This window comes from Hirundo rustica, chromosome 26 (genome assembly GCF_015227805.2).
Source record: "Hirundo rustica isolate bHirRus1 chromosome 26, bHirRus1.pri.v3, whole genome shotgun sequence".
In the NCBI taxonomy this organism is placed as follows: Eukaryota; Metazoa; Chordata; class Aves; order Passeriformes; family Hirundinidae; genus Hirundo; species Hirundo rustica.
In genome coordinates this window covers 4,868,428-4,994,600 of record NC_053475.1, presented here as the reverse complement: position 1 = coordinate 4,994,600, position 126,173 = coordinate 4,868,428, and the positions used below count along the sequence as shown (strand labels likewise).

At 49.2% G+C, this 126,173-nt stretch overlaps 4 protein-coding genes across 9 annotated transcripts; 1 reads left to right on the top strand and 3 right to left on the bottom strand.

Moving 5' to 3' along the window:
- Window positions 1–34,131: 34,131 nt before the first annotated feature.
- On the top strand, window positions 34,132–37,080 carry LOC120763399 (thaicobrin-like). Of its 3 annotated transcripts, none has more exons than XR_005704088.1 (3): window positions 34,132–34,373; window positions 34,473–34,585; window positions 35,554–35,687. XR_005704088.1 is itself a non-coding variant. In XM_040086681.2 (3 exons), the coding sequence occupies exons 2-3, from the start codon at window positions 34,513–34,515 to the stop codon at window positions 35,714–35,716; spliced, it is 594 nt and encodes a 197-aa protein (XP_039942615.1). In that variant the 5' UTR covers window positions 34,132–34,373; window positions 34,473–34,512; the 3' UTR covers window positions 35,717–37,080. The 3 variants fall into 3 exon arrangements, 2 of the variants coding, with proteins under 2 accessions (XP_039942615.1, XP_058279585.1); XM_040086681.2 differs by having other exon boundaries at window positions 35,196–37,080; XM_058423602.1 differs by having other exon boundaries at window positions 34,444–34,585; window positions 35,196–37,080.
- A 2,169-nt stretch (window positions 37,081–39,249) lies between these two features.
- On the bottom strand, window positions 39,250–72,882 carry MARCHF2 (membrane associated ring-CH-type finger 2). Of its 4 annotated transcripts, none has more exons than XM_040086626.2 (5): window positions 72,832–72,882; window positions 60,136–60,355; window positions 56,447–56,642; window positions 44,796–45,005; window positions 39,250–42,153 (listed from the first exon to the last, which is right to left on the bottom strand). In XM_040086626.2, exons 2-5 carry the CDS (start codon window positions 60,309–60,311, stop codon window positions 41,995–41,997), a joined length of 741 nt encoding a protein of 246 aa, XP_039942560.1. In that variant the 5' UTR covers window positions 60,312–60,355; window positions 72,832–72,882; the 3' UTR covers window positions 39,250–41,994. The 4 variants fall into 4 exon arrangements, with proteins under 4 accessions (XP_039942560.1, XP_039942564.1, XP_039942563.1 ...); XM_040086630.2 differs by lacking the exon at window positions 72,832–72,882 and adding an exon at window positions 72,554–72,662; XM_040086629.2 differs by lacking the exon at window positions 72,832–72,882 and adding an exon at window positions 69,595–69,619.
- A 362-nt stretch (window positions 72,883–73,244) lies between these two features.
- RAB11B (RAB11B, member RAS oncogene family) lies at window positions 73,245–89,602 on the bottom strand. The gene is made up of 5 exons (XM_040086503.2): window positions 89,453–89,602; window positions 84,213–84,408; window positions 82,184–82,377; window positions 80,583–80,663; window positions 73,245–77,955 (listed from the first exon to the last, which is right to left on the bottom strand). Exons 1-5 carry the CDS (start codon window positions 89,490–89,492, stop codon window positions 77,810–77,812), a joined length of 657 nt encoding a protein of 218 aa, XP_039942437.1. The 5' UTR covers window positions 89,493–89,602; the 3' UTR covers window positions 73,245–77,809.
- A 16,544-nt stretch (window positions 89,603–106,146) lies between these two features.
- Window positions 106,147–114,798, bottom strand: ANGPTL4 (angiopoietin like 4). The gene is made up of 7 exons (XM_040087030.2): window positions 114,283–114,798; window positions 113,858–113,968; window positions 113,288–113,414; window positions 108,933–109,046; window positions 108,752–108,847; window positions 108,182–108,457; window positions 106,147–107,678 (listed from the first exon to the last, which is right to left on the bottom strand). The coding sequence occupies exons 1-7, from the start codon at window positions 114,796–114,798 to the stop codon at window positions 107,497–107,499; spliced, it is 1,422 nt and encodes a 473-aa protein (XP_039942964.1). The 3' UTR covers window positions 106,147–107,496.
- Window positions 114,799–126,173: the final 11,375 nt, after the last annotated feature.

Here is a 126,173-nt window from a genome sequence, read left to right as displayed (position 1 = left end):
AGTGTGTGGTTCCTTGCAGAGCAGTCTTAAAATGTACTGGTTACCAACTTGTATTCAAATGTAATTCAAAGCATAGATTTTAGCTCATAAATCCTGTGTCATTTGCAATCCTTGCTGTTATAGCCTGGGGGAACTAAAGAAAAGGGAATTTGTCTCTGTTGTGGTTTGACACTGATTAAGACACCAGGCACCCATGAAAATCATAATGAAGGGCTCATGAGTTGAGATAAAGATTGGGAGAAAAAACTCTAAGGGGAAAACAGGCTCAAACTTAAAGATATAAAGTAAATTCAATATTAACAGACTCAGAGGAGAATAATGAGTAAAAGAAGCCTTTCAGTTGGTCACTTGAGATCTTTCTTCAGTTTGCTTAGGGAGAGGAGTCTTTTTCTTCTGCTATGCCATGGGGTCTTTCCCGTGGGATACACTTCTCTGTGAATGTGGTTCAGCGTGGTTCTAATTTCACAAGTAGCAGTCCTGCCCAACTTGCTGTAACATGAGTCCCTCCCACGGACAAAAAGAGTCTTCCCAAAACTGCCATGTCATGGGTCACTAGTCCATGGGCTGTAGTCTTTTAAAGCTAGGCTGCTCTAGTTTGGAATCAACAGCCCTCTCTCTCTGTTCCGGTCTCCTACTAGACCACAGTTCTTTTAGCATCCACTAGCTCCAGCGTGAGTGCCTTTTCTCATGCGTTGTGAGTGGACCTTTTCATTCCCCGTGGACTTCATGCATTAAAAGGGGACAGTTTGATTCACCATAGTCCTCACTACTGCTTGCAGAGAAATCTCAATTCTGACACTTGGAGCACTTCCTCCCCTTCTTTCTTTCCACTGACCTTGGTACCTCGGTGCCACCATGTTGTCTCTTTTTTTTTTTTTTTTTTTTTTTTTTTTTTTTTTTTTTTTGTCCTCTTCCTCTTTCTCCGACTAGGAGGAAAAACCCTGCTGCTCGTAAATACCATTGCCAACAAATCCCATCAATTCAAAGATTTCTGCAGCATCTTGCAGAGCTGAGAGGCTGACTTCATCTAATTGTGCATTGGGGAATCACTCCCCATGTTTCTGCTGCCATCACACAGTACCGCCGTGGCACCGGCACCATTCAGGGTCTCTCTTCATGCAGGGCACTGAGAAAGGGAAGCTGCCACCACCATCCCTGCCCTTCTGCCCTCAGCACAGCTGGCTAGGAGTGGCCAGGCAGGCAAGGTTCACCATGGGCTGTGCCAAAATGGTGTCGGCCATGGTGGCTGTATGGTCATGCCTGGCCTCAGGATCACCTCTGGCGGTGGCTCATTGTCACAGCACAGCTGGACTGAGGCTGTACAGATAAATTTGGCCATAAATAAGAAACCCAATTCAATTAGCCTAGTTTGATATAGAAAAGAAGTAAACAAGTCCCTAAGTGAACAATGATACGAAGGATCTGAACTCAAACAGGGGACCCCAGTCAATCCCATTCAATCCTGAATGCAGCTATATCATTGGCCAGAGAGCTGGGCAGTGCTAAGACCCTGACCAGTCAGTTCTTCAGGCACAGGAATTTTGAGCCCCCTATAAAAGGGGGCAGCCATAATAAATCTAGGCTGTTTGTCACATGATCCTCAGTGAATCCTGTTATATGTCTGTCTCCAGCCTACGACCGTAACGTAATAGTGCTTTGACACCTCTTGGAAAAAACTGCCCATGCGCCATTTTGGTTTCTTTCTTAAATATGGTATCACAGAGGTGTTACCAGCCCCTCGAGTTGGGCCAGCAGCATGTCCATCTTCAGAGCAATCAGAGATTGGCTCTGTTGGACATGGTGAAGCTTCTAACAGCTGCTCACAGAAGCTACTTCAGTGGCCCTTCTCTGATACTAAAAACTAGGCTGTGCAAAATCAGCACAGTCTCTCACTCTGCCTCACTCTGCCTGCTGATGCCTGCTGATCTATCAGACCCATGTTTGGACGTATGGAAGGGTCTGTGTTTTGACACTGAGCCTGTGTCATGGCTAAATCCCAGCTGGCAACCAAACACCACGCAGCTGCTCCTCACCCACTTCCATCCTGCCCCTGGTGGGAAGAATCAGAAAGAAAAGTTAAAGCTTATGGGCTGAGAGAAGAACAGTTTAACAATTTAAAAAAAAAAAAAAGCCCTTCAAAAGAACCCCACCAATAATAATAGACCCAATACTAATAATTGTTGTGAAAAGGAGACAGGGGGATAAAATGCAAGAGGAACAAGTGAAGCCCGATACAGTTGCTCACCACCCAGTGACCAGTGCCCAGCCCATACTTGAGCAGCAATCAACCCCTCCCAGGCAGCTCCCCAAGTTTACACACTGGACAAGATGTTCTATGTTGTGGAGTATCCCTCTGGCCAGTTTCAGTCAGCTGTCCAAGCCATGCTCCCCCCTAGCTTCTTGTGCAGCTCCTCACTGGCAGAGCATGAGACACTGAAAAGTCCTTGACTTGGGCTGAGCACAACTGAGAAACAACAAAATCACCGTGTGATCAACATTATTCTCTTCATGAATCAAAAAACCACAACAATGTACCAATCACTGGGAAGAAAATTAACTGTGGGGGCCATTGAGCAGCTGGAAAACTATGACATAGTTGCCATCTGTATTGGATTATGTAACCTAAAAGTGTGTATTCCATTTCATCTGTTGAAAGCTGTTTTTTCGGAGATGTGTTATCCTCCTTACTCCAGGGGCGAGGGAGGAGGATGCCTTCTGATAATGGCCCAGCCATTAAACCCAGGTGGGGCAGTGTTTCTTATCTCTTTCACCACCCCTCCATCCTCCAAGGGGGACATTTTCTGATAATGGGCCATGAGGGCCCACCAATGACATGACATATTCCATCATCCCCTTGTGAGATGCTCCACACAGTGGGAGAGGAGCCAACTGTTCCTACCTAGATAAAAACTGGGACTGAAGGACACAAGGGATCCAGTTTTTCCACTGGATTCCCAGAGGAATACTGGACCCATCTCATCACCACTGGACTTTCTACAGGACCATCTCTACTCCACAGAACCACATCTGTTACTCTGGGAGGACTTATTTGGACTGCTTCCAACACCCTGAGCAACAGGGTACCAGGTCGTATCCCTGACTGTGTCATGGCTCTTTCCAGGATCTTTGTTTGCTTCCTTGCTTGTTTTTTTTTTTTTTTTTTTGTACTACTACATTTGTATTTTCTGTTTTTAATATTCCTAGTAAAAACTGTTACTCCTATTTCCCATATCTTTGCCTGAGAGCCCCTAATTGCAAAATTATAATTTGGAGGGAAGGGGGTTTACATTCTCCATTCTAAGGGAGGCTCTAGTTTTCCCTAGCAGACAACTGTCTTTCAAAACCAAGACACCATCACATAGACATGATGGGATAACTCGTATGACTGGAGTGCTGCAATGGGTGGCTGTAGACTCAGAAGGGACAGGCAAGGAAGTAACTAAGTTGGGGTAACCTTATGTGTGAGTGAGCGCTTTGACTGCCTTGAGCTTAATTATGGCAATGATAAGGTTATATGCATAGATTTATGGTTAAGGACTGGGGGAAGATCATCGGCTGTCATAGACTGACCAACCAGGAAGAAGAGGCAGACAAAACATTCTATAAGCAGCTGGAAAAATCCCCACAATCACTGGTCCTTGTTCTTGTGTGGGACTTCAACTTAGCAGATGTCTGCTGGAAATACAACACAGTGGAGAGAAAACAGTCTATGAGGTTCCTGGAGTGCATGGAAGAGAACTGCCTGACACAGCTGGAAAGTGAGACAACTGGGGAAGCTGCCCTGCCGGACTTGCTGTTTGTGAGCTGAGACAGACTGGTGGGAGATGTGACAGCTGAGGCTGGCTGGAGACCGTGATAATGAAGCAACAGAATTTTTGATACTGGAGAAATAAGGAATGGGGACAGCAGAACTGCTGCTTTGGACTTCAGGGGAGCAGACATTGGTCTGTTTAGCAGACTGATTGAGAGTCCCTTGGGAAGCAGGCCTGAGGGACAGAGGGGTCCAGGAAGGCTGGACATTCTTCAAGGAGGAAATCTTCAAGGCAGAAGAACAGGCTGTCCCCTTGTGCTGAAAGACAAGCTGCTAGGGAAGAGACTGGCCTGGCTGAACAGAGAAATTTGGCTGGAACTCAGGGAGAAAAAGAGCATTTAACACCTCTGGAAAATGGGGCAGGGAACTCCAGGGGGACTGTGAGGGTGTTGGGAGGGCCAAAGCACAGCTAAAAATGAATCTGTCCACTGCTGTAAGAGATAAGTGGACAGTTTTCTGTGTTTCTATAGATAGATCAGCTGTAGGAGAAGGGAATACAGGTGACCTTGCCCCTGATAAGTAACAGCTGTGTAAATTACCTAATTCAGCCTCGTCCCTGATGAGTCACATCCAATAAAGATAAGTGTGTTAAAAGGGAGTGGGTTAGCTGGTGTGGGGAGGATCTGAATGAGGAGGAATCTTGAGGAAGAGGGAATGAGAGGATCATGAAGAAGAAGGATCCTGGGGAGAGATAATCACTGCTGTGAGGTCAGTCTGGGTTTGCAGTTAGAGCCTGTTGTTGGAACCTGCAGCCACAGTCTAGCTAGGTGAAAGCCTGCAATCAGAGTCTGCAAACTAATACATGCAGCCACAGTTTAGTGGGAAACAACCAGCAGTCAGAGGCTGCAAAGGAAACCTACAGTAGAAGCTTGCTGCATCCAGAGTCAGTGAATAGTTGGAGTCAGGATGGCTGAGCTGTCAAGAGGAGTAAACCAGGACTCTTTTCATGTTGTGATAAACAAGAAGTCTATGTCTTGGCTCATTTCTCTGACAAGAAAGGCTGCTGCAATAATCAGCAACGTGAGGGCCAAGAAGAATCCCCATCCCTTATTGGATGTGGTGAGAAAAAATTGCCACTAAGGATGAAGAAGAGGCTGAAGTACTTATTGCTTTCTCTGGACCTGAGAGTGCTGGGTGACAGCAACTGAATATGAACTGGTGTGTGCCCAGATGGCCAAAAAGGCTAATGGCACCTGGCCTGTATGACAGACAGCACAGATGAAGTTATTGGCTTCCCCCTTATTGGTATGAGCTCAAAATTCATGAGTTGAGTTTGCAAAATTTTGTTGCAAATTTGTTGGTTTCCTCCACTTGGGTCTGATTTCTTCCAGCAGCAAACTCACTTGCACAGAAGAGGTCAGTTGGTTGAGTTGTCTTGAGCATGTCTTGGAAGCAATCTATCTTTGACATTATCTCATGTCAAATGCTGTACCCCTCTTTGGTGAGCAGAGGGGTCACAACAAACCATCTAAGACCCTTCCATTACGAGCTAAATGCCAGAACATTCCATCTCAGGCCATGCTGCCCCACCTGTCCATTAGAAGCTTATGGCCAGAGCATGCCTAGAAGGCCACTTTCTCTCACCACAGCCCACAGTTCACGGTGGGGAAGGGCAGCAGTGGCTGCAGTGGGGTCAGGGGTCTGCACCCCTCAAAGAGCCAGGGAACACAGTCATTGGTGGCCTTGGCACCAGCTTGGTGGCTGACACCACAATGTGGTGTGTTGGAGGCTGGGGGCCTCTTGCACACAGTTGCCCTTTGTCCTGCTGGGGCCTGGAGCAAGCCCTGGTCAGCCTTGTGCAGAAGGAGGTAGGAGCAGGAAGCACTATGGGTTGAGCCGGAGGGAGAGTGGTCCTGCACCCAAGATCAGCACTGCTGTTCCACTGCAACCCTGCAACTGATTCAAGCCCAGATGATTGAATTGAATGATCAGTATAAGAAGCTAAATAAAAGCAGTCAGCAGCTGTTTCAGGAATTGGAATGGCTGGAAAGAGAAAGATCCAACTCTGTCATTTCCAGGCTGCAGCAGGCTAGCCTGGAAGCAGATAAGGAATCTATTCTCCTGGAGGCTATGAGAAAACAACTGGCAGAGCTTGGAGCATTCATAGCTCAATACAGCTGTGATCTTTTTGATGCTCCCAATGACTGGCCTGAACTAGAGCTTCCTCTCATTTCTGGACAATATGTTTACATCTTTGGAGACACAGATGAAGATGGTTGGTATATGGGAGAACTGCATGATGACACAAGAGGATTTGTCCTGTCCAGTCTTGTTGAAGAAGTTGCAGTGATGGACATCCTGATAGCACCACATCTGATAGAATCCAACTCTGGTCTCTCCAGAGGCTTATGATTAGAGGATGCAGAGGATGTCCAGTCTTCTTATATCTTCCTGTTAAATGTTTTCTTAATGATCTGTCTGTGTCACCTCCCTGTCCTGTGTATATGTGAGTGGAAAGGACAAGATGCATCCTGTGCAGGTGTACCAGGGCCAAAGAGCAGATTGTGTCAATACTCAGGGAATCCATAGACATGTGCTTGTGACTGTAGGGTGTCACATATGTGCCTACACTCGTGACCTCCTCTCTCTGCCAGCCCAGTGTAACATGATGGGGTTGTGGGTAGGGAGACAGAAATCATGACTCATGTCCTTCTGATCATGAGACAAACAACCCGTTTTATTGTTTGGAACTCCCTTATATAGAAAGTTCAAAACTCCCAACTTGAGACCCTGACTGGTCTGAGTCTTAGTCCTGCCCAGTTCCTTGACCAGTGATATGTCTGCTCTCTGGATTCACTGATTGACTGAGGTCTCTGCATGAGCTCTCCCATTCACCTAGGGTCTTCTAGCCAGGTCAGCCAAACTGTACATGCCATGACCAGATTTATTTTGTCTTAGCTAAAGACTAACTGTGACAGCATGGGTCAAGGCACCAGGCTGGGCTCCAGCAGCCAGGCAGAACTGTACTGTACTGAACTACAGCAGCACAGCAGGAGAGGTCCTGGGCTGGAGTGGCTGGAAGTTGTGGCTAGTCTTCACATCCCTCAGCGCTGTGGGTCTCTGGGTTGCATGGGAGAAATGGAATCCTGCTTCATTCCCAGGCCTTCCAGCTGGGGTTGAGATGCCTGCACTTCTTCAGCTGAGTCCCTGCCCTGCACAGGATTCAAACAACACCTCCCTGTCACTGCCTGCATGTCCTTGTTTTGTTATGGGTCAAGAATACCAGAGACCAGAGGGAAATACTTAGACCTTTTGCAGACATTTATCCCTGGTAGGACAAATCTGCTTTTGGAATCAGTCTCTCACCTTTCTTTCGAGAGGTACGATTGGTGATTATTTCAGTCAGCTAAAAGATGATTCCTTGAGGGGACTCTGCTATATTCAGGAGCTGTCAGACCTGGAGCCCCAGGACTTCTGCAGGGAGGCCAAAAAGGGCAGAGAATGTGGCACCTTGGGTTGGCAGGGTATGAGTGTAGGTGTGTATCCAGGGGTGCCCAGGGCTGTCCTTCTGAGCAGGGTCTGTGTGCCAGGGAAGGAACTCTGCTGCCTGCCAGGGTCAGCACTCAGCCAGCCCCGGGAGCTTCCCAGACTGCTTTGGGGAGAAGCTGGGGGTGGAAGGAACTGCAATGGGAAGGGCAGAGTCCTGTTTCAGTTGAGAGGGTGCTACATGGGCCAGGGTTGTTCACAGCTCCACATCATCCTCAGGACACTTCTGATGGCAGTTTTGGAGAAGAATATCACAGCAGGGGTTGAAAAGGAAAGAGTCTGTGCGTTGTGCTTTCTCCTCTTCGTTCCCTGAGTTGGCAGACTGCATTTTGGAGAAGGCACCAAGACCTCAATTCTCATTAGGACTTGGCTGTGCTGCTCCTCCTGCACATACCTCTGTCTTTGAGCAGTGTGCTGTTGCCAGGAGGTCTTTGCAGGGCAGTGCTAAGCACTCAGCATGTGCAAAGGGGTCTGTGAACACTGTCAGGAAGTAGTCGTAGGAACCAGAAACAGCTCGTGGAAGAGACATCTCCAGGCAGCAGAGACATGGGCAGGGAGGGAGAGGAAAGTGCCACCAGAAATGCCTTGGGAGAGGTGATTCGGGCTGCTCCCTGCCATCCCCTGCAGTGCAGATGCCTTAGCCAGAGCAAGGTAACCTGACAGGAGAAACACCCTGATGGGGCAGGGGCTATTCTTAGGGCAAGCCTCATCTCCTACACTAATTTTTCTTTGCCAAAAGAATTGAAAGGCATTGAGCACTGGCACAGGCTGCCCAGGGAAGTGGTAAAGTCACCATCCTTGGAGGGATTTAAAAGATGTGTAGATGTGCCACTTGGGGACATGATTTAGTGGTGGTCTGGACAGTTGTAAAGGTTTTTATTTCATAAAACTGGGCAGAAACACCAATTAATGTAGTGGTTTTATATTTGCTAACTTTTGGTTGCCAAATTTAGTGTAGTAGTCTTAGGATTTATTCTCTTTTTGTGGGAGAAAGATTAGGAGAAAAAGCAAAGCAAGCTCAAGCTTAAAAATAAACAAATAGTTTTATTAACACACACTAAAAGGATTGAAAAAAGAAAGTTGGGAAAAAAACTAAAACAAAACAGAATGAAACTCCAAAACACTCTTCCCTCCTCCTGCAAAATGTTAACTTTCTTACAAAACAACATAGAGAGACACAATCCGTGATTTTTAGTCAGTTTCACCATTTAAACATAAACCTTCATTGATTTGGGAGAGGAGTCTCTCTAGAGTCTCATGGAGACACTCGCCACAAGACCACAACAGTCTAGTGGCTCTCAATGTCACAAATCTGAAACCACACAAAATTTTTGCAGATTGTGCTGTTCTACCCATTAGCAGCCTTCCTCTGGTTACTTATGGGCCTCTCAGTGTATCTGGGGTACTGTTTAAGAATGCTTCTTCTAGTACAAAACAAGGATTCTCTTTTTCTATCTGGGGTACTGTTTAAGAATGCTTCTTCTAGTACAAAACAAGGATTCTCCTTTTCTATCTCTAAAATTGCCTCTATCTCAAAAGAAATAAAGACCTCCTTTTATGCCAGGAGCTGAAGGCTTTAAATCACTTTCTCTAAATCATCTTTGTCTCAAAGGCTGAGATCTCCTTTTAACCCAGGAGCGAGGGCTTTGAGATTTTCACTTAAATCTCAATCGTATCAGTCCTCAATTTTGATTAGAACCAGCATTTCTCCAAACAACATTAAGATGTTACAAGGAACAGGCCATTCCTCCATAGTTTACCCCAGAGAAGTCTGGTTAAAAATGTCCACTTCCTCAATCCCATTGTCCAAATATATTATCAGTTCTTTCACTCTTGCTCCACTGACTTCATGCAGTGTCTTTTCTACGTCCATTCTGTCTCTTTCTTCTCTTTCTCAGGAAAGGGGTAGTCCTTGGAAGCTTCATGTTGCCAGGAAAGGGTTAAATCTGCCCATGCCTGCAGTGGCCATGTGCCCTCTGCCCCAGGCTGCAGGGCTGTAGAGACAAAAAGCCCTGCTGATGAGGGAGGCCGGTGGATGTCCTCTCCTCCACCCCTGGTCTCATCAGTCTCAGCCAGGGCGGCCCGGCTTGGAGCTGCCACAAAGCTGCAAGCTTTCTTTCTCCACTGCCAGTGGCCACCAAGCTGGGCCATGGCCTGGCCCCCTCTGTCGCGGCCCCGGGCACGTGGCCAGCACTGCCAAATGAAAGGGGGCTCAGCCGGCCCGGGCTGCTCCCCATGCAGGCAGCGGCTCCCAGAGGCCTGGCCGGGCCTGGCCCGGCCACCCAAGGGCAGCGGGGCCTGAGCCGGGCCCTCCTCTGCTGCCCATGATGTTACCTGGTGAATATCCTAGACGGAAGAGCCTGACATGCCAGGGAAGAGGGTTTTATATCGGTACTTCCCAAAGTCACATTTGACATTCTCAGTGGCTAAAACAGATGCTAACATCTCAGCTAGCATTCTGATAGGTCCCTGTCCCCCCTCTGCCCCAAAGCAACTCTAAGGTCCTAGCAGGGAAAAACACATTTTCTCCCCAGCTAAAAACTAAACTGTGCTAACCCATGACAACAGTGCTGGGTTAACAGTTGGACTTGTGAACTTGGTGATCTTACAGGTGTTTCCTAATTTAAACAACTCTTTGCTTCTAAATCCCCAATCTGTTCTCCCACCCACCAAAGTCGCTGCTGTTAAGGCCTCATGAGTACAAGGATGAAGTACCTCCTCAGCAGCCCAACCTTTGATGAGGAAATACTCCCTTGTGCCCATATATCTTCCCTGTCCTGCCTTGGCAGGAGCATTGAGGCATTTCTCCATGTTTCCCCTCTTTGTCACCATCTCATCTGGGGTCTCCTGGTGCTGCAAAAAGTGAGGCTGCAATGAAGTGAACCATCCTTTATGGAATCCAGAAGGTCCTCTGTAAGATTCCTTTTTCCAGGCTGAGCCCCTTGAGATTCCTCAGCTGCTGCTCATCAGACTGGTGCTCCAGACCCTTCCCCGGCTCTGGAATGCTCCACCCTCTCAATATCCATCTTGTCATGAGGGGCCCAAAACTGACCCCAGAAATAGAGGTGAAGCTTCAACAGTCCCCAGCACAAGGGGACAGTCACTGCCTGAGTCCTGTTGGCCATGATAGCCAGTCCCTAAACACTCACCCATAAACTCTTGCCTTGGTCTTCATCCATCCCTGGGCACAGCTTGATCCATTCTAGTTGCTCTCTCATGTAAAAAGCAGCTCCACCACCTCACCTTGCTGACCCGTCTTTCTTAGTACATAGCCATCCACACCAGCATTCCAGTCACGCAAACCATCCCACCACATCGCTGTAACTGCAATGGGACCATGGCCTTATGACCACACATAACTCTCTAATCCTTCCCGTTTGTTCCCCATGTTGTGTGCATTCAGAGGTAATGGAGAAGGCAACCTTCCCAGGAGGAGTCCAAGAGGATACACCACAGCCATACACACCCCTGAGGTGGTTGGCCTTCTGCGTGCATCTTGGGAGGCCACAAAGGAACATTTGCCACTGCTCTGGGGTCCGGGATTATTCCTGGACATGATGGTGGAAGTGCTCCCAAGTCCTTCAGTTTAAAGCCCAGCTTTCCAAGGTGTCCAGCCTGCTGTCAGGTTCCCTGACCTCTTCTATATGTGTGGACCCCATCTCTCCCTAACTGGTTGTAGTCATCAAAGAACATCCTGTTATAAAAGTCAAAACGCCATGACAGCACTGGCCACAAAGCCAGAAATTGATTTGCATTATATATCTATTCCTGGCTATCCCCTTTCCACTTATGGATAAAATGAAGGAAAACATTACTTGGGCATTTTTCACTTGGATCCAGGGCTTTGTAATCTTTCTTGATTCTGCCCAAGTTCTGGCTTGTGTGTCGTTTGTGCTACATTAAAGAGCAGCAGTGGAGAGCAGTCTGTGCGCTTGAGAGGTTGTGGCACCCTCTCAACAATATCTCAGACCTCAGCTGCTAGAAAGTGGGCTACCTCACATGGCTCTGAAGGCCTCATGGTCCCTTAAACAGTCACCCACTGTGAGCACTCATAATTTCTTTTACAGTGTCCCCTGTGTGCTTCTGGTACAATTTCTCCTTGCAGACCTTGCTCATGGGTGTCTAGTTCTGGGTCTGATGTGATGCTGGAGGGTGGAGACTGAAGCACAGCCCTGCTTTTGTGGGTCACCAGCTCTGAGGTGCCTCATCCTCAGTGCCTGCTAGAGGAACATGGTTCTGAAACCACCTGTCCACATCTATCTCAGCTTCTCTAATACTGCACAGCCTTTTAACTGTTTCCTGGTCCTGACATAACAGATCATCAAGCCTGTGCATATCCTATGAAGGTATTTACCTTTTCTCCAGGAGAAAGGTCTGGGCACTTGTTGCAACTCACCACCTGTACTGAAGTCTCCTTCCTTACCAGTTGTAGCTGGGTGAAGCTTTCCCTTGGGAAGGTCCACGGCTGCTGGGCACTAGTTGACTGGAGTATCTAGTTTGAAAGCATGTCTGAGAAAGAACTCACTGCTCTCCTCCCCTTTCAGGCAGCAGCTTCCCCTACAGAAAAATAATCCAGAGTTGCCCATCTCAGAGTGTGGGATATCACCAGGTCACAGGTGAACTTGTCCCCAGGGTTTGCGCTGCTGGCAGGTGTGGGGACAAGCACAGCCATGGACATGTATGACATATGAACATGAGAGTTACAAGCTATGTGCAAGTGAATTTACCTAAATTGCAAAGCTCACCAATTTTATATCCTTAGCCCAAAAGCTATTTTTAACTGCAAGCTTAAACTAATCACAGTTCTTCAATAAATCTGTCTTCTTGACATCTTCTATTATTCTTTCCAGAGTCACGAGTCAGTAGAGCAGAAAAAACATTTTGTTTTAGATTTTTTTCATGTTCTGGTTGAAGCGGTTTCTTGTTCAGCTGGTGTCGTTTGTTCAAACACATGATGTTGCTGCCACTGTTCTTTCTGTAACCCCTTCCTTACCCCAACAGACCTGCCCTGCTGACATGACTTCATTGGCTCCAGCAGGATGTAGTGAGCCATTTTCTCCTAAGTGCCTGCAAATTGCACAGGCTGAAAAGAGCAAGAGCCATTGCTCAGAGACAGCCTTGATGCTGACACACATACAGACAAATGACACCAAAGTAATTTTATTGTGTACATTTAAAAAAAAAATAAATAAATAAAATCCCTGTTCCTGGAACACCTTTTCAGTAGAAGTTGTGTTCAACAGAACAAGAAGGAGAGTTGACGACCTGAGTTGCAACTGGAGAAATTCTGATCAAAGAGAAATGGTTGGTTCAGACCCCTGAGAAAGATTGGACAGAGCAGCATTGAACAGAGGTCCAGAGACATAACGAGATCTCTGCCCTGGGAAACTACACAGCTCAGCTGAACAAGATCCAAAGACACCAAAGGCAGCCCTCAGGTGAGCCCAGCTCAGAGCAGCTGGTTGCCACAGAAACTTCCACAGGTTCCTTCTAATCTCAGTCCTTCTGTGAATATGAACTACCAAGTTCTCCTAGGAAAGCCTTTTCTTGCTCCCGCCCATTCATCACAGTCATATTTTGAGACGTCCCAGAACCCAGACAGAACCAAAACTGGATTTTTTTTCTTCTCAGACAATATCAGTGGAAATATGAAGATGGAATTACCCTCATCAACACTGAAAAATGCCACTCATCCCTCTTCATAATCCAGACAGATCCAGATCTGTTTCAGGGTACTGATTTCAGGAAGGAGAGTGGAATCAGGAGAGGTGTGAGCTAGGAAGTACTCTGCCAACAGCACCACTGCCCAGCTGCCTTTCTCTGGCTTAAATTCAGTATCATGCTTCTTTTTCACATCTTCTGCAGAGACCCCCCTCATTACCTGTCCTCCTGCATCCGTCACCTACACCTCCCAGTAATGTCTCTCTGAAGGTGAAGCCATCACAGTCCAGCATGCAGCAGCATGGGTTAAATCTCTCAGGGATGTCAAGGATATCCTGTTGTGTGTCACCTTGTTTCACACTTTTGCCATCATCAGAGAGGACAAGGTCCCAGTGGGCTGTTTCTGGATCCAGAATGGTTGCTGCTGCTGGGGACAGAACGCCCCAAGGGTCATGCGACAACAGCCAACTTTTATTGAATGCTATTCTCCTTATATAGATTTGAAGTCTGTATGGTCAATCCTGATTGGCTGAACCAGTTGCCACCTGGCCAACCAGCCAATAGCTGCCTGCGTCCCCAATGGCCTAGGCCTGCTCCTCAACGGCCCGGACTGGTCAAACTATACAACCAAGGTAATTACATAATTAGTTATATAATCAGTTATGTTTCAGTTATAAAATTATAGCTAGGATTACTTTTAACTGTGAGGCCTTCAGGCCAGCTGTTAGCCATCACACAGAATCACGCTCACTGCAGGTGACATGGAACCGACACATCAGGGCAGAGTTCAGCCCAGGGGAGAGCTTGCTGAGGCTGCTAGGAAGAAGTAGGGTAGGAGCGAGAGCTGGCAGACTGTGGCAGGGGAAGGTGCACAAAGTCATGATGTTGGTGCAAGGAACACAACAAGAAGCAGAGAGAGAAGGGGATTGTCAGCAGACCTTCAGGCTGAAGACCCCAGATGTGTGAAATGTGAGGACACAGTTCACTGAGGACCAGACTCTCCAGATTTACCTGAAACTGGGGTATGTACCAAATGAACAAGAAGTTTGGGTGTTACACTTTCTCTGCTAAAGGGAAGGTTGGCAGAACTACCCCTGGTCCCACCAGCAACACTGCAGTAGGGAAACTGGCAGGAAGGGAGAATAAAGCAGGGAAAATGATTCAGCACCCTGAAAGACCAAACTGTAATTACCTTTTCTCTAGGCACTGTATATCTTCTCCATGCTTTAAACAAAATAAAACAAAACACAAAAAAACCCCAAACAAACAAAAAAAAATACAAACAAAACCAACCAAAACAAAAAACAACCAACAAACAAACTCAGAGGTGACAGATAATCAAACACACTTGTACTGGATTAGTTATGGGTAATAATATGCCAGTGTTGCTGCTCATTTTCTAAGTTATCTTTGTGAAAGTCATCTCACAGTTTCTTGCTTCAAAGCTTCAGTGTCTGACTACGTGAAAGGGCTCCATACTTTTTCTACAAATGTAACCACACTACCAGTCCTGATTTGGACATACATTTATGCTCAGTTTGTACTTTGAAAACTGAAGGAATTCTCAGTACAGAATAATTATAGGAAATAGCATAAAGCCACACAGAGACAAATGGAAATTAACATTTCTGAAACAAGTTCTGTATTTGCTACCTCTTCCTTTCCCAAAAGGAAAAACAAAACCAGGGCACACATGCAAAATTCAGATGAGACAAAGGCCCAGCTGCGAAGTTTCCCACATAGGAAAGAGAATGATACTCACCAAGTTCTTTGGCTTGCTTCTCTGCAAAAGAAGATAAACCAGCACAGGTGGGTTGTGGGATATTGATTTGGGTTTACCCTGTGTCTCCTCTCCCGTAACCACCTGCACATGCCCCAGGGTGGGTTTCTGCCACAGCTCAGCTCTCCAAAGCCCTGTCCCACCCCCAGCCTGAAGCTCTGTTCTACCAGGGAAAGTGCAGTTTGTCCTATGCAAATCTGGGGCAGGAAATGCTCTTTAAGATGTCCCTAGCTTCCAAGGGGACCAGGACACTCCCAACCTGCTGACACCACCACTACCACCACCCATTCCCAGCCCCAGACATCATCTCTGGTCATCTCTAATTCTTGATTCTCAAATTCATTCTCCTTCCCCTCAATCCCAACCACTTTCTGGTTACATTACACTTTAAAAGTAAAAAACTCAACCAAACCCACCACCCTACAAAGACTCTGTAAATAATTCTTTGTAAGGAAGAGAAGGAGACTCACTGATTTCTGCACTGCAGTCCCCTGAACAAGGAACACAAACACATATGAGTTACTATGTGATACAGCCCCTTCCCTAGGACCCCCACCCTGCTAAAGGAACGCACAGGTCAGGACAGGCTGCAGTGGAGGGGGCAGATGCACTGGCTTGTGCTCCAGTTGCAAGGACAGGTGACCTGTATTTAGTTTCCCACCATCATATTTTTCCCCCTTCACTGGCATCAATTTACCAAGAGTTAATTTTTAATAGCCAAAGCACTATTCCTTGGGAATTCTGCAAGCAAATAAACAAAAAAGCAAACTTGCTCGCTGTCTTGGTTTGGAAAGACAGGTCTCTGCCAGGGAAAGCTGGAGCTTCCCTTGGAATGGAGAATGTAAACCCCCTCCCTCCAAATTATTATAATTTTACAATTAGGGGCTTTCAGGCAAAGACATGGGAATAGGAATAACAGTCCTTTACTAGGAATATTAAAAATACAAATGTAGTAGTAAAAAAAAAAAAATCCCAGAAACTCTGACAGAGCCAGAATACAACCTGAGACCTTGTTGGTCAGGGTGCTGGAAGCAGTCCAGATAAATCCTCCTGGAGTAACAGATGTGGTTCTGTTGGAGTAGAGATGACCCTGTAGAAAGGGTCCAGTGGTGGCAAGATGGGTCTGGTCTTCCTCCAGGGATCCAGTAGAAAACAGGCTGCCTTGGTGCTCTGAATTGCAGGTTTTATACAGGTAGAAATGCTTTGCTCCACCAACTGGGTGGAGCATTTCACAATGCGGTGATGTATTTTTATCAATCATAATGATCCATTAACGGAAGATATCCCCCTGGAGGGAGGATGGGTCGGTTTTAACAGCTGGCCCATTAACAGAAGGCACCCGTGCCTCCCCACCCCCAGTGCTGGAGTTATGACGAATGGGTTATACAAGAGATAAAGGAAAAGAAAACCTCCCCAACCAGTTTCAACAGATGGAAAATAGAATACACATTTTTGTTTACATATTGCAACCCAAGACACTTGTTCTTCAAGCAAGTTAGTTTTTTAAAAGTTCTTACTGATCAAACAATCTGTATTTGTAAAGGAAATTTCATAAAAGTTCAGGTTTCTGTATTCTTCCCTTAAAGAAAAATAACTATTCAGAATTTCAATACTTAAATTAAAGGAGTGTCAGAAAGCATTGATAACCACTCAGGGGGAAAATCTAATGACTATTTGGGGTGAATTTTCACGTAATTACAAGGCTAGAGGACAGCAAAGAAAAATATTTGCCTAAAAGGAACATTTGGACAGAATGGGAGTATGAATGAAAAAGTGTGGAATTTTTCACAGAAGATTTTGCCAAGGAGACAGGGAGTGAGACTTAAGCAGTGCTGCTGCTTGTGTTGCCAGAAAACAAAACCAGACCAGAGCATCACCACCAAACTGGTGCATTTTTCCTGTGATAGGCTTGTCGGGGTAGGGAGGAGGCTGAAATTGCTCACAAGAGAAAAGCACCAGCCCAGGAACTCCTCAGGGCCTTTCTTCTCAAGACTTTTGGGATCTCACCCACCCTCCCTAATCTCACCATGTGCAGAGATCAGCACCACCCTGCTGGAAACCTAAGCTTGGGTTCCAGTTCCAGGGAAGCTGTGAAGGGGCACATTTACCTCAACAAGGGAGGCACAGGGTTAAATGCCACCTGCAGAGGTACATAACTGCCCTGTGCCTGAGCTCTGCAGTGCTGAGAAATCTGAGGCCCTTGCAAAATGAAATGTGCTACCCCAAATCTTCCTTTGGTCATGGGAAGGAGGAATCTTGAGAGCACTTTGAAAAGCAAATCTCACTGTTGGTACATCTGTTCACGCTTTCTGTGGTTCTGCAATGATTGTTCTTAAAATTACAAAATTGATTCATTCAAATTAGTTGCATCATTGTATGTATCCAAACCATTTCCATCCCAAATGTCCCTCAGAAATGCAACCCATGAATTCTTCCATTTGAAGAATTCTCCAATTTCTGGAAAACAGAAAGTAAAACTTACCTATTTTTTTTTCTGATGCTTTCCCATGAAAAAAAGAAAGAAATGCAAATAATTTTAAAAATCATCCCTTCCAACAAGCACTGATTAACCCCCAGCAGGTTACAATCACCCCCATGGCAGAAGGGCCACAGGGTCTGGATGTGCCTCAGTACCTACATGACCCCCCAGCCCCATATCTCCTGAGTAAGAAAGAGGATTTCAGTTTTCTTCCTCTGTATCACTTCCCATTGGAGTTAGAAGGAAAGGAGGCCCTGCCAGGCTGCCCAAAAGCATCAGAGCTTCATTATAGGGCAAGGCAAATTATTACTGCATCTCCATGCTGGGGCAGAGGAGTGAATTATGTGGCTTTAATGCCGACTTCATTCCTTGCCTTCTTGCTAGAGAAGAAGCCTTTCTTTTCCTGACTGAAGTTAAAAGTTCCTGGATCTTTAAATTCCCTGGCACCAAATGTATGCACCAGGTGTTGGGAAAAGACCCTGGTTCCATCTGGGTGTTTCTCAACCCCTTGCATCCATTAGGACCAGAGGTGGCTCAGTAGGACAGCCCAGCTCCTTCCCCAGTCCCTGCCCCAGGATGGTACCGTTCATTTTAAAGAGATAAACAGTGATATAAAGGAAAGCAGCCACAGCTACCAGGACCAGGCCCATGGCAACCATCCAAGGATGGGCTTCATGAAAAAGAGGATCTGAAGAATGAAATCCTCAAAGGGGAGTTTACTCTGAGATTAGCAATGGGAAGGAGATTATTTCTATTTTATACATGGATGTTCCATCTGAATCCCGTTAGGAATGAAAATCAGCTCCTCATTATACTCCAAAAACTGGAAAAAAATGACAAAAAGTACTCCCACGTTTTGGCAATTAAGCACTTGTCTGAGGCTGATGACATTTTGTCTGCGTTTTTGGGGATTTTCAAAAGAAAGATGGATTTTTAACCACATTATTTCTAGTTACATCATGGTTTCCCCTCCTTTGGAAAATAATAAATATTATATTTCATTAGTCAGCAGGGAATGAGAAGTAGGGACACATGTTTGTAGTGGTTTTGGTTTGCAAATTTGAGATTTCATGGCCAGTGCACCAATAATGTAGTGGGTCTAATGTTGGCTAAACACCAATGCACCCACTAGAGTTACTTACTCATTTTCTGTTGTGAGATAAGAATTAACAGGAGACCAAAGCAGGCTCAAACTTTAAAGGGTATAAAGAAAACTTTATTTAAACAGAACTGAAAGAAAAGAAAAAAAAAAAAAAATGAGAATCAGAATAAACCTTCAGAACACTTCTCCTCACACAACCTTCTTTTCTTTCCTGCTGACAACGTACAGAGACAAAATCTAGGACTTAGGTCAGTTTATCACCTCTTAAATAGTATTTCATCAAATCCTTTCCAAAGCTAGACTTGAAACTTATTCTGAAATGGGTAGCTGTTAAGCGTCCTGACATAACTGCCTCCTCTATTTTCACAACTGCTCTTTGGGATGATGTAGGGATTAAGCTCTATGATTTAGCTACTGCGGGACACGAGCCGGCAATGTGTATGCTCGCATCTTGGAGGGTGATCTTTGAGACACTGAAAAAGCAAGAGCAGTCTCAGGCTGTGTTCTCTGCAGTCGCTAGAGGACACGAAGAGAAAATAATACACACTTTTTGACTCCTCAAGATGAAGGGTGAAGAAGAACTTTATTATTTACAAAGACTTCGCTTTAATAGGTTTTGAAGAATGACCAGGGATTGGAGAACAAGGTTACCACCTCTCCATCCCAGGCTAGAAGTCCATCAGTTGGCTCTCATCAGAAAGGAATGTGGAAAACATGATTACAGTACAGGCTGTAGGAAATTCAGTTACAGAGCTGTAAACATCTCACAAAAGCTCACATAATTTAGCAACGCTCTGAGGGTACCGCAGGCCTCCTACCTCACTCTAACTCTCCTGCCCACTTGAAACTAGTGGCCCCTAATACTGAAAAGCAGCTGCAGCCATCAACCCTCCCTCTCCCCAGTCAAGGGAGGAAAAGGCATCCTGTCTCCTGGTCATTAGCAGCCTATCTTGTCAACTTTGGCTCTAGCAGTGAGGAGGAGGAGGGAGGCCCCTTTGATCTGCGACCAATAGGTTCCAGAGTCAAGCCGCCACAAAAAGCTGCTGCTGCAGACACCGTGTCTCCTGCGCCTGTGCCACGGCCACCGCCCAAGAGAAGAACAGTGTGTCTCCTGTGCAATCAGGCTGGACATTGGGTATCTCAATGCCCTTTAAAGAAGCAATTTCTGGACTTTCGGGACAATGGGGGCGGGAGGTCTCAAAGGTCCAAAGGGAATTTTTCAAAAAAAATAGAAAATGTAAATGTTAAACTAAATAATCCTGCTTTAACCAGTTCTGCCTTTCAGCAAAAGTCACCAGATATGATAGTAAAGGATCCAGCGACCAGAGAAACAAAAAGTCCTCATGATCAGGTCACCTGGGGTCGTGGGTACGCCTATGTGTCCACTCCCTCCCGTCTCAAGTGGGTGCCAGCTGAGTGGGTGAAACCTGTCATCCCTAAAACTGCAAAGCCACCTGCAGAGGCCCCACAAGTGGCCAGTGCTGCCTGGAGGAGGAGAAAGTGCCGAACCGTCTCCTTCTAATTATCATTATTCCTTAAGAGTGTTTTTCTAGACAGTTGTTTGCACTGAAGGTAATTTTTCTTCTGCAACTTTAAAGGTACTCAAGGTCCGAACTCTGAGCATATCCCACAAACCAAGCTTTCCTTCTTCTTAATTTAATAAGAAAAGGGGAAATGCTGTAAGGCATTAATTGGGTTTATATTGTGTTTCATCGGATTTGTGATGTTTTTTCTCTGTATCACGTGGTCTGTCCTTGCTCAGCTGTAACCCAACTCTGTTCCACTCCCACTTTATCCCTGATTGGGTAGTGGTTTGTCCCTGCCTCTGGGCCCTGCCCCCTGGGGAAAAAGCCCCGGCATGGGTGGGGCCTAGGGCTCTCTGGCATCGGTGATCCATCGGGAAGGGCTCCAGCCAAGCAGGGCAGGACTTGAGAATAAAGCTGTTATATCCCACCCGGTGAGGGAGAGCAGACTCTTTCCTTTTGCCATCAGCAGTCGTCTAGTCTCATAAAGAAATCCCACAGTCCTTGGTGCTGTAAAGGGAGGCATTATAGTAATCAATGTCATTCAAAGTATGATTTTGAAGGCAACTGATACTGGGAAACCGGAGCTGGAGCATGGGGCGGTGCCATGTGCAGACACAAATACCCCAGCCAATGCCTCACAGCAGACCACAGCAAGCCTCTGCCCAGCTGCCACAAGCAGCATTCACCAGAGCATTGCCAATTTACAATCCGCCATGCCAAGGAGTGCTAAACTGGACCTGGCGACCACCATCACAGTAACGTTACTTAATTAATCTATTCATTTGCTTCGCACAGGAGTTTTTGGACCACCAGGGCAGCATATACATGCATTGCTTCTATGTCAGTCATTCACCTCTTTGATGGAGCTGTTTGTTCTCCCTGGGGTTATTGACTCTGACAATGAGATTATGATTATGGCCTAGACACCTTGACCACCTTGGACTGTAGCCCAAGGAACTCGAATAGCTCAATTGATTTTACTCCCCCAAACCACGAGTGTACCTTTCATTGACATAACGTGTAAAGGGAGATTTAGGTCTACTAGAACACCTCAAGTATGCTGGGTACAAGCTATATTAGAACAGTGCCCCACTTGCTGATGTACCCTGACATTAAAAGAGCAAAAGATAACACTTGTCAGCTTCATAGACACAGGGGCTGACGTCTCTCAAGCCAAATGGCCCTCAAAATGGCCCTCAAAATGGCCCCTTGCTGAAGTGCCTCAGGCACTTTCAGGCCTTGGAGGAAGCAGCCATAGCTATCAAAGCTGCTACTTGATACAGCTGATACAGATCAAAAGCCCTGAGGGACACCTCGCCTCAGTCAAACTGTTTGTATTAACAGTGCCGATGGAACTATGGGGAAGGGATTTTCTCTCCCAATGGGGCTTTAGAATTCAATCAGATTTTTAGTGGGGGTCATTGAAGCGGGCAACACTCTAAAACTAACTAGAAAGCAAAAAATCCAGTTTGGGTAGATCAATGGCCCCTACCATTGCAAAAACTGTGCACATTAACGGAGCTGGTCCAACAACAACTCCAAAAAGGGCATATTATCCTTTCTACCAGTTCTTAGAATTCTCCTGTTTGTTATCAAAGAGCAAACTGGCAAGTGGTGTTTACTCCATAATCTCCAGAAAACTAATGCAGCTATGGAGGACATGGGGACCTTACAGACTAGTCTTCCATCTCCTACCATGATCCCTTGAAATTGGCACTTGACTGTTACTGATTTAAAAGATTGCTTTTTTGATATTCCTTTACATCCTGATGATGCTCCTAAATTTATCTTTTCAGTTCCAAGCACAAACATGCAAGTGCCCTTACAGCGATATCACTAGATTGTTTTACCCCAAGACATGAAACACAGCCCTACTATTTGCCAGTGGTATGTTGCTAAGGTTCTCAATCCTGTTCATCAACAACTGCCCAGTGTTCTTTTGTATCATTATACGGATGATATTCTTGTAGCAGCTGAACAACAAGAAGTCATAAAGAAAGCCTTAGCCCTTGTCACCAAAGCTGTAAATCAGGCAGGGCTTTGCATAACTCCCGAAAAGGTACAAAAACACCCTCATGAAGGTATTTAGGGTGGTGCATTGGAGTCCAATCAATTTCTCCCCAGGCTCTGCATATTCAAACAAATATTTGCACCTTACATGATGCACAAAACTTCTAGGAACAATTATCTAGGTGCACACCCTGTTAAGGATCTCAAATGCAGAGCTAAGTCCCTTGTTTGAATTGCTGAAAGGAAACTCAGACCTTTTATCACCTAGACAACTTACTTTACAAGCTCAGCAGGTGCTGCAATGTGTAACTGATGCCATTACAAACCTACAAGCTGCACACTGGGCACCTTAGCTGCCTTTCTTTTTAATAATTTTGCATCCAGCAAAACAGCCCCACGCTTTGATTTATGGAACTCAAGGCACCAGACCCTTTGCCTATCATTAAATAGATTTTTTTACCACACCAAATGACCAAAACCATCAGTACCCAACATAAAATGATAGCCCAGCTAGTTCTTAAGGCCCGACAGAAACTCACTTCTCTTGTGAGAGTAGAAATTTCCACTATTTTCCTGCCTCTTACCACGTTTTATTTGAATTAGATATTTCAAGAATCAGAGGCTGTTCAGATAGCCTTTGCTGAATTCAGCAGACAAATCTCAATACATCCTCCAAAACATAAGCTTTTAACACCTTTATTTCAATTAATAGAAAAACCAAGGAAGAGTGAGGTTCCACTTCAAGCTTTAACAGTATTCATAAATAGTTCTCGTTGCTCTCATAAATCAGTGGTAGTATGAAGCACCCCTTCTTCTAGTGCCTAGAGAGCAGATGAACCCACAGTTAAGGGAGGCTCCCAAATAGTTAAACTTGCTACTGTTGTCAAAGCTTTTAAATTTTTTTCTGTTCCTATTAATCTGGTTACAGATTCAGCTTATGTTGCAGGAATTGTGATGAGAGCTGAAGCATCAGTTCTGAAAGAGGTTGAAAATTCACAGCTTTTTTTATTGGTTGAAGCTCCTTGTCTTTTCTTTAGGAAATAGAACCTCTCCTTATTTTGTTATCCATATTCTATCGCAAACAGACCCTCACAGATTTTTGGCTGAAGGGACCAGGCAAGCTGACCTTTTGACAATGCCTGTGCAACAATCTGTTCTACCTAGTAAGATAGAACAGGCTAAATTGAACCATTCTTTTTTTCACCAAAATGCTGCCACTTTGATTCGACACTTTAGCATTACTAAAGCCCAAGCTTCAAGAATTATTACTGTTTGTCCTGATTGCCAAAGGTGTTCTTTTCCCTCTGCTGCAGGAGGTGTTAATCCCAGAGGGCTTCAGAGCATTCAAATCTAGCAGTCAGACATTACACACTTTTCTGAATTTAGCTGTATAAGATACATTCATTCCTCTATTGATACCTTTTCTGGTGCTCTTTTTGCATCAACCCATTCAGGGGAAATGGCTAAAGTTGTCTTTAGACACTTTACTGCTGCTCTTGCAACTCTTGGTATACCATCTGCAGTAAAGACAGAAAATACCCCAGCTTATACTTCCTGCTGAGTTGCTGCCTTTTTTGTCTTATGGAAAATTACACATAAAACAAGTACTCCTCTCTCCGCAACATGTCAATCCACCATTGACCAAGCTCATGGCTCTCCCAAGCATCTCTTAGTTCAACAGAAGTGGGGAGCTGGAGATGGCACCCCTGCCAAGAGACTGCAGAAAGCCCTGTATGTTTTCAACTTTTTGAATTGTTCTTTCATAGACCCCAACCCACCAATTGTTTGACATTGTAATTGTAATTCACAATTGCAACAAAAGGAAAAACCCCTTGTTTTAGTGAAGGATCCAGAATCTGGTAAGGTATTATCCAGACCTTATCCTTTGGTCACCTAGAGTAGAGATTTTGCTTGTATTTCCTCAAAGAATGATCCCAAGTGGATTCCAGCAGAGAATGTGAAGCCATTTTGAGAACCTTTGACTGCATCACCTGAAGACTCACCTTTAACACCAACATCAGAAGAGAACCCTTGTAAACAAGACCTGGCTACCACATCAGCACCTGTTTGACCTCTAACAGACAGAGATTACAGACTTGATTAGCTAGGTCAACTTCTGGGAGGTTGGGGACTTCGTGGATGTTAAGAAATTTAGTTAAAATAGTCTTATGTGTATTAAACATTATATTATGTATTCTTATGGTTATTCCTTGTATTTTACAGTGTGTGCAAATATTAATAGACAAAGTCACTTAAGAGTGTATTTTTGGTTAAACAGGAAGGGGGAAGTCTGGGGAATAAAACAGAGAGTATAATGGAACTGATAAAGGAGCCTTGTATCTTAGGCCTGATCAAGCAGAAACCGTGGGAGAGACAGACACAGATAAAGGCTCCCTGGGGAGTAACTGACCAAGAAACATGTTGTGAAACCTTGTGATAAGAAAATGATACTAGGTGACATGATGTCAAAAAGAATGTCTAACCAATGAGAAATTGTTATCAAAATAGAACCCTAAATAAGTGTCATACAAGAAAAACCATATATAAGTGTCTTGTATCCTCAACAAATTTGGCTTCTGATCAGAACTCAGATGTCCCTGTCTCTCAATCACCAATAGGTGGCTTTTTGGTTATTTTTTTCCTTGAGCTGTTTCGGTTCATTTTTTTTCTTGGCCCAAGGAGCCTGCAGAGGCAGCTCTGGGCAGTCCGAACCAGAAAAAACAGTGAAAGAAGGGACATTAAAGTCCACCTGCTGTGAGGAGAAGACCCATGCCAGAAATACAACAGGTTGCCAGCCACTTCATAAACTCTTTTCTCCCCCCTTCCCAGAGACAAAGAAAGACAGCTGCCATCTTTGCCTCTTGGTGAGGTGGGGATGGTGTATAAGGTTCAATTTTCTTTTTTTCCTGTGCTTTATGGGTATCTTGCTTTGTTAATAAATGGGTTTACTTTTTTTTTTTCACTTTTATCCCCTGGTATCCATTTCTCTCATTGGCAGAAGAAAAGGGTGTTATTGAAGCCCTTTCCCTTTAGATAAAACACTCATTCCAGGAGGTTTCCTGCTGAAATTTGTCTCCAAAACTGAGACACCAGGTAATTTTGTTGGCAGCATCACCATGCCGGGTAAAAGAGGTGCTGAGGAGAGCTGGGAGAGGGATACTACTACCCAGCTGCATTGGCAGTGGGCTGGGGCCAGGCCACCACTCCTCCCTCTGCTTCCCTGTCCTGCACTGCCAGGAGAGTTCTTCAAACCCCTGGTTCTCAAGGGAACAAGTGGTGCCCATGTAGCTCAGGGCAGGCAGAAAGCAGGACAAGGAATGATGGAAGTAGCTGGAAGGTTTCTGGGAGGTTGGCTGGAGCAAGCGACAACTTAGCTACAAATAAAATTGTCCTAGGGTGACTGTGTATCCCCCAATCGACTATTGGGTGCAAAGGGGAGGGGAAGCACAGTTTGTTTTTCCCCAGGAAAACTCTGCTCCTCGGAGTGACCTTGAAGCGGGGGAGTTGGAACACTGCAAGACGAAAGAAGCTATGTTGTTTTTTTCCCCCGGCAGTTAGTTAGTTAGTTTAGTGCTAGCGTAGTTAGACGCTGTAGAATAGCTGAAGCTTTTTTTTTTTTTTTTTTCCCTCTTTTTTTTCCTTCCTTTTTTTCTTTTTTGCCATCTCCTCAGAACTGTTCCAACCTCTCCGGACTAAGGACCTGGGGAAGCACCAGGGGCCTCCACAGGGGACCCACCCCACCAAGACCAGCCCTGCACATCTCCTTTTCTCCCAGCACCAGCGGAGACAGAGCAGCAGAGCACAGTGACTATCTTCAAGAGGAGACTCTCTTTCTTTAAGTTTGTTATCCCTCCATAAGCAGCACGAAGCTCTTGTCATTGGGTATTGTGCTGGGGGTGCTTTGCCTGTTTAATAAACAGTTTTTTTCCACTTCTCTCTGAGGAAGTCTTTTCCCAAACCGGCTGGGGGAGGAGAGGGTTTCTCCCAAAATCTGCCTGAAACCACAACAAAAATTCAAATATCTTTATCCCTTCTCATCCTTTACAAAGATCTATTAAAAAAGTAGGAACATCTCAGGTACTCTTGGCATCTTTGAAAATTTAAAAGCAAAAGGCTCATAATAAACTCAGCTCGATGAGAAAGTGACAAGATCACTTTTGAGTTAAGTGTTCTGCTGCATCCTTTGCTAGGGCTGCCTTGAAGAAGCTGCTTCAGGTCAGCAACATAAAAGAGCCCAGGCTAAGTTTGTTGTTGTTGGCTTTTTTCTTTTATTGGTCTGGTTTTCCAATGGGTCCAACACACTCTGGACCCAATGCAACAAATGGGAACGTGCAGGAAACGAGAAAAGGGAGGGAAATGGAAGCAAATTATAATCAATTCTTTGGCATCATCTAATCCTCACCCAGGTTCAGTGAGGTTGTTCCATCACCTGTGCTGCCATGGCCAGAGGGATGCACCAGAATCCAGAGGGATGCTGGTGCTCCCAGAAATGGAGAAGGTTTATGGAAAAGGCCTGACTCTGCTCTAAGCTCTGCTGCTCACAGGGAGCTGCTACACTGGCAGCCAGGAAGATACTCAGCCTGGAAGCTGTGCCACAGAGATCAGCAGGATACAGGGGATTCTTACCTAGTGCTGCCCATCAGCTTCAAAACGAAACTGTAAATGATAAAAGCCAGCAGAGAGTAGAGGAGCTGGGAAGAGGGAAGCATCCTCTTCACTGGAACACTACCTGGAGATGAGGAGGAAGAGGGAAATGGCAAAAGGGAGGAAAACCAAGGGAAGGTAAAAAAAAGAAAGGCAGAATTCACTTTTAAAGGGATTCCTTGCCGAATCCAGCCCCTTTTTGTAAAGCCTAGAACCTCAGATGCCAAAGGTTGAAATAGATTTTCCATTTTCAGCCTGACGTTGGTCAGTGTTTTATACACAAAGTACCAGACTGGTCTAAAAGGCTGGGGCAGGGGGGGGGAGGAGGAGGAGGAGGAGAATGACGACAACGATGACGATGACAACGACTCATTCCATGTACCTCAAAGAGAGCAGGACGTGGCCTTGGACCAGGGGAAGCAAAACGCTAATCCAATGCCCAGCCAGAACAGGACCTGACCCCCCTCTGCTCTCCCACCCCACTTTTTGCCCACTGACTTGGTTCCACTTTGCTAACAAGAGGTGGAAACCACAGGCAGCTCTGGCAGATGCCAGAGGGTGATTTCCATCTGCAGATTCTCAAATAATTCCACATAGCTGGAGAGCCTGAGCTCTTTCCTGCACTCTGAGCTGGAGGAGGAGCTGCTCAGCCATCACCCAGCACCTCAGAGAGGTCCCCTGGTCCCAACTAAATATTCCCCTCCCTGAAAAGGAAACAAAAATGTCATCCTGTCCCAGCCTGACACCTGTTTCCTCTTGTGCTGCCTCTGCTCCAATATGAAAATTGCTTTAGGGGATTTTGGTAATGCTTTTGCTCTGGACATTTTGCTCTGCCCTTCTGGCAGTGTGCACAGACACACCCCTGCTGCAGAGACTCTCCAGGGATGGGTGTGACAGCCTCTTCCCACAGCGCTGCTTGGACTGGCAGCAGTTGGCACATCCCTGGCACTAGCCCAGAGGCAGTGGGAAGGAGGGTGGTGATGGAGCTGGCATTCAACCCAGAGGCAGTGCCAGCGTGGCAGCAAAGCCCAGCAGTAGTTTAAAAATTCCTTGAAAGCAATTCCCAGGTGAGAGGTGAGGCCATGGAGGATGGTTCATCTGGGGAAATCTGCTGCCCTGAGAGAGGCGAAGGCAGCACCCGTGGAGCTCAGTCCAGCTGGGTGCAGGACCCTCCCAGCCCAGCCAGGCATGGGGCACCAGCAGGGTGCAAAGGGATCTGATGTGGGACCTGGCCAAAAGGGGAGACAAGGAAGAGAGGGAAGCAAAAAATAAAGGGTACAGACCTGCACAACTCTACCAGTGTGAAAGACAGGTGTCTGCCAAGGAAGGTGGGAACCTCCCTTGGAATGGGAAAACATGACCCCCTTCCCTCCAAGTTATTATAACCTTGGGATCGATGGGGTTTCAGGCAAAAATATGGGAAAATTATTAATGGTTCTTTACCAGTATACATAGGTGAATAACAAGGCAAACAACCACAGCAGTAGCAACAACAAGCAGAACTACAAACCAGTGACAGCTGGAACCACAAACCCAGTCACAGTCAGAGCCACAAATCCAGTCCCAGCCAGAACCACAGACCCAGTCACAGGTGGAACCACAAACTCAGTCACAGTCAGAGCCACAAATCCAGTCCCAGCCAGAACGACAGATTCAGTGACACCAAAACCACAGACCCAGTCACAGGCAGAACCACAAACCCAAGTGACGGCTGGAACCACAAACCCAGTGACACCAGCACCACAGCCCCAGTCCCAGCAGAACCACAGCCCCAGTCACAGCCAGAACCCCAGCCCCAGTCACAGCCAGAACCACAGCCCCAGTCCCAGCAGAACCACAGCCCCAGCAGAACCACAGCCCCAGCCAAAACCACAGCCCCAGTCGCAGCAAAACCACAGCCCCAGTCGCAGCAGAACCACAGCCCCAGCCCCAGCAGAACCACAGCCCCAGTCCCAGCAGAACCACAGCCCCAGCCCCAGCAGAACCACAGCCCCAGCCCCAGCAGAACCACAGCCCCAGCCCCAGCGGAACCACAGCCCCAGCCCCCGCAGAACCACAGCCCCAGCAGAACCACAGCCCCAGCCCCAGCAGAACCACAGCCCCAGTCGCAGCAGAACCACAGCCCCAGCCCCAGCCCCAGCAGAACCACAGCCCCAGCCCCAGCAGAACCACAGCCCCAGCAGAACCACAGCCCCAGTCCCAGCAGAACCACAGCCCCAGCCCCAGCAGAACCACAGCCCCAGCAACAGCAGAACCACAGCCCCAGCCCCAGCAGAACCACAGCCCCAGCCCCAGCAGAACCACAGCCCCAGTTGCAGCAGAACCACAGCCCCAGCAACAGCAGAACCACAGCCCCAGCAGAACCACAGCCCCAGCCCCAGCAGAACCACAGCCCCAGCCCCAGCAGAACCACAGCCCCAGCCCCAGCAGAACCACAGCCCCAGTTGCAGCAGAACCACAGCCCCAGCCCCAGCAGAACCACAGCCCTAGTCCCAGCAGAACCACAGCCCCAGACCCAGCAGAACCACAGCCCTAGTCCCAGCAGAACCACAGCCCCAGCCCCAGCAGAACCACAGCCCCAGCCCCAGCAGAACCACAGCCCCAGTCGCAGCCGTCTCTCGGCCTCAGGCACTTTCCCCTTTCCCCTTTGGTGCAGTTCCGGGCACAGCCGGCAGGGGCGCTGGGGGCTCCCAGCTGGGCAGGGCGGGTGCGATGATGCCCCCGCGGCTGCAGGGGGCGCTGTGGCGCGAGTTCAGCCGCCTCTCCACAGGGCAATGGCGGCTGAGAGCGACAGAGAGAAGGGGCTTCGTTTGCAAACCCTCAGCGGGCAGCCGATCCTGGTGCCCTCTCTGGATAGCAAAAGGAGCTCTAGCAGTGACCTATTACAGAAATGTGGATATTGATCTAGTATCTGGGTATTGATCTAGTATCTAACAGTTAAAACACTCTAACAGTTAAAACACTCTAACAGTGTAAAGTTAGAAAATGTATGTTTATTACGGCCGGGCAGCACGCGGGATATTTCCCTAATACGCACTGCGAAATTCACAGGTAATTACAAAGCCTTTTATTTACAAAAGTGTTGAATACCCAAAATACAAATACATATTCATATCCCTGTCACCTCCCATTCCCCACTTGGTATGCTAATTGGCAAAAAAGGCTATTAAGCACGCGTAGTTTGTTTTCTAAAATGAGTCGGGGGTCTATTCTGGGGAGGGGTCACCAGAAATTAGGAAGTAAAATGAGTCTTCCTCGTTCTGACCTTTTCAATGCATACAGGACAAGCGAATCCTTGGTAGAACTTATAATTTCCTGTGTTCAGTGGGTCCTTTAAGCAGGAAATCTGCAACTATCTTATGGCCTATTTACTACATTTTGTTTTCGTTACAAGCACAGCTACACAAACATAAAGCTGACAAGCAATGAGTTACTAAATCTGGGATAACTAATCTAAGATCTGGCTTCTGTTAACTGCGAACAAAGCTTACTTATCTACTTCAGCTAATTCAGCAACTTATTAACTTAACTTTTCCTGAAAATCCTTAATTCTTCGAAATTATTGTCTCAAGCAGGAATCTCTGAGTAGCAAGCTGGGGCAGCAGGGGTGAGTGAAGTCCCGGAGTGTTAGGTGAGATGTGTCAGAACCTGGGCAGCCATGGCAGGAGCCGGGGGTGTCCCGGTGGGTGCCCAGCGGTGCTGGGTTACAGTGTTGTGAAAAACCCGGAGCAGTGGCACAGAAGCGGCGGCGCTGGGAAGGGGCTGCCTGGCTCCCGAGCACCGCCGGGAGAGGCTCCCTCGGGGATCCCTGGGGCACCCAGTACATGGTGAGGGTCCTTCCCGGTGAGCTAGGGTGTTAATAAGGGCCCAGTTCAGCGGCCGCTCTCATGAGCCGAGTTTGAGTCACGGTAGGAGAAGGCAGCAGGAGACAGCATCCCGCAGTGGTGGCGAATTCTCCCCGAAGTGACCGCAGCCTGTCTCCCCTCTGATGTCGAGAGCGAGAGAGAGCCCCTTCCCACCAGCCCGAATCTGTCAGTATCTCTGCCCTTCCCAAGAGAATGTCCCTCAGCTGCCATAGTGCCTCCAGCTGCACTCCTCCCCATTCTCCTTGGCCGCATCTTCGGTCTCTCTTAAGTCTCGGGCCCTATTGTCTCTTAGCAACAAATGGGAGAAAATTCCCTCAGAAAGAAACAGAAGGAAAAATCCTATCCCCCAACAAATGACAGCAGAAAGAAGTGTAATAATCGAACCTCATAACTTAACAATGGGATCACAATTCCATGGGCATCGCTCCAGGGAAATCCAAACCTGCATAGGTGTGCAAAGCTAAGGATCTGTGCTGGTTTTGCACAGAAATGATTTTTCTGAGAAATTTATAGCACAACCAATCAGTGACTAAGTTTGAATGTTGACACCTGGTGAAGCCGCTAGAAAGGTGACATGCCTCCGAGAGGAATGACAAGATTTGTCTTTACAAACAAGTCCTGGGTCTGCTGGTAGATAAAACTAGCACTGAGAGATAAGAGAAACAATGGGAAGGATTCTACTGATTGATGAATGGAAAACAAATTTGCGTTTGCAAACAAACTAGGTTTGTTTGTAAATAAAATTGAATACTGAAATATTAAAGCAACAATGGGGAAAATCCATAAATCTCATAAGAATTAAAAATTAGTGCTTGCCGCGTACAAAGGAGGTGGATCGCTTGGTTTGGTGGGGGGAGGGAAAGGCTCCCGGGAGCTGAGGGTGGGGGCTGTTGGCTGCTCTCGGTTTTTCCGGGGAGGGCGGTTGAGCGATGGCTAGCTGCGTGGAGTCCACGGCTGGCGGAGAAGTCCGGTTCTGGGAATTCTGTCGTGTAATAAATACAATAGACCAAATTCAATAAATCAAAATTTAGAATTTTATTTTGAGACAAAATAACAGTCTCCGATAGCCACAATTAAAAGGACAGCATCGAACCCCAGGTTTTGGTGCTGGGTGAACACGGTAACACACTCTGTCAGTATGTCACCCCCCAAGTTCACATTTTCGGTCTGAGGCGGTCCATTTTTATACACTGCTTCGCTGAGGAAAAATCAGGACTCCAAGACTCCCCCTTCCGAGGCAGCCTCATTAGATATTCATGGTCGGGTTCTGGTGGGGTTGAAAGGATCTTCTCAGGAATGTCTTGATTGCTGTGTCCGGATACAGTGTAGAGGTGTTAATGTCGGGCGGGGACAGGTAAGATATCGATCTGTTGTAATCATTTGGTTCTCCGGGTTCTCCATCTCCCTCTTCCGTCGTTTTGTTCTCCTCTAACGATTCCTGGCAGAAGTTTTCTCATGTCCCTTTTCATGTAATTCTTGGCATACTTTTCTCATGTCCCTCCCTTGCAATCTCTAGCAAAGGAATTCCTCGTGTCCCCCTTCGTGCTGTCTCAGTCCCAGTTAACCCGTGGTATACATGATTAGAAATGAACTTACATCTTACAGAGAATGAATTACATATTATAACATTTAACACGAATTAACTTTAGGATATATATCACATGTTGTCTGCTGGAGTGCCCAGGAATTTGGAGCTCCTCGCCTGCCCTGCTGGATCTGGTTCAGCTCGGGTCCAGCCATCGCGGCTTCTTCGGCACTGCTCACTTTGCCTGCCGGGACATTCCCCCTGCCTGCCGGGACAACCCACCGTTTCCAGCCATCAGCCCCGGAGTTTCCACCGTTTCAGCTTGGTGCTCTCTGGTCCCAAGAGATCAGACTGCCTGGGACTTGTGAGACAAAGCCCCTCGGGGTTCTTTGTTCTGATTATTATTATTATAATTGCTGTTGTTGTTTGTTTGTCCTGTTATATTTACTAGTAAAGGACTGTTATTCCTTTCCCCATAGCTCTGACTGAAAAGTTGGGTTTTTTTAATCTTCCAAATTATAATAACTTGGAGGGAAGGGATTGAATTCCCCATTTCTAGAGAGGCCCCACCTCTCCCTAGCAGATACCTGTCTTTTCAAACCAAGACAGTTATAGACTGTGGTATATTAGAATATCCCACTAAGTCGTAGAAGGCATACATAGAGAGATGAGAGTATTCAAATTGTAAGTCTGAGAAAAAGTATTTGTGGTGGACTAAGAAAATACTGAAATAACTTTAATCTTATGAGAAGTTTAAGCAGAGAGAGAGAAATGAGATGAAGATGAAGCTCTGTCCCCAGGAAGAAGATCTCTGTTCCTAGAGATAAAAATGATCTCAGAGAGAGAGATGAAGAGAACCTTTGCTTTTATAACTGCTCCTCTTTAAAATAGTACCCCACGAGTTTAAGTAGCCCATTATGCAGCTGTGGGAAGGCTGCGTAATATGAGAAGGACTTCACAAATGCAAATTCCCAGGCAGCTTCTTTTGAAAAAATTAAAAAAGCCACAAGAGAACTGTTCTTACTTTGTAAGAATTTCCATGGCAGACCAGAAGAGAATTCTTTCTCTGAATGAACTAATGAAAGACTATTTTATAGGTAGTAAACTGACCTGGAGCTCCAAGCTTTGTCTCTATATGTTATCCATAAGAAAAGAAAGTTGTGGAGGAGAGGAAATATTTTGAAGGTTTTATTTGAATTCTCATTAACTTTTTCTCTTTTGTAGTTTTGTTAATAAACGTGTCTTTATAGCCTTTTATGTTTTGAGCCTGCTTTACTTCTTTCCTAATCCTATCTCACAGCAAAAAAAAAAAAAAAAAAAAAAAAAAAAAAAAAAAAAAGTAAATAATTCTAATAAGCATTCAAACCACTACACATAATAGAAGAAACAGAAACTGGCAAACTAAAACCACTACACAAATTAATGCTTCTGCCCGGTTTTGACCTGAAACTGTCACAGGATCAAAGCTGGGTGTCCCAGACAACTGCGTGTGCCAAGGGAAGGATGTGAGCACTAAAGCCATGGGGAGTGGAAGGAGTTGGGGAGGACAAGATGTCAGACATTCCAAAAGGGTGCAAAAGGAGCTGGTCACAGGTAAAGTGGAACCAGTCAGTGAGCTTGGCCTAGGTTCAGTCAGGCAGAGGGTTCACACGGGCTCAGGGTGCCCTTGCATCCTGCTTTATTTGTGCTCAGCTGGCAGAATGGAATGCCTTGTGTTCCCTGTGACTGGGAATAAGGCCGGCATCCCTCAACATATGAAGAGCTGCCTGGAGAAAACAGAGGTAGGATGCAAAGCCCAGCACGTGCTGTTCCCCATTTACCAGTTGAGCTATTGAGGTGGCACATGCCCTGCAAACATTTCCACCATGAACTCGTGCAGCAGAACAAAACAGAGCAAACAGCCAGGGCAGGAGCCAGACCTCCCCTTTTCACAGAGTGCAGCCTGGACACCCAGAGCATGGCCACTGCTCTGTGGCTGGTGTCCCCAGGTGCCGTCCCAAGGGGCTGGAGGTGCCTGTGGTGCCGTGGCCCAGGAGGGTTTTGAGCATCCTGCACAGGGAGATACAGACTCCTCCAGCACTGAGGGGTTCTTATCACCCATCTGCAGCTGGGCCAAGGGAGGGGAGATGCAGCAGACTCTCTGATGTAAACAGGACTGGGCACTGCAGGAACAGGAGGAATTGCCAAATTCAAGTGTTGGATAAGGTCCCATGCATTCTGGCAGCTTCAGGTCATGGGAGGTGATTGCCCAGAGGAGCGGAGGGGGAAGTTCAGTGAGGTGGTACACAGACAGATTCCCAGCTCTGCTCTCCAGGACATCCAGCCCCTCTGGACTGCCCTGCTCACTCAAACAAGCTGGAAGTGCTGGGCAAGCTCAGTCCAGCCAAGAGCAGATGAGGGGATCAGAGGAGTGATTAGCAGACTGAAGACCTTCCAACCCATCCCTAACCTGGTTTCCTGGAGCCAACCTGCAGGCTGAGCAGGTAAGTACTGGCTGTCTAAAAAGTGCTGAATACTGTGACCTTTCCATCATTCTTTATCATCTTCAGGCAGTCCTTGAGTCTTGCAATTCTCACTTTCAGAAGTGAATCCTGTCTCCCCTCTTGCTGATTGACTGTGGATATGCTGGCATCCAGGATGGAGGGACTAGAAAGTGAGACCCCCATGGGTGAGGTGGAGGAGATGAGTGGAAGAGGTGAGTTTTCAGAAGGGCGGAACTGTCCTCTGTTGAGAAGAAAATGAATCCTGCTTCTGCTGTGGGACAGCTACTGAAGGTCAAAGCACTGAGGCTTGTCCCCAGACTAGGCTTTTCACGGGCTGGGACTTGGTGGCTGCAACACTCCCAGCTGAACTCTTGATGCTTATTTGTAGACCCACCTCCAGCACCAAAGGGTCCTGAGCTGATATCCTTGGCCCCCTCGACTGCTCACAGAAAGAGACATTAATTTGGAGCCGTGGGTTATGGGTGTTGGGGTAACATCTACCGTGGTTGGCACTGGTTTGTGCCCTGACCTGCCTGTTCTCACAGCAGCAGAGACACCCAGGCTCAGATACAGGTGGTTGCACTGCAGGTGTGCACCCACCCACTCAGGTGCCTCCTCCAGGAAACTGAGGTCCCCTTTGCCAGGATGTGAGCAGGTCCCTGGGGCAGGGACAGGACTGGGGCAGCAGGGAGCCAGGAACAGTCCAGCTAGGGGGATTTTCCCACTGTAGGGAAAAGGAACTCACCCTGTCCCTCCTCTTGCTGGGGTGGATGCAGCCCCAGGGCTGCCTGTTCTGAGCAGCTTCTCCTCCTCTGTCCCCAGCTGACGTGACTCTGGACCCCGACACCGCCAACCCCTTCCTCATTCTGGCCAGTGACCATCGAGGGGTGGGACGGGGGGACGAGTGGACCTTGCTGCCCGACAACCCCGAGCGGTTTGACACGGAGCCATGTGTGCTGGGCAGCCAGGGCTTTGCTGCGGGGAGACACTGCTGGGAGGTGGAGGTGGCCAAGGCAGGGGACTGGTGGGCTGTGGGAGTGGCCCAGGAGTCTGTCAGGAGGAAGGGGGTCCTCAATTTTACACCCCAGGAGGGGATCTGGGCAGTGGGGCAGTGGTTTGGACAGTACCATGCTTTCAGTGATCCTGACTGGACACCCCTGCACCTTACCTGCCTCCCCAGGGCCATCCAGGTCTGCCTGGACTTCACAGACAAGCAGGTGACTTTTGCTGATGCGGAGAGTGAAGCCCCGATCTTTGTTTTCTGCCTGACCTCGTGTGCTGGGGAGAGGCTGCACCCATGGCTCTGGGTGGGGATGGACTCATGGCTCGAGTTGTGCCCCTGACAGGGAGGGAACATGGAGGGGCAGGGGAGAGACTGGAAAAGTGAATGCCATCATCTTGGGTCTTGGTGCTGGGAACTGGGAGGGTCCTGTACCCTGCTGGATTCTCCTCATGTGGATCCTCTGGCCACCAAGGGGAGGACTGGCAGGTCACAGAGATGGACGCCACAATAGAGCCTCCTTCATCCCCCCACCCCTCAGCTGGGACTGCAGGGACAACAGGGAGCACAGAGACAGTGCAGGGAGGAGATTGGTGCCTGGTGGTCCCATGGCAGGGATCACCATTGAGTGCTGGGGCACTGCAAAGCTGCTCTGTATGATGCCATAGAAAATATAGCAGCTCCTCCAGGTTTGCTGGAGTAGTGCCTCTCCTTTTTTTCAATTAAGTTGAAAAACCTCAAACATAGCTGGATACTCATGATAACGCTTATCTTCCCCACACATCCAGAGCCTCTCCTTGCCTGACATGCACCAAGCACATTTCTTGCAGCAGAGCACTGGTAGCAATGCAGGGGCAGCAGTAGGGGCAGCCCAGGAAGGAAAGTGCAATGCTGAGCTGTGTCTGAAATCCACAGGAGAGGAAATTCCCACAGATCTGCCATTCTCTGATCTTGTCCCATCAAGGTCCTACCTCACAGGATCCTGTTAAATCCTGTCCTTAGGAAAGGAGAAGGTGGATGTAGGTGAAATGGGACATTGCCTGGGTCCAGCCTAGATTTCATCTCTGAACACTGTTCTGGTTGGACCTTCTTAGTGCCACCCCAGTTGTCATCGTTGTGGTGGCATCTGGGCACAGGCAACAGTGTTGGTCTCCCCGCTCTGCTCCAGGAGCTGCAAAAAGTTGCAGCTCTGGGTCCAGGTATCTGCCCCTAGAGCTCTGCCCTAAGCCTCTTCCACTGTGGTACCACCAAGACTGGGGAAACCCAGGGATCTCTGCTCCCAGTGAGAGGCACTTCATACTCTCCATGGGCAGGACCCTCTGAGACTGTCCTGGTTTTGCTTGGGATAGAGTTAACTTTCCTCTCAGTAGCTGGCACAGTGTTGGCTTTGAGATTTAGGGTGAGAATAATATTGACAGCAACAACCAAGCCATCAGTCGTGTGGTGTTTATCCAAGCCAAGAACTTTTCAGTGTCTCACATTCTGCCAGCAAGGAGCTACACAAGAAACTGGGTGGGCAGAACTGCCAGGAGAGATGACCCGAATTGGCCAGAGGGATATTCCACACCCAGAACATCCTGCCCAGGGAACTGCCTGGGAGGGGCTAATCACTGCTGGGGGATAGGCTGGGCACAGATCAGTGGGTGGAGAGCAACTGTATTGGGCATCACTTGTTCTACTTGGGGTTTATATATTTTTAAATTACAATTATTATTATTATCATTAGTATTATTACATATTACTTTGTCTCAATTATTAAACTGTTTTTACCTCAAACCAAAAGTTGTTTTTCCTTTTTTTCCTCCATCCCCTTTGGAGGGTGGTGTGTGACTGAGAGTGGCTCTGCGGCGTTCAGTTGTCAGCTGGGGTTACACCATGACAGAGGTTCACAGCAGAAGGTTGGAATATGGAGATGGCAAATTGTTAGTTCTGTATTTTTGTCCTTTGTCATGCAAAACACCCTAAAAGAGTTGTGCTGTGCATTTAGGTACACCTACCTCAATCAAGAAGAAGAAATTCCTTTCTGAAAGCCAGCTCAGTCCCTTAGACTGAAGAAGAGTTGGTTTCAACAGCTTGGTGTCTGGGAACCTCTTCACTGGAATTTTGTGGTTTGGAGGGGGTAAATTTTGTGCTTTGATTGTCTTTTTGATGTGCCCTCCAGAAACTAAATTTTAAATCATCATCTCTCTGGGAGCTGAGTTGCATAGTTGCAGCATTTGTGTGAGAAATACACAATTTCATGTAGAACTGTGTGCTAGAGGTCTCTGCATGCCAGAGTCACAACAAGTAGGAAAGCTTGAGGAACACTGGGGTCCTTGAGCAAGGCTGGACCCACATGGGCTCTGACTGGTTTTGGAGAGACAACCAGGGCTGGGAGGTTTGTCCCATGCCCAGTGTGGGCACAGACAGCACATCACAGCAGTGACCTGCTGCCTCCTCAACTGGTGCCTGGATGTGAAGGCCACAGGGCAACTCCCAAGCTCCCAAAGCCCCTGGTCCACAGCAGGGTGTGATCAGACCCCTGGGACTCTCCTGCTCCCAGGGGAAAAAGGCTGCAGCAGTGGGCAGTGGAGGCACCTCCATGAACATGCTCTTCTCAGCACCGGTTTGTCAGACCTGCTCCAAACAAAGCCTGCCAGGATTTGGTACAGCAGCCAAGTAACTGTGACTGAACGCCCTTCCAGTGAAACTGTTTCCTTCTCCCTGGTGAGTCCTTCCTCTGGGACTTCTGTTCCTTTACATTGTTCTCACTCTTGCAGATGCCTCTTTTTCTTCCCCCCACCCTTGTAAGATTGTGTGTGGCATCAGAGTTTTATTTTGAAGGACTGGCTGAGCCAACCATGGCACTCTTTTTTAGAACTTTTTCTCTTTTAATACAAACAAGCCCAGAAAACCCTTGATTTGACAGCTTGGCCAGCAAACTCATCCAAGGTATTGCCCAGGGCTAAAGTCTAGTCCAGGACCTCAGAAATACATCCAACATTGGTGTTGCAGTGCTTTGAGTGGCATTTTAAATGGGCAGCTTCACAATTTCCAACCCCTGCTCCAAGTGTGGTGTGACCGGATTTGCTACACAGACCCAGAGCCAGGGGCCAGGGCTGCAGGGGATGTTGGGCCTCCTCACTGCCCCACACAACAAGGAATGGTGGCAGCCCAAGTCTCTGCCCTGAGGTTCCATGCCCTGCAGCCCCTGCCATGGCTCTCAGAGCCAGCTGGTAGCGAGCATCAGAGCAAGGCTCCTGCCCTGCAGCTGGCTCCCAGCAGCTCTTGGGCACAGCTCAGACACAGCCTGGACGAGCACAGAGTTAGACACAGCTCAGACAACAGCTCTGACCAGCTCAGACACAAACACAGCTCTGCACAGTCTGATAACCTTGGATGCTGTTGGGCACACCTCAGACACAGCTGGACACAGCCCACCATGACCCCAGCAGGGCTCAGGTGAGGGCGTGGGCTCGAAGATGTGTCCTCGTTCCCCCTGGAGCGAGGGGCTGGGCTGGAGGGGCGTGGGCAGGCCTGGGCCAGAGAACTCACAGGGGCAGCATCAGGAACCTCTGTGGGGTGGCAGCATGGCAGCACCAGGGCTGCTCCATGCAGCCCCAAACACACCCCTGAACCAGCCATGAACCAGCCAGGGGCTGATGGACTCTTGACTTGGCCCAGACATTATCACCTTGCTTGGCCCATGCCAGGTGGGTTTCTGTGCACTGACAGATAAATTGACCAGATATGACAAAAGCCCTGGGTTTTGTCCCACTTTGAAACCTTCTGCTGGGGCCCTGGCGGCTGCCCAGGGCAGACGATACTGAGGTGCTCTCAGGGAGACAACCTGGGCTCTGCAGACCCCACCCCCTCCAATAACAACACAACAGTCCAAAGTTTGTCTCACTTTTATTTACATCATTGCACAGCCCGTTTCCCCAGGACGCACTGGAACGTGGTGGGTCAGACACCGATTGCCCACATCCACGAGCTGAACATCTCCTCTGGGAAGGAGGACAAGACTCAAAGAGTCACTATTGGGTCTTGCAGGGGCACATGCAACAACTCCAATTATTGGCAATGACAATAAAGCCAAGGATGCTGAGTGCAGCCATGGCAACACAGCAGCACAGGGCTGGGCCCCCACTGCCCCAGCCAGGGGCTCCTGGCTTTCACAGTTGCATATTTGGATTGACAGTGGGTTTCCTAGCTGGAACACTGGCTCCATTAAGTCCTTACCCTGGGGATGTGTTGTGGGACAGAGCATCCCTCATCACCTGCCAGAACTCGGTGCATTGTGGGGCCAAGCTCCTGGGAGGCAGCCAGGGCTGGGAAGGTAAAACCAACCCTCCATTTTTCTTCACTGGTGATGTCCTGGTGACAAGGGGGTTGTTAGGAAGCGGCTGAAGGAAGGGGCACCCAGAACAAGGCACAGAGCAGTGGTGCAGAGCCTGCTGCCATGGAAGGGGTGTGCAGAGTACGGAGCACCTGCGTGGGAATGGGATGGAACTGGAGCAGGGACTGTGACTGGAGCTGGGCTGCCACAGGCTCTCCACCAGGAGTACCAGGAGCAGAGTAATCCCTGCATGAGTGCATGACTGGGAAAAGGGCAGACACTCACAGGTATAAGAAAGAAGGGAAGGGACAGTCAGGGGTTTGGCTGAGAGAGAGGAGCAGAACTGTGCAGCCTGGCTGTAGCAGAGGACATTCACTCCATGGTCACACCAGCCCCTCAGTGCTTGGAAGAGAGACCAGTTCAGAGCAGCCCTCAGGGCACAGAGAGGCTGCTGCAAAATGTGTCGGGGGATCCCCAAGCTGCACCAGAACCCTGGGAGAGGAGACAGAAGAGAGCAGACAGGGCCCAGGGCCCAGGGCTGGAGCAATCCTGTTGGGCAAGATGGCACACTGACTGGTCCCTGCTGCTCAGGCCACCAGCAACTTCCAGCTCAGGGTGAGGGAACAGATAAGGAAAGATCCTGCTTTGCAGCTAGAGACAAGAAGGAGGAGGAAGTGCACATGGTGCTTTGAATTCAGGAAATTACAGATCTCCATCTCCCAGGGCATTGCACTATTGCACTGATCCACTTGCTTTCAGCAAAGGGGCAGAGAGACATAGTGCACGACCACCACCACCCACCACAAGGACACAGACCCCGCAGAACCTGCCTCCTGCCTGCTCTCTACCCTCACCACCATGGAGCCCGAGCCCAGGCTCCAGCAAAGCAGCTGCACACACCTCTGGAGCACTGGCAGGGCAGCATCACTGCCAGCATCCTCACCAGCATTCTCACAGCCTGTGCCACTCAGGAGGCTCAGGAAAGCTCAGCACCAGGCACAGGCACTGTCTGGCAGGGTGAGGAGGTGGCAGAGGCAAGGACTAAAGCCAAACCAAGGGGACTCTTGGCAGAGGGGACACTCTGAGAGAGAGGGCTTTGAGAGCTGCATGTGCTGGAAACACAGGTGAAAGGAGAAGGAGGAACACTGGGCCCACAGGACAAGGGATCCAGAGCCTGTTCTCTGAGAACCAGCAAACTGGGGGGTTTCACTGGAGTGCTCAACAGGCAGGCAGCGTTACCAGGGATGAATCCAATCCCAGCAGCTCCTCTGGAATGTGCAAATAAAGCGCGGAGACAGCCAAGAGCACCTGCATCCTGCCAGCGCCGCAGGGCACGGCCCGTCTCCTAAGGTACGTGTGAAACTGATGCTAGGGGAGGTCCAGCCTCAAGGTGGCAAAAGGACATCAGCAAACAGAGACTCCAACTTCCACCTTCTGGGGCCAGGAAAGCTCCTTTCTCAATCTTTTCAAAGCAAAAGGCAATGGTGGGTTTAACTAGTGTGGAGCTATCTCTCCCCACCCTCGGATACTCTATCTACCTTTGCCAGACAGACCAAGAGCTGACTGCATCCGAGTCCTGGGGATGAGCCAGGATCTCAAGGAAAGCATTTTGTGAGATCACGTCTGCACCGGAAAAGATTCTCTCATTCTGAAACGGATTTCGAAATTCTCAAAATTACAGTACTTTACAATACAAAATGTCTCCATTCAGTATTGTGTCATTTTACTCCTTCTGGATTATAATAATTATTAAAAACACTCAACTTTCTAGAAAGGACAGAACACCACAAAAGAGACCAAAGAGTAATGGGAAGGCTGCTGCAGTATATCAAAACCAATTTAGTGCAAAGGAGAAGGGGACTTTCAAGAATGGTTGATGAAAAGTGTTCTTCATATCCTCATTTGGAGAAAAGGCATTGATTTAACCTCTGAATGAGATCAGGTTGCCAGCTTCTATCCTGAAGCTTAGAACATCAACACAAAAGGATTGAAACACAATATGCATGGCCATTAAAAAATAATATTATATATAGATATATGTATAGATAGAGGGAGATGTTTTCCACGTATAGTATTTCATTATAGGAAAGTGTCCCTGCAGACAGGCATTTTCTGCCATCAGGCTCTTTTGGGCCATTTCACACACAGATGTCTATTATGTGTCTCTTTGCCAAGGTCTAAAGCACGTGCAGAGCACAGAGTCCCTTTGGGTAGGATGACTGTTTTCCAGTGCCCCCACAGCTGCCACGTTCCCTGGGCCTGTGGGGACGCTCGAGCCTCCACCTTGGCGGCCGTGGGACGGCTCAGACAGTGGTCTCATCCGCGGTCTTCTTCATGAGCTTGGTGGAGAGGAGGGAGTGGGGCACGGGGTGAGGGCTCCGCGAGGCCGGGATCATCAAGCGGACTTTCTGGTTGGTCCTTCGCCACTCCGAGTACAGCTGGCAGTGGTAGCGGAACGAGACCTGGCGGGCGAGAACGCAGCGCTCTGTCACCAACCCTGCCACTCACGCCAGAGCACACACACACAGAGCCCAATGCCAGCACCCCTTTGCCTCTGGGGACCCCTTATCCTGAGGCAGGGGAGACAGCACTGACCCTTGGCATGGTTTGGGGCACTCCATGTCCCCGGCCTCTGACAAGCAATCAAACCCTTCCTGGTGACACCAGGCTGAGTGGGGCACAGCCAAAGGGGCCTCCTGGGCAGCACCAGCACAGTGGGACGGGGTTTGCTCAGCTGGGTTTAGGTCCCAGCTGGTGAAATGTGGTGGGGATGAGCTACAACAGCTTGCCCCTTCATCCAGCCCCAGGCTGCAGCCAGCACCTTGGACGAGCAAAACAAGGGTCTGAATCCAACCAGCCTCCTCCCATCTCACAGATCCCAGGGGACCTTCTTCATCCTGCACAAAAACATTCCCTCCCTTGTCTGTAACAACGGGACAGCAGCTGGACTCATTTTTTCCTGACAACGTGACCTGAGAGACTTGTCCACGCGGAGGGAGACGGGAGGATGCAAAGGCTGGAGGACTCGGAGCAGCCCAGCAGAGGCAGGAGCTGGCCCTGCAGTTTCAGAACAAACCTGCGAGGGGAGCTTCGAGCTCGGCTCAAATACCGAATCCAGGCACTGATCTAAACCAGGCTATCTTACGGGAAGCATTTAGCTGGCAACTAGGACGTACCAGGAAGTGCATCTGACACAGAAAACTCAGCAAAACTATTACTTCTGGACGGGATTATGACACATCTTATGAGAAATGAAGCTGTGCCACTGTGGCACTGAGGTAATTGAGCTTACTGATCTGTGCACACCCCTCCTTCCTGTTGCAGAGGGACTGTGGTAATAAGACTGTTTGCTGACAAAGTAATGTCCCAGTTTTCACAGAATGAGGAGCTAATAGTGGAAACCTCAAGGAAGGCTCCTGCTCCTCATGAAGGAGCTGCAGCCTTGGCTACATCCTCTCTCACAACCCTCAAACTAGTTAGTCATGAACCCCCTCCCACATATCAGCCCCCTGTACTGCACAGCCCAGGGTTGAATGAACTGATTATGAATAAAGAGGCTTCACCTAATGTCCTCTGCTCGAGAAAAAGTGAAGCACAGAGAATTAGAGCCATTTTAGTCAGGACTTGTTACTGCACAAACATTTTTCCATTTCTCCAGGTTTCCAGCTCTTCCGCACCAGTTCTGAGAGAAGATAAAAACACTTCCTCTTAAGGTTTCCAATTTTAGCTTGGCTTCCTACGGAAACAAGCTTCATGCAGGAACATGCAGCATGGAAACCTTCCTCCATGGCTCCCATGCAAGGAGTGGCTTCAGCTTTTCCCCCAAGCACTCTTTTCCCCAGAGCAGTGCTGCTGCAGCACTCACTCATCCTGCCCTGACTGCCAGGTCTATGGGGGAGAGTTGTAGGGAGTGTCCAGCCCCAGGGAAAGGGGTTACACTGAGAAATTGTAACATGAGATGACAAGGAAATGGACTGGAGAATTTCTATTGCCCACAGGACTACCAGCTTTTTGGGGTTCCACTATTTCTCCTTCATCAAGTGCACTTTGTCCCAAGCAGTTGGAAAAGGGCATTGACAGGGCATGAGCACACACGGGGCTTGGAATAGCAGAGCCAAAATCAAGATCCAAACCCAGAAGTCCATCCAGCAATACAAGACAAAAAAAAAGAATGGGAAACAAAGGGAAATCCCTGGCCTGGCAGCCCCTGGAGAGAGCAGCCTGGGGGCCCTGGGGAGGGGAGAGGGAACCCCACTGAGCCTCTGCTTGTGCCACACTCAAACCCTCATTTGCTCTCTGGATCTTCACAGCTCCCTGCAAGCTACAAGCTCCTCACACCCTAATTCAGCACATCCAGAAATGTCAAACGAGGTGTCTGGAGGAAGCTCTCTCCCAGCACGGATCAGTTCAACACCCAGACTGGCTCAAGTGCAGGTTCCCAGCAATCCCCAGTGCCCCACGCAGCAGTGGGCCAGGGCAGGCTGGCTACCAAGCCTTGACTCGGGGCCGACCACACAACCCAGCATCAGAGAAGCCACAGGTTTCCCCAGGGCCAGAGAATTCCTTCCAAACACCTTAAAAATACTGCACAGGAGTTTGTTTAGTTGTGGCCAGAGACCCCCAAGGCCAGTCTGGAACCCAGCTGGGCATGACCAGTCTGGGCTGAGCAGCAAAAGCACAAAGGGACATGGTGGCAAATTATTTACGAGTCAAACGTGTTCCATATTTTACTTTTCCCCTGCACTGCCCAGGTACCAAGTTTGTGTTTCTTCTTGAACCACAGACGGGCCACTGCCTGACCCAGCCCCAAGCCCATCCCACCGAGCCCCAGCCCAATCCCAGCTCTGGCACGTCTGTGCTGGATGCCTGACACTTGGGGAACACTGAGACAGTCTGGAAAGCAGCCGACCAGGAGGTGGTTTTCCATTCTCAGCAACAACTTTAGCAGCTTGCACATGAAGATAATTAAATGAACATTCAAGTGGAAGAGCCCAAGGTGTTCTCACACAGAGAGGCAGAAATAGCAGGTGGCACTGATGGGGTGCGAGCCAATGCTTCCAGCTGCTGTTTGAGCAGGAGCAGGAGCCTGGCAAACGGCACTTACCAATGTCCAAAGGACGTAGATCGTGAAAAGTGCTATAGTGAGTGCTATGAGTCCGATGGCCTCCAGTCGGCTGTTGAATTGCAAGTGGTCCTGGGCCCCGCGCAGACACAGCCAGCCCGAGATGGCCGCCAGCGGAGTGATGAACAGGAAACACACCATGTCACAGAACAGCGTCCTCTTCTCATTGCGGGGCCCGGGGTCCTTCAGCCACTGCGGGAAGGACGGAGAAGGGGATCAGTCCGGGACAGGCAGCACACAGGGCGGGTGGGAGGAGCTGGGGAGTTCTCGCCTGCACTGTGCAGTCTGGGTGGACCTGGCTGACTTACATCAACCTTCTCCAGAACTGAACCAGAGAGGGTCAAGGCTAGGTTCAACAACTAACAAGGGAAATGGGAGAAACAGCTAAAGAATGTGTACAGGGGAAGGCAGTCATGGATGCAGAACCTCCTGGGCCCTCCTCCGGAGTAGTGAGGAGCAGGCACTGCAGGCCATCAGTTCAGTAAAGCCTGACTTAATATGGATCTGACAGGTCTTGGACTAAGCTTCAACAGAAACAGACCGAGGACTCTAACTGGTGAGGGGCTGTGGGAAACAGGGGCACTGGGGTCTGCGGCAAGACAAAGCTGCAAGAGCATCTGTCCCAAATCTAGCCTTCAGGTTCCTTTGGGAGAATCACAGCATTTTAGAGTTTCACAGGCCATCTCCAAATGTTTCCTTCTTTTGGGAGTCCTGTCTTGCTTCCAGTGTGGGTTCATTTTAGATACTTAACTTCAGCAACAGCAATTGTTCTATTTTCCTGGGATTATGCTATTTTCAGCCTTTCCTTTCCTTTTTTAGAATAGCAAGAAGCTATGTTTCCTACAGATACCAAATTGTTACAGCACATCTTTACTGGGATGCGTGTGCTGGCCTGCAGATTCTTTCTTCTTCTCCTCACAAAGATGACTGCCTCATTCAGGATTTTTTAAATTTTATTTTTAAATAAAGTTTGGGTAATACTATTGACAAGGCACAGGCAGAGCAGGGAAGGGACCATCAGGGTCTGGGCTGTCATGCCAATCCTACTGCAAGACTTGGAGTACGGTACCTGCTTGGAACAGACAGCTTGGCAAGGGGCCCATCTGGGAACTCCGCACACAAAGTTCATTTCCTCCTCCATTGAAGGAGCAATATGGAAGTGGTGGTGGCAGGTATGCAAGGAAGTAGTGAGACCTCAGCACAGGTAACCTGAGGACATGGCTGGCCAGAGGCATGCACAGAGAGAGGGAAGCAGGACAGAGGGTACACAGGTGAGTGCAGATTTAACTGCAGCAGGGATGTTCAGTGAGACAGAGCAAAAGAGCAAGAATGAGACTGGAAGTACAGCCAGCTTCTGTGGAAATGGGAAAGAGAAGGGGGAGCTGGCATACCTGGGCATGGAACAGCGGGGTAGCTGGGCTGGTTAGAGCCGCAGGAACAGCAGGCTCTGCAGCGCCTGGGACGGGACACTGAACTGGTCATGAGTGGAGGAGAGCATGCTGCAGTGACAGGGATGAGCCTGGCCAGGAATTTCAGCTGGGAGGACTCATAACCACAATATTTTAGGGATGTGACCTGAATCATCTAAACACTTCTATGGTAACAGTCAAGGAACTTTCATTGATTCTAATGTCATTTGGAGCATAACTTGATGGGCAGACAGCCCATGGGCAGACAGAAGAAAACCCTCAAAGAATCACAGAATCACTAAGGTAGGAAAAGACTTCCAAGATCAAGTTCAACCATCAACACAGAACTATCTCCAAACCATGTCCTCAAGTCATCCACACATTCTTTGAACACTTCAAGGGAAGGTGGCTCCACCACTGTCCTGGCAGCCTGTTCCAATGCCTGACAATCCTTTCCATGATGAAACTTTCCTAATATCCAACCTAAACCTCTCCTGGCACACCTTGAGGCCGTTTCCTCTCACCCTGTCCCTGTTCCCTGGGAGCAGAGCGCAGCCCCCACCCAGCTGCATCCTCTTGTCAGGAGTTGTGCAGAGCCACAAGGGCCCCCTGAGCCTCCTTTTCTCCAGGCTGAGTGCCCCCAGCTGCTCCTGGTGCTCCAGACCCTTCCCCAGCTCTGTTGCCCTTCTCTGGACACACTCCAGTGCCTCAGTGTCTTTCTTGGACTAAGGGGCCACCCCAGAATTTGAGGTGGGGCCTAACCAGCGCCCAGCACAGGGCGATGGTCACAGCTGGCCACACGATGCCTGCTACAGGCCAGGTGCCATTGGCCTTCTTTGGCCATCTGGCTCATATTCAGCCACTGCTGACCAGCACTACCAGCTCCTTCTCCACCGGGCAGCTTCCAGAGCAGGCAGGACTGTAATTTGGACAGGAGCTGGGAGAAGGGAGGCAGACCTGCAGGTCCCCCCTTGTATGGCTCTGCAGAGGAATGGGTGTGACGAGCTGCATGGGGACAATAAAGACCACACATGCAGTCTGAACAGTCCTGGAAGGATGTGAGGGTGGACAGCAACTCCTTGGCACAGGAAAACTGCTCCCATACACAGCATCTCCTGGGCAGCCCCAGTGCTCAGACCCAGCCACGTGCCAGGCTCTCCCCAGTCCAGCCAGGACAGGGCTGCCTCACTCACTCACTCACTCACTCACTCACTCACTCACTCACTCACTCACTCAGGTGAGTGCCTAATCACCCCATCTGGACCAAGTTCCCTCTAGCAAGCCCAGAGCACCCCACTCCCTGCAACAGGACGTGTTGGGGCACTTCTGACCCCTGTATATTAAAAAGCTCAAGCAGATAGGTATTTTACAGCATCTTAATTCTATTTATATTCCTTGTGACTTTTGAAACTCTTTCCTCCTCCCCAAGATGGGAGCCAAACATAAAAAGGCAGGAAGCAAATTAATTTCCTTCTGAAGTAGTTGATTTACTTTGCCAATATGCACTGACATAGTAACAAAATGGACCACAATAGGCCACTCTAAGGGTGCAGCCTTTTTGGCACAGCAACACATTGGTGCATATGAGACTTTAAATAAATTGTGCAAACAATCCATAAAGTGGTCAGGCAAATTAAATAATTTTTCTAGGGAAAACGATCAAGTAAGCATGGGAAAGCAACAGAAGAACAACTTGGTTTTCTTCCAGCAGCTTCCACACTGCAATCATGTCTGAGACTGAAATGAAAGAGGTGGAGATGGCTGCTTGCTGCCATGTGGGCCATGAGCTGAGTCCTAGATCCTGCTTGAAACAACTACTCTCTGCTTGTGTGACAGAATTCTGGGTACAACCATATTTCTTTGTCCTCCAGCATGATCCTGAGGCTTTTCCAGATACTGAAATCAGCAGGGTTGTGGAAGGGAGCTCATTTCTTAGAGCCACAGCAGGGCCATGGGATGATGAGAAGCTGACCTTTGGGTGCTGAAGTGCCCATGAAGCTTGGGTGAGCCCACGTGATGGGAGGCAGGAAGGGAGCAGGCAGTAAAAGGCATCAGGACATCATCAGCTCCTCTGGAAGCCAAGAGCGCAACTCAAAGCATATCAGAGGAGGCTCTCAGCCTGTCCATCCCATGTATCTCAAGGCTGGGCTGCATTCTGCCCCTTGGGTAGTGGACGGAAGAGGGACTCTCCCAGCAGCACTCAGCACCTTGCAGTCTGTCTAGGGGCTTATAAATGGGTGTTTTAAAAATTAGCTTTCAGTGATTCTTATGGCTGACTTACCTTGTGCAGCTAAATGTCCATGGCCATGAGCTGCCAGCCCATTTCCTAAACACACCCCATGCAGCACTCAGTGCAGCACAACACTGGAGGGACCAGCACTCTCCAGCCAGCACATGCTCACATCTCTGCCAGCCTTGCACCTGGACTGCTCACTCTGGTGGCCATGAGTCAGGACCAGTGTGACCTGCCAGCCTCACCAGCTGACTGCCAGAGCTCCCCACATGCTTCACAGCTACAGCATGATGGAAAGCCACCACACCATACAAGGATTTGGCTGCATTACAAAACTTCCCACATGCTTTCTGCCCACCAAACAGTAACCCTGTGGCTTCTCAGGTGCCTGTTGATTTTCCTTCCACTGCTGACATGGTACCTGGCTATAAAAGCCAGAGGAAAAAAAAAAAAATCCCATGAACTGGACAAAGCTCTGTACAAAAGGCTGGACAAAGTGCTGAAAATGGACAGGTAAAGGAAGACTTGTGCTGATGAGTACTGAGAGTGCAGGGGTGACTTATTTCCCATTTTGGCCCCAAGCAGACCATTGCTTTATGCAGACCTATGCCTGGGACTGCACAGAGAAGTGCCAAGAGGATCTTATGTTGTACCTATGACCAGCATCTCCAGACAGCAAACTCAAGTAAAGAGAGAAAGGAAAAGATTAGAGGAATGGGAACTCAGCTGGAACCAAGAAGGATTTGTTTTTCACTAGATCCAGGAGTCTAAAAGAGGCGTGCATTGAGCAAGGAGAGAGGAGGGCTGGGGAAGGGTAGAGGAGCACAGATCAGGCAACAGTGCAGTGAGTTGAGCAGAAGAGTTCGAGGAAAGCAAAGGGAAAAGTGTCTGCAAGGAAGATAAGGTTGGAGGAAGGGTGGAGGAGAGCTCAGTTCTCTGAACTGGAGGGGGGGTTGGGAGCACTGTGCCAGGCGCTGCGCCCAGAGGCAAAACTTCTTTTCCTAATAACATCAGCAGGAGTAACATCACAATTCCAGCCTACCAACCCCACTTTGTGTGTTCCAGGGACATCTCTGCAGCACCTCCCACAGCCACAGAGGTGCAGGAGACTCAGGAGATGAAGCAGAAGGACTGCACATGACAGACCCATGGGAGGTGTCCCCTATTCTAGCATGACCCACACAGTCAAGCAACTCCTCAGAGAATTTCAGACACATTTCGTTGCCTGTGACATTGTGTTTGAAAGCTGTACTTTCAAGAGACAAAAGAATAATCCACTGACCTACATAAAATATCCAGTTTAAGTGAATCCAAAGTATTAGCAATCATTGAAAAGTAACCGTCTTTAATCAAAACTGCACCATAAACTCCAAGAAAAACAGTAGGAGCAAAAAACTGTCAGGCCCCTGTACAGTACAGCACCCTTAGAAGGAGAAGCTGTATTGTGGAGGCAAAAGAGCACACCAGAATCACTAAAGCAGCCCATTTATAAATAAAGTTGTTAAAACACACATTGCTGGAAAACACCAGCACTAAAGACATAGAAGCAGAATTTTCTTGGGATTCCCTGATGAGATTTGCTTGCAAGGACAGAAATAGGGAAACAAAGGTGTGGCTGGACTGCTCCAACAGTGACTGGTTCACCAGAAAAATCTATTTTGGAATTAGTGAGATGTCTTAAATGAATTTTGCCTTACAGAAGCATTATAATCAAGTCCTGCATTATACTTGTTAGCTTTCACCATTAGGGTATGTTGACCTTCAACCTCCCAGTAATTTTAGCAAAGCCAGAGCCTTTGGTCTCTGCACCAGCAGTTTGAGTCCTCTCTCAGAGCGGAGACCTGAAACCTCCTGGCTCCTCTCCCTGGTATTTACAGTATGTGTGAAGAAAAATACACCCTTCCTCTGGAGTATGGAGTGATCTTTGTTGGGAATAAACAGCTGCTGCTCTGACACCTGCCTGACCTGCAACCCCGGGACACTTCCACAGAGACCTGAGCTGGTGGCACAGACCTGACCCGACCCCTCCCCATGCCAGGATGGTGCCTGGGAAACCAAAGCTGGCTCACAGCAGGGGCAGATGGCCCCAAACAGGAGTCTTTGGGGCTGCTGAGGTGGTGTTTCTCTTCAGTCCATAGAGAAACATTCAGAGGGGACAAAATTAACAACAGCTTTAAGCTAAAACACTTCACAAGCGGTTAATGAACTGAAGAGAGAAATGAGTGGGGTGGATGCCACAGCAAAACACACAAAACAAGATGGCCATGAAAAGGAAATACTTTTGCTGGTAACCTGGGAAAGTGAAAATGGGCAGGAGTGGGCTCGGGTACATCAATACAGACCAACCCACACACCCACCTCCCTCTGTGGGCTGCAGGGGGAGAAGGCCAGGAGCTGTGCAGAAGGGCTTGTGGCTGTAGAAACACAGCCACACTGTCACCCCTGGTAGTGCTTTCTGGAAACACACAATGCATCCAGTACAGTCCCAAATGCCTCCATCCACGCAGCTCTGCTTGAAATCTCAAAGGATAAAGTATCTCCAGCAGGAAGACCACTTTTTAAGAGGAAAGAGGTTTGTGATGGGTTTTGCCACAGACCAAAGAGAAGAGTTTATGTGAAAGGGAGCATTAGATCAGAGGCAGGGGAGGCAATATTTTGACTCATAAACTGCCTGTAACACACTTACCCTGGTTCTCCTACAGCCAAGAAGAGGCAGGTTCCTCCAGACAAATTGACACATCCTAACTTAGCCTTCTAAGGAGGCAGGAATTAATTGATCACAACAGGTATTTCTTTTTCTCCATACACCATATAGGACTTTAAAGAACAAGGTCTGGCTGAGGCACATTTAAGGCATGAAATGTTGGGACAAATAAACTCAATCATGCCTAGAGAACTGTATGACCACCTGTGGCCTGGGAGAAAGAGCTGTCTAGTCTGCAGTAATCCTTCAGGTCCAAAGGCCTGTGCTCCTCCTTCCACCATATCCTGGACAGAAAAGGTACAGATACACCCTGAAGAAGAATCCTGGACAGTAACTGGGCATTTCCTGTGCATGATATTATTAGAACAAAGAGGAAAGTACTTCCTCCAGAAAAGCTGTGTCTGCTGCAACTTACAATTCAAACACTTCATCTAAATACCAAATGCCAAAATCTTCCAGGGACCACAGAAAGTATTTTGCCTTTTTTTGACTATGCCAGCCATGCTGGCTAGAGTGTCCTTCCCTGTACACATATGGAAGCTGATCAAATTAACAATCATATAGGAAAATCAAGTATTGGAAAATCAAGTATTGGAACACTATCCCTCTCCAAGGCTTGGCCATTTTCTTCTCTGCTGCAGACACGCTCCTCACTCAAGAACCCTGGTCCACAACTGTCTTGTGCTGGAGACCACTTCAGAGCTGAGCAGAAGCCATTCTGTCCTGTCACAGCACAGGCAGCAGTGTCCTGCACCACTGGCTACAAAACTCTCTGCCCAGGGCTGCAGGTCAGTTCTCCATCTCTACCTGTAGGTGTTCAAAACATGCCCCCAGAAACCTGCCCCCACTCAGCCCAGTGATCTCATAGCCTGACAGTTTTCAAAAGCCTTTCATGTTTGTGTTTTTTAGTTTTGACCAGCCTTTTAGTTAAAAAATAAATCAACTAGGCTGAACTGCAGGAGGTATTTCCCCCATACCCACGGGCCAGCCTGTGGCTGCCAGAGGTGACTCTGGGCTCAGACGAGTTTCCCACTCTGGGTTCAGAGATCAGGCACACTGGCAGTCAATACTGTTACTGTTTTTATGTTGAACAGACCACAACATAAATCAATGTCTGCTTAAAGAAAACAAAAATACAATTCTATTAACAAATCATCTTTAATCCATACTGGACAAAGTTGGCACCTTTCCTCTGTAAAGGAGGCTGCAAAATTCAATTACTGTTCGTGAAGTGCTTGGATGTCACAGCAATAAGTACCCCAGAGAAGCTCAGGAGAAAATGCATATTTTGGTCTTGGTGAGCAGGGACACAGCAGGATTAACACAGTGAGCTATTGAGCATCTTCCATCCATGCACTGCTTCTGGAAGACACAGCCTGTGACCATGAAGACCACACTGTAACACAGACAGACGAGAGGCCCGAAGTAAAAACTAAGGCAATTTTGGTCACAGCATTTCCTGACTTCCAAGAAATCAGGAAGCTTACACAGAAGCATTTCAACTTGGCCATGTAGCTTCCACCCAGCACTCACCAAAATGTCTCCTGCAGACCAAAATCAAGTCTCAGGCCCTCTCCTTTTGAAGGATCTCACAACCACATGGACAAAGCCAGTTCTTAATGAAGCTGATGGTCCCTTTCCCAGAGATCAGCTGTGCTGCCACTATGGCCAGCTCTAAGTTCCCCCAGGCTGCAAAGGCAGGACATGGCAGAACCAACAGCAAGAAGAAAGCCTCTGCTTTCTCCTCAGAGGCCCAGTAGTAGCAGGTAGCATGTCACCAAATTCCCTTGTGGCCAGGTGACAGCAAAGGAGAGCTAGAATGCTTGGATAGCCTCTCACATATGGAAGAGACCCTTCTGCCATGCAGCATGCTCCTGCATCATTCCTAGAGCTAGTCTCCACCCATTTATCATCTGCTCTTAATTTCTATTTTGATTTCACAGCTTTACTTGGTGAACAGTGGATTTTTATCAGGGCTCCTCAACAGCACACTCACCACAAACATAACTTCCCCGAAAGTTTCAAAACACTCCCCACCCCTCCTCCCAACCAAGAGGCAGAGAACTTCCCAGATAAGGTGGCTGGGGGAACCGTCACATTTTTAAATGATTGAGCAGCCTCTTTCCCCAGCCCTCTTCTCAGAAACAGATGAACAGCTTGGAGATGACACTTCCCAAAAGTATTTGGTGAAGAGCTGCAGCCCGGTCTGGTATGGGGATGAGATTGCACCAGACTGCAGGCAGAGTATTAATGGAAAGTGCCAGCCAGCTGGCCAAGGGGTTATCAGCTCCTTCCAAAGGGCTCTCCACTAAGGGCAGAGCCTCTGCTACCAGTGGGAGCTTCCCAAAGCAGTCACACTCGGTCAGTCGACCTCTAAGCCCCAGCAAACCTCATGGCATGAAGCATACTCACTGACATTGCCTCTGCCCAGCACAGATTGCAGTGGTGCAGGAGCTCAGGGTGGCTGTAATAGCTCCCAAGGAAAATGAGAAACTGAACTCCAGGCCACTTTCCAGGCAAGGATCAGAGGGTTTATAGCATGTCTGAAGTAAAACAACAAAACCAGGTGGTGTTCCCAGCCAGGTGAGCCATTTTGCTCTAGCAGGAGCTCTCCAGCCGTGGTGTGCCAGGCACAGAGTACCCGTGCTGATGGGCTGAGCGGGCTGTGCAGGGGCCCGGCACACCGGGGTGCTGCAGCCACAGCACACTGCTGGTAACCGCACCCACGCACGCCATGGCCCGGGGGCCATGAACTGCCGGCAGAAAGAGGGGAAAGAGCAGCCTGCTGCCATGGGCTGTATTAAACCAGGCTATATACTGCTTTCCAAGCCAGGGAAAACCTTACTGCCCCGAGCTGCTGGCAAGGGAACTGCTCTGGGGCTGTACCATGAAGGCCAGCTGCATGTTAGGCTCTGCTCTGCAGCGGGGATCAATCACTCTCACCAGCTACCTGGTGCCTTTTCATCAGGTGCTTATCAGCCTCCAGGCTCACAAAGCACTTTAGGCAAGCTGTTCCCCAGCAGACACCACAACAGAGTAGATCATCCCCTTCACTGTTTTCACAGACAGTCCCAAAATACCAGAAGTAACAAATCACTGGAATCCCAAAGCCTTTGCCAGCTGGCAGTAATGGCTCAAGGAGTCCATTCCGCTCCGAAAACACAGTGGCTGTTCTCCTATGTTTGAATTCATTAAATGCTGTCCACCCATCATCTCTCAGCACCCTCAGTTTCTCTGTTGATCACCATACCCTTACAGGCTCTAGTCCAGAGGGACTTTTCACAAATTTCAATGGGAATTAAAATTGATTGTCCTGGAATGCTTATTCACCCACACTGGAGTACAGACAAGACTTTTCTATCCCACTCTCCCAGCAAGCTCCTCATGCCTGATGGAGGCATAGAGTTGGTGCCACAGGAAAAACTCCTCCAATACACACTAGCCTTTGAGCTTTTTTGAGTTTTCCAAGCCTATGCTTGTTACGAGGTGCCACAGCATCGTGAAAGACGGCGGAATGCACTCCCACGTGTTTGTTTCTGGACAGGAATATTTTACCAGCTCTTAAGCTAAAACATCTGAGACTTGCACTCACAACTTGGCCTGCATAAGCCCTAGCAAGCTCACTGCCCCTGGGCTTGCCTGAACTGTGTAAAGCCGAGATACAGCCTTTCCTAAATGTTTTAAATCACTGTTTTGCAACCTCTGAAACAACTTTTTGAGAGATACTGACCAAAGCACCAATTTATATGTTTGAGCAGCCAGGAGAGAAGCAGTAAGACCCCAAGAGCAGTAACCACTGAGGTAATGCTCATACAAATTACTGTGTTAGATACATGGTTTGGGTTAGCACTGTAGGCTAAAGCCTCCTCCTGACTGGGGCTGTCAGGTCCATGACAATCAGTTGTAAGTTAAACAGTCATTAAAACTTAATATCCATTTTGCAAACTGAAGCTTGAGTGCTTCCCCAATTGGTGGACTCTTTTCCACTCCAAGGCTCACTAGGATGAGATGGGAGTGTGAGAAACAGAGCTGGGGACTGTGGAATGGAGGAGGGGACAAATATTGTTTCCAGAGGGAGGTGGGAAGAGAAAAGAAACAACCTCTGGAATTGATAGGAATGGAAACAGAAATGTGAAAAGCAACTTAGAATTCCAGTTGTGACTCAGTTTTGACCTAACTGATGGGGCAAGGGGAAGGAGAGAGTGGACAAGAGCAGTCACCACTACAAATCCAAAATAACCCTTCCTCCACACACACTCAGGTGGCAGGCAATGACAAATCTCCAACAGCCGACAGGTAACAGGAGTCTGTTGCTAAGAATAGGCTCCCAGACCCCCCACAGCTGATGGCTGCAGAAATGTGGGGCTCCCAAAATTGTTAAGTGTAAATGCCCAGCTGTGAGTGACACTTCTCTGCAGTCACACAGTGTGAAGGAACCCACAAGCCAAGCCAGCAGCACACTGACACTTACGTAATTCCAGACATATTAAACCATCTTCTAAAACAAATCCTTAAGCCTTTCGTATTGTACCTCACTGGTTTATTTATTCCTCTTTTGGAGATGTACACTTGAACCCTGAGGTCAGACAATGGCCTGGTCCATGCTGCCTTTGTTCCCAAAACAAAAAACCCAAGCCAGCAGCCAGAGCCTGCGTTGTATGTTCCAGCTCTGGGAGGCTGATGGACTGATCCCTCTATGGTCAATACAGAGAGGAACATGACCAGCTGAGCCCTGTCCTGTTTTCTCCTTCAACTGGGAGAAGCACAGAGCAGCAGGAAGGAGCAAGGCCTAAAGGCTTTGAAGCACACATCATGGGATGACAGGTCTTTTACAAACAGTATCAGCAATCATATCTCACTTTTCAGAACAGAATATGACAAAGAAGGCACATGCAAGAGAGCTGCACTAATCCAACACTGAGATAAGATTAAAACCAGCAGCAAAAAAAAAAGAATATTTATGAGAACTTCATATTTCAGTCAGTTATGTTGTGACATCTGCATTTTAATGCTCAGGCATTAAAGCACAGCCACAAGCACAGTGTTTGCCACTGGCAGGTGGTACAAGGGCAGGTCACAGGTAGGAGCTGCCCCAAACACCACTACTGCATACTTGCAACTACATTACTTGGTCTGACAAGGGACTTGATCTCTCCAAAGAGATTCTTCTTTGTGAGTACAAAGGTACTGCAAGGAGGAGGAGACCGGAAGAACTACAAGAACAGTATAGCAGTCATTTTCTCTCAAATTATATGGAAATAAAAACAAAGCAGGAAGAAAATGGTACCTCTGTCAAGGGTCTTGGTCTTCTTTCTACAACAAATTCTGTGTGGCAGAGCTCACAGTAACTTGTGTTGGAGGAGGATAACCATTTTTCCAGGCAGCTCTTGTGCACGGTGCCCAGTGTTCCTGTGCAGTCACATGGGGAAAGCAGTCCCTCCCCATTTCCACCTTCATGACAGATTCGACAGATGGGACCATCGCTAAAGAGGCAGAACAAGAGACAAACAGAATGAAATCACAGTCAGAGCAGGCAGAACAGCACAGCCACAGGATCTGGTCACACCAAGCCCCAGAAAGGCACATGAACAGTAGGCAGTGTATGGAACAGCATGCCAGGAGCCTGGTGTAGTAAGAAACCAGTTTCAGGGGACCATCTTGGTCCTCAAAACATTTAGGTCATTTAAAATTTGGAAGACCCATAACAACAAGAGAAGATGGCATATCAGCCTGGCCAGCTCAGCTGGCCCCAGAAGTGACTGCAGCACAGGTTCTGCAGTCTTCAGCTCTGCTCACAGTGTGCAGGGGCCAGCACCAAGCCTGAAGCACCCCTGCAATGCCAGAAGCCCAAGGCAAAGCCAAATGACCCACAGTAGTCACAGCATGCCCCAGCCACCTGCAGCTACTCAAGAGGTTGGCAATCAGGTCACATTTACCAGATCACCTACCCACGCAGCCTGCCTCGGTTCTGCAGCCTGGGCTGAGCAGGAATTGCACGAGGAACAGCAATATCTCAAGACATGACTGAACTGACCCTGGAAGCTCACCTCTCCAAGAACACAACATATTTCACAGCAAGCAGACACCCAGACCAAGGTCTCCAGCATACAAACTCTCTGCCCATCACTGCACAGTAACTCTCCAGCATCCCATGGGCACACCTTCCCCAAAGCAGCAAATGCTCTGCAGTGTTCAGCCTCTCAGTGGCTGCAGAAATGCTCTGGTGCTTAATGAACAACACCTCTTTGGCCACGAGTTCCAACTACAGAATCACACAGAACCTCACAGAACTGGAGATACCTACCAAGGAAAGTAACACTTTCAGAGACACTTGCAACCTTCCCCGTAGGAGGCCTGAGCTGCTCATCACACTCAAACCATCCATCTGTTCCCAAGATACTCCTCACACCTCCACCTGGTACTACTGACTGTGAACAATTAGTGATACACCTTTCACTAGACCAGCTTGCTCAAAGCTCCAGCCAACCTGGCCTGGAACACTTACAGGGATGGGGCATCCCAGCTGGCATCCCAAGGCACAGGTTTCTTAGCAGCCCTGTGTCACATATGCCAGGTTTGTGATGAGGATGTTTTGGGCTCCCTGGGAAGCCCCAGATGGCTCTAGACACCAAAGTTCGCTGCTCCCAGCAGCTCAGTTCATCTCTTCAGCATTCACCAATCATTGAGATCAGTTAGGAACCAAATGATGGAGAGCAAAGGCCCAGGACAGGACTGCCTTCCCTGGACCATGGAAACCAGGCCCTCACTAGCATCTCACCTCCCACCTTCCAAACAGCCATTCTTTTACACAGTTTTCCTCTCACATCCAAAGCTGCCCAGATTTGGGGGTGTGAGAGAGGGTGAAAAAGGAACATCTTTATTTCAAAGACCCTATTGTAGGTCCTCTCGAAATCCAGGTGAGTGGTAGCAGATATCACCTTTTTCTAGATACTGCTGACAGAACAAAGGCCACACTGAACCCATATCATAGTTCACACTCCACTGCTATTCTGACTTCAAAAAACTCCGCCGGACTGCAGAAGTTTGTGGGACTGTAACACAACAGTCAGAGCAAGCACTTAGCAATCTTCAAAAGCAGCAGCACTACTTCCATTAGTTTGCACAGAAAGCAAGAGTGAGGCAAGGAAGCACAGTTCAAGGAAAACGAGAACACTGGGGAAAAAGGTTAGTGGGACATGAAGGAAAGAGAAGAGCCAGCAAGGAAGTGCATGTCAGCTCACTAAAGGAGAAGCAAGATTCCTCTCTTTGTGTTCCACGGGAGATCTCTACATATGTCAATTCAATACTTAGCTGATTTCATCCCAATTGGACTTTTATTCATATTTAGGGCTGTGTAGCAAATTACACGCAGTGTACACCATCCCCTTCTTTCTGCCAAACATCACTGGTGAACCTCTGACCCATGTTCTCTCCTCCTTTTTCCATGCCTTTTATTGAGGGGACTTCTTCAGCTAAGAAAATCCCTGCAAAAAGTACAACAGGGGTCTGGGAACGTGGTGGAAACTTCAGCCTCAGAGATCCTGGAAACTACATCAGATGACTCTGAGCAGGCTTGCTCCAAAAGGAGGCTGGACCAGACATCCTATGGAATTCCCTTCCAATTTGAATTATTTGATGATTCTGTAACATTTATTGCCATAAAATGCTGTACCAGCACAGCCTGCACACAGAGCCCTAGTGACACAGACAGACAATCCCCTACAGTCTCCAGTGCTTCTCATGCATCTGTCTTTTCCTAAGAAAAGCATCTGTAAGATATTTCACCCGTTCTCTTCCTGTTTGAGAAGTTTCATATTTCCAGAGTATTACTATAACTTTGGCTACCAACAATCCAAAATGAAAAAAAAACTGTTGACAGTGTGTGAAAAAAAATTCTTATCAAGACTTCATTTTCCTTCCTTCCTCTCCCCCACCGGGTGGGGGCCTGCTCACATTCCCACATGATACACACTCAGACACAGTTTTCCAGCAGACTGAAGACACTGTATCAGTAATTCAACATTCCAGCGCAGTCACACTGCTCCTGGCTTTGCTGTGCGAAGTGCTGGTGACAAAGAAGGCACTGAAACCCACCACCAAAAGAAACAAATTGGGGTCCATGTAGAGACATAAGAAATACTGTTGGGTTTTTTTAACCTTTTTCCAGGCAGTTTTCCCACACAATTATTACACCCTCACAAGTTCTAACGGGTTAAACAACTTCTCACCCGGACTATCTACTGCCAGAGAGCAAGCCCAGTTACTTTCACATTTTTATTGAGCTGTTCCAGGTTTGCTGGATGCAGCAATTATGTTTGCCTCTATTCTCATCCAGCTTCCCTGCAGCCCTCCCCCATTTCTGCAACCACTGCTTTCACATTGCATAAATGTTTGACCAAACTGATCGGAAAAAATAACAGCTGTTCAGACAGGATTTCTGAACACAAAATGTGACAGCTCCCAGTAGCTGGACTGAACAATGTTGCCAAATGTCCTCTACTCTGGAATCCGCTCAAAATAAATGACAAGAAGTCACATCAGGAGGAGTCTAAGCCAATGAAGCTGCCACATGTCCCCTCTAGCTGGATGCTATAGTTCCTGCAACACAAAGAGCCTTCCCTCCCTGCAGCTGGAAATCAGCACCACTCCTTTACTCCGTGGAAACTCCTGGAACAAGGGCTGTGCTCCCCTTCCAGCCCTTCAAAGGTCTCCAGGAACAGCACACTTCCCTGCAAGCAGGGCTCCACCTTCACTGCTGCCTCCAAGGCCGTGACAGCGGCCGCAGCGCTGGGGCTTCCACGAACACACCAGGACAGGCCTGGGAGCGGCCGGCTCACAAGGATTCGAACTCAGTACTAGTGCCCTGGCAAACTCCTTCACAAAACAGGACTTTGTTGTCTCCCTGTAGCCCTGAGCTACCAAAACAGGGGAAAAGCCCAGCTGCAGCTCCGAGCCCCATCCCTGCAGCAGCCTCACCTCTGGGCGCCCAGCGCCTTGATGACGGTGGAGAGGAGCCGCCCGTCCTTGGCGGTGACCTGCGTGATGTACTGCGGGCGACCCATGTCCGAATCCTCCACCGACTTGGAGAGGGCAGCACTTCCCGGGCAGTCGCAGAGGGAGCCAGGGAGGTGGCAGCAGTCGCCTGTCGTCATGGCAGCTCTGGGCCCCTCTGTCCCGGGCCCGGCACCCGGGAGACCTGCAGGAACAGCAGCACAGTCGGAACCCAGAACCCCGGAGCGCCCAACCCCTCACAGCCCTGCAGCCCCTCTTGCGCCAGCAGCACCCCAGGGCCCCAACGCGCACGTTTGAGTCTTCCGTCCCCTTTAATAGGCTTTGTGAGGCTGCCTTACCATAAAATTAAGGCACCAAGTGTTCTGCTTACATAACTTACCATCAGAATTGCAAATTTGCCTTTCCCAAAGAGAGTTCCCGGTAACCACCCTTTAACCTGAGGAAGCCTTTCAAACTGAATGTGCTGACACAGTGATAGGGAAGGCAACCAGAAGCCCCATAGGCATGTGCTCTTCTAGCTAGAGCCATCCTGAAAACTTATATTCATGGTCTCCATAAATACAACAAAGTTTCACCTCAACAGGACACCTAAACCAATTTATGTGGCTGGGTTCAGGAGGCCCTTCTCAGCTGCCTTCAGGAGCTTTCTGAGCACTTGAGAGACTGTCCAAGCCCAAAAGGCTCCCCAATCCCATCTTTGATCTTTTTTCTCTTTGTTTCATTAAATAAATGCATATGTTCCCATTTCTATATCTGATGTGATACATCCCAACAGTGAGTGTGGGGATATGAACCTCCCAAAAGCATCAAAAATCCTCCCTGGGAAGGGCAGCAGGTCAACCTGCCTCCTTCCAACTGGTCACACCAATCTTGATTTTTACAAGAGCCACTTGCAAACAGCAAAGCACACCAGCACACTTCCAAGGTTTACCCAGCAAAGAGAAGACACGGAACAAACAGCAAATGCAAGAAACAGAGAGAACATGAAGAGAAAAGCCCAACACAGCAGCAAACCAGGAGCTGGCTCTAATGAGCCACGTGTGGACAGGAGAGCTCTCTGCCTTTGAGGTAAGGCAGCAGCTCACCCAAGCTGCCAGAAACAGCTGTGTTCCTCTCTGACAGGTGGTCTCTCATCCCCCAAATCAGGTATGCTCTGCAGATTCAGAAAAATCCTGGTTTTGCCAATTGCCTTTAACCTGGTCCCTGAGAGGCAGCTGTGCAGAAATAAAGAGCTGAGGTTACAGTGAGTCACACTGAACACAATCCAACAACACTGTGCTGCTGGTAAAACCAAAAACCCTGTGTCTATAAACAGGACTGCCTTATGTAAGGCAAGCACAGTAAGCCCTGTGCGCCAGCACTGCTGGGATCAGAGCTGGAATGCTGCCTCATCCTGGTGGCTGGATTTCAAGATGAAATAAATCCATAAAAGAAGTTCAAATGAAAGCAATGAGAAGGAATAAAAGGGGAGGAATAAAAGGAAATAAAATAACCACAAACCCCAATACGATATATGAAATCAATTAGGTTTGTTGAATTTTGGGGGAGTGGGGGACTCTGCAATCTTTGCCTCCTGGAGGTAGGGACAGACAAATCCCATCCAATCACCATCCTATCAAAGGAAAGGCTTTTTTGTTTTGAGATCTCTGAGCATAACAGGAGTCAAACATTCCCACAAAACTGCAGTTCTTTCAGGTTCAACTAAGCCAAAATCTAACTAAAATAACTAAAGAAAATACGGGCTTGTTCCTGGTTGGAGGCTTGGGCACACTACAGAGGAAAAATCCAAAAATCCGGGACAAGAATATGATCCTTGAAGCCCTGAAACCACTGATTTAGGTAAGCACAAGTGCTTTTTCATGTCTTGGAAATTAAGCAACTCACACAACAAGCTGTCAGGACAGCTTCCTTCATGTACATGCATTCAAGAGGGAAGGAGCCCTTCACTGGTGTCTCAGAACCAGATGCCAACTTTGGTATCATCCCCTTACTTTATAGAATAATTTCTAATTTCTAATAGAAGACTTTCTAATCTCTTTTTTAAAGCTGCTCTTGATAACTATCTGTAATCCTTCCTTTGCATCTGAGCAGGAATAAGCTTGAGCTTGTGGGCAGGTCAATCCTCTTCAAAATGAATGTAAATCTTTTCATCAACTTAAAAATCAACTTCATAGACTCAGCCTCTCTCTCCTGTGCAAAAAACACACAGAGCTAGTTTTCTTATTTCTCCTCCTCAAAAAAGAAAGGGCTACAAACTCTACAACTTCAAGAAGCAAAAAGTAAGATGATAAATGCTATTGGAATTACTTAAGTCAGCTGTTCTGCAAGTTAAGGAGTTCTTTAAAAGTAACAACCTCTTACTGAAACAAGCATGAGAAAATATATGCTTTTAATAAAAAAAGGTCAGTTCCATCTGTTCAGCCAAAATGTTGTTTATTTTAAAGTCCAGAGGAAAAAGTCCATTCTGCAAACTGGAATAAAACTGCCTTCGCTGACTGTGTCCTGGGAGTATTTATACTGAGGCCCTTTGTGCTTCTCATCTGACAGACACAGGCAGCCCCATGGCCTTGTCCCAGGGCTCTGCTCAGGCTGGAAGGGAATGGCCACCCTGCCGTTCCTCAGGAAACGTGTGGCTTTCTGTCAGGAGTTATTTGGTGTTTCCTAGTTAGGGTCCAGCCCAGGGTGGAACCTGAAGTCACTGCTTTAATATCTGACTCATGCAATTCAGCAAATATGAAGGAAAAGCAGCAAGATTTTCATGGTTAGTAAACAAGTAACTGAAATCCAAAGACAACATCTGCAGTGCACTCGGGTCCCAGTTCCATACCCAGTGGAACATGAACCACGGTGTACAGCCAAGTCAGTCCTTTTCCTGATCCCTGCAGGATCAGCTCACCAACACACAGCCTTCTCTCACAATTGTCAACAGCTCATCCAACCCAAACCCAGTGTTCACAGAATCGTTCAAGCTGAAAACAGCCTTTGAAATTATCTAGTCCAACTGCTCCCCCAGCACTGCCAAGCCCACCACTAACCCACGTGTACCCAAGTGCCACATCCACACAGCTTTTAAATCTCTGCAGAGATGGTGACTCCACCACTGCCCTGGGCAGCCTGTGCCAGTGCCTGACCACCCATTCCAGGAAGGAATTTTTTCAGCCTAAACCTCCCCAGTACAACTTGAGGTTGTTTCCTCTCTTTCTGTCACACATTACCTGGGAGAAATGACTGACCCCCACCTGGCTGAACTCTCCTTTCAGGGAGTTTTAGTGAGCAACAAGGTCCCCCTGAACCTCCTTTTCTGAACACCCAGCTCCCTCAGCCACTCATCATCAGATTTGTGCTCCAGCCCCTTCCACAGCTCTGTTTACAGCAGAAACATCAAAATCCCAGGGTGAGAAACAAGACCCTAACAGCTGGTTTGAACAGCACACTGCTTTTTTTCTAAACCACCTGTGTTTTCTGAGCCCATTCCTTGGGGATATGTTTCTTGTCTACATTTGTTAAAAAAGTCTCAGAGACACTAGGTTTATTATCAACATCCCCTCTGCTGCCACAGTTAGACATAAGCAAATAAAGGGGAAGTCTCTTCTCAGCAACATTTTGCATCCTCAGCTTCTGAGCAGATCCAGAACATAAAGGACTGAGTTTGTAGGTAATTACTCAAAGTGAAAAAATCCAAATCCTGTTTGTGGAAAGCTGTCTTAGAAGAGCGAATTCTGCACTAGAATTCCAAAACTCAAACACGTGCAGCAAAATGAGCCAGTTCCTCAAAGAGCAGCTCATGCTCTGTCACTGCTCCAAGGCAGAGACCAAGGTGCTGGTGCAGGATTCCACTCCATGGCTTAAGTGAAACACGCCAGTAAGATACTCCCCCTCGTCAGTCCTCACACAGGGCAATGAGACATGTAATCCAGTTTATACCACCTGAAGGGCAATGAGGCAGCCAAAACACCCTCAAAAGACTGCAGAGATCAGATTGGATCTGTGCTCTCCATGCACGAGATGTGTCCAGCAGAAGTAAGCGGGAGTCAAGGAGCTAAAGGGTCCCCCAGCTCTGCTCTCCATACTTGTGGACTTTGAAGATGGACCAAACAGTTATCTCTCCCAAACAGGGAAACCACAGCAGGCCAGATGAATACCTGGATCAAAGCCACAAAGGGAAAAGCAGTCAAGATGAGAAAGACAACAGGAAAGGCTTCAGCCAAATGATGGCAGTAATGGGGACTGTCAGGTGCAGTTCGTGGCTCTGCCATGCTGCTTGTGGCCTGTCCACTAATGAACATGCCAACCAGTCTAAAGCCTTGGAGCAATCCTGCGGCTTTGGCAGGATCCAGAGCAAACCAGAACTAGAACCAGCTCCACCTGCTTTGGGTGCAGCATGTGCACACCAGCTCCTGAATAGATTGGCTTCCCTGGGACAGCTCCATCAAGAAAAAACCCAACACATGAGGCTGCCAGCGGCCGAGTCTGTTCCTCTCACTGAGCAACCCATTTCCCCGATTACTGTAACCAGGACCTGGCATCTCACCCATGGTATCATCAGAGACAACCAGGTTCTGTAGCCAACATAACTCTTGTGTCCCTCTGCACACAAGGACTTTTTTATTTTTTACCAGATAACCCACTCACTGATGGCAGATCAGAGCTCTGACCCCTGCTCATGTGAGCTGATGTTTGAGCCTGGGTGCAAGGCTTCCCAACCTGCTTTCTAAAGCCCTTTTAGCCACTTTGGGCACACAGACACTGAGTTTTCTAATCAAATGATCCTGCAAATGTCACCAGTGAACTGAAAGTTTTCAGTTGCTAAAGGGCATTTCCAAACATGAGTGCTTTCCTTTTCACCACTAAAACTGGATTTCCCAAATCCTAGGCCCTACAATCATCTGAACATCTTTTTCCATCTCAAGAGAGACCGTACAAAGAATTGCTTGCTGCACACATCTAAGCACCTGCTCCCACACACCCCATCTCATACAGCTAATGCACATCTTCCCACAGCCCAGGTTCAATCCCAGGTGTAAGCACATCCTCCAGCACCAGTTCTGCCTACTGAGCACCAACCTCACCGGTGTGCCTGCAGCTCCCATGCTCTGGGTTACTGGCAGAGTACCTCCTCTTCTACATCTGGCCTCTAGACCCTGACACCCAAGTGATCACACAGCTGAGACACTGCCACCAGAGATACACAGAGATGTGATGCGGTGAGTGGCCTGAAGTGCTCCCTGCTACTGTAAAAGGTTGTATAAGTGGATTAATCTAAAGAAAAAATAACAAAACAGAAAAAACACAAACAAAACCAAAACAAAACACACAAAACCCCAACCAACCAAACAAAAAAACCCCCACACCAAAACAAAACAAACAAAAAACCCCCACATACCCAAGAGCCAGTCCCAAACTGTGCAGAGCTTTGTTTTCAGTTTTGTTTGTTTAAACATACTTTCTGCTGAGGGTTGAAAATGACAGTATTATTTTGTTCTTTATTAAAAATGTTATTTTATACTGATTCCCCAAAGCTACCCTGCAGGTCTGCTATGTAACACCTTAAAAGTACCCAAAAAGCCAGCACACGGGCCCACCCAAAATTGACCCATCAGCAACTCTTCCCAGAAGAAATCTCCTTAGTCCTATGCTCAGAAGTCACCTGAACACAACAGTCCTACAGTAAAGGTGCAAGGAGCCCTGTCCAGTGAGAAAAGTGACACAGCATTTTATGGCATATATCTCAATATTCAAAATAAGATCTGATGCCATGCAACAGCTTCTAAAACATTTTAAAATTTGGTAAATAAGACACGGGAAAACATTTCACTCCTCCAGGAGCTTCTCTACCTCCTGCCTCGCCTGCAACACTTGGTTGGCAGTTGCAACTAAAGGAGATGCTGTAGAAATGTCAGCCATAACTTGCTCTTCAGAGGATGACAGCGGAGCAGTGTTGTGGATCAGAGCCAGGGGACAGCCCTGGCTCTGGGCTCAAAACAAACCCCAAAAAGCAAGAGAAAAAAATAATCAAGGCACAACATTCTGAGAGCTTGTGAACCTTCTGATAAAGCTTCACACCAGGAAACTCCTACACCTTTAACAGCAAAAGCTTTGGGCTGACTCCAGAGGCTCACTTGCCTCATCCCTGGGGCTGTGTTTAAAAACACATGCCCCAAGTTTAACCCTGTAACACCCAGGAGGATGGCAGAAGCTTAGAGGGCACAGTCTTTCTGGACTCCTGTGTTTGTACATGACCACAACCAGACTTGGCTGAGCTGCCTCTCCACTGTTCCAAAAACACAGCTGAGCAGCAGTCAATGGCAACTCAAGGCTTCACTCACTGGCTGCTGCTGGGGACAAACAATCCTAACTTCTCTATACCAAGAAACTATTTAGACATATTCTAGAAGCTCTCTGAAGTCTTGATTATTTAGATTATGGCAAATGGGTTTGCAGACACAGATGAAGAGACAGTCTTCCACTTCTATTTTTTCCAAGGAGACACACTGCCAGGATCTGACTTCTATTCCCTATTGGTAGAAAAATACTGCAGCAAGCCTTGGTGATCAATAATTGCTGTTTTCCAAAGCCAACATCCACACACATCCCTCCTCTTCAAAACTTCAGCACATTGGATCAACATCTGCAGTAGTTTCACTTCATCTCCATGTCTTGAATCCATGGAAAGCTATCAGCTGGCAAAGATGAAGCTCCTGTGGCACAGCTCCTGTGGGGCTTGGTGGGGCTCCCAGCAGGTGAGAACCCCAACTTTTAAACAGGGCCAAAGGCATGGGTCTCGTGTAGACACAGTAGAACTGCAACACAGCAGGATTTCAGGGCACCCATCATGTTGTTCACCCACTGTTTTTCAAACAAGTTTTCTTCATTGTCTAATAAAGTTACTCAATATTCAAAAAGAAGCAAAGGTTCAAGCTTAGATGTTGAGGAAAAAAAATCAGTATAAAAAGAAGCCTAAAGGATGATTTTTTTCCTTGCTGTGCTTGGGAACGATTAGGCTGTATGTTACAGCTGGAATGCCAAAATGAACAAAGTTATCTCAGATCTTTTGAGACTTGCTATCTGCCACAAGGTCATATGAAAGGAAAGTTTACTGGATTTTAATTACCAACATCTGGAGAAGTGAATTGCAACATTAGAAGAACATTCTTCGCAGAGGGTATCTTCAATCAAAATTCAGTCATTTCAATAACAAGTTTCATAAGGGAACAACTGAAAACCAGCTGGGGCATGAGGAACACCTGTGATTCCTCTGAGGATTCAAAAGACATCAGCTTTCAGAACTGAACAGCAGCACAACTCAGTACATAATGCAACTACACAGTCTCTGCACCCATCTCCCTCTGCGTTTTATCACTCTTTCCAGGGAAAGAAAGATGCATTAGAAAGACTTGAAACTGAAACCATGAACCATGGTGGAAAAAAAATGTATTATCATGCCTACAAAACAATTCTTGCAGAATGCTACCCTCCACTGGGGACAACAGCCAGCCCATCAGGCACAAGCACAGCCCTACCCTGCTGAAGGGATGAGAGCAGTGAGGCCTCTCACACCCCTCTGCACCCATGTGCTTTACAAAACACCAGCAGCAGACACTTCTTTTTCCCAGTTCTATTGCTTCAGTGAGCTCCTCTTTAAACAGAGGCAGCCTCTGCAGCAAGGTCAAAGCTCAAGTGCTCCCCAGTCCTGCACAGTCACTTGCCAGGCAGTTGCAGTATGTTCAGAACAAATGGATTTTCCAGCTGTGTGTAATACCTCAGGAAACAGAATTTTCGTGTAGCAGTAACACATGCACCAGATCAAGACTGCAGTGCCCACACACCACAGAACTGGTCATTCCCTCAAAGGGCACAACTCAGGAAGATGCAACACATTATTTCAGGATTGGGAAGCCCAGGTCAAAAAGAACTTGCATTCTCCCCATTGTTTTCCCAGTGTCTTGGTTTATAAAGCACCATTTACACTGCTATACAAATAACAACACTCTGCTTGGAGGTTAACTGGAGCTGGAACAAACCACCAGCACAGCACGCAGCAGCCCTGCTTGCCCCAGCTGCTCCGAGCAGCGCAGCCAGTGCGCAACCGCTGCACGAAACTAGGCAGCACACTCAGCTCCCAGGAGACACTGATCTGGAATTTAACTTGACTATTTATATTTTTCAACCTAGCTGTATCACAAATCTCTTCAGAACGTTCAGCTTTCAAAGAGCTTTCCAGCAAAGGCACCACCAAAGGTATCCTGTGACTCACCACCCTGCTCTGGAGAGCTCCAGAGCAGACACCAACTGAAAGCATTCCTATGGTCAGCCAGAGAGGATTCACTGATCCCGGCCAACTGCACCAGTGTCTCGCTTCTGCCCACTCCTTACTGCTACAGATGCCCCCCTCAATCCTCAAATGAAACTCCACAATTGGTATCTGTGCTGCAAAACTCTCTCAGTTCAGTTTGCAACATTTTGCTTAGGCTGCATTTCTAGTTCTTCTGGACACAGGCCTTGTCTGATTTGTCTGCAGGGAAGTACAAGAAAAACTGGGAGGAAATAAATTGAAAACAGCCCAGAATTGAAGTTTACCTTTCCCCTCCCACCACTCTCAAACCTAACCTCAAAAAGCTTTCAGCTGAAAGAGGACTAAAGCTCTCCAAGCTTCAAACAAAGACATCCCTATTCAAGCCAAGAGCTTGAATGATTCTCCTTTTCACAGAAAGGTGCTTTAGAAGGTACGTTTGACTTGGTCGTACTTTTATTTCCTGAGCCAGTGCAGTTCCTTGTCCCTTGTTCCCTCTTTTTAGGAACCGGAGGAGAATGTTTCCTTCAGTTTTGATCAGTAATTTTTGTGCCAACTGATTAAAACTGCAACAGCAGTTACAGCACTTCTCTCCTTGAGGTTAATCACACACAATCATCAAGTTTAGTTAGAATTGCTACATAAAATCTGGAATAAAACTTAGAGATTCCTATTTATTTGAAATGGGGGCAAATGACAGGTTCCAAACTGTAACACTCTTTGTTCTAGAGAGGCCTGAGGCAGGAAAGGTATTTGCAAGGCTGATGGGTAGGAAGAGCTGCAGGTTAGTACAGCTCCTGTTGGGCTGCTCCCCTCACTGGAGAATGCCCAGGGTTCAGTCCCTGCCTCAGGACACATCAGCAGTCCCTGCTTTCAGGATTTTGTCATTCTGCACTTCACCTTCAGCACTTAGAGCTCTCACAGGCTGTAACTGCACAGCGGGAGAGGCACATTCCACCCCCAGGAAAGGTGCACAAGACTCAAAGACACCCAGTAGTGACTTCCCTGCTTTCACCCAGCCAGACGCCAGCAGCAGCAAGACACAAGCAGCCAAGAGCTCTCCCAAACCAGCTGCAGTGGGAGCTGAGCTGCACTGCTGCTGCAATGAGCTACAGCTGACCTGGTCTACTTACAACAAAGATGGCACAAAGACACAGGTTCCAGGGAACACCTGCTACAGTTGGAGCTGGACAGAGAACAAGACCAGGACTGGAGAGGTGGAGATCCTGCTGTTTATGTGCATGACATGAACTGTGCTGATAACTCACAAATTTGATAAGCCACACTTGATAAGCCTCAGCACAGATTAATGCGTCATTTCACGACCAGAGAAAGCTAATGTACACAGACCTCATGGAGACCACTTGCCTACCCTGGTAGGTGCTGTGCTCATTTCCTTCACAGAAAAGAGTCCCAGGGCTTAGTTTTTCTCATGGCTTGTATGCCCAGGTGTCACTCACTGAGACATGCCGAGAGTGTTTCCAAAGGAACAAGAGTCAGTAACCAAGACCATTTCTCTATTGTGGGAAAGGCTGAAGCTAAGAGCAGGCAGAGGCATAAGTTAACCAGAGTAAATTAGACTGGGAGGGAGAAGAGACACACTAGCTCAAACTTCAGTCAGGAGGGGAAAAAAAAAAAAAAAAAAAAAAAAAAAAGTTTGGAAACAGAAACTCTGAAATCTCCAAGTATCCAAAGCTGAGTCAAAGTCAAGTGGAAAAAAAAATAAACTCATCTTGTAGTTTATAGTTCACAATGCTGGCTTCCTCCCTTCATTCTCTAAGAAAAGCTTCTGTGTTCTTAGTGTGAAAAACCAAGATATTTTAAACAATACTTAAAAAAGATCCCAAATGCCCGTTTTACTTTGTGCCTCTACCTCCAGAACTACTACAAAGTCATAGCCTGAGGACTTGCAACAGTCCCTCAGACTTACAGAGTCTCAGACTCCATACCCAGCCTCAGCTTGCCGTGGATGCATTTTGACTTGACTTTGGTCATGCCGTTTCGAGAAAACGGTGCTTACTTCCTCCCAGGGAAACATGTCCTCGGCTTGCTTGATGCGGGTCAGCCTCAGTCACCTTAGAGGAAAGTCCCTCTCCCAGCATCCCTGAAGGCAAGAACTCTGTTGGAAGCTTCTCACAGTCAGCACATTGTAGTTCTGCTCATCTGCATGGTCCCCTTGGCGTCCAGCACAGGGTGACCTCACCCTGCAGCCTCTGTGCAATCCACAGCAAAAAAGAGCAAATGCATCCAAAAACAAGGAACATTAGTTCCAATGCCATTTTCTGTTTCTACCTAGGCAGTGGTGCTGATCAGCTAACCACACCCAGATACCCCCAGCTTTATAGCCGGTGTAAGGCATCCCTGAACTACACACTAGGCTGACACTTGGCCATTCCTTGTGCCACCTGGTCTGCTCTTGGCGAAGTTTAGACTTCTTACTGATGCAAGCTGCCTGCAACGCTCCCCAGCACGTGCTTGGGAGCAGTCAGACATTCTGTCCTCAACCAGAATTATTAAATTCACTGTCACGGTGCATGTGACAAAGGGATTTTAGAGTCCCAGCTCCCTTCCCTTTGAGCCTCTGTTTCTGAAGGGTGACACACCCTCACAGCTTCAAACACACCTGAAAAACCAGGGCACTTCCAGCCTCCAAACATTCCCCTGCATAATCTTTCAGAGACAAAGAAAAGTATTCAAACACTTTAGCCTTGGATAGCCAAGACTAACGTCCAGCTGCTCAAAGGATTATACTGTGCAAGTGTGAGTGGCAGCCAAGCAGGATTTTATGTCCCCACAAGCAGAGTGACAAAGGGGACCTACCACAGCCAATGCAGCTGGCTAACCACAGTGCCATCACAGGCATTCTCAACAAGAACCTGGAAAAAAAGTCAAGAAAGTGCTAGAAACTGCATCAGAAGGGATAAATGTAAAGATAAATGCTTGCTGGAAGGAGAGTGGAGCAAGAGAATGAGAGTGCCAATGAAAATCAGGGCTGGTAATAGAGAGGGTTAAGAGAAGGATAGAAACCGTCCATTAGGGATAAGCAAATAAAGGGCACAGGGTGGGATGAGAATCACATCGCCACTGACGGATTTTCATCACACACATCAGGGCAGGGACAGAACACTGAATACAAACATGCAGGATAAAAAGCCAGAGCTGCTTTGGATAACCCTGACACTTCTAGTTCACCATCATCACCCCCAACATGCACAACACCCCACGCGCCTGCCTGCAAAATTCGAGCTCTGCACAGGCTCCTCCAAGAGGACAACAGCCTGAACTCTCCTTGGTCCAGCAGCACCATGCAGCGCAGATGTATCACCCCATGCCTTGGTGGCAACATTTCTGAGGGCACTACATGCAAGTAACTGCACACTCCAGAAGCCTCCAAGGCCACTGCGCAGCATTTTGGTTTGTAATCTTGGTCCCTTCACCGGATCCAGAACATTTAACAAGAGCAAGTGTTTGTGGCTCCAACAAAAACACCTCCCACGTCACAATCACCTTCCTGTACGGGAGCCACAGGCTTGTCCCTTGGATAAATCCCACAAACCAGCAGTTCTGACCTGTCACAGACAGTTGGCTCAAGAAACCGAGTTTAAAAGAGACAGAAAGTTAAAGACTGCCAGTTTATGAAAAGTCTATCACAAACTCTAAGCTCACACCACGGAGGAAAGCAGCAGCTGCTCCAACACAGGACTGCAGCAAACTCTTCAGCTGTGCTGTGACACCGAGCTCATTCTCTTGCGAAATCTCTGCACACAAGGCAGCATGTCCGTGTGCTCAGGAGGCAAAACAGGCATCAGAGCGCTCCCAAACACGTGAAAAAACGGGTACGAGAGCCCACTGACAAAGGAAACTTTTCCTAATAGCCCAGGGAAGAAGAATCTAATGAACAAACGCCTCTTCTTAAACCTCCGGCACTTCTGTCCCTGGTGATGTTTGCACGCGACACGCCCGGCGCTCCCGGGGGACCGTGCCAGCCCAGCCCAGCCCAGCCCGGCCCGGCCCGGCCCGGCCCGGCCCAGCTGCGAAGGGCCGCGGCTCAGGCGCAGGAGCCCCGCACAGCGAACACAGCACAGCCCGTACCGGCGGCAACGTCTCGCACGGGGCCTGTGAGGGCAGCGGGGCCGAAGGTAGCCGCTCCGCGGGGGAGACCCCGAAACCTGAAGCGCGGCTCCGGCTCCCGAGCACGAGCGGCGTCGCACACCGGGAACACGGGGAGGGCTGTCAGGGCGCCCGGGTCCCCGGCCGGGCCGGGACGCCGCTCCCACCACCGCAGCCCCGCGCCGGAGCGCTGCCCGGCCCGGTGGGCGTGGAGCGGGGCGTGGGGCCGGCCCGGCCGCCCCCCCCCCCCCGGCTGGTACCTGTGCTCCCGGCGCCCGCGGCCCCTCAGCGCGGCGCGCGCCGCCCCAGCGCCGGCTGCGGCGGCCGCCGGGCCCCGCCCCCAGCGCCCGCCCGCCAATCCGCGCCTGCGCCGGGCTGACGCAGCTCCTGAGCGCCCAATGGGCTGCGGGCAACCCGCCGTCGTCGCAACGCGACCCCGCTGGCAACAGCCGGCGGCCAGTAGCGGCCCGGCCAGCAAGCCCCGCCCCCGGCCCCGCCCTTCCCCTTGCCCCGCCCCGGCCCCGCCCCCGGACACCGCCCAACGCGGCGCCCTGCGGCGGGGCACAGGCCCCGGGTACCCCGGCCTGCCACTCCCGCATGCCCGGCCCACCCCGCGCTCTGCCCCCCCACCTTGTCCTACAGTTGTGTCTGGAATAGAACTTTACACAGACGGTATTATTTGGCAATCTTTATATCCACAATACATCATAACCATGCACAAAAATCGAGTGATGTGTTTATTTACAAAGTGAATTGCACTTAACACAAGAATCAGGAATAAAAGTAAATGAAAGGAACCTCTCTTCTAGGTTGCATAAAGGCCCAATACTATTTATAGCCTACAAAGCCTGATAGTCAACACTACCATGCATTATCTGACCAGTGTAAAATAGGAATTGCTGTTATTTATTGAAACAGTGCAGCCCTGGAGATACTCATTCCACAGAAACATTCCATAAATCACCAACTACATTTAAGAGTCTTCAAGTCAATTGAATATACCCTTCAGCTCCCACTTACTGTACTTTACTTGAAGGACAGATAGTCTTCACCTCCAATTGTATGATTTTCCTTAGCTGAAATTCTGGCCCCTACCTTTGACAGTGTTCTAGTTTTTCATGGAGGAAAAAATCTTCCCTAAGTGACTGAGACGCTTCATTGGGATCTTCTTTTCTTCTACAGTGTACAGAACCTCTAACCAAGTTCTTCCTCCTGCTTGGAAGGGAAATGATCACCAAGCCTCAGTAAGATTCAGCCAGAAACAGATCCTACCCCACCTTCTGGAGCAGTAGAGCACACAGGGATCAAAGCACCAGGAGCAAAAATAACTCCTTTACATTTTTCCAACAGCTTTTGTTAAATAACTTATTCAAATAAAGGCTCGGCCCAACCCTTACCATGCCCAGCCAACAGCTCTGTGTTCACACAAGAGGCCCTGGTCACCGGGGAGGTCACAGAACAGCACCCAAATGGGTGCATGTCTGGCATCCATCATTCTTCTACTGCCTCTAAACCTTCCATAGGGGCAGGAAGGCATCGAACTGCCTTTCTTCTATGGAATTTTGATGGCCTCCAAAGCACACACTGAAATCTTTTTAACAGGGCAGCAAGCAGTCAACCATCAACTGGATTTTTACATTCATACAAGCATGGAGCTTTAAAACTTTCCTACAAACAAAACTTCCTTGCTCTGTGCAGGCTCCAGTGAAGATCCCAGGCTAACTCATCTGTCTGTAAGCACTGACTGCAGGAAAAGAGACTGGACTGATCTGATCTACCCAAGGAATTTATTTTACCAATTAGCTGTTTGTGTGCTCAGGACCAAGTCACTTTTATGTATGTATTTTGGCCTTCACCCTCCCCATCAGCAAGAGGAGAGGCAGCATGACAGACTCCTGCCTAATTCTGCATTAAAGGACCTGTTTTAGACATCAGCGAGAGCCTCTGATGGTTGTGTTACTGACACAGGAGGAACACTCAGGGCTTTGTAGTGTTTTCAATAAAGGAAAGTCAGCTTCAACATCCAAGTAAAGCAAGCAGAGCACACATTCCCTTTCTTTTCACAGGCAGCTTTCCTGTTATCAAGAGTTTTACAAAAGCCAAATTCAGCCCTCAAATCCCTTAGGGCAGGTGGAAGAGAGATGTAACCTTTTCTTTTCTCCTGACAGTAATACTGAGAGACACACAGCCAGCAAAGCTGTGGGATGAAGCAGTCTAGCTAAGGTTACATGTAGTCTGTAATTTCCACATCAGGAAAGCATGCTTAAGGAGTCTGGGCTACTGGAGAGCTTCCCTGAATGTCAGACAGCTCTTCAGCATTTCCAGCTTTCTCAGGATTCCTCCAAGTCTTTCCCTCAGCAATGTGGTGGGCTGGGTTGTGGATGTAGTTTCTAAGGAGTGCACAATGCTTCATCAGGACACCAGGAACCCCAGATAAGAAGCATTTTCCCTGGTCTGTGCACAGGAAGATGGCCTGATCTGGCAAAACTGGTCCACTCTCCTTTTTCTATTGTCACAAACAGCCCTAGGCTTAGTCTGGGCAGGAGCCCAGAAGGGCTGTGGCTCTGCCTGGAGAGCAGCACAGCAGCCTGGGGAAGAGCCTTGTTTCATACTGAGGGACCACAGCAGATTAGAGCCCCCACACCGTTCCCAGCGCTCTCAGGAGCTGCTACATGGGGTACACACACAACTCCCTCGCCCTGGGTGCCCCCAGGAGGCCTTTCCCTGTCACACAATATATCTCAAACACAACAGAATGGTGCATGGACCACCGGTGCTGAGGGGGCTTTGGACAATGGAGTTGTTCAAGAGCTCTTCAATACCCATAAATTTAACAACACTTAAGGCCCATACACTGACCTTTCACTGGGACTCTGCAGCAAAGTTTGGAGCTTTCCACAAAGTCAAAGACTAAAGAAAATCTTTCAAGAGACAATCAAGTGACTGTTCCTTGGCTTCTTACATCAGGCCAGACTGATTTTAGAAACTTCATGTTTAGAACAGGACTTGCAGAGTAAGCATGTTAATGCATCACCCTGAACTAGTAAGTCTTCTTAACAGTACAATTCCAATTCCTCCTCATGCTATCCAACTGATTTCTTTATATAAAGCTTGTTCAAAAATTAAGGAGCCCAGCTCCACTAGTGTCCACTTGTTCTCAAATGAAATATTTTCAGTATTTCAAAATTTTCCATTCTCTTATTGCCAGCTGTCTGAACACTGCACGTTATGTTCTGGTCTTGGACCACCAAAAAGGAGACATCCCAGTTCCCACCTTCTCTCAACAGAATGCTAGTGAAGTAAATACCAAATATTGAAAGTGCTTCCTGAACTGGAACACCCTTAGGATAGAGCCCTGTGATGCCTACACAGGAATTCATACCCTCATTCAATGGGATCAGGCTGCAAGCATGCACCCTTTAACCTTGAATGTAACGTCTAAACAAAGCTGAAGAGTGGAAGTGCCAGGCACCACACGCATCCTGTGCTGTGAGCTGGAGTCCACTCACTGCATTCGGTGCAAAAATTAAAGGCATTGGTCTGGAGATCTTATAAAAGAAAAACCATCAGAGTTAACTGCCCTTAATTTTATTATGTAACCAGACAGAACAGTTGAGACTGGAATGTCAGATTTCCTCTTTAAACACAAGTCAGTTTCATATTTGCTTTGTATCCGTAAAGAAAAATCAACTCACTAATATGCAGCTGGGATTCATCCAGTGAGGTACAGGCTCAGAATACAGAGCAAAAACTCACTGCAAATGGCTCCACAAGCCTTCAGGGAGCAGCAGAGGGTCTCCAGCTCTTCCTTTAGATCGTTTCACCCAGTACTTGCCATCAGAACATTCACAGATACCAGAGGGGATACCAGTGTGCAAGAGCTAGTGAGTGACGAAAAGCCATCAGAGATTTGCACAAGCAAGCAAGAGACTGACTACACAAAATTGTGGTAACATTCTTCCCATTCAGCACAACAAAGAATTAGAGTAGTTAGCCCTGCTGATGACAAATCTGTTACATCAGTGAAGTACAATCATTTAAGAATTACAGTCTGGAGTTCAGTAAAACAGTAAGAAGAAAACAACAGGTTAGTAGTTATTATGTGAAATCCTAATATTATGCATTTTAGTAGAGGTCAATAGTGAAAGATCATGAAGAGAAAGTTCCAGATACTATGGATCTGCAGTTTTACAAAATGTATAAAGTATTGTGTTTCTCTACAACAACCAAAACCCTTACAAGTGCAGGTATATATGCAACATGAAGATATTTCCTCACTCACTCAGACAGGGGTGGGAGAGATCTAGAGAAAAAGCAGCATGCAAAAAAAAAAACCAAACCTGGAAATAGAGCAGATCCTGCTTTCAGACACTGACCTACAGTACAAAAGAAGCCTACTTGTACAGGCTGCAAAAGGTTTCTGAAATCAATATGCTGGCACTTACTGTACAATAATGTTAACTGATTAACATAAGCCTTGAATAAATATTATGCCACTTCATAAAGCCTGCACAGGCATTCATGGTGGCAGAAAAAGCGATGCAGACATATTTCATTGTTCCCAAATAAAACAAGAAGAGAGCAAGATTTCCCAAGCAGGAAACAGTAAACTACGCAGCCAGACTAACTGTATTAGGGGTAATTACAGAGTAAGTAATGTTATTTTCAACAGTTTTCTTATGTGTGTGCAGCCACTAATATCCTCACTGTGAGACTTCATCAGGACAGAAAACAGAGCATTTGGCAGGACAGCTAGTTTAATTTCTCCCCCATGTTTACAGAAACACAAGAAAAAGAGATATCTGACTATGGGAGGAAAAAACCTTGTCACCTAAATGTAGTTATTTCTTCAACTGGTAGAGTCAAGTCCCATTGTTCCCCTCCAAAAAAACAACAACAAAAAAACCAAACTAAAAAAAAAAAAAACCCAGCAAAACCAAAACAAGTCTGTTTGATAAGAGTGTTTCATGGGATAATATCCAGCAGCAGGTGTTCCAACACAAACATGTCTATCAGATCAGTGACTACGTTTCAAGCCCAGAAGTCACCACATGGAAGGGGTTTAAGAGGCAAGGGGATGTTAACCCTACAATTAAAGCTCTAATATGAGAGGGGAGATTTGGGAAGGGAGTAAAGGAGGGAGGAGGGTGTCACTGAATCACAGGAGATAGGAAGTGCACACAAGTTTCTAAATGAAGCACAGACAAAGTGGAGGGCACAACAGTCATCTAGAGAAGGTCACAGGTTCTGACAGCACTGGAGTTTGTTGGATTTCTGTCCGTCGGTGGTTGGTGGGACGCTGATGTCAACTACGTTGTTGCCAGGAGACTCATCATGCGCAGACCGGTCAGCGATTTGCTTCTGCGACACAATGCGGTAGATTTCTGCAAGGAGAGCACACGGATCAGAGCCCTGGGGGCACAGCTTCCCATGGGCATGGCACTGAGCAAACTGTCCAAGAACATGCCAGAACCCAAGAAGGAGAGGATTTAACTTGAGGGCTCTGAAAGGGGAATCTAGGCTAAGCAGATGTATCATGTAACATCTGGTATTCCAGTTCCAGAATGAACACACCGGCTCTGTCTGGAAAAGTTACTGAGACAAGATTCAGCACTGTCTTCCGCGACAGCACTTCCTATCCCGTTCTTTTTCAACGACTCCATCAAAATGGGGATTATTAAAAGGGTTTTCAAATGGGAATGGAGCAGGAATGCTAATTTCTGAAACAGGGAACCATTGTCTTTACGATTAAAAAAAGTGGGCAGCATACTCTAGAAATACCAATCACCAGGATGCTGGGAAACCACAGCGGCAAGTTACCTGATGCCCACGTCTGCTCCTGGCAACCTGCTACCACCAAAAAGCTGCATGGGTAGATAACGCCCCATGCTTCTCCAAATGAATTTATTTGACTCAAACAAACATGCTTGAAAGCAAACAGATCCACAAAGCTGTTACCACTGAAGAGAGACTGCCAGCTTAAAAGTTTTCAGAAACAAACTGTTTCAACTGCATAGTTAGCAGAAGTCTTGTAAGTGGAAAGGTTTTTAAGTTACTTATTTCACTGAGGATAAGCCCTTGTTCCAACTTCCCTCAATTGTGAAACAGGAAAAGGGCAAGTACTTCCCTGGAAGTCTGTGGTAAATATTATGGTCACATTAATACAGCTACAACCCCAAAACAGCAACACCCAAAGCCTTTACTAAGGACTAAAAATCAAGAAGGACTGTGCAGGGCTTGTTTATGGGGGTTTTTTTGTTAGGCTTTAAGAATCTGCACATATTCATGCTGTTTAAAAAGGAAACCTTTAACTCAAGGCCAATTCTGTTGCCACTGGCTACCTACAGATCTTTGCTGAAAGGGAGGAGGAGGGTTGTTCAGAGCTGTCACATCCTCTTTCTTTCCTGCTCATTTACCATATTTGAATTTGAGCTGTTCAGAGTCATTGCCAAGCCCCCTTTGCCTTGGGGTAGTATCTCTTTGGGGTGTTTTGTGGGGTTTTTTCCTTCCAGTCTTTAGTGACTCCTCAAACAAGTGGCCAGCAAGGAAACTCATGTCCTGCTGTTCCCACTCTCCTCCCTCCACCAAGTCCCCTGTGGTGGTTCATAACTCCCTACTCTACACAGCACATTTTCCTAGGTTCCTTCTCTCCTAGAAGGATGATTTTCTCCCAGGTGTAATCACTTTAGGAATAGCCTTTTCAGGACTTCTCCATCTTATCTATGTGCCTATGCTACCTGAACTAGATAATCTCAAGACTTTTGGGAGCCCAGGATGCTGTGAGAGAGAGGGGTTTGAGTTCCGTTTGCTCAGGCCTGACCTCGGCTTGAGATGTGACAGCACTGTGACTCCTAGAGGGGCCTCAGGCCAGCATCTCTAACCAGGGTCAGTCTCAGGACAACACTGCAAGGGAAGACAGGATGGATGGTTACAGCTGAACTACACTCAGAGCACTAAAATCAAAAATACTGTCTCGAAATGCCAGGGAAGTTGCCTCATATCCAGCCAAGTGTCCCAGATCAGCCGTGAATCTGCTACACGGTGCAAGACTGGCTCAGCGTCAGCTCTGGGCAGACGACTCTGCCTCACACTCCAGCTGCTTCACCAGTGCCTCTGATAACACAGATCTGCTGGGCAGCAAATACAACCCATTCCTTGTCTGTCAGGCTTTTTACCTGTAGAGGCAGCTTGGCTACCCCTTTCTTCCTGTCTGCCTCTTCTTGGGCACTTGGAATCAGGGTTGAGGTTGCTCAGTCTGGAGAAGACAAGACTCCAGGGAGACCTTAATGCAGACTTCCAACATCTACAGTGCCCCAAGAGAGTTGGAGAGGGACTTTGGATAAGGGCCTGGAGTGCCATGACAAGGGGAATGGCTTCCCACTGTCAGAGGGCAGGACTAGATGGGATAGTGGGAAGAAATTCTTGGCTGTGAGCGTGGTGAGGCCCTGGCACAGGTTGCCCAGAGCAGCTGTGGCTGTCCCATCCCGGGAATTGTCTAAGGCCAGGTTGCACAGGGCTTGGAACAACCTGGGATAGTGGGAGGTGTCCCTGCCCATGGCTCATTGTCAACTTGTTATCCACCAGAATCCTTGCGTCCTTCTCTGCAGAAGATGCTGTTGGTGCAGTCACCTATAACCCTTGCTATCAGCTGAGAACAAGAGTCCAGTAGTCTGAAAATGCACCAGAGAAGATACTGGAACATTTAACTTCCAGCATGACTGGGGCTTCACTGCTGAGATTTTGTGTAGGCATAGAAGTACAGTTATTAGTTCCTTTACAACAGTGCTATTGCAGTAGCTTGAACTTATGGAACATTGGGAGACACAAACCTCCAGGGGACAGAAAGAGGTGTATGGGGAGGGAGGCAGAACACAAAGGTGAGATTAGAAAGCTTGCAAACTAACCATCGTTCCCAACACTCATTTCCAAACCATTCCAGAAAACTACAAAGCGTGCCCATGAAGAAGATCCACCACCTCAGTAGCTCCTCTGAATCCACAACAAACCATACCTGTAAGGATATTCTTGAAGGCTTCTTCTACATTTGTTGAATCCAGAGCAGATGTTTCAATAAAAGATAGGTTATTTTTTTCTGTAATAAACAAGAAGTGGTTCAGTTAAAAACTGTAATAACACTTTATTTCACATTTACTTTGAGGTTTTTATCTTTTATTTTAGGCCAAACCAGCCAGGGCCAAGTAATTTTTTTTCTTTTCCCTGCTGCACAAGGAACACCTTGGTGCTGCAGTTCAGCAACAACTCCTTTGCCCAAAGTGCAAGAACATTTTCCCCACTGCAGCTCTTGCTCAGTCAAGCAACACAAAGTATTCTCTTCTGGCTACAGATCACACCCAGCGGTACTTTGAGCAAGAGTCCCAGCAAAAGCATGTCAGCTGCCACAGAGACACAATTCTCCTCTACAACCCCAAAAAGATCAACAGACCTACACTTTCCTAATCAGACCCCACTTCCAAATAACAATGACCACTGCAACACAATCTATTTTCTTCTTTCCTCTTACAATGCAATTTTTTTTTTTTTTTAATTAAAAAAGAAAGCGATTAACACTCAAATATCATACCTAGAATGGTTCTGTATCACCTGCCCAGGAACAGGCAAATTTCAGTCATGGAGCTTAAACAGCAACAACTTGACCACCACTAGCAATTTAAAACAGCCTTAGAAGGAAGTTGGAAGAAGTTGAACCAAAAGACCAAAGTAATAGACTTTCTGGGGCACCCACCAACTTGTTTTGCTTCTCCTAGATAAATGTCACTTCTCCTCCATCTGAAAATTTAAAGCAGCTCTATTACCCTCAGGGTACTTGCTTACCAGCAAACTCCTGAAAGCATGTGTAAGCAAGCCTTGGTAATATTTCTAGAGGTATTTTAGAGGTTGTACATTTACATTCCACCTCCAAGCGTGACAGACTCACAAAAGCTGAATGGCCCCAGGCCTTTCAGGGCAAAAGAGTATCTGAGTTCTGCCAGGTAAGGAAGAGAGAAGGAATGCAGTGGCAGCATCTTACATAACCCTCTTTACTTCTCCCAACAAATGGCAATTTTCAAGTCTGACTATCACTGCATTTAAGTGAGACTAGATGACACTACTATATGCATCAGCGCTCTAGAGCAGCAACCACCCCATCTAAGAGAAGGTTCAGCATTCACGTGTAGCTGTCCACACTGATATCTACTCAGCAGAAGAAGGTCTCTAGGAAGGAAGGACAGACATTTTGTGATATTTTATATTTTTATTGTGATATTTTCTCGTCTCTTTCCCCTTCTAAATCTTGCTTGCTGTTTCTAGCCTTGCTAGAGGAAGTGTTTAATCTTCAGCTATCAGGCAGCTCAAGGACAGTTCCAAAAACATGTATTACCACTAGATTTAAAAAACAACAGAAAACTGCATACTAAAAATGACAAAAAATTCTCCAAAAAAACCGAACTAGTTAATAAGTCAAGATATTTTAATTAAAACAAAACAAAACATCTTAAATGTCTTTTTTAGAGTTCAAACTAACACTTGAGGTGAGAGTTCAGCCCTGGACAAAACAGTGTGATGACAGCAGGCACCATCCCCCAGGCAGGCCCCTGACGCCGCAGTACGAACCTGCGAAGGCCCTGGCCTCGTCAGTGGGCACGGCCCGGAGGTGGCGCAGGTCGCTCTTGTTGCCCACCAGCATGATCACGATGTTGTTGTCGGCGTGGTCCCGCAGCTCCTTCAGCCAGCGCTCCACGTTCTCATAGGTGAGGTGTTTGGCAATGTCATAGACGAGCAGAGCCCCAACAGCACCGCGGTAATATCTGAAACCATGAGGCACAGGCCTTCACCAAGAGCTCTGTCCCAGCCACACCAACAAACAGGCCATCCAGCTTTTCTATAATGCTTCCCACTTTGGAAAAAGTTGTGCTGATGCAGATACTGTTGTTGGAGTGGTTTTGAAGCCTAAAACCAAGTTCCAAATGCAGGTTTTTTTTCTAATGGCATTTCTAAAAAAATCCAGTGTGTGTACCAAAATGCTGGAGAGCCTGCAGAAACCAGGACCGAAAATGTCCTGCCTGCTCCAACCGCATGCGGAAAACTCACTATTGCAGCATCAGTACAGCCAGGAGGTTTTTGTGAAGTTACAACCTAGATTTCTGCTAGGAAAATAGCCCTTAATAAAATGTCAGTATTTGTTCCTGATCCTTCAAATATCTCCTGTCCCTCCTACAAATTAAAGAGGGGACTCTGGGCTATGTTGTCATTATCTACAAACCTCTAATGCAGGAACAGAGTTTGCCCCCTCAGTGCAGGTTTCAACACAAGCCAAGGGCTCAGCTCAGCACAATCCATCTGTATCAGCAATCCTCTAATATCCATGTCTCTCTTCCACACAATCCTACCACTTCTCCTCAGTTCTGCCAGCACCTGCCTGACATGCTGTTAAACTGAGTCAGGGCACCAAGTCAGCAGGAAGCATTCCCTTTTCCCTGGCGTTCGGCGTTCTGCTGGCTGAGCAGGCTGAACTGGCTGAGTGATGCATCGAGCAACAGTTAGTGCCAGCACAAAGGAGAGGCAGGATCACAGGACTGCAGCTGCACTAGTTCCCAGCAATTAAACCTTGACCCAGAGTTGCTATTGACCCAGACTAGACTAGCAGTTTTTACAGCAAGAGCAAGGGTCACCAAAAAAAAAATCTGAAAGTCACACTAACAGTTCCAGAAAAGATGCAATCCCTCACATCTGCTTCTGCATCCCTTTCCCTCCCTTTGGGCTCCAGGCTCTCCTGGTCTTCTCCCATCTTGACAAAACTCCCCTTACCTTGAGTTTAATGGCTCAATCTGTGCATGACTCAGAAACATGTTTTTACCTTTAGAAACTGATACACATCTGTAACATAACAAAAAATCAACTCACTGATCAGAAAATGCTCTGGAGAACCAGGCCCAAACAAAGGGTTTGCTTTTTTGTCCTCAGACAGATACTTTTGCCAGCATAGACACAGGTACACCTCAAGCCACTCTGTAGATTAACAAGGTCCCAGAGGTGAAAAAGCTTCTCACCTCCAGGGACTGTGCCTAATACCGCACAGCTAGCACTATCATAGTTGCCTTTCTGCTTCCTGGCTACTCAATGTGTGCGCTCATGGACCTCATTTCTAGGGTTGTGACCAATTCAGTCATTGAGATTTCAAGGGCTTCTGTGGCTGCAGGTTTTCCTAAAAATACCCTCAATCTCAAGACTGAGGGGGCAATTGAAACCAGAAGCCATAGGCGTTACAGTAAGCCACCATGCCTAGACCAACACTCCATACCAACAGTCCCCAGCTTCCACGTGAAATGACACTCAATCTAAATAATGAACGCAGCACATTCAGTGCCGACAAAAAACCAAATCACAAACCTCAAACAGAATTTGCCACAGTTTTGATTTAAGCTGTCATTTGTTTCTATAATAGTAACATGAAACTCTAAAAATTACTTTCATTACATTAATCAAGGGAACACAAAAGTATTTGCTATCTTATGACTTGGATCCACATTGAAGTCTGCCACAATGAGCTTGTCATGTGTGCCAAATTTTTTTCATTCTCTACCCATACATTTAGCTGCAGCATCTCTGCTCGAATTCTGTTGAGCAAAGACACAGTACTCACGCTGAGGTAATGGCACGGTATCGCTCCTGGCCTGCAGTATCCCAGATCTGGGCTTTTATCGTCTTCCCGTCCACCTGGATGCTCCTGGTGGCAAATTCCACCCCAATGGTGCTCTTACTTTCCAGATTGAACTCATTGCGTGTGAAACGTGACAGAAGATTACTTTTCCCAACTCCAGAGTCTCCGATCAACACAACTGAAAAGAAAGACATTATTTTCACAATTAATTTCTCCTACCAGCACTGATCCCACACTGCAGTGCAGCCTGGTTGGTGGCATTCACCAGAAATGCACAGCTGGATAACACAGGAGAGACAACACAGAAAATGCCACAGTCTTTACTACGCACAGCTTGCTTCTCCAACTCTAGAAGAGCCCCAAGCTGTTTTTCGGTGAGTAGCTGCCTGGTCCTCAGAGGTGAAAATGAGAAATTGCTACAGCAACTGTCGAAGTCAAACAGTGCCTTTGGAGGCCCCAGCCACTGCAGCAGGCAGAAGTAAGAGATGCCCCTCACATACTTGACCTTTGGCACAGGAAGGCTGCAATCCACATTTTAAGAAACACTACAGGCAAGAACATGGCAACAGGCAACCTGTCTGCCCAACAAAAGCCTTTGTACAGTATAAGTGTACTCTATTTTTTTTAAATACCAAAAACACGGTAAGTGAACAATTATTTGCAGTCCCTGTTGGAGTCACATAGGGGGTTTCATTTCAATAATTTAATTAATAAATACGTTCACCACAGAAAGGGGAAAACAGGAGACATTTGATACTACTAAAAAGATAAAAAGCAAGCAGAACTTCATCCAGAAAAACAAGTTGTAGTAGACTGCATGAGAAGAGATGAGCTAGAAACCTCTGCCTCCACACGTGGTGTTGCCATGATAACAGAAAAATGTAAGTGCAGGGAGACCTTCAGCACACAAAGCCTAACTTTCCTGAAAGGAATTGTGAAAACAAAGGTACATCTTGGGGCAGGAGGTTCCCTCTACTTTTTGGCTTATCCATGAGAGCAAGAAACAACTGAGAGAAACAAAGCTGAAATAGCTGAGCCACGCTCCCTTCTTCTCACAAACACTGTATCACATACCCTTTGAATTCAAGTGACCTGGCTCAAGCAAAAGAAAGGCAGCCAGCCTCTGTGAGCTTCTTTAACCTTGGGAATATTTCCTGCTCCACTTCTAAGTACAGATTTGCTGATCTTCCTCATTCATATGGTCTGTTTTGCCTACAGAAAAGCAGACATGGGCAAAAAACAACTACAGAAGAATCTTCTCATTGCACACTTCCAGAATGAGCTCACCAGTGTTCTCCCAGGGCCAAGGATCATACTTATCTTTTAGTGCTACTACAGCTTTTCTCTGCTCAGGCCATTGTTTGAGGATGCAGCTCTGGCAGCGCCCAGCTCGCTGCCACCCCACCCCTGGAGCACATTCCCAGGCTGCTGCTGGACCCTGGCTCTCTGCTGTGACAGCTCCCGAGCTGCACAGGGGCATTGTTGAAACGCCCCAGAGAGCTCTGCCAGCATCTCATCTGCCTGACAGCACAGACAGACAATTGTGCTAGCACAGCTGAACAGGCAAAACACAACAGAGGCAGGAATGGGCAGCCAGCGCATCGTGGCAGGGCACCACAGCTCCCCCAGCCAGGAGAACTGAAACCAGCTCCTCACAGTGCTCTGCCTTCCTTGGCAAACAGCCTAAACCATTTTTTAGGGTATGAGAACAGATAGATAAAAAAAGATTTTATTACAAGTTCTAACTCTAGGATTTTGTTAGCTTTATTTTCCAGACAAAGTTTTTCATCACTAATTCCGTGGGACCTTCCAAGAACAGGTGAAGGTCACCCATCTTGCACAGGGATCTGCTGGCTGGAGTAGGTTCTATGCTACAGCAAAGCCCTGACCATAACCAAAAGTAAGAATATCCACCACACAAGCTAAAACCAGACTGGAAGACCTCTGAGGCTTCCAACTGTTTCTGAAGACAGTTAACTTCCCGCGACTTTGCAGCTGGTGAAAGCACAGCCTTTCCACCTTCCAGCCATCTCCCAGGCTCAGGCATTTTAAAAGTATCAATGTGGGGCGTAAACCATGCAAACGCCTGTCAAGTCATTAACTCCATCTTGTCACTGGAAGAAAATTCCAGTGATCCTGCACTCCTTTGTCTGATTTCCTGCGACAGGCTTCCTTCACCGTGCTGCCCCACATTCCAACAGATCTTCAAGGAGAGCACTCTTCAGAAGTTAAAGGAAGGCAACCAGATCCCAATTCAATAAAGAGAATTCTTAGAGTTTCCAAGTGCTTCTTATTAATGCTCAATCTTGAGCACTAGAAGAGCATTTTCACTTTCAGGAGAAAAGATGCCAAGACTGGGGGCCACATATGCAGAAGCCACAAACTAATTTTCTTTGGGAGTTGAGCAAGAAGATACCTTTAACACTCTGGACCAAGTGATTAGATCTTGGGCAAGTTTCTAAATTTGGTAACAGGCCACCACATAGTATTGCCTGTTGAAATTCAGAAGTCATGACAGAGTAGGAAAAAACTTCCAAATGACAGCTGAAGAGTCTGAATACTCTCTAAACTCATCTCACCAGAACTGAGGAACTCACTCTCCAAATGCCCCTAAGGGTCGTACTGGTGATGAAAAGATGCATGGTTTCATCTTGTTAGTGACATGAATCAATAACCAGCACCAGCCATCTTCAGATGGCTCTATGCACACAGACAGGCCTCGTGTAGTGCCCTGAATACTGAATATTTATGACCTGAATACTACTCCTTCAGTATTTCCTGATTTTCTCTATCCTCCAGCACCCCCTGCCACTGTGTGGGTCATCACCGCCACATTACCTATCCATCAACTCAGTCACCACCCTCCCTGCTTCCCTGAGTCTACAACATCCAGAACTACAGCACAATCCCACCCCCAACACCTGCCCTGTATATCGAGAACCTTGTACAAAACAAGCCTAAGTCAGAATTAAAATTCCAGTGCCACACATCATTGGTAAGAAAGGGAAAATAAAGAGTTATGACAGAATTGTAAATACACTTATTTATTCATCTGGAAAAAATAATATATCCTTTTGAGTGATTAAGAAGGTTAAGACTCCCTCCAGCAGAGACCATCTAACCAGAGTTTTTGATAAATCTGAAGTACATAAGGTTGCCAGATATTGGTGACTAATAGGATATGCATTTGTTTTTAATAACCACAGCCTTTGCTAAATAGAGACTAATCAGAGCAGTCTAAATTCCCACAAAAGTAAAAGAAAGCTCTTTTTCCCTATGGCTGATTTTTCCTGCCTTTTTTATGAGCCAGCACACATCTGCCAGCACACAACCTCAGATTTAATTTTTAAAATAAATACTGATAATAGCTAATCTTCTCAAGAGCAAAATTAATGTGCAGATCACATTCCATAGGTACAAGGCTTCCCACATTTTTAACAGCTCTTCAAAGGTCATGAATTCAATTCCAAAACAATGTGTTCAAAACTCATCCTGAAAAGTCCCTGCTTTTCACCATCCCTGCTACAAAACTAACTGGGAATAGAGGCCAGAACTGCTGGCTTCACTTGGGTCACATAACTGAACACAGCCACAAGCTCTTCGCAGCCTCACAACCCCACACAGCCCTTGATGTTTAATTCCACTTCTGGAGGAAGCAAAGAAGAGGAAGGAGAGTTGCTCCCAAAGCATAGCCCTCATCCCAATTGGTCCCATTTATATTATTTTTTGTCTAGTCCCAAAAAGCCTCAGAGGAAGGAAAAGATAAATAATTAAACCCATAAAGAAACCCTTCTCTATCTACTTTTTTTTTTTTTCAATCCACACAACAACCCCTCTCAAAAGATGCACAGAAAAGGACAATTCTCTCACCCATTTTTTAGTAAGTGCTACAAAGTGTGCCAGCATCACCACAGCATAGATCTTGACCAAATGGCTTCAGGTTTAGTCTCATTCCAGATAACATTAAAAAGCGCATTTCAAAGCAAGTATTTTTAAAAGATGAATGCAGTTCTCCCTAGCTAATTGACTATTCAGAGAAAGAAAAAAATAAGTACAATTTTTAGGCTTTCAAGTTCCTGCCTATTAAACCACCTGGGAAACAGACTTCAGAAGGAAACTACTTTAGACTCAGACAGTTTAGTACATTTTTACAGGCTGGTCTTCTGCTTTACAGGCAGAGAAGAAATAAGGGTTTTTTTCCCCCATTGTCTTCAAGATTCAACCCACAGTAAAACAAATAGGCAAACACATCTACAAAATATTTCCCACATACCAGTAGCTGTTCTTTTCTTTGGTGCACAAGTTCAGAATCACTGTTGCTCTTATGAAAGTCCAGACGCAAAGACATCAAACGCCCGGGAAATTTTCACAGCAGCAAGTGACCCCCAGAGCCCTCACAGACCACCAACGGCACCATTAGCACTGCGTTCCTAAGAGTGAACTCTTGGGATGAAAATCAGGTTTCCGCCACTCTACCGACGGTAAATCTGGTGCAAAACAGGCTGGAAAACCAAAGACGAAGGTGCTACACCCACCTGCACTACTACTCGGGCTACAGAGCTGTGGGTTGCTCCGGGAAACTGGTAAGCTTGAGCCTCTGGACAGGCAGGAGCCCGGCCTGCAGCGACATCCCACGGGACAGAAACCCCCAAGACATCCCACGGGATGACACCCACGGCGATGATTCCCCCCGGAGCCATGGCAGGAGGAACAGCACTGAGCCCTCAACAACCCGACATGTCATAGGAAGGGGCAGGGGCGGCAAAACACCCATCAGCACAAACAAATTAACACTGTTACGGTCCCGGGTTCCCGCTACCGACGCTCAGCGGGGACCTGAGAAGGAGTCTCCACCAAAACCTATGGTTTTGCAGCTTCTGCTCGACACCGGGCGATCTCCGGACAACCACCGGCCCGGCCGGGCACAGCCCCGGCCCGCGGCACGCCCTCTCCCCGCCCCGGCTCCGGTCGCCCCCGGGAATCACAGCCGCCCATCTGCCGGCGCGCGGCCCACGCGAACCGAGACGGGTCGAGGCGGGGCGGGGCGGCCCATGCGGCGCTCCCGCCGCTCCCCCGGGGCTCCCCCGGCACCAGACCAGGCCGGGGGCCCACAAGGCCGCCCCGCGCACCAAGGCCGCAGCGGACGCCCCGGGCCCGCGTGGCCCGCTGGTCCCGGCCGAGCCCGGCACGGTGCGGCGGCCGTGGCCCTGCTGAGCTCGTACCTTTGAACAGATAGTCGTACTCGTCGTCACGGGTGCCCATGGCGATGGCGGCACCGACCCTTCGCCTGCCCGGCACCGACCGCGGCCCAGCCGGGGAGGGGCGCTCCCTCACAGACCAATCAGTGCCCGCCAGAGCCCGCAGGAGGCGGACAGTGCGCCAGATCCATCAACGACAGCCAATAAAGAACGAGAAGTTTGCTGACTGGCGGGAACGCTGCCCAATCGAAAGGAGGCATATGGGCAGGGGCGGGGCTTGAGTGCCTGAGCTGGGAACCTGAGGGACGGGGAGGGGCCAGGGGAGGGGCGGAGCGGGAGGGGCGGGGTGGGGTTTGTGTGGGGGCCGGCGCGGGGCTGCGGAGGCTCCGGGGGCGCGGCCGGGGCGCTGAGGGGGGGGGGGTCTCTTCGGGGAGGGGGTTACACCGGATGGGGGGATGGCCCTCAGGAGGATGGGGACACCCCCCCCCCTTCGGTTTGAGCGGGATCGCTGGGAGAGAAGTTTCGCCCCCTTTGAGAGTGACCCCCTATCGCTGGGAGGTGGTGTCATCTCTGGGCGGGGGAGGAGAACCGGCCCGGCCCAAGGGTCAGCGCAGCACCGGAGCCGGGGAACACAGGTGGGGAGACCCTCAGCCGCGGCCCAGGACACTCGGCTGCCGCCCAGAGCCCCCGCTGCAGCCCCCTTGCTTCCCCCTCGGGCTGCTCCCTGCCCCGCTCAGCGCTTCTGGCCCCACCTTCCTGCTAAGCACCAGCTGAAAACGCTGTTCGGCAAAAACGTGTCCTCACGGTGACACAATTGTTAAAGGAAAACCTTTCCCCCTTTTTTTTTACTTGGCGCCGCTCTAGGCAGTTTCCTGAGCGGAGTACTGACCGTAGCCAGAGGCTGCGTGCCCGCTCGGGCAGTGACGGCAGGACACCCTTCACCTCGGCTTTGTGGGCTCCAGGTGGGACATCCTTCACCTTCCCGACAGCAGAGTTGCAGCAACTCGTCCTGAGAACGTAGTCCAGGCTGCAGAACCAGCCTCATGGAGCCACTCGGGAGCCCGGGGGTGTCCCTGCTGCCCTGCTGAACCCCTCCTCATAATCTCATACAACCTATGCACTGGCCTGACACCATTGGTTATGGTTGGACAAACCTTGGCAGAGAAAATGCCAGCTCCCTCACTCCCTCTGTGATGTGCAGGGAAGTGGCTTTGCTCATCACACAATTCTCTCTGGGCTGTGCTCTTCACGACAGGTCTGCCCTACTTCTTCCCTGGAGGAGTATTTATCTGGCTCAAAGATTAATGTGAATGCAGTCTCACAGAGGGAGCCGCAGCAAGACTGAGACAATGGTGAGGGAAAAGTTGGCTTTGGACTTATGTGTGCTAGCCTTGGGAGATGCTCAGGGTAGGAGCCATGTCAGGGCAGGGACAGATTCAGACTTTCCAGGCTCTGTGGCAGTGAACTGCTCTCAGCTGCCCCCAGGCATATGAACACCTTGGACAGGCAGGACCATGGTATCCAAGGGGTCCTATTTCCAGAAACAAGTGCTAATAACTGAGTGGGGGCAGATGAAGAGGCAGTAGTGACACTGTGGCAGGGTGACACCCAGGCTGTCAATGACCCAGACTCTGAGAATGGATGATGAGAGCCAACATGCTGCAAGCACACTGCAATCCCACTGCCAAGGTATCTAGATATCCCTGTTGCCTATCAGGCAATTGAAGCAGCAGGGAAGGAAAGCCAAAATTTCATGGAACCTGTGGTCTAGGAAAGATGCAGCTCCAGCCTAGCAATGGGTTGGGCCAGTTGTTCCTCTGTGACAGGCAGTGACTGCTGAAGAAGTGAGGAAAGAATCTTTTCTTAGGGGTTTTGGTGCTCACATGCAGCATGGAGCATTGGACTTTTAATCCTTCCCATGCCAACGGGACTTTTAACACCGGGATCTATAGGAAAGTGTTAGCACTTTCTCCTGTTGATGCTGTTCTTGCAGGACCCCAGTGAAATGCCTTGGTGAGTGATGACTAGATCACACCCAGGGGTGTTAAGCATCCAGTGATGATCACTTAAATTGCATTAGGAGGAAAAAAGCTGGAACATGTTGGATGCAGAATCTCCTAGGAAGGGCTATTATCCCCTGCTGGGTTTCCCACAGCTGATAATGCTGCAACCAGTGAGTGGCTATGTGACAGAAAGGAGAGGGGGGTGGCTCCTTTCTGGTCTGCAACGGAAGCCTTTGCTTCCCTCGATTTGCTCTGATCAGTAGAAGTAAAGCATTTGCATTATTACAAGTAACTTTATTAGTTCTGAACTGAACACTAATGGAAGAAGGCCTAAAAAAACACCAAAGCTATTTTTTAATCAGTTTGGACGGAAATCACTTTCTTCTTTTCTTCTTCTAGTGCCTGGGAGTTCTTGCCATGAGTTCTAAAGAGAAATACATGATGGTGGTACCAATGTGAGTGCCATCCAACTCCAAAATCCCCTGGGACAGGGTTTTAACATGGAGTGCAGGGAGTGGAGATGATGACTTGGTGTTAGAGGAAGGATGCTGTCCTGGGGCAATGTGAAATGAAGCATGAGCCCATGGTCCCTATGTTCTTCACATTCAGGAGTGCCCCCAGCTCATGGTTTGTTTTGAATTGGAGAATCAGTGTCATGTCACCAAAACCAGATATGTGTCACTGATGGGGGAATGCCTTTGCAGAACCTTTCTGTAAATTCCACATGTCCTCAAATTTTCCACAGGCCATCAAGCTTCCAGGGCAGTGGCCTGAGGTCCCACTTGGGTCAGCAAACTGGTAAGGAACTCCCCTGTCAGACCATTCAGATGCTGCTCTGGGGGTCCCACTGACACTGCCCAGAACAAAGCCCCTTAACAGCGGTGGCTCCAGTGACCACACAGACCCCGTGTGACTCCCCACACACCCCACACTCTCAATCAGACCAGCTCCTCTCACCGGCTCAGCCCCATGGTTCCCATAGCACAGTCCCAGACTCCGGTTCCTTTGTGGTGCAGTGAAACAAAACAGCTCGAGCTGGAGCCCCTGGGGAGGGACCCCAGACAAAGCCCCCCTGGGCTCTGTGTCACTAAAGGATGCAAAGAGAAATGATACTCACACTCTAAGGCAAAAGAAGGCTAACTTTATTATGATTACTTCATTTATATAGATTTTGGACAGTGACCAGGGATTGGAGAACAAGGTTACCACCTCTCCATCCCACTGGCCAAGACAGAGGTTAATCAGTTGTCCCTCATTAGAGAGGAATGGGAAAAACAACTCTTGTTTATGTTACAAGCATGAGAAGACTCCACTACAAAATGTAAACATTCACAGAAAGCTAAAGAATATGGCAACAGGCTCTGCCCATCGTGATGCTGACGTTTAGCCTGGCTCCTGTAAAGTCCCAGGGTGACTGGCCACCCCTCATCTGGCTCCCTAGGGCCCCAAGCCCTTGATCAGGCAAAGGGTCAGTGCCACATCCCAGCCCCTTGCTGGGGACTCTGGCCATTCCCCACCCTCTGAACACAACCTGCAGCTTGTGCTGCAGCTCCCTGAACTGGGCACTGGAACATTCCACAACAACCCTCCTTTTGTTTTAGTGGAGAACACCTGCTAATATATTGAAAGGAAAAAGAAAAATACTTTCAAGATGTTTGAATACTGCCCTTATATACAACATTATCACAAGTAAAAAACATAACAGAATTAAGGTCAACGGAGTGAATTACAACATAGACTCCTTTGCACAAATACTTAAAAGATTACCAACACAGAATCACAAAGGATTCCCAGAAGTCAGTTATTTATCAGCCAGGTGATCACAGAATCATTAAGGTTGAAAAAGGCCTCTGAGACCACCAAGTCTAGCCTATAATCAGGCACCACCTTGTCCACTAGACTAGAGCACTGAATGCCACATCCAGCCTTTCTTAAATATCTTCAGGAACAGCAACTCCAACACCTCCCTGGACAGCCCATTCCAGTGTCTAACAAACCTTTTCTGCGAAGAAATTCTCCCTAATGTCCAACATAAATCTCCCCTAGTGCAGCTGAGACTGTGTCCTCTTGTCCAGTTGCTGGCTGCCAGAGAGAAAAGCCCGACTCCCATTTGGTTTCACCCTCCTGTCAGGAAGTTGTAGAGAGCGAGAAGTTCCTCTCTGAGTCTCCTTTTCTCCAGTCTGAGCCCCACCCCCCCAGCTGCTCCTCATCAGTCACCTGCTCCAGATCCTTCACCAGCTTTGTTGTTCTTCTCTGGACTCAGCACTAAAATGTCCTTCCTGAATTGAGTGGCCCAGAACTGCACGCAGGACTCAGTGTTGCCTCACCAGTGCTAAGTTCAGGAGAAGAATCACCTTCCTGTTTCTGCTGGCCACACAATGGCTGGTACAGGCCAGGTTCCACTGGCCTTCTTGGCCTAAACATTCCTGGGCTCATGTTCAGCCATTGTTGACCAGCATCCCCAGGCCCTTCTCTGCTTGGAGCTTTCCAGCCACTCTACCCCAAACCTGCATCGCTGCAGGGGATTATTCTGGCCACAGTGGAGGACCTGGGAATTGGTGTTGGTCTTGGCCCATTGATCCAGCCTGTGCAGATCCTTCCACAAGGTCTTCTTACCCTCCAGCAGATCAACACTCCCACCCACCTTGGTGTCATCCATGAATTTACTCAGGGTGGACTCCATCCCCTTATCCAGATCATCAATAAAGATACTGAACAGGACTGGGCCTAACACTGATCAGTGGTCACTACCAGTAAAAATAATGGAACAGATCATCTACTGGTTGTTTGATGTGAGAACAGCATATCCAAATTTTCTTACCTATAACTTTAACAGCAAAATAGGAACACAGTAAAACAGCATGACCCCTCCTATCTAAGTCCTAATTTGGGTTTTCTACAGAATACCTTATTTAAAATTCCATCTCCAGGCTGTATATCATGTACCTGTATTTCAAGCAGTTGGGTCCATAACACTGAGCATTCTTTGTTGTTTGAAACCTTTCTGCATATACATGACACACTGGGTCAATCTCCACACAATAAGCTGGCCATAGCTGGGATATAAAATCCTGGCATAGCTAAGTGCCTTCCAAAGACAATTTCTGCTCATGTCAGCCCTATGGCTTATCACAGAGTATTCTGGACATTCCACAGAGCAAAATTTAAGGCTTCTGGCCATTTCAGATAAGTGTACATGTATATTTTCACTATCTTTTCTTTAAATGTTCTGTTATTTCTCTCTACTCCTGAATACTCTGAGTGATGTGGTATATGTAATTTCCTGTCTCTCCCTAAGGACTTGTACAGCTGATGGATTATATTTGCTGTAAAATTAACACCTCTGTCTGTTTCAATAAGCTCTGGAACCCTGAGAATGAGGTATAATTTCCTTTAGCCAGGCATTTACTACTCCTCCCGTGTCAGCCCTTTATGTTGGAAAGGCTCCTGCCCAGCCTGGCCGCTATTCTACCATCACCAACAAACTCTTGTCCCCTGTTGGAGGTAAAGTGTCCGTCATCTCTGTGCAGCCATTGGAAAGGGAAACAGGCCCATGGTAACCCTCCTACCTCTGAGCTTGGTCTGTTACATGAGAACTTTGGGCAAGCTGGGCAGCTATTAGCAATTTATTTTACAGTGACATAATTCCTGGAGCTGCCAACACTATTTGTCCCTCCATAGGCTTTACCCTGAAACCATCTCACCACAGTTACTAAACATTTCTTTGGCAGACCAGTTTTCTTCCAGCTAACCATATTGCATCATCATTTTGAGTTGCCTCCCACTTTGCCCATCCTCTCTTTCCTTCTGTTGAGCTGTCCTTCTCATACATAGTTTGAAATTGTGTCAAATTGGGCCTTTCACTCTGGACAACCATTACATAGAGTCACAGTGGTGCACCATCCCAGAGACTGCCTGGCTGTGCCTTCATAGCTGCATTAGCTGAGGCATTGCCCCTCCCAACCCCTGTAATGCCTCTAGCGTGGGCTGGACAAGGTACTACAGCAGTGTCTGCAGGGAAGTGTACTACTTATGGCAAACTGTGTATTTCCTCTCCATTGAATACTCTCTGTCCTGCGGATGTGAAAAATACTTGCTCTTTCCATAACATTCCTGCTCCATGACAAACACCAAACCTATCAAGTATTAAATATATATCTCTTCACTCATTTCCCTCTTCCCAGATGTGCAGCATGAGCCAGGGCTGCTCCCTGTGTGCTCCTCCTTGCTGGGTGCAGTTCTGCTTCTGTTACCTGTCCTGGCATCCCCACGGATGGTTTACGCAGACCACCTCTGTCCTTGCAGGTAGCAGGATGAGCACAGAACAGCTGCTGCTGCTGCTACCACCGATTTATGACAAGTGCTCCCACTGCAACTGGATCCAGATGAACTGAGAAGTGTGTGACTCTGGTGGCATCCCTCTTTCTATATTTTTACTCCAGTGGCCATTTCTTTATGCCCATGTGCCCTCCTCCCCCCAAATATATGTACATATATCTTTTTTTCAGTAGCAAAAATCTTTTCCTTTCCTTTTCAGTGAAAGGGCAATATAAAGCATTAGGCAACAAAACCAGTTTCCTGCTCAGGCAGGACTTTTTGCCCGTTGTCCCAGAAGAAAATGAAAGTTCTGTCACCATCATTGAGATGGCCACAGCATTCAAGAGTGCTTCTCTAAAAACTTCAGGGGGCACCAAGCATCAGTACCTTGTTATCTAAAAGTCTTTCATAGCTTTTCTATGTTGCAGTCCCACGAGTCTGCAGCTCCACACAGCTCTGGCTCTTTCTCTCCTCAGCTCACTGCTTCCTGTCCCTAGCACGGCCACTTAACCCTGTTTGTCCCTCTTACAGTATCTTACCCTTTCTGTCCCTTCCACAACCTCCTGCCCCTTGCCTCCCACAGCACTGCCAGCAGACTCCAACTAACTCCTCTCTCACCTAATTCACTCTTTTATCACACCCATAGCAGTGAGGGCAAGGCTGTTCCCACTCTTTGATCATTAACACGGCTGCAATGTAGGGAGGGCAAGATTGCCTTAACACTATCTGTATCTGTCTTCCCACATTTTCCCAAGTTAATAGAAATAATATTCGTGTGAGAAGGTTTCCTGCTGCTTTGCACATGCCACTAATCCCGCCCACAGGTGATGCCTTCCCTTCATGAATAGAACATACCAGATGTTCAAGAACGCCACAGCAGTTCTCCTAATTCTGGGGGAAGTCTTCAAATATTATTGGTATGTTTATCATCCCTTCACCTAATATAAATATATATGCAGAAAAACGTGATTTTAGAAATATTCTTTTAGAAATATACAAAAATAGCAACATTATAAGCAGGTGCATGTCCACAGGGAATCTCATATACATATACATACAAAAATGAAGTGGTGTGTGAGCTGACTCACACACACACCTGGAGAACGTGCTCCATGGTATTTCTAGTTTACACCGCAACAATGCATTCAAATAGTTACAACTAGATCTGAATTCACAAAAAATATAAGTTTTCCAGGAAAACTGATACAAGCAGCACACATTTGGAAGCTGAGGTGCCTCTGGATGCAGATCTACCCAAATCTCCCTTTTTGAGGAGGCTCCTTGTGTGCAGTGACCCAGAGGGAGCAGCTCCCTCCATGGATGTTTGTGCCCCAGAGACACGGCCCTCCTGGGAACTGGAACAAAAGCTTGCCAGAAGCCCACAAATTTTTTTCAAAATCAACTCTTAAATTAAAATGTCTTGAAGGAATCACCAAACGTTAAATACTGCTTCTAGCACACGATTTTTAATAGGTTCCCACTGTATCTTTTAAAATGCTTCAACCACTCTTCCTCAGCCTTTTTCCTCTGAGCCCAGCTCAGCCCAGCCCCGCAGTCCCTGCAGGGCCACGGCCGGCAGAGCTGTCCCCTCGGAGCCCGCTGTGGACATGGTGAGCCCCCGGGAGCGGGAATCACTGCGCCCAGCAGCTCCTGCGACCACTGCTCCAGGCACAGCGGAGCATTGTTCCACACAGCCTCGGCCAAGGGCGGCTTATTTTCCATGCTGGGGCTTATTCCTGCCTTTTCAAGCACTTGAACCACATTTTTACATTCTAAAAATTTTACTTTACTGACTTCTCTGTGTGCCTCCCAAGGGGCTTCAATCCCTGCAGGAGTGTCACCAAATCTGAACAAAATGACACCTCAACAGAGGGTTCCAGGTCCACCCTTAGCAAAGGCACTCAGGGAATTTGAACAGCCATGCTCAGGCTCCTCCCTGCTCCAAAGATGCAGGTGAACTCACCTGGTAGTAGCATTTGGGTGCTTGGAGAAGGAAGATTCCAAAGGTGGTGGCCTGTGGGTCCCACCTGGATCTACGAATTGTTAAGGAAACTTTCCTGTCCAACCGGTCTGATGCCACTCTGGGAGTCCCACTGGCACTGCCCTGGACTGTCACTGTGGGGACCAAAGGGGACCAAAGCCCTATCACAGCAGCAACTCCAGTGACTCCAGAAGGGCCCCTCATGACTCTCCACACACCCGGAGCACACCCTGCAGCTCCGACTGCAGCTGCACACTGAGCCACCTGCAATACCTGTGCTCCTCAACAGCCAGCGGGGGTCCTGCTAGCCCAAAATATTTGATTAAACTCTGCTGGGGTCCCCACCCTGAAGATCTGTCAGGTTATCCTAGATTACAATGTAAGATGTGCCCAAAGTATGTATTCTATCACCATCTACATGAGCTGTTGAAGCTAGGTTGGGCAGTGTTTCCCTTGCCCCCTCTCTCCGGATTATCTTCTGTTAATGGGCCATCAATGCTTTGCCTCATGACTCATAGGTAACTCCCTCCGGGAGCTCTCTCTGTTTAATGGGCAATCAAGGACCCATTGCAAGACTCATAAATTTTATCAGCCCATTGTGAGATGCTCCGCCCAGGGGGAGGAGCCAAGGGTTCCTACCTGGATATAATCTGGGATTTGGGACAGCACAGGCAGCCTTACCCACTGGATTCCCAGAGGACAACAGCTACCAGAACTTTCTGTGGGAACACGGCTTCAACAAGACCACTGCATCTGGACTGCTACCACCACAGGGTATCAGGTTGTATTCTGACTCTGTCAGTGATCTTTTGTACTATTGCATTTATTTTATTTTACCTTTTTTTTTTTTCCTCCTATTAAATTGTTTTTTCTGACTTGGAGTCTCTCACCGGTTTTGCTTTCAAGCCAGCGCATGTTTTTGGCACCCAATGTGGGGCACGAGGTACTGAGAAAAGTCAGAATTACAATTTTATATTGAGGAAAAAAACCCCACCTGTTTGCTATGATGCTCTACATGCTTTCATATATCTTATACCTAGCTCTCTACATTTTTCCGCACTTGGGGCAGTATCTGCTGGTCTTAATGCTCACGTATAAACCAGGCTATCGTACCAAAATTGTTTTATTTGTCTATTATGTCTATTGTATGATAATCTCTGAGGCAATGAACATCATTCAGAATGTATACTCCATTTTGTTTGCTTGTCCCAGTCCAGGATGCTATGTCTGGGCTCTCAACAATCGCACCCAGCCCCTGTGGGGAGGAGTAAAGAATGATTTTTTCCAGCCTTTCACGCCTGGCACAGCAGTTTTTGAAAAGATTGAGTTCTCTCTGGGTGCCAAGGACAGCATAATATTGTTGTTAGTTCTGCTTTGTCTTCTCTGCATGGCCTGCACCATGCTTAGAAATCACCATGCTTAGAAACACTACAGGGTGTGGTGCAGCGTCTTCTTGAGGAAGAGGGAAAAAGAAACAAATGTGAAACAACGGCATCCATGTCTACACAAACGGTCACAGAGGAGATAGGAACCACATCTATGCAGACTGTCACAGACGAGAAAGAAACCAAAAGCGCCATCAGCATCTCCATACAAACCATCACTGAAGCAGAACAGCCTCAACTGGTAGCAGTTGCCCCTGCTCAGAAGTAGAAATCGAAGAGCAAATCTGTCTGCATAGTGACTGATGAGGATGTGGCAGGACCTTCGCACCCAGCAGAAGAGACAGAGCCAGAGATCATCACCCTCTCTCTGTCCCTGGGTGAGCTGCATGACCTGCGGAGGGAATTCACCTGCCAGACAAACGAGTCAATCCTGACTTGGCTGCTCGGCATTTGGGACACTGCAGCCAATGACACCATTCTGGATGGAAGTGAGGCCAGGCAGTTGGGATCACTGTCCCGGGATGTGGTCATTGACCAGGGGATTGGGAGAACCCAACAAACTCTCAGCCTCTGGCGGCGACTGCTAACAAGTGTGAGGGACAGATACCTTTGTAAAGAAGACCTCCAGGTGCACCAAGGAAAATGGAGCACAATGGAACAAGGTATCTGATGCCTGAGGGAATTGGCTGTGCTGGAGGTCACTTTCTCAGAAGATGAGAGATTTCCTAAAAGCCCAGATGATGTCCAGTGCACATCACAGATGTGGTTAAAATTAGCACAGTTTGGACCAGAGATGTACTCCTATTACTTGGCAATGCTGCAATGGAGGGAAGGCGAGGACAAGGTGGGCATCTTGCTCAATAAACTAAGAATTTACGAAGACAGTGTCACTGCCCCATTTCTTGTCTGTGGGACTGCTGAGAGTTGAAGAACAACAGGTACCAATTGCCACAGTAGCAGTACACTGTTGGCAATACCGCACCAACAGAGACTCTGTGATTCCTATCCATGAGATGATTTGTAAACTGGAGAGCCAAGGGGTGGTCAGCAAGGCTCATTCACCTTTCAACAGCCCTATATGGCCAGTGCATAAGTCCAGTGGAGAATGGAGACTGACGGTGGATTACCGTGCTCTGAATGAAGTCATCCCACCACTAAGCGCTGCCGTGCCAGACATGTTGGAGCTTCAGTACAAGCTGGAGTCCAAGGCAGCAAAGTGGTATGCGACTATTGATATTGCCAATGCCTTCTCCATTCCTTTGGCAGCAGAGTGCAGGGCCCAGTTTGCCTTCACCTGGAGGGACGTGAAGTACACCTTTGAACCGACTGCCCCAGAGGTGGAAACACAGTCCAACCATCTGCCATGGAGTGATCCAGACTGCACTGGAAAAGGGTGAGGCTCCTGAACATCTACAGTGTCATCATCGTATGGGGGAACACAGCAGGGGAAGTCTTTGAGAAAGGAGAGAAGATTATCCAGATTCTGCTGAAAGCTGGTTTTTCCATTAAGTGAAGTAAGGTTAAGGGACCAGCTCAAGAAATCCAGTTTCTGGGAGTCAAGTGGCAAGATGGACGTCACCACATCCCCACAGAGGTAATCAACAAGATTACCACCATGCCCCCACCTACCATCAAGAAGGAAACACAAGCTTTCCTAGGCTCCATAGTTTTTTGGAGAATGCACATTCCCATGTACAGCCAGATTGTGAGGCCTCTCTACCTGGTTACCCACAAGAAGAATGATTTCCACTGGGGCCCTGAACAGCAAGGAGCCTTTGCCCACATCACCCAAGAGACTGTTCATGCGGTAGCCCTTGGCTCAGTCAGGATAAGACCAGGGGTGAAGAATGTGCTCTACTCTGCAGCCGGGAACAATGGCCTGTCCTGGAGCCTTTGGCAGAAGGTGCCTGGGGAGACTTGGGGCCGACCACTGGGATTCTGGGGCCGAAGCTACAGAGGGTCCGATGCCAGCTACACTCCCACAGAGGAGGAAATCTTGGCCGCCTGTGAAGGAGTTCAAGCTGCCTCGGAAGTAATTGGCACTGAAACGCAGCTGCTTTTGGTACCCCAGCTACCAGTGCTGGATGTTCAAGGGAAGGTTCCTTCCACATATCCCACCACCGACACCTCATGGAGCAAATGGATTGCCCTCATGACACAGTGCACCCATATTGGAAACCCAAATCACCCTGGGATTCTGGAAATGATAACAAACTGGCCCGAAGGTGAGACTTTTGGATTATCTTCTGAAGAAGAGGAGGAACAAGTGATACGTCTTGAGGAAGCCCCCCCCTATAATGAGCTACTGGACACTGAAAGGCAATATGCCCTCTTCACTGATGGTTCCTGCCGAATTGTAGGTGCTAACCGGAAATGGAAAGCTGCAGTATGGAGCCCTATACGACAAGTTGCACAAGCTACCAAGGGATAAGGTGGATCGAGTCAGGTTGTAGAACTTAAAGCCGTCCAGCTGACTTTGGATATTGCTGAATGAGAGAAGTGGCTGAGGCTCTATCTCTACACCAATTTGTGGATGGTAGCTAATGCTCTGTGGGGATGGCTGAATCGCTGGAAAAAGGCCACCTGGCAGTGCAGAGGGAAAGCCATCTGGGCTGCTGAGATTTGGCAGGACATTGCCGCCTGAGTAGGGAGGCTGACCATGAAGGTTCGACATGTGGATTCACATGTACCCAAGAGCCAGGCTTGTTGTCGCAACAACGAGCAGGTGGACAAAGCTGCCAAGGTGAAAGTATCACAGGTGGATCTAGACTGGCAGCACAAGGGAGAAGTATTCCTAGCTTGTTGGGCCCATGATGCCTCTGGTCATCAGGGGAGAGATACAACATACTGATGGGCCCATGACCGAGGGGTGGACCTTACTATGGACAACATCTCACAGGTCACCCACAACTGTGAGACCTGCGCTGCAATCAAGCAGGCCAAGTGGGTGAAGCCTCTGTGGTACATTGGATGATGGTTGAAGTACAGGTATGGGGAAGCCTGGCAAATTGACTACATCACCCTTCCCCAAACCCGCCAAGGCAAGTGCTACGTGCTGACCATGGTGGAAGCAACCACAGGATGGTTGGAGACCTACCCTGTGCCTCATGCTACTGCTCAGAATACCATCTTAGGCCTTGAAAAGCAGGTCCTGTGGAGACATGGCACCCCTGAGAGAATTGAGTCAGACAACAGGACCCATTTCAAGAATGGCCTTATAAACACCAGGGCTAGAGAACATGGCATTGAATGGATATATCACATCCCTTATGCACCAGCTGCTGGGAAAGTTGAATGGTGCAATGGACTGCTTAAGACTACCCTAAAGGCGCTTGGCAGGGGGACCTTCAAAAATTGGGAAGTGAACTTAGCAAAGGCCACCTGGATGGTCAACACCTGAGGGTTGATCAATCGAGCTGTTCCTGCCCAGTCTGAACCCTTGCACACAGTGGATGGAGATAAAGTCCCTGTGGTACATATGAAAGGCATTTTAGGAATGACTGCTTGGATTAATCCCACCTTAGGCAAAGGCAGACCCATCCGTGGGATTGTTTTTCCTCAAGGACCTGGTTCTACTTGGTGGGTAATGCAGAAAGATGGGGAAACCTGTTGTGTACCACAAGGAGACCTAATTTTAAGTGAGAACTGTGTGTAAGGTTTCATTCTGTATATGTGTATGTATAAGCATCTATCTATCTATCTATCTATCTATCTATCTATCTATCTATCTTTCTGTGAGAATGTATTAATTTGAGTATGATGTAGATAGCAATAGAATAAGGGGTGGATTATGTCCTAGGTTACAGTGTAAGATGTGCCCAGAGTATGTATTCTATCACCATCTACATGAGCTGTTGAAGCTAGGTTGGGCAGTGTTTCCCTTGCCCCCTCTCTCCGGATTATCTTCTGTTAATGGGCCATCAATGCTTTGCCTCATGACTCATAGGTAATTCCCTCTGGGAGCTCTCTCTGTTTAATTGGCAATCAAGCACCCATTGCAAGACTCATAGAATGATATCAGCCCATTGTGAGGAGCTCTGCCTGGGGGAGCATCTAAGCATTCCCACCTGGATATAATCTGGGATTTGGGACAGCACAGGCAGCCTTACCCACTGGATTCCCAGAGGACAACAGCTACCAGAACTTTCTGCAGGAACACGGCTTCAACAAGACCACTTCATCTGGACTGCTACCACCACAGGGTATCAGGTTGTATTCTGACTCTGTCAGTGATCTTTTGTACTATTGCATTTATTTTATTTTACCTTTTTTTTTTTTTCCTCCTATTAAATTGTTTTTTCTGACTTGGGGTCCCTTCCTGGTTTTGCTTTTAAGCCAGCACACAGGTCTATGCCACCTGCTTCTTTTTCTAACATGATAAAAACTCGCTCAAAATGATCACCTAAGATGCTGAAGCTTGCCCTGAGAGCCTCAATCCCTGCAGTGTCCCAGAGACACAGCTACCTGCCTGGGATTCTTGAGCCAGAATTTCCCTTTCCCGCCCTCTTAGTGGTATCTGAACCCCTGGGAGTCTGTGAGCACCCTCAGGGAGCCACCCCAGAGCACTCTGCTTGGGAGGTGTCCCTGGTAAAAGTGCAGGTGCAATGCTGTCCCAGGCACATCCACAAGAAACTCGATTTGTGCTCCCTACTGCCAAGCTCCAGCAGAAGAGCTGAAGCTACTGGGAAGACTGGGAGAGTTCTGGCACCCCTGTGTCTGCCAGGCACCCTGAGGCATTGAGAGCCAGGGGATGACTTTGAAAGCATGATCCTTGCTAGTGCTGGTGAGGCTGAGTGCTGGGCTGGGAGTGTCTGGAGAGTGTTGGTGGGTGGGGAACTTTTCTCTTGCTTTCAGTTTGCTGATCCTTGGCTGTGTGGCAGGTTTCTGTTCTCAGTGGGGATTTGCCAATTTGTCATTTTTGGTTTTGTACACTGGTGGTGGGGGGCCCAGGTGATGTCTCTGGTTTACTCACTCCAGCATGCAGGGGCTCCGTCTGCCCATGCAAGTTGGTGCAGCTCTATGTACACACAAACACCTTCCCTTTTGGCCAAAGAGGAATTTGGATTACACTGAAGAATAAAAGAGAGCTTGAGGCTCCGCAGTCGTATCTCCCGATGGCTGTTGTTACTGGTCAGAGGGAGCTCTGTGCAGCAGGCTGAGCCTATCATCACTTTTTGGGGCCACAAACACAGCTGGCTCCAGATGTTGGTGCCTGATGCACAACCTCAGCTTGATGTAATGATGCTCTGTGAGAGAATCCCGGGTCAATTTCCTTCTACAGACAGCTCCAAGCTCGGCACTGAGGGGCACATCAGCTCCTTGCCACCCACTGGAGCACAGCCCCAGCCTGTCCAACAGTGCTGGGCCCCAAAAACCCCATCCCATCATGTCCAGACCCTGCAGCCTTTGGTCTCACGCAATCCCCACCTTCAGCAGCCCTCACTGGGGTTTTGCTGGGGGTTTTGAAGTCCCGGGTGGCTCATGCCCCCAGGAGCTGCTGGCATGAGGCTCCCTGCAGGAACCACGGCTGGGTTTGGAGCCGCAGCACTCGGTTCCTGGAGGTCACTTGTGCTCCAGCAGCACCGCGCTGGGCCCGCCGCTGTCGCTGGAGGGAGCCCTGAGGCAGCTCCCAGCTGCTGCCACGAGCTGCAGTTGAAATGGGTGTTAAAAATGGAAGGGGTGGAGGATTTCAGATGAAAACAGACTCAGAACTGGCTTCTTCAGAGGGACATTGAAGGGGCTCGAGGATGCTACAAGCTCCAGTGCGGCACCGATGGCCCCTGGGGTGTGGGTGGCACTGACACTGAGGGAAGGAGACTTGTGCAGCAGAACAGGCACGACTGGGACACACAGAAAAGCAGAAGCTGTGATCCCTAGGATAGGCAAGATTTAAGGCATTTAGCATTTGCCCATTTGGCATCTACCAAACCCTGGCTAGCATCTCCTGTAGATCAAATGCAGCACAGGGGAGCAAAGCCCAAGTCTGCAAAAAAACTCCTGGTACTGCAGAAGAGCTCCTTCACCAGCTTCTATTTAATGCATAAATCCCACCTCAGTCTCATCACTTTAGCATCCAGACTAAAATATGCACTCCAGTATCTGCTGCTGCACTCAAGGACGAAGCAAGTTTTGAATTAAGCAAAGAGAATATTAAATATGCATTTCTGAATGCAGGAGTGAGCACAGAGCTGGGTATAATGGGCTGTTTGCAGAGTTGTGCTTGGAGCTATCATTAGCCCTGGGATTGCCCCCAGGGAAGCAGGGCAAATGGGGGAGCTGGGGCCACATTTAGGTACATCAGATATTTATAGAGCTGCTCAGGGGACTAGACCAGTCTCATCTTTTCTTCCTGCAACAAGCACAGTTTTTCCTCTTCCTTCCTTGACCAGTCAGAGAAGCACGTATGATTTTCTCCAGCTCTAGTATATTGGAGCTAGAGAAAAAAATATAGATGGGAGTGGGAGCACTGCTGGAATTCACCCCCATCACCTTAAAGACCCCTGCTCCAGCCCCAGCTCATTTCATGCCTACATCTATACTCACCCCCGCAGAAGTTACAATAAATACTTTTGGAGATGACTACACACATGTGGTATGAGCAGCTAAAAGGCTGCTATTTAGTGGGGCTTGCCTTCATCAGCTGATTTTGTTGGGCCTGGATCATCCAGACCTCAGCCTCTGCTCATTTTCAAAGAGTTGGCACTAGCCTTTCCAGCCACCTCCAAGGAATATCCTCTTTGTTCAAAGGTCTGCTATCAGGGAAGAAGAAAACCCAATACATCAGCACTTACAAACTTGCTGCCCCACAGCCTAGTTTCCAGGAAGAAAAGAAATTTAGGTGCCCATAAACTTCAAGCAGACTAAAACCAGATGCTGGGCCCTATAGCAGCAATTTAAGGCTACAGCTGAACACAGAGGCCAGCAGGGAGCAGAGTGCTCAGGTCACAACTCCAACAAAGGAAGTCTTCAAATGCAGAGTCCTCACAATGCTCCCAGACACCTGCCATCAGGAAAATAATCCAGGCAGGACACTTAAAGGCTTGTTTTTATTAAAAGACATCTTCAGAAAAGATACTTTAGTACAAAAAAAGTTTAAAATACACAAACTACATTTGCTTTCCTTTTCAGCATCAACATTTATAAATTACACCACATTGTTATTAACACTGCATTTAAATATGAAAACAAATCAAAACAGAAAATTCATCAACAAGGTCCAACATCCTACAAACAACTATTTACAGTATTTAGCAGCTAGGAGCTCTAGCAGAGTAGTCAATATGACTTCAGTAGGGCAGGATGCTTGGGAAGTCCCAAGACTGCAGCTTGGCCTATAAGTTTGCAGGGACCTGTTTTGGCCACGTCTCCCCAGACACCCATCCCAAAGGCAGAGGTAATGCCATCCATCATGGTACACACCTGATCAAGTGTGGTTCTTGCAGAGAAACCCTGCTGTCCCCTGGCCTTGCAGTACTGGGACACACACGTGGGACAGGTCCAGTCACCCTGCAAAGTGTGAGGTGTCTGTGGAAGAAGGCAGCACCTCCATCTGGGGGGCTGACAGTGACAGCAGGGCTGGTCCCACCCAGGGACAGTCCCTGCTCTGCATCTGTGCTGTTCCACTGCTTGTCCTACCCACTCCCAGCAGCACTGGCAGGCTGCAGACACAGCTCCCCAGGACCTGCCCCCTCAGGGAACCAGCTGCAGGATCTCACCGATCAACCTCAGAGCTGGAAGCAGTTTTCCCAGCTCCCAGCAAATTCCAGCACAGCCAGAAATACAGGTCTTCAAAGGGAAGGCAAGTGAGCCTAAGTTTCCCTTCTGCACAGATCACCCTGAGCCCTCCCACCAAGGCCTGTGGCTCGGGAGGACAGGGGCTGCACAGAGGGAGCTGCCCGAGGCTCACTGCTCTGAGCCCCACACAGAAGGAGGCTCCAGGGGCTCTCACAGGAGGGTACATGGGACATCATCCGGGAACAACAGTGAAAGACAGGACACAGCAAGGCTCCACACCCAGTGCTGTGGTCCAGAGCAGTGAGACACATCACAAGCCCCACCCGCCCCAGGCCCAGCTCATCAACACAGTACAGAAATGTTAAGACAGGATAGAAAGCACCAGACAATTTGAACTTCCCTCAGCAGCACATAGCAGGTTAGAAAACCCTTGTGCATGCTCTGGAGGTGGATCTCCCTCCTGGGGCTCCTCTTCAGGTTTGGGAGCTCCCATCCAGGGATTTTTGGCAACGTGGAGCTGTTTTACTTCTAGTAAGGAGCAGTGTCATGCCTCTAAAGGGCTTCTAACCAAGGAAAGGGAGGTTGTTTTCTGTAAACACCGAGTGATGGAGCTCAGGTCCATGCTCCACAGAGTCTCAAGTAGCAGCTTTAGGGATCTGCTTCCAGTGCTGCAGGTTGGATTTTCATGATGGTCGACTTCAGGGGGTAGTACCTGCCCTTCCATGTCTTCCAAAAGATGCCCTGCTTGCGCTCGTGCCTCTGTCGGGGGATGGAGCGGAAGTACTTCCCATTGAGGTTGGCATGGCCACAGGTGCTGAACCACCAGCCACCTACAAGGGCAACGGGGAGACAACTTTAACTCATAGAAATTCCAGACACAAAAACCCAGCAGATGATGTCCCTATTTCCCCCACTTTTCCAGAGCTTCAGGATCTGACAAGACCACCTCATGTACAATCAAGGAGTCCTGGGGAATCTTTCCCTGACCCTACATTACTTCAGGCTGCAGCTGCAAATCCAGGCTGCTCCTCCTTGTGTGAAAAACCTTCATCAGCCAGGGTGAGAGAAGCCCCTGCTCTGCTTGAAAAGGTTCCAAGCAAAGTGGCAGACAGCAAAGCTGTTATGAGGACAGATGCTTGGTCCAAGACCTGAATCATGAACCCTGCCTTAGCTTCAGCTTCCCCGCACAGTTCTTTCTAAAGAAGCAGCTGTCCCAGGGAAGCAGGGGACAAGAGCAGCTCAATAGCAAAGGGGTCTGGTATCACAGGGTCTGTGTCCCACTGGACCACCACCATACAGTGGAAGGCTAAAAGATAGAAGACCTCAGACTGACCTGAGAGGTGTTTGGCACAGTTTGTGTCAGCTTTAAGGTCATGGTCACGATCCCGAGTGGAGAAGGGCAGCTGCCTGAATTCCCCAATGGCATTTTCCAGCTCTCCAGACAGAGGCCCCAGCAGGTTGAGCGTGTAGGCTGTGCTCTCACCACCAAGACTGAAGACAAACTGAACCACCTGGGAATTGCCCTCCCAGTCTTCCAGCTCAATCAGGAGATTGTATTTTCCCTCTTGGACAAGGTGGTGCATCTTCTCCAGGCCCAGCCAGAAGTCACCTGAAATAAGACTCATGACATTGGCTGCAGGGACACAAACATGCCATGAAAAGCAGAGATGCAAGCAAGCTCCGGAGACAAACAGGACAACCTAGGATGCTGCAGCATTTGAATCACTGTCTGGCATCTGCAGGACACATCAGGAAGATCAAGGACCCCTGCTCTGCAAGCAGTGTCCCTCTGCTTCAGCCCACATCTGTGCTCCAGCACCGAGCTCCAGAGGCCAGCAAGAGGAATAACTTTTGCTAAGCTTCCCTTATCCCAGTGAGAACATAGACACCATCATCCACCTACCACGAAGGTCTCCAAAGCCATTCTTGTAGGCATCCCACAGCTGGTCAAAATCCACAGAGCCATCCATGCGCCTCTGGATCACTGTCCAGCCACCCTCTGTGGGAAGGGAAAACACAGTCACTTGGGGTTACCACTTACAAGAGCAGCTTCCCGAGTGCTGCGGGACACTGCACGGTTTTACCTGTGGTCATGTCGCAGTAGACTTTGAAGGGCTGAGATCCTGCAGGCTGCACTTGGAAAACGCCACTGCTTTGCTGCCCAGCCAGGAAGAGCTGGTGGCAACCCTCTGGGAGCTCTGCAGGGGAAGGAAACAGCAACTGAGGAGATGGCCACAAACCCCACTTTCTCAGCAGGTTGCTCCTACCATGGCCAGCTCCTACCACTTGCAGCCCTGGCCACCAGCCCGGTCAGCTGCACACAGCAGCGGCTGTAGCTCTGGACACATGCTGGGGACAACGGCCCCTGGCTTCAAGCATCTTTAAATACTGGGACCTCACATCTTCCCTTTTATTCAGAGCTCCTTGGGCTTTCATCCAAGGCAGAAGCCAGGCTTTGGGCCAAGCTGGAGTGACCTCAGCTGGAGAGCAGGGCTCCCCGTCAAGGAGGGACAAAGGAGCTTCCCAGGTACTTATTGTAACTTCTCCCAGGTCCCTCTACACCCGCAGACAGGAGCAGCCCATTTGGGGTGGGGTAACACCAAGGCCAAGCATCCCCATCCCACACAAGGCTGAAGCAGGGTCAAGGGCCCTCAGGGGTAGAAAGAAAGACAAAGTCCTGACATCAGGAAGGTGGCTGAGCATCCAGCACATGACCTCTTTCTCCCAGCAACTGTGGTGGCCCCAGCCAGACATCCTGCTAGGCAACCTGCCACCGGCAGGCACAGTGCCAGGCTGGGGGGACCCTTTTTCCAAGATACAGTGACTAAGGCAAGGAAGGAGTGGGGGGACTCTGGGAGCCCCAGCTCATTGCAGGAGTGGATTGCCCAGGGTGAAGCCACACCCTGCTTCATCCCCCTCCGTCCCCAGGGATGGTCTTTCTGCCCCGCAGGACTTTGCCCAGAGCTGCCAGTGAAGCACCTTTTCAACAGCACTGATAAAAGTCCATCCAGGAACCACCACGCACAGCACTTGGGAGAGATGAGCCGCAGGGAGCCTGTTACAACACCTGAGTCAATAGGCCACAGGAGGATGTGCAGGGACTTCAGCCCCAGGCTGCCGCAGAGTCAAGGGGCTCTTTGTCAGCAGGGACAGGTGCCCCAATCACCCCCAGACAAAGAGAGCCTGTTCTCCCCCAGGCCAGGGCAGATGGGTTGTAGCTCTGGCTGCCCTGGCTCACAGCTGCTGTCAGCACAACCCTAAACAGACAAGAAACCTCAAGACAAGCCCTGGGTTGTGCTGGGGTGCTGGCCATGGGGATCCCCTCGCAGTAGCTGCCCCAGGGTCAGGGCTGACACCATGATCCTGAGCAGAAGGGCTTCCTCCAACAGCCAGGGGCTTCCTAGGGGCAGATGGAAGGGGGAAAATAGGACCTTTGAACTGCCAAGAGGAAAAGCAGCCCCTGCAGAGCATCACCCCATCCCACCCTCACAGGGTGCTGGGGAGCCTTCATGCTGCATTGGGGTAAAAAGCAGACCCCCAATTGGAGGAAAGGTCAGGGGGGACCCAGAGGACAGAAATACGACACCTGCCATCACCTTTCACCCATTTCCAACATATTCCTCCCTTTGCCTCCCCCACCCCACACACAATTCCCCTTCCCCAGCAGCGGCAGCCCCTCTCCCACAGCCAGCACAGCTGGTGGGTGCATCCCTTGCACCCCAGGGCAGGACTGGTGCCACCATCAGTGCACCACAGGACAAGCTGTGCCCCAGCCCTACCCTGAACCCATGACACAGGGACTGAGGGCACTGTGCACCAAGGATAAAAACCACACAGAGGCGCCCAGCAATGCAGGGACTGAGTGTATCCTGACTATCCCCAATTTCTGGGTAAATGCAGGCAGGGAAGCCAACCAGGCTCAGAGGAGGGAACGCCCCAGCCAGAGGCCCCTGCTCATATTGCCACGGCAGGAAGGTGCTGGGCTTGCCAAGCTCCTCACCTCCTCTCCCACTGCATCTCCCAGCATCGGTGGGATGGTGCCAGGATGTTTAGTGGTCCCAGCATGCATAAGTCAACCCCATCCCTGCCTGTTTCTCATTTCTGGGCCCTGGCTGCACTCAATCCCTGTTTCCCTGATGCCACAGGGACTCTTAAGCAGCTGAACATGATGCAGCTGCTTGAACAGCCTCTGCTCAATCTTTTTGTTTGAGGAACACGCTTGTTAGTTCCAGTTCATGTTGCACATCTGAACAGCACCAGCAGAACAAGCCCTCCTGACTGCTCCCGTGTTTTCTTTTCCCTTCCCCTTTATTTAGCCAAACAACACAACAAGGCTGGATCTGCCCTAGGCTCTGTGTTCACCCAACAGGATTTCCAGCCATGACACAGGGGAGGTCACTAACCTGGTATAAACACTCATCCTCAGGGATGGCAGGGCATGCCTAGAGCTGCCTGCATTGCCTCCCCGCTCCTGCCCCAACCCAACCCCATTATTTTGGAGTCTCAGCGCCACGGGGAGAGCGTGAGCAGGGCTCTACCTTTCCCCTACTCGGCTGGCTGCCAGCAAGCACAGGCTCTGCCCAAAGACGTGATCCTCTTTCTGCAAGCTATTAAACCTCTCACTCTCCAGGCAGCTTTGAGCCTTCAACTTTCACATGCTTGGCCCCACGCCAGCCCTGCCCTGAAAAAACTTGTGTTCGCTGGATGCAAATAAAAGGGTCTTTCTGCAAGGGCTGCTGGTGGAGTTCATGGCTGCTCCCCAGGGCCATGCCGGCACCAGGCTCTGCCTGACAATAGCCTGGGAGCCAGCAGCACCAGCCTCCCCAGCACTCCCCTGCTCTGAAAGCGGCCACAAGCCTCCCCGAGCAGAGGGCACAGGGCCAACCCCGTGCTTTAAGATTTGCCAGAAAACTCACCCAGCTTGCTAATGAAAGGAAGTCAGTTTGTTTTCTGTCAGTGATACCAACATCAGGGATTAGGTGAGGAAAGGGGAAGCTCACAGCTGGCAGGACAGAATTGGCATGTCCATCTCTCCATCAGGGACACTGCAGCACTGGAAGGTGCTGAGCTCACACAGCATCCCTGGAGGCTGGAGCTATTGCTGCTTTCCACAAGGCATCACAAACATTTCTGTAGCCAACATCAGCCAGAACATCCTACATCTGCACCAGCAGGTAGCAAAGGTCCCAATTCACCTCCCTGCACCGCACTTTCAGCATAAGCCAAGAGTGGAATCAAGGGTTATACTAGATAACCACTAAAGGTCCCTTCCCACACAAACCATTCTATGACACACACTACTGCAGGCAAGTCACAGAGCCTGGAAAAAAAACAGAGGAGAGAAGTTCTGAGAGAGTTTTCTCACTCAGAAGTGCTACTCTGAGTAAGGCTGACCCTGCACAGCCCCACTGGGCTGTGCCCCAGGAGGAGTTTGAAGCCCCACATCCCACCTCTCTTCTTGTCCATGTGGACAAGCCCTTTGTTCTGCCCACCCAGCTTTCAGACACACCAGTGACAGCTCTGGGCTCCACAGACAAATTATCATGTTTTCCCTACATCAGGCCCTGAGCATGCCTCCTCATCCTGTCTGGTTTCTGTTTTGCTCCTGCTGAAGATCCCTAGACAGCAGCACAGGCAGAGCCAGCACAGTGATCTGGCTGACACAGCATGACAGCAGCTGCTCCTGGCCAGCAAACCCTGCAGAGACATCAGCTCCTGTCTGGAGGGAGGCTGCAGGACATGGCACAGCTGGGGACACCTGCTCTGCTGCCCTTTGCTCTGCAGGAGCCCCGCCAGTCCTGCTGCAGAGGGGAGAAGATGCTCCAGGCAGAGCCAGGAGCTGCAGATGCAGCATCCACTTGCCAACTGCAGTGCACATTTCCCAGGGTTGTGAGCATCCACTGCAACTCAGGACCTTCAGCTAAGGATACAGTGACCTGAGACACTTGTGTTATATGCATGAGCTCTAAATATGAGCCAAGGGAGAGAGATACATAAGCACACAGCTCTGCTCTCAGGCCAGGGCTCCCTAAACATTCCCTCCTCCCACAGACAGCAAAGCAGATCCTGCCTGGGGAAGTGTGAGCAGGTGAACAAGAGTTAACTCAAAAGAGCTGAGAGCCTCCTCTCCTCACCCCACACCTGCCAATCCTTTTTGACAAATACCTCTTCTCAGGCTTTGTCTGCTCCCTGCTGCATTCCTAACACCAGACAGGAAAAAAGCCTCTTTAATCCTTCAATTCCTGCTGCACTAACACTGGCCCAGAAGGCAAGCCTGTGCTCCAGGACCCCTCACTCTGGCCATACCCCCAAGCTCCAGCTTTTCAAGCAAACATCACACCCTGGCTCAGGACAAATGAGCTTTTTGTTTCCAAAAGGTTGCAACAGCGACAGGTTTGCTCTGGCATGGACGAGCAGGGCAGCACAAGCAGATACTCACTCTGTGTCTGCACAGACTCCCCACTGCCATTCTGACTCTGGCTGGTGAGGTTGAGGCTCTTCTTCAGGTTTATCTTCCACTTCGGAGTCTGTGTTTTGTTGTGGTGTAGGGGAATTAGTAGATTGACCTTAAAAAAAAAAAAAAAAAAAAAAAAAGGCACAAGTCAGAACGGTTTTATATCAGCTTGTTTTCCACCCTGTTACTCAGGGGAGCAGGTCAGCCAAACACCAGCCACTCCCTCTGGCCAGAGCTGGGGCTGAAATTGCCTAGAAACCTCAAGTAACCAGAGATACCGAGTCCTGGCAAAGCCAGAAATTGTTGTGTTTTTTTTCACACCCATGCTAGCTAGTTTATTCTGCAAATGAAAGCAAAGGCAGAGGCCAGGGAGGCTGTTCCCACCCACCAGTTCCTCCGATTGCTCCATGCAAACTCTCGGGAAGCTTGCAGGTTGCTACCCTCACGGGGTCCCAAAGCCAGGGAACACCAGCAGAGCCACCAGAGCTGGGACAGCAGGGCTGTTCACACCAGTGTAGGGCCAGGCTGGGGGCTGCACACAGGACAGGCGCTCACCTTGCTCTGCAGGCTTTTAATCTGCAGGTTCTGCTTGTCCAGCTTGTACTGCTGCTGCTTGATTTTCTGCAGGAGCTCCTCGATCCGCAGGTTCTGAGCATCCATCAGGGACTGCGACGGAAGAGCCAGATGAGCCCCATTAGCTCCGGGAAGCTCTGGCCATGCGAGACTCCCGGGAGGGCGCTCCCGGTGCCCTCGGGAGCCCGCTGCTCTCCTGAAGCTGATCCCGCCGCTCTCCTGAAGCTGATCCCGCCCGCTGCTCCCGATGTCCCGGGACACTCGGGTCCCCCATCGCTCTTCCCCGCAGCCGCTCCCGGTGTCCCCCCACCAGCTCCCCGCGTCGGTGCCAGCGGCAGGGGCCCGTCGGATGCTCTCTATCCCGCTCCCCCCCGGCCGGTGCCGGTCTGGTCCAGCCCCTCGCTCACCTGCAGCGCCCCCAGGTCCCGAGCGCTCTGGTTCCCATCCGGCCGCGCCTGCAGCGCCAGACGGACCCGGCTCTCCAGCCGCTCCAGCCGGCCCTGGATCGCGTCCTTGTCAGCCGCCACCTCCTCCAGCCGCTGCCGCAGCGCCTCGGAGAGGTTGAGCAGCTGCCGGCCGCGGCCCTCCAGCTCCCGCACGCTGCCCCGCAGCCGCTCGCCGCGCTCCTGCGCCTCCCGCGCCTGCCGCAGCAGCCGCCCCAGGGAGCTGTTGTGGGCGCTCAGGCGCCCGCCCAGCTCCCGCAGCTGTCCCTTGGTGCGCTCCACGTGCTCCTTCAGGCCGTGCCCCAGCTGCAGCAGCCCGTGGGCCAGCACGTTCACCTCGTCCCAGGAGGCGAACTGCGCCCGCCGCTCCCGCCCGGCCCCCGCCGCCGCCCTCCGCTCGGTCCCGGCTCCCGGTGCCGGCGCGGGGGCCGCGGCCAAGCCGGCCGCGCACAGCAGCAGCGCCGCTCCGCCGAGCCGCATCGTGCCCGCTCCGCTGCTCTACCCGCGCCGGGGCCGCCGCCGCCGCCCTGCTTTTATGCCCCCGTGGCGGGGAGGGCCCCGCACCGGCCCCTCCCCGCCCACACGGCCCCGCCGCTTTGTTCGTCCTCCCCGTCGGCCGCGGCTCAGGCCCCGTATCAGCCGCCCGCTCCGAGTCTCGTCCGCCTCCGCCCGGGGCAGCCTTGGTCCCTGTCGCTGAGCCCTGCCTGCACCAGTCCTCATCGCTGTCCCCGTCCTCATTTCCGTCTCCATTTCCATCTCCATCCTTGTCCTTGTCCTCATCTCCATCCCTGTCTCCATTCCCCTCCTCATCCCATTCCTGTCCCCATTCCCATCTGCTTTCCTGTCCCTGTTCCCATCCCCGTTCCAATCTCTACCCTATGCCTGTCCCCTTTCTTATCCCTGTTCCCATCTCGATCCCCACGCCCATCCCCATCTCAGTTCCACCCTGCTGGCTGACTCCTGCCCCTCATCCTGCACTGGGGACCCTGATCTCGGTTCCCCATTCCCATGGGTGCACCCGTGTCACCTTCCGAGGCCGTGCCCCTCTGAGACACGCTGGTCCAGGGGCGGGAGTACCCTGTGGCACAGGTGGGTGCTGCCAACCCTGGAGAGGGGGCATGCTCAGGGTCAGCTCCTCTGTACACTTGAGGGAAGCAGAATGTTCACTCTTCTAAACATTCCTGTTCTCCTAGAGCAACAAGGATGGATAGATCCATCTCTCACTACCCTCCCCTCATGGGTTTCAATCACCACGCTGTGAAAAACGTGCATCTTATTTTATTTGCCAGTGTCTTGGACCCCGGTTTCTGGATCTTCCTTCTTCTGCCTTTTTTTTTTTTTTTTTTTTTTTTTTTCCCCCTGGCATAAAGGGATTTTCGAGTCTCTGTTTTCTCTCCATGAAGGAATTCACACACCGCGACGGAGCTGCTCTGTTCGGATCGCAGCAGATGGAGCCCTTCTGCTCCCTCCCCACGGGCGCTTCCTCCTGCTGCCCCAGGGCTCTGACCCTGCTCTCAGCGCGCAGCCTCGAGCAGGGAGCTGCCTTTCCTCCCGCTCTGGATTTTGGAGCCAAATCCCTGCTTCCCACCTCTCCCTGGGTCCGGCCGCCGTGAGTCCCCTGGGGTCAGGGCTGCAGCCCCCTGCTTCCCGGCCCGAGCTCCTCCATCGGAGCCCGGAGCCGCTCTGCCTCCATCCCACCGCTGCCGCTCAGAGCCCTGCAGCTCAGGCATGGCCCCAGGAAAAGGCTTTTCATCTCATCTGAAAACGCGTGGCTGGAGGATTTCCCTTTCCAGGAGTCCCCGTGCCACCTCCAAGTATTTCCCAGGCTGATGCCGTTGGAAGGGTGAGTGAGAGGCCTCGGGGAATGCACCCAGCAGCAACAGCTCAGGGTGGAGTCACAAAGGTTAAAGAGGAATTTCAGAAATTCCAGCAGGCACGTACTCCAGAGAGTCCCAAGTCCCCTCCACCAGCCACTGTTTTCACATTTATTTCACGGTCAGAAAGAATTTTTCAAGTGAGGAAAGAGGAAAAAAAAAAAAAAAAACAACAAAACAACTAAAACAAAAACAGGGAGAAAACAATGCAGGATAAAACAAAACAATAAAAAATGTGAATGTCTTTTTCCAAACCTTTGTGCTTTGGGGCGGGGCGGGGGGAATCCCTCTGTGCTCTCCCTGACACTATTGCTAGAGAGGAGCTGGGGACATGGAGGTGGTAGTGATGGGGAGGGGGTTCCACTGCCCCCCTCCAGAAGCCTTCTCTGCAGAGCCAGAGATCCCTGTAAGGCTCTTTAGGGTGCCCCTGGCTGGCCTGTGCCCCCCTTGCAGGTCGTGGCCCCCAGCCAAGGACAGATCTGCCACCATACCCACCACGCCTGAGTGCTGCAGAAGCTGCCAAAAATTCCCAGATGGAATCTGAAAAATGAAAATTCTCCTTTTCAGCTTGTATTGCAGGTTTTTGGCATCCCAGGAGGGAGTGAGCTGGCAGGAATCATGCCCGTGGAGCCCAAGGCTGGAGCTCCTGTCACCCCAAGAGCCCTCTGGACTGGAAAACACCAACCCTTGAGTCACTGGGACAAAGAGGGAAGCACAATTTCATGTGTTGGCTGTTGCTGTGAGTTAACTACGTCAGGCAAAATGAATCCTGTGTGAGGTCTGCTCCCTGCCCACCATTACCCAACACTGGAGCTTGTCCTGGGAAATGCCAGGGTTACTCGGGGTGCTGCAGCAGACATGTTACCACTGGTTATTTTCTGCAGTGGCAGGAGAGAGGGAGTGTGAGAAGCCAAGGCCTGTTGAGAAGCCGTATGATTCATGCGTTTTCCTTTGGCTGTGTTTTCCTTTGGCTGTGTTTTCCTATTGTGACTTCTCAAATTTGCCCTGAGAAATACAAATTTTTAAGGTATACGAGTGCAGAGCCCTCAGAAGCCATGAGCTGCCTCAGGCAGGCTGATGGGAAGGTGCTCTCCAGAACTGGGTGCTCTCGAGTTTAGATGGAGCTTCAAATGGCCTGGACAGCAGCGTGTGAGCTCCTGGGGCATTTCTCCATGCCCTGCTCTGTCCAGTGTGGAAAAGGGCAATGGTCAAAATCTCTGTAGAGTCCCAACTGCCCAGCTTGGCTTGGGGCCAGGGAAGGATTGAGGTTTTGTCCCAGGGGATGAAGGACCCTGTCCCCTGTGCAGGTCTCCAGGAGGGACTCCATGAGGACACTGCCCCAGCCCAAGTGGCCTTGGGACCCAGAGAAGGACAGGGACCAGCAGGGCACAACAATGGCTCTTGGGGCTCTCTGTGGGTGTCTGGGGTCATCCCTTGGGCAGGGAACAGCAGACTCCAGAGGAAGTTATTTTCTGTGGAGCTTCTCTCAGGAACCAAGGGATGCTCTCAACCCCACCTTTCAATTCTTATCCTTATTCCTATCACTACATCCATCTCTATCCCTTCTTCCATGCAGTCCCACCATCTCAGACAGCCAGAAAAGGCAGTATCACCAGCACACATCACAAGTAGTTCATTCAAACAGCCCCCACATGCATGGTGGCACATCCCCCCTGTCCCCATCCCCATTCCTCTGCCATGCACGTCAGGCTGCGAGCGGGTGGGCTGTGGGGAGTGTCTTTGTTCCCTGCCTTTCTCCATCCTGCTCCTTCCCAGGCTGACCCAGCAGGTCACTGTGTGAAAGTTCAGCTCGGTCTGAACTCACACGAATTCCTGCAGCTGCTCAGCCCCGGGCTCACATCATCAGGAGGGTCGGCTGGATGATTTATAGGAAGGTTGCTTACAGAGTCGCTTTGTTGTTAGAAATTGCAAACGTAAGGGAGACTCCAGTGAGAGGGAATAGGATGTGTGAAATACATCATCACAGCTTCAAGGATAAATTTAGGTTTTCCAGAGGAACATAATTCTGATTCAGCAGAGGATGGGAAAAATCCAGCAGAGATTTCCTCCTGGCTCCCATCTGGGTGCAGCAGCATATCTGGCCCAGACAGGCACTGGCAGCATTCCAGGGCAGAGTGGGTACCCTGTCCACCTCAGTCCCTGCTCACACCTGGTCCTGCAGGGATTTGTCCTTCACCAGCCTGATCTGCCCCTGCAGCCAAACAGCTTGCTAAACCCCCACCCCTGAGGTCACCTGCTCCTGCTCTTCCCAAGCGAGTTTGCTGGCTCAAGCTTTGTCAGTCCCCACTCTGGAGAAGGGCCCTGCAGCTCCTGCCACCTGTCCAGGCTGGTTGTGCCCCAACCCTCACTGCCCCGAGGGGACAGCAGGGTGGCACAGCCTGCCAGATCACAGCCTCATCCTTTCACAGGGCTGGGGACACCCCCTCACCCTGACAGGGGACACCCAAAACTTCTGCTCTTGGCTGCTTCTTGAGTAGAGATGGATTTCCAAGCTGGGTCAGTCAGAAAGATGGAAAATTGGCCACAGCTATCAACCCCAGTGAGAAGCAGCTCCAGAGGGAGCTCAGCCATGTCACTGGGCTCCATTCCCACCCTGTCTCCTCTGGCTTTCCCTGCCAGCACAGGGCAGCCCTGGCTAAAGCACAGGCAGCCCAAGTGAGGCAAGATGTTGTTATCCAGGTTGCCGAATCTTCTGAGGTCTCTAGAGAATGGGTGAAGGTTGCATCCACCCTGGGGTCCCTCTCTTCTGGGGAAGGTCATTAACCCAGAGCAGGGAGGACCACTTTCACGTTTGAAAAGCTGACATAAAAGGCCAGCAATGCTTTCATTCCAAGCAGTCTCCTTATTTTCCTGGCGAGCCTGGATGAATATTATGCAAGTTTTCACTCCCCTTTATTCTTCCTGCCATCCCGGGCTCTATGGGGAGCACTGGGGTTACTGTGCAGAAGGTCACACACGACAGAAGGCAGGAAACCAGAGGGCTTGGGGTGACGTGGGAGGCTTTGCAGCCAGAGAAATCTGACCCTTACTTTTTACAGTCATCTCTTAGTTTAACCAACATGCGTTTCGCATTAGGGGCTCTGGCTGGCTGAGCTTGCAGCGAAGGGTTCAGGGAGCTCCAGGCTCCTGGGGATGAGGCTGCCCCTTGGAATACTCAGTCTGCTCCTAGGCCCACGTGGGAAGGGCTGGACCACAGGGACCAGGACTGGGCTCTGCTCTCCTTGTGAGACAACAGTGGCTTCTGTTTTACCAGCAGCAGTGACAGGCAATAGATTTGGTGGGCATGAGGGTGATATGGGATTTCTCCAGTATTTTCTGAATATCCTTTAATTTCATTCATAGTTTCTGAAAGGAGATGCCCAGAGCCACTGGAAGGAGAGAGCTGCTGTGGCAAGTACAAGCAAAGCCCACAGAGATCATCCACAGCCCTGTTGTCACTCCTGGCCACCCATCTTCACCTCTGGGACGGGGACAGAGACAGCTCTGGCACCGCTTGGCATTTATCAGTCAGCATCTGCGGGCGGCCGTGACCCCTCTGTTCTGCTGGCACAGCCCCTCATGGGCTGGATCTCCTGACGCAACACAAGCGGCTTTTTTTGGCCGCGTTGTGTGAAAAACGGCCAGGTCGCTTCTGCTGCCCAGGAAAGTTTTTAGCTGTCCCAGGACATCCAGGATGGGTGTCCACAAGAGCCCCTGGGGATGTGCCCTCCTGCCCAACACTTTGCTGGGTGAGTGCTGGCTCAGAGCTGTGTGGCCTCCTCACCCACAGCCAGCAGCAGCCACATCCACCAGGGCTCTGCCAGATCTCTGCCTGCCCCCATGGGGCCTCAGCTGCTTTTCCTCCTGGGAATAGACTTGCAGGCAAGTGCAGAAGAGCTTTGTACGGGAGAATGACAGGGGACACGTTCCTCATGCAGCAGCAAAGAGAGAAGCATGCAAATTTTGAGTCACTGTCCTGGAAACCCCAGCTGGTGATCAGACCTCTTCCCAGTCATGTCCCTGCTTGGTTTGTGACTATGACAACGTGGTGCTTGGGCTCCACTATGACAACGTGGTCCGGCTTTGCTGGCCAGAGCTCAAGGAGAGGCAGGGCCGTGCCTCCAGGGACCAGCTGAGGCAGCAGTGATGTCTCTCCACCCCCCGCCAGCTGCATCCGAACTGCTCAGCCACGTAACAGGGTGTCCAGGAATACCAGCGTCTGGGAAGCTGAGATATTTCCTGTTGTAAAGGGAAGGGTCTGCAGGGTGGGGACCAGAAAAAAAGTGATGAAAATAAGGGTTTGTGGGTTGCATGCATTTTCCAAAGGGAAATATATCTTAGTCTTTAGTCGAGATTTTCCTGCATTTTCATGCTCAGATTCTGGGTTTTTCTAGATTTTTACAACCCACCTCACCTTTTACAACCCACCTGGACATACAGGCATTGGGAGGTGAAAAAAAAACCTGTGAAAACCTGAAAAGAAGCAGATGAAAATGCTCCAAAGCATCAAGAGCCCCAGCAGCCCCTTTCCCATCCCCCTCACTGGTGAAACATCAACAGTGGCTGGGGAAGCTCCAGATCCCCAGCAGGGCTGGGAGAGAAGAGCTGGCCCCATTTCCAGCCATGGCTCTTTCCCTGCTCTGACAAGGACTTTGACCAATTCTTGGTTTCCTAAACTGAGTGTTTTGCTGCCCACAGGGTGGATTTGAGCTCTCCCAGAACAGCAGCACTGTCCCTGCTGCAGGGCTTGGCTTCCCCAGTGGGGGCTGCCCAGCACCCCGTGCTCACAGGTACTTCCCTCGAAGCGTCGCACATCCAGAATCCATCCCCCAGCACAGACACAACCTCTGGGGCATCCTACACCCAGAACCTACCAGCCCAGTACACAGCACCCACGGATACCTCACCTGGGGCATCCCACACTTGGAACCCAGTGCCCAGCACTCACAAGAACCTCTGCAGGAGCATCCTACCCCCAGCTTTCCTCATCCTCAGTGAGAGAGGAGCATGTGCCATGCAGTGGTTCTGCTGGGACAGGGCAGCATCTGTTTAGTTTGAGTTTCTTAAAAAAACCCAAGGCTGGCAAACGAGTGTTCCCATTCTCAGGACTTTGCTCGGCACTGTAAGAAACGTGATCCAAGTCTGGGGTCCAAGTCTGTGCCTGAGCTTTGAGCTTGGGTGCTGCTCTTGGGCCACTTCACCCAGCTGGTGCCCTCGGGAAGTGCCCAGGTTTGAAATCTGGTGATTCCCCACACAAAGAAATTCAAATACCTAGAGGAAAATGTCCTGATTGGCAAGAATGCAGCTACACACTCAAGGGGCCTGGAAATTGTGTCCCCATTGCAAAGTGCAGAGAAAAGACAAATTTTGAGTCCAAGAAAATCTTCCTGTCCTAAAAAGGAGTCCAAAATGGGGAGTTTCCTGTCAATCAAAGTGGCTGAGGTTGCCATGATCATGAGCTGGCAGTGATCACCTGAGACCACGGAGCATCATTGCTCCTCCATTCCAGCTGAGAAGTAGAGTTTGTACTGGGGAGTGTCAATTTTAACAGAGTTTTTGTGGTTCCTTCTTGCTAAATGGCCATTTCCAAACCCACCCAGATCGGTGCCCTCAACTGGGGAGAAACTCTCCAGGGAGAGAAAGGTCAGGGTGCAGAGGGCTGGTCCCTTCCCAGTGCCCATGAGGTGCGAGTGGCCCCTGGATGCCTTTTCATGCATTCCTTGGTGGGGAACTGACTTTCAGCAAGGGTTCCCCTGGACCAACCAGAGAAAGCCCACCAGCAGTGTCGTGGTGCACGTCCTGGTGTGAGGCTACCCAGGAACATCCTGTCACCAGCCTCTCCCGGGACTCTGCAGAAAATGTGACCATCAGCAGGGCTGCACCTTCCTGTGGCTTCAGCACCACTGAGCTGGGGCAGTTCATGGGTTGTGCCAGCAGCTGTGGCATCACCAGCAGCAGGCTCAGCCCTCATGGCTGTTCTCCCCCCTCTGCTGGTTCCCTGAGGAGTCCCGGCCATGCTCGGGTGCAGACCCCAGGTGCTCCCAGCCACACGTGGCACACGGCTGGGAGCTGCTGGCACTTGCTGCTTTCCATTCGATGCTGAGTCCCGCTGAGGCGCTGATCACTTTCTGGGGAAGAGCCTCACCACAGCCCCAGGGTGCAGCCAGTCCAGGCAATGCTCGTTTTCACAAGCACATCCTGTAAATATTTGCAACCCCCACTTAGAGCTCCTTGGGATGGTTTTGGGGGACATCAGCAGGACCAGGTAGGAGGGACACTGTCCTCCTGGCTTCTTCCCCAGGATGGTTTCTTCCTCTCTCCCAAACCTTTCTAACATCCTGAGCTGGTGTGAGGGGCAGAGCTCTGCCTGGCTGTGCATCTCCTTCATCCTTGGACTTCAGGACATGTAGCAAAAATAGCTGTCAGAAAGGGGAAAGTGACCTTTGCCATTTAAATAACTGTTTGCTGTGTCAGCACAGGCATGATGTGTTTGAGGATTTTGTGCAAAGTTCCAGCAGTTCTGAGCCAGGACCAGAAGATTTTCGCCTCTCTATTGGCAGCCACGAATAACACCAGGAATGTGGCCTCATAATCCCTGCTCAGGGAGACACTTGGGAGAAGAGGCGGCTTCCAGGGAATGTGAGTGCTGACGGTAGGATTCTCTGTGTGTCTCCGTGCCAGAAACACTCCCCTGCCTTGTTGACTCACCATGGAATGGGAAGGGAAACGCCGCAGCAATGGGATGGGATAGAATGGGATGGAAGGAATGGAAGAGGTATGCTTCAGGGATGGGATGGGAAGACAAAGATTGCAGGTGTGGAATGGAAAGGGCTGCAGGAATGGGAATGGGCTCAGGAATGCCACGAGGTGTTTGGGATTTAGTACCAAATCCTCACTCCATTATAGCCTCTTGAACACACAAAACCAAAAGCTGAAAACGTGTCCCACTGTCTTCTTGGTTCAAAGGGCTCAATCTCCTCTGCCATGGGAGTGACAAATAGGTCTCCTGGGGAGTTGGGAGCCTGTCTCGGAGCCCAGACACTGTCTGGGAGCCAGGGACAAGACAGCTGAGCTGGACCCCCAGGTCTGGGGCCCCTGAGTACCCTCGGAGTGCTGCAGCTGAGGGCTCCAGACCAGGGAGAGCTGAGTGCTGCCCGAGGGTGACCAGGCCCACGCCTGCCCCTGTGGCCTTTCTGCCCAGCTTGGCAAGCCCAGAGAATGAAATTAGAAGCAATTAAACATTAAGCTTGGCTCAGGCTCAAATCAAACTCTCTACCAATTTTAGCTGCTTGTTGCTTTGGAGACAGCATGCACTGGAGTTCAACTGATGACGCAACACAGAGGGGATTTCTGCTTGCGTGGGGCTCTGGGCCAGGAATAGACATGAGGGCTGCCAGTGGCTGCAGCAGAACAAGCTAAGGTTGGAACCAAAGTATGGAGAGGGCAGGACCTGCAGCACCTGATGTCTCATTCAAAAGATTGCTTCTTTCTGCTTTTTGATTAATTCTTGTTCAATTAATTCTTATCCTCCTCCAGAGGCAAAAAGGAGCTTTAGAGCCAAGGAGAGAAACAAGACACTGATTAAATCTTCCAGCAAAGACCACCACGACCCCCAGTGAAAGAGGGATGCCCAGAGTCCCCACAGAACCTTTGGTGCAGTTTGGGGGCGGGCTGGGGGCTGGCGTGGTGGGCTGGGGTCAATGGCACCATGGCATCACCCTGGCAGCGCTTGGAGAGCTTCCACAGCCACCTTGGCCACCTCGAACAGGGACTGACGGGCAGCACAGCTCGGCCCAAAGCAAACAGGGCTGAGGTCAGGAGCAAGGACAGCGGATGGCAGCGATGCTGAGCGGTGGCACCGCCCACCAGCCGCCCCGAGAGGGTGATCCAGTGGCGATGGGCCCCTCGGCAGCACCAGCGGGTGCCAGCTGGCTGCAGCCCTGCAGCAAAGCCATCACTGCCTTTACCATCCATGGAAAAGGAGGAAACCCCCCTCTAAAGGCATTTCCCAGCTGTGGGGTGTAGGCAGGATGAGACCAGGTGCTGTCACAGGGGCTCTCTCACTGTCCTGCAAGCTGTCTCCAACTCACCTCAGGGTAACGCCGTCCTCCTGGCAGGCTCAGAGAGACCCTGTCCCAGTGCTGTGGCACAAACCCCTGCTGGGTGGGCGGGTGAGCAAGTGAGCCACCAGGCTCTCACCTGAGGGGTACCGCAGCCAAAAAGAAATGAAGCCCCCAGTCACCCACTACAGCAGCCCTTTAATGCAGGGAAGTGGGAGATTTCAGGTTCTGCAAAGCCCATGAACAGTGTCACCGTACTCTCTGATTTCATTTCGGAAGACGCCTTCTCGTGATGGGCCGTCATCTAAGAGCCAGGGACAGCTGGTGGGCTTGGGGTCGATGGCCCCGGTGGGGCACAGCCCCAAGCCCCGTGGTGGAGATGGCCACGAGCAGCGGTTCCTCCGGCCGGTGTCTGTGTGGGGCTGAGCCGTGTCCTTGCCTGTGGCATCCACTGGGACACCCTGATGTGCAGCGAGCGCCTCGGGTCTCAGACACGGCTCCAGCGCTCCAGACGGCTGCTGGAGAGGCAACTGCCACCCCTCATTTGTGTTACCCTGACAACAGTCCCCATAACTGACTAAATGAATCATGCAGGGCTGTTAAGAGCTCCCTAATTAATACAGTTATTATTAGCAATGTCAGGGCAGGTTTGAAAAAGGCAAATTCAGAGTCCCTGTGCCTGACAGCAAATCCCACAAGACCGTGATGTCCTCTCTGTCACCAGGGAGTTCTGACCGCATCTGGACTGTTGGGGCAAGGACACCCCTGGGTGCCACATGGGTTGGACGGGCTGCACAGGCACTGCTCCAGGCGTGGGAGCCCTTACACAGGATGAGTGGGGTCATGTTGTTGCTAGTCTTTCCCCATGAGCCGAGAAACTGCTCTTGGCTCGTACTCAGGCAAATCCCAAGGGAACCAGGACCTTCATTACTCAGGCCAAGGCTGCTGGTGATGCCAACAGCTGGATGTGCAGGGCGAGCAAGGGGAGAGGGTTCTGCCGCGTGCAGGGAAGGGTGCTGGCCATCCTGCAGCGCTGCCTCTTCCCCAGCCCCCAGATCGCCCTGGCTTCTTCCTGAGAGCTGGTGGCTGAGGGGCTCTTTGCCGTATGTAGGGCAGCCCCGGGGAGCCTGCAGCAGCTTGTGCCCTGCCAGAGCTCCTGCTGCTCCTGCTCCCCAGTGAGCGCTTGGAGAGGTGCCTAATTCATCCTCTCAGAGCAGAGATAAAATGGATTAAGGCCTGCTGAACGGTTGCAAAAGATTTGCCATTAGGCCCTGGAGAGCTTAATCTCCACCAGACTAAAAACAGACAGGCTGCACCCACAGCTAGTCCTGTCTGCCAGGGGATAAATACCCAGTGCAGGATTTCAGGGAAACCTTCAGAGGCTATGAAATGCATCCTAAAGTATACATGCCATCCAGAGTGCCCAGGGCTGGATGCCAGATCCCACACTTCCCCCAGCTCCCAGGGGAAAGTTGCTGAGTGTAATGCAGAGGACTGTGTTGGCCACTGGAGTCTCAGGCACTCCGTGCCTTGACTCTTCCTTTCCATGTGCTCGTCTCCAAGGCTCCTCCGTGCTGGCAGCGTTATCTCCTGCAGATTAGCTCCCCGAAGCTGCCCCTGTACTTCTCAGCTGACTCACTTTTGTTATTTCCTGTCCCTATCTTTGATTTCCTTTGCTGTCCTCACACTACCACTCCCCAAGGTCCAGCTCCTCTGCAGGTTTCCCTGACCTCACTGCTGACACGTTTCCCGGCCTCCAGGCTGATTTCAGGGTATAATGATGTCCCTTTCCATGGAGCCAGAGCAGTGAGGGGCCAGAGTTCCCTCTCCCCTCCCACGGTGACAGACAACCTTAATGTGGCCCCATCCTGCCTGCCTGGGACACGTCCACAGCCATGTGTGGTCAGCGTTGTGCCCAGCA

Bases quoted from the DNA above. Each gene is read 5' to 3' on its own strand.
- ANGPTL4 (XM_040087030.2), bottom strand. From the start codon at position 114,798: ATGCGGCTCGGCGGAGCGGCGCTGCTGCTGTGCGCGGCCGGCTTGGCC. The intron at 113,969-114,282 runs GTGAGCGAGGGG...CTTCCGTCGCAG, and splicing joins GGGACCTGGGGGCGCTGCAG to TCCCTGATGGATGCTCAGAA. The intron at 113,415-113,857 runs GTGAGCGCCTGT...TTTTTTTTTAAG, and splicing joins TTAAAAGCCTGCAGAGCAAG to GTCAATCTACTAATTCCCCT.
- RAB11B (XM_040086503.2), bottom strand. From the start codon at position 89,492: ATGGGCACCCGTGACGACGAGTACGACTATCTGTTCAAAG. The intron at 80,664-82,183 runs GTTCGTACTGCG...TGTTTATTACAG, and splicing joins CGAGGCCAGGGCCTTCGCAG to AAAAAAATAACCTATCTTTT. The intron at 77,956-80,582 runs GTATGGTTTGTT...CTCTCCTTGCAG, and splicing joins CTTCAAGAATATCCTTACAG to AAATCTACCGCATTGTGTCG.
- MARCHF2 (XM_040086626.2), bottom strand. From the start codon at position 60,311: ATGACGACAGGCGACTGCTGCCACCTCCCTGGCTCCCTCTGCGACTGC. The intron at 56,643-60,135 runs GTGAGGCTGCTG...CTGCCTCTTTAG, and splicing joins AAGGCGCTGGGCGCCCAGAG to CGATGGTCCCATCTGTCGAA. The intron at 45,006-56,446 runs GTACCATTTTCT...TCCTTCCCGCAG, and splicing joins GACCAAGACCCTTGACAGAG to TGGCTGAAGGACCCCGGGCC.
- LOC120763399 (XM_040086681.2), top strand. From the start codon at position 34,513: ATGCTGGCATCCAGGATGGAGGGACTAGAAAGTGAGACCCCCATGGGT. The intron at 34,586-35,195 runs GTGAGTTTTCAG...CTCTGTCCCCAG, and splicing joins GGAGGAGATGAGTGGAAGAG to CTGACGTGACTCTGGACCCC.